The sequence below is a fragment of the Spea bombifrons genome, chromosome 11 (assembly GCF_027358695.1).
Source record: "Spea bombifrons isolate aSpeBom1 chromosome 11, aSpeBom1.2.pri, whole genome shotgun sequence".
Classification (NCBI taxonomy): Eukaryota; Metazoa; Chordata; class Amphibia; order Anura; family Pelobatidae; genus Spea; species Spea bombifrons.
In genome coordinates, this window is record NC_071097.1 from 21,180,704 (window position 1) to 21,318,917 (window position 138,214).

A 138,214-nucleotide genomic window follows, 5' to 3' on the forward strand; every position below is an offset into this window, starting at 1 on the left:
GAAGTCTGTGTTTGGTCACCCGGTAAGTGAGTTTCTCAGAATTATTTTCTAGTGGAACCCAAGTGAAAGCCCTGCTTGTGGTTCACCTTCCACCAGGTCCCCAATTTATTCCTCCCTATTACACTTCTTCTCCTGTGTTTCCGTCGACCAACCCAGACTGAAACGTCAGATGTGGTCCACATAATGGTCACCCTCCTGTAAACCTGTAGGGAAATAGCCTTGTTTGGTGATCAGGCCTGCTTAATTATGTAGATCAGAGATCTCCTTTGTAACCAGGCCATTAACTCTATAGAGTTCTGTACTTCGCCTAGACTTCCATAGTATCTTTACTTGCTGTCCTTCAAAGGCAGAGCACATGGTGATGATATCGTATGCACACTTCAAGCAGATAGGACAGTCGCAGCAGAAATAGGTTGTGAGGATGACCTATCAAACCACTCTATACATTACAGTTTTATAAATCAGCAGGTACTCAAGTTTTATAGCATCACATACTGATTTACCAAGGAAAAATGAAATTTATGTTTCCCTTTATTACAATTTTTCTTAACAATTCTTGTTCAGATTTCATGCAAGGTCTGGTCTCTGCACTCTACATTGGACTGTTTTCTCTTCATTTGGATTTTCCTTTCTTAAAATCAATACAAATAACAATGCATGGTTAAGAAACATAGTTAATAACAATGCTAACAACATACTAACGAAAGGGAAATTAGAGTTGCCTTATGACATTTTTCGCCAGGTAACATTTAACTGTGATTTAAAAGATTTTACAACTTAGCTAAGTAATTGAAATTAAAATATCCAGGCACTATTTTTTGTGATATGTATCAATATACTTCTTAGAGCAATGTTGTATTTAATACAGATAGTGTGTTATTTTGTTTCAACATGGAAGAATACTTGTATAAAAACTGAGTCATCAGAAGAAACTGTTTGTTGGTTGCTATGGTAACTGTACCACTTTTAAGTTTTATATAAAAGTGTATATAAACATATATCATCAAAAACACTATTGTTCAAAGGTTTGGGGTCACTTAGCTGCTTCCATGGAAAACAAGAAGATTTCTAACATAATTTGTAACATAACTGCAAAAAGGTGTTCTAATGATCAACTAGTCTTTTAACCTTAAACTTGGATTAGTGAACACACCGTGCCATTGGAACACAGGAGTGATGGCTGCTGATAAAGGGCTTCTGTATGACTAAGAAGATATTGCATTAAAAATTAGCTGTTTCCAGCCACTATAGTCATTTACAACAATAACAAACGTCTACACTGTATTTCTGATCCATTTTAATGAAAAATTTTGCTTTTCTTTCAAAAACAAGGACATCACTGAGCAACACCAAACTTTTGAATGGTAGTGTATTTATTGGTTGTGTGCGTGTAAAGCACTAGGTACAGGTTTTTATTTGGTATAATGAGTGTTGACTCTTAAATAAATAAAAAAAAAATACAGAAAATGTTGTAACAAGCTTGTTAACGCTGCTATTTGAATATGTGCAAACTCTGCTTGTAATGTATGCAAAATAACGTGCCTAAACTGCACCTTACTCTGAAATGATTAATATTTGTCCACACATTTATTGCAGGTACATAAATTCCACGTTTCATATTTTGTTGTGCTCAGTCTTGAGTTTGCAGAAGAATTGAAAATGTCAACTCCCAGAAATCACCACGCATTATCAAACGCAAACCACATGATGTTTCTGCAGTAAGGGCTGAGCTGGCTCTAGATGATACCTGGCTAAATCAGCAGATATTACCGTATTTGCTCGATTATAAGACGAGGTTTTTTTCAGAGCAAATGCTCTGAAAAATACCCCTCGTCTTATAATCGAGGTCGTCTTCTAATTAGACCTCAAAAAAATGTCTGCTGGGGCCAGGCTGCTCACCGGTGCTTTGGTCCCGAGCAGCGTCTCTTCTATTAGCAGCAGGAAGCTTGCAGAGTGTCACATAATTCTGCCTCCCCCTCCTTCCTCTGGGGGCGGGGCCAGAGAAGTTGCTCGCACAGCCGGGCCCCTGCAGAAGTCTGCGAGTGGGAGATCTGCAGTTCAGGTAAGGGGGTGGGGGTTTGAGCGTGTGTGTATGTGTGAAATAATGGAATGAATGAGTATTTAAATGTTTGTGAATGAGTGTGTGTGTGTGATAGCATGGATGTGTAAGGGGGGGTAGCATGGCATAGGGAGGCTGTACTCAAACTCCTATCATCCCCAGGTTCCAGCATGTACTGGCTGCCTTGGCTTGGTAGGAGTTTGATTGCTGTTAGCAGATATATATATATATATATATATATATATATATATATATACATATACCTCCAGAAATGCCTTTTAACCCCCTATATGCCACTCTGGCATATAGGGGGTTAAAAGGCATATCAAGGGGCAGAGTGGCATATAGGAGGGCATAAGACATTTCTGGAGGCAGAGTGGCATATAGAGGGTTAAAAGGCACATCATGGGGCAGAGTGGCAAATAAAGGGAGATTAAGGCATTACTGGGGGCAGAGTGGCAACCTTGGGGGCAGATGTGCATAACTGGGGGGGCAGGTTGGCAAATAAAAGGAAATAAAAAAATATATATTTTTCTCAATCATAGCTTTTATTAAATATGAAAAAAATGTTTACATGAATTAATATTTACTAGTAAAACTTTTTTTCCTATAGGGTAGTCTTATATTCAGGCTTTTTGTTTTTTTCCTAAATTAATATTTAGATTTTGGGGGGTCGTCTTATAATCAGGGTCGTCTTATAATCGAGCAAATACGGTATTATAAATGCAGAATTTTGCAGGACCAGCCCTTCTTGCAGGAGTTCACCATGGCTTGCTCTTGATGATGCATTGCATATTACTATGGGGAAGGTCAACGGTTCAAATATTTTGCAAACTCCCTCTTTAGTGACTAAACCCCAAAGTGTGAGAAGTAGGAAAAGTACAAAGTCAAAATAAGAAAGCTTAAACATTAGTAAATGGAGGATCGGTTATCATTCCTTTCCCTTTCTTCTTCTGCTCTTCTGCGGGATCACAGGTGTCGGGGTGACACAAACACTGGCACACTTTAATAATAACATAGATTAATGAAGATTATTATCTAATAAAATACACTATGGCCCTTTACCCTGAATAATCTAATTTGGCACAGCAAAAGTGAAAATCCTTCCAATGAAACAATTAAAATATCCCATGAATATGAAACCTCCATTCTTCTTTTTAGTTTTTTACATTTTCAAACTATCAGTTACTGCTCAGAATTATTCCATCATGTCTAAAGTTACATTATAAAAAGAGCATTCTTGTTCCCATTGTGATGCAGACTTGTGACAAATGTATCATAAAGAATATGGTGCTTATGATTCCCTGTTATTGTTTTGGGGAGGTTGTCTCTTATGTAAAGGTGAGGCTGCAAGAAATGGAGATGTAAAGTAATAATGAAAACATGCTTTGTTATCTATTCACATTTTAACAATGATCATAACATGCTGTAAAAATGTAACAATAGCAGCGTATTAAATGCTAAGTGAAAGTAAAGTAAAGTGAAAACAAGCACAACAAGCCAAAAGTTAACATTACTGATGGCCTAGCTCAGTTCTTGGGAGGTCACTATCCTGGCTTCTAAATTGTCTCTAATTAATTTGAATGTGTTTAATTTTAACAGTGGTGTTTACCAATGAGAAATGCCTTATGCCTTTCTGTGACCATCAAAATATGTATTTGACACCTTGCATCGCATTAAATGAACTACACGGTGGCAAACTGTGGTTAAAACTAGACTTGTACATTCATACACAAAGGGTGCATTTTCATTGTTCAGTCCAAATACCGAACAAACGAACATGGCGGCTGCAAAACATACACGAAGAATCTTCATGTTCGTCTTTGTTTACTAATTTTCCTTGGTCCCTTCTCCATCTAGCCTAGCTCATCTACGCAACGTCCCAGGAGTTAACAGGAGCGGAAATCCGTAGGTTCGCCGTCAGGAGTTAAAGGGCCATGTGAGCGACTATTGATTGATGGCAGAGGAGCTCCCTGACGGCAACCAATAGAGTCGCTCTTACAGACCTTTAAACCTTGGAGCGGGGAGACCAATGGTCTCCCCAGGCCAAGTTCCGCATCAGGAGTTAAAGAGCCGTGCGAGCGACTCTATTGGTTGCCGGCAGGGGGCTCCTCCTTAAGCCCCTGCCGGCAACCAATAAAGTCGTTCTTATGGCCCTTTAACTCCTGACGGCAAACCTACGGATTTGCGTAGATAACAGGAGCGGAAATCCGTATGTGTTGCAAAAGTATATATATATATATATCAGAGTTACATACTGGCAACAATGGAGACAGTGTGAGAGGCTATATTGTAAAATTTCCCATCTAGCATTAAAAATAACTATACGTTACACAAACTTGCTTGTTGTGCCAGTGATATAATGTTCAATGCTAGGCTTTTGTACATAGGAGCCAGGAAATGTGGTGGGCTTGCAAGATCCATTTCTCTCCCCCTATATCATTTAGAAATTAAAAAAATAAAATAAGGCGCTAAATATAATCCTAAACTCATTATAGTTAGGGGACTGACGCTTTCTCTTCCCGTCTCACGCATAGACATACAGTATACTCATCCAGTGTAACATCAATGGAAGCCCTTCAGAGTAAAAGCCTGAGTGATATCCTCAGTTCAGAACATCAGCCTAATTCACCTCTAGAAGCAATGCTAACTGTACAGTATCTTATATTAGGTAATGTTTTTTTCATGGTAAAGCTTTGTTTTTTTTCTTGGCTGCTTTTTAAAAAAAATCAAATTATATTCCCTTTTGGACAGCTAGTTCCTCTTTTTACCTTATATTTATTTGTCCATTTTTATATATTTTTGTTGTACGAGCTAAGTATCTGTGGTGTATAAGGATATCAAACAGCTCAGCTGAAATATCTTACAAGAATGGAAACATCTTTATAAATGACGTGGGTTTCTTTTATAATAACCTATAGACTGAAATAACTTGGTAAAGCCTTAATCATAAGTCATGCCTTCAGCAATGCCTACAGAGAACATAAGTTGGCCATTTGGAAGGAATATATTCTAAATGCAAAATCAGTTATTAGAACCCAAACTTTGTTCCTTATCTGTTGCTTCTTACCAGGTAGTTCTTCACCAAAGTATAATCAATGAAATGAAATGCAACCAAAAATGAGTCATTGTTCTAATTTTATTTACATCATGACGATATACGTTCTGAATTCTATTCAATTTATGTCTGCAATGAGGAGATATTTCTCTACTGAAAAGCAATTTGGAATCCAATAAAATCAGTTGGCTTTCTTTCTCTAGAAGGAAAAACAAAATCACAAGTCACATTGTAGCAAAGAACAAGTTCCGCATTTCCATAATGATAATAATTACAGTTTGTGGCATTGATCAGACATGTTCAACGACCTAATTTGTTAGTTTTAATTATTTTTAGGCCTTTATTTCTATTTTATTTCTAGCCAAATAATTTTATTAAACCAACGTATGAATGCACTGAACATATTTGTTAATTCTCCTTCTTATGGCTTCAAGGAATGCATATTATAGACAAGATTCTAAACAAGTACGTGCAAATTGAATGAATGATTTGACAATATTTATTTCATGCATTACAATGGCATAGGCTTGAAACTCACGGGGCTTGGTACCTCTTTGGTAGTGGCATACTTTCTTTGAGGCTGGTAGGCACAGTCGCTGTCGCATATACCATCACAGCATTTCAGAGACCATGGGCAGTCAAAATCCCCACGACATGGGCTTCCTGTTTTCAAAAAATAAAACAAAAATACAATAAACTTGAGCAATGTACGGAAACATATTGATCGATCAGTAATTCATAAAGCAGGAGTGAATATAAAAAAACAAGTTTTGACATAAATGTCTACATTTGTTTGTGTGTATATACAGTATATATTTGTTTTATTAATCTCTTTGTCAACTCCAAGGTGTAAAGTCAGTGTTTCTCTTACGCTGTATCTACTTTTTTAGTCTATGATTCACATAAATCTATATATGCGTGGGTACAAAGACACATGTATTAGGAAACTTGAGAATGAACTAGTTTTGTTATACTATCCAAAAGGGCATAAGGTATAATCGAGGAGGTTTAACTCACTAAACTTCGGTGGAAGGCATTCCATCCCACATCTTGCTTTACAGCACTTGAAGCTACCAGGACACTGGCTGTCATCAACGCAACTCTGTGTTGTACAGTTATCTTTGTCCATACATGGATCTGGACACGGAGGGAGTATGGAGGCACTCTTATGGTCCCAGATGTCCTCAGGGCATTCCCCTGGCTTTTTTACTTCAGCAGTATCTTTAGAGAAAGAAACGTGGAAATAACACTATGAAACACCAGCAGAAAAATGGAGGCTGTTATTTGTAAGATGACACATTTAGAGTAAAGCTCCAGATTCAACTTAGCAACTTCACAAAGCTCTCTGGGATTTGCCCCCTAACACTTAATAGGGGGTCACAGTTTCTATATATGCACGGTTGAAACTGCAAGTTTGGCGAAAACATCCTAAAAAACGATATTGGGCTTGTAAGATTAACTAATGGGAAATACTACAAGGTTTTGTCTGTACTCATTTTATAGTACATGCTTTCAGTCAGATTTAATAACTTGCATTTTCCATGCATGGCCTGATTATATTTGTGTAAGAAGAGGCATATTTTCTTTCTACTTAGATGCATGCGCATGGGACACTTATTTCCATTGTTAAAATGTGTCTATTTAGTGACAATATCTGCCTATTAATCTGTGAAAACATGATGCGTCTTTATTAATAGTAAAGAATAAAGTCTACGGAAATTGAGCAGGTTTCTAGCTAGTAAGACAATATAGAATACATGTTTAATCCTGACATTTTCATTTAGATCATGGTTAATTGGTTGCATGTAAAGAGGGTTTTAGTCCTGTGGCCAGATCTACTTCTCATTGTTCCTCAAGATAATTGTTTTTGACAAGGCTGGGTATAAAAGGTGCCGGCTTGGTCTTGGATTTCTTGGTTGCTGTCTTTACCTTTATAGAGAGGCCAATTCTGTATTCTCCATTTATCAACCATTGTATAACGAAGCACTTATGTCAGTAAGACATGTTACACATAACCACATAACTAAACAAATGCACTTAAAATTGTGTTCAGAAAGTATCTCTCAATCAAGAAAGCCCAGCCTAGATCGGCCTTACTCAGAGATGTGGTACTTACCAATGTTAATTTCCCCTACGTCCTTCGAGAGACTGAAGCCAACGAGCCCCCAAAGAATCAGCAAACCAATCATTGTGGAAAAGCCCACCAAGTTACAACGACTATCGCAAAGAAACACATGGGGAGATAAGCTCTAATGCCCCTGCTTTTAAAGCTACAGTCAGATATTGTTCATGATTGAATGGAATTATCTACACAAAGGAAGAATATCTAATATACCGGACGATATTCCAGTAATTAGATCAACACTCTTTGTGCAAATGACATCCAGTGAAATTAACTTTTTGTTTTCTGCAATAAGATACGGGCGTTTTAAAAAAAAAAAAGTGCCACAAAGACTTTGAAATTTAATGTATGGTTGTGTTCTGAAGAATAAAGAAATCCGTGAGTCAGCAGTATCATCATTTCAGTTTTAGTTCCACAAAGAGCAAGGGATATCCGGTGCCCTGAAGTTAAATAACCATGATAGATGTTTTCACGCCAACATTACTTTGGGGTTAAAAATGTATACTTAGTAGAATTATATCATGGAAGATGCATGTCACGTATCATAGATAAATGATACAATCCCAAAACTATGGAACAAGATTAATTAATTTATTAAACCACTCGGTTATCAGCTTCTCTAGTACATAACTGATCAATATTTTTTTCTACAATACTACAAGTATCAAGTAGCAAAGTGGTCTCTACTGTTCACCAATCGTAAGTGAGTGAGGAACGGCAGGGAATAATGCAACATCATTGCACATAGAACTAATATTTAAAGGTAGAATTCATGCTCACACTTGGACTAAGTTACTAAGGTCCCCATGTGATCCCACATGACTTTTAAATATAAGACCCATCCTGTATGTATGCAATAGGTTCAAATGTTTTAAAAAATGAAGGAAATCTGAAAAAAGACATATTAGTGTATGTATAAAGAATAATTCTGGAGCAATCTGCCAAATGTGCTTCGGCTGCATTTGCTAGAGAGTTGTGGCTTTAACTTACTATCTGCATTATGTTTCTCCTGCGAGAAGTTTTGAGCTGCATTATTAACAAGCAGAGTTTTTTCTTAGTTTTTTTAGTTTTGAAAGTCATCTGACTTAACTATGAGTCATAAAAACAAACAAAAACCAGGGCAATAAACCAAATACTCAGAAATCAGTGTTTTTCTAAACAGTCTAGTGTAAGAATATTTTAGAGGATTCCATCTGAAAAATGAATTGTGTGGTTTTGGTGGTGGGTTGGTGCTATCTGTGCTTGGAAACTTCTGACATCTGAATGATTAAATTGCATGCCTCTAGGCACAGGTTTCTTACATATCTCATATGTGCCCCAAAACCTAACACCCTGCCGAATAGAAACGGGGAAAAAAAGATTAATATTTGAACAGAAATGTTTACAATAGGTAACTCCTTTTTAGTTCTCTGTTCTGACACCTTAACCAGCTGCCTTGTCCGCCGCCTCTCAAGGAACGCTATCCTATATGCAGCTCAAACTGCTGCTCATGGAGGCCATGGATCTATAGAGTTTCCATCAGGAGGTAGCGGCCGAGCAAGCTGTTGAAATGCACTTTTTTGGCTAATAAACATGTGTGTTGCATTAGCCTGTGTATGATGAAATCCACCATTTGTGTTAAAGATGGGGTCTTACTAAGTGTTTTGTTAAAGTGCCCATGGCAATTTAGTGTTGAACCTAGAGCAAAAAATAGAAAAAAATACTGTTAAAAAGATATATTTTGTACTGATGTTCCTCATGTTGATCTTAGGTTCACAAAACCAGAACCTTTTGAATGCAATATCTGAAATTGGAGAAGCTGCAAGAAAGATAATGGACACAGAGATGCAAAAAGCCTATCATAATACCATAGAGAGAATAAAGTCCAATGTAATGAGATCCTCTTTAGACCATAGCCAGATGTCTGCAGCTTATGAGCTTCTGCGTTTTATTACAAAGAACCTCAGAAAAGGAAAAATAAAGGTCCAGCACATCAAACACTTCTTAAAGTTTGCTGAAACTGACAACCTTGACAAGCTGCTGACCACATGGGACAAATCTCTTCTGAAGAAACCTCAACGTGCCTGAGGGTTTTGGAAATGCTCTTTTGTGTAACATTTTAAGAAGACATCATTGACCTGTATGTTTCTTTTTTCTGCTGTTTTTAACCATTTAAATTAAAGTTCTATTAACATTTGCTAAGTATTTTTTTCTATATACATATCTTTCATGTTTTTAATGTCTTTCTTCCTCAGGATTAACTTGACTTCTCATGCAGAAGAAACTCCATAAGGTTGGCCCTTCATACTTCAAAGTTAAGTAGACGTTGTAAATAAATCCCAGTGCCTCAAACGAAGACCAATATAGTTTTTTTTCTTCTTAAATCTTTTACAGAGTTATCTTTGGGCAGGCAACAAGAAAAGGTAGTGATATAGAGCATCTATTCTTCAAATAATTTTTAAGACAATACAAAACAAAAGTAAATGTAAATAGAATATCATATATGAGATGATCAACAATTAAGGCAAATACAATATACAATGTTCAAGATAAATCGTACTAAAAATATAAAAAAGGGTGATACAGTTATGACGACAAATATTATATGAAAAACTATATGGAAAAAGGAAAAAACAAGGGGAAAACATATTAAATCTAATAATTAAGCAAGTCTCTGTGCTTGCTTAAATCAAAACTGAGTAATCTCAGTGTGCAGAAAAATAAAAAAGGAACAAAAAAAAGAAAAACGCTGTGTTTTAAAAGCTAAAGGAAGTCTAATAGAAAATTCATAATATTTATTCTCCAAGGTCATATATAGGATTTCTTTCATAGTCGGAACAACTACTGATTTCCACTACTTGCGAATAAGCATAGTGGCTGCAATCAGCAATTTATTTTAGATATGAAAAATATTTAAAAATACAGAGTTCTGGACTAAGTGCTTCCATCTCGCTGTTCACAAGCTTAATTATTGATAATAAAGAGTCCCACATAGGTTTGATTAATGTACAATCTCAAAAAAAATATGAAGAGTACCTGGGCCATAGAACATCTACATGATGAACAAATGTTGTTGGTAGTATAATGAATTTTAGCATGAATAATATAAATAACATAATTGTGCACCTTTATCAATAAACTACCTTCCACCTCCTTTTTTTTCTGGCTTTCAATGTTCTTTAAAAGAAAATATATTTGGTCAATGACCACCTTGATCCTTTTCACATGCTGTTAGCGTGTGAAAAGGATCAAAACAGAGTACATCTTGTTCTGGTTAATATGTCACTCATATGAGTCTTTGCAAATATATCATCATACCTTACTGTTTGTGGAAAGGAATGTTTATCAAACCGTAGCTGTGCAAAGAACGCTAGGGTGGAATTCTATGCGATATGATATGTCATAAAGAAGAGAAATGATGCAACTGCACAGACCAACGCAGCATACAAAATTATGTAACTATTTTAAAAAAAAAGTCCTTGGGTACAGCTACATTTTGTTTCCTCGTCTTCCATCTGAATTTGTTGTGACAATTTCAAATCTTTATGACCTACTCAGTCATTATGAGAACAGTGTATATCAGTATAGTACATAGTTAATTTTATATGAACATGACCAACACCACACAAGCCTCAGAGCTACAGGGAGTGATGTAATAGGGGTAATGATGGTGATTGGGAGTCATAGCACTAAAATGTAGCCATGCTCATACTATGTCATAGTCGTATCAATGTTTAATGTTCCTACTCTCACTTTAAACCACAGTCTTAAATAGCAATTTGTGTTTGTTGCCCGATTACATACAACTGTATTTTCCTGTTCCATGCTTAATTGTAGGGATTGTGGAATTGAAAAAATGTTGTGACTGCAATCGTATCATTGGTACCATGCATGATGTGTTTTATGTGTTTCCTGTTGACATCGCTACTTGGTATGTTTTTAGGGATATATTTGCCTTAGTTAATTGAAGAAAATATTGTATAGGTAGTATGGTAGTTGTGTGTGTTTTTTTTATTAATTAACTCTGCTGTTTCTTTTAATTCATACATTTATCCATATAAGTATCTTTCAGAGAGTAAGGGAACTTTAGATATTAGACAAGTTAAGTACTCACTCGGGATGTAGCCTTAGCTTCCTATTCACTTAAGTAGCATGGTTACCATCACAACTTTTAGCATAACTATTGTCGTTATTAAATTTTCTTTTTTTTGTTTTGTTTTGTCATAAGACTGGGATCTGTATTTCAGGTCACACTGGTTTTATTTTATGTAACTGAAATGAAAGATGTAGGACTAGAATTCCTATGCAGTTTCAGTGGCTTCAACCATTTTGGAAAAGGATAAGACAGTAACTATAATGACACGGATAGGACTATAGAACTATAGTAAGTTAATGGGAATAATATTAACATTATAAGGTATAACCAATTTGAAGTGATACAGGTTTAAGTGAAGTATGAAAGTCAAGGAAATATGAACTGACGGCTTCCATTTGTGATATGGGCAGCTATATATATATATATATAAATAAAAAGCATTAAACAGTATGAAAGAAATCATAGAAAGTAGAGGGGCATCTCTTAATTTGAAGAACATGCTCATTTCCTAGCTATGGTCATTAAGTGTATATTGGTATTGATGTCCATTTTTGCTGCCCTCATCTTATCTTATTAAGGGTGGGAAGCATACTGTGTTACTGATGACTGAGTACGGAAGTTGGACATCGCTGGTCTATGCAAACATACAAGCTATTGTTATTCAATAAGAAGTCAGACAAGTATTAATATTTGCTAAAGCTTTATTGGACCGAGTTTAAGTTGAAGCTAACTATATTTAAGATAAGATGTTTATGCAAGAAGAGAAGAAAAGCATGGGCTGTATTAACTTTTAATCAGCATCTGGTTAAGATCTGCAAATTAAAAAGGATACCATTTTAAATCATATAATAAATTTATTGACCTTTTTCTGGCTTTTTGCCAATAAATACAGTAAATTGTTTTTATTTAGGGACTAATCTAATGGTCCTGACACGCTTGTATTGCTTTCTGTTTCTGACATTTCCATTCAGACTGGAAAACCCTTGGACTGGCCCACTGGGATTCAGTTCAATCCCAGCAGGAACATCTTCACTGATTTCCCTTTCAGCCCGTGAACCTTGAAGCAGCAGGGATTGGCCTCGTGGGTGGATGAATGAGAAACGATTGAATAGTTTGGGTGGTTCTGCTTGCTGCTCCTCAAGGACGGCACTGTCTTCATTTTCTAAATCTTTCTTGGGAACTGACTCTTCTTCTTTTGCCAGTTGTTCTTCACTAGAAGATACATTGTCATCTTTTTTGGCTTCCTCACGGGAAGATTTCTGGTCTTGTTCAGTGACTGCTTGAGCCGTTTCTTCAATGGGGGAAGACTCAGAGGAATCTTTATTGACATCCTCAGCGTCTGGCTGTTTTTCCTGTGGTATAGCAGCATGGAAGCCAAACTGAGGAAGGTTTTGTCCTCCTGCAGATAACAAGCACAAATAAGTTATAAGTACCATCTTTCAAGAAATGGGACAAAATAACATACAAATAGAGAAAAGTTTATCTCCACTTACCTAATCGAACATTTCTGTGGTGCGGATTGCTTAACACAAAATTTCTTTGTTCTAAGAACCCATTACTGCTTTTTTCTTCTTCAGCAGAAGCCTCAATTGCTGGGAATTCCAAACTACGCTTCTCTGAAATCACAGCTTGCACTGGTTTTCCTGGGAAGGAGAATGCGTTCTGTCTACCTGCAAAATCAAACACAATCTCAGCCCTAACACAAGTGGTGATTTGCATGCAGGGAATGAAGTTGCTGTAGACATGGATGTGCGGTAGTTTTGGCACTCCTTGAAATAATCAAACACACCAGAAAGGCAGTGCACAATAGTGACGACTCTACGATGAGTGTTTGAGTACCATTGCAAAAAGAAAAAGAAAAAAAGCATTGGAATGGTACAAGATGAGTATTATCCTAAACAATTCATTATTGGCTATTAAGAAGTCTATTAAGCTGTTGTGTCCAGGACTACTAGCAGAAAAAGAACTCTGTCAACAGATTTTCTGAGATACTATCCTAGTTCAACTTGATGTAATCTATTACATTTACAGAACACACCAACAAGAAACACATTAATGGGTTTAACAAAAAATAGGGTAAAAACTACTCAAATGTTGTAATAAGTTATGTAATAAGGTTAATTGTGTGAAGGCGACTTTTATATTCATGTCCCCCCATATATTCTACAGATATGGATCTTATAAACCAAATATTATTGTCATCTCCCCCTTTACTCTTTGATAAAACAAATTAAGAAGTACAAGGTGAACCCCTAGGCCATGAAGCATTTTAATTAATCACTTACCACGATTCTGAAGGGCCACACAGACACCCACCAGAGCAAGGACAATTATAGTCTTCATTGTTGCCAGTTTTCCACACAAATGGGTTGTCATACGTCGGTCTACACCTTTTAAAAAATGGAAGTGGCTCCGCCTAAAATACTGCACGCATGAGATATGGAAAGGTGAAACGTGGAGTTTGGGCAGTTTCTACATTCCATTTCTGTTTAAATGTGTTAGCCGGTCCATGTGGTGCTTCCTAGAGTAAAGGCCAACCTCATACCGCTCCATGGAGATATGGAACTGATCATTAACTGTAGTTGTATGAATAGTTTAAGAATGAAGAAGGAAAAGGAGCAAAGCAACAGTCATACCAACTCATCAAGATAAAATCACAATATAGGGGACTGTTGCTTTACGGAAGATTTTCACTGTATTGTATTTAAGAGCACTCATTGGTGAATAAAGAAATACATCATGTTAACAAATAAATAATCAACACGGCTTTGCTTGTATTTACCTCTGTATGACAAGGTCCCCAGTGATTAACACTTGAAGAACTGAAGGGAACATCTTGCCATTTATACATAGTGAGAACTTGACATAACACTGAGTTATTTATTGTCTGATCAGTTATAATACTAATGCACAGAAACGGTTAAGACAATTCTATAACAGCGATCAAAGTGACTGGCAACAGAGAAGACCAAACATCTTCACCAAATCTAAGCCAACCATACATGGTAGATTTAATAACAAATCAAGCAGAATCAATACAAACAAGCAAAAAAAAAACATTATTGCACATTATTGTACATCGTGATTTGCTGTTTTATTGGCCATCATGCTTTTCTTAAAATTGACAATTATAGGAAATATATTTTGCAGTACCTGAAATTGATGAAACTTGAGGAAGTTTATTTATTTATTTTTTAAATATTCATGTCTTAACATATTTTTTGGATACAAACTACCAGAGATACTTTTTTTGTAGTCAATGGGCTGTAAATTATAAATCCTCTGTTAGGCTGGGCTGGCTAAATATGATAGGTGTTGTAGTATACCAACTGGAAAGTTGATGTTTCCCTAGACTATTTTCTCAAGGTATAGCACAAAACACACACTTTCCATGGCCCTTAGAGAATGGTTTGTTGACAGATCTATGGAAGGAGAATTTGTGAAGCTAATCTTTACTCTGCAAATATTTAAGCTTTAAAACAAAAACAACCTGTACTTTTTCCAAGTGGAATGTCTGACACGTAGTAATATAAGTCTGGAGTTTAATAGACCACTCGTGGTCCACGAAATATGGATTCTGTCTCGAGATCAATATTTGGGAAATAAAGGATGATATTTGTAGTTAAAGGTGATGCATTTTATTGTTGGATAGACAAATACACTATATCCACAAAAGTATTACGACAACTGACCCTTACTCCAACAGGGACTTTTATGACATTGCATTCTAAATATATAGACATTAATATGTATTTGGTCCCCCTTTGTAGTTATAACATCTTCCACTCTTCTAGGAAGGCTTTCCATGTGGGTTTGGACTGTTTCTGTGGGAGGGTTTTGCCTATTCAATCAGTACAGCATTTGTGAGGTCAGGCACTGATGTTGGATGAGAAGTCCTGGTTTACAATCTCCATTCCAGTTCATCCCAAACGTGTTCGATGGGGTTGAGGTCAGGGCTCTGTGTGGGCTAGTCAAGATCTTCCATACTAAACTCATCCGACCATGTCTTTATGGGCATAAAGTGTACTGGGGCACAGACATGCTAGAAAAAGGCCTTCCCCAAACTGTTCCCATAAGGTAGGAAACATAGCATTGTCCAAAATGTCTTGGTATGTGACCTTCAGAACACATGACCTCACAAATGCTCTACTGGATGAATGGGCATAAATTCCAACAGAAACACTCCAAAATCTTGTGGGGAGTCTATCCAGAAAAGTGGAAGCTGTTATGGCTGCAAAGCGGGTACCAACTACATATTAATGCCTATGTATTTAGAATGTGATGTCATCAAAGTCCTTGTTTGTGTAATGGTCAGGTGTCCAGATACTTTTGTCCATATATTGCATCTAGCCTTATTAGCTTTTGAGAGCTTAAGACTCTTATTCAGATAGGCCAAATTCAAAAAAGACTTCTGATGTCTTAAAAGCTTTTGTCATATTTCTCTACTGACACCACTTTCTCTTCGACCAAAGCAACTATATCCATTGACACCCCAAGAGCGAATCAAATTTGTAGTAGATGTGGAATAACTATCAATTATTATCTGTGCAATGAAAATGTTTTTTGATGTTTAACAAAAGGAATAAGGGTGCTCATCTGCATCAACACCAGATAAAGACTCAGCAACTCTATTGTTTGCAACAAGGCAGTAGATTAAGCAGTCAGGATGCCTGTCTAGTAGAGTGGGCTAGAACTACTTGTATATTCGTGCCTTCTGTGTCAGGTCCAGATATGGTGCCAGCCCTTCTGCCGCACAACAGGGAGCCAATGTCTCTATTGGGTTATCAGGCTCCCAGTAGCATCGCTGCTCAATATGCTAGTTAAAAGGGAAATCACTAATCTCCCCAACTGGCCCATTAGCGATATAGAGGGCTGTGCTGAGTAATACTGCCTAAAACTGTGCTTCATATCAGCACTTAACAGAAAGTATGGCGGCAAGCAGTGGACAACTGATCCAAGGCAGCGCAGAGGACAAACACAACATTGTTACTTCTTTTTGCCATAATTTATTCAGCGAGCATCTGTGTTATAGTAGATTATTTAAGTTTAAGGCTCTTACCATTTTGGATCCTGCTTTGGAGGAGATGCTGCCCAAGATTAGGGAGCAACAGAGGTCTGTCTGCCTATAGGAAAAGTTGGAGGTCATCAGGAGTGACCTCAAAGTCCCTCAGGCCCCAGCAGGTCATTCCAGGATAATAAGGACTAGGCATTTGTGCCAGCCCATGCATTTGAGCCCATAGTCAGGGTCTTTATCTTGAGGTATAAGAAGTGGACATCCTCCTTCACTAACCCCAGCAGCAATATGGCCTGGGAGAGGGCTTCCCTAGCAGTCATGGCCTACCTGGAGCGCAGTGTGGACTACCTGCACCAGGCAGAGGCCTTCCTTTGGGGGGGGTCAAGGATCGTTGGAAGCAACAGGAGAAACCGCCGGACGGGGTGGCACACTGGACAGAAGTCCCCCCGATGGCGTGACGGAGGAGCAGATCTCATAGCACTGGCTGGAGGCCTGCCCGACAGCAGGCCAGCTGGGAGGTGACAGATATATAAGGATTTCTGAAAGTTGGTTGGCTATTGTCTGCAAAAAGTCCAAATTTGATTTCCCTTCCTATGAGCGTTAAAGAGCCTTGAATTTCACATGTACTTCTGATTGAAATGGATAGGGGATCCACAGCCAAAACATAAGTAATGGAGATAAATCACACTCCTACCTGATACCATTGGTTACTTTACATTTCCTGAAAAAAAGCCTGCAAGTACCAAAGTTCATTGTTTCATTTCAAGCCACTATAAGCTTTACAAGATACTCCTACGTGTGGGATCTTATGGTTTCAGAGGGAATGCATAAATGTTAAGGCTGATGTATATTAGCCTGTAGTTGTGGGAGGGGCTATGGTTATTTAACCAACGCCTCTCCCTTCCACAGCTACGTTACAGCTCCTAACGTTGGCTGATGCTATACAGGAAGTGATGTCACGGAACTTCAGGAAGGAACATTGCAGTTTTCAGCTAGTATTGGCAGTGTGGCATGTCTGCGTTTCAGGAGCCAAACGACTCCTGCAAATCAGGTTTTTTCGGGGTTATTCGAGAGGGGGCACCCCCCCCCTTCCGGTTATGCTTATTTTCTCATTGCTTGCTTGGTCGTTTATTAACTCATTTACGGGGTCTACGTGGGGTTTTGTTGTTGTTTACAGACTGCTTTGTGTATGCAGGGCGCTGCACAGGTGCTGTTAATCAAACATAAACCTTCCCAAGCCTGTTTTCACTTTCTTCGTAATCTCTATATGTTTCTTTTACTAACCGTGCCTAATTACAACATCTGTGTTAAAGGTAGCAGTTCAGTGGAGCTATGCTGGGTACTTCCCTTGATTCGGCTTGTTTATATGTATGCATGGCCACTCAGGTGCACTTCTCATACTCAATCGTTACTAAGCCAGTTAACCCTTTTACTACCGATACCTGTTGATACCTCTAGTCCTGCACTACACATCATTACGCACGCTCTCTTTCCTTCATGCTTTTATACTGTTCAGCTCATGTTACTATGTCTGCACTTTTATGGAGGTTCATTTCCTTTTCCAAGCGTGTTTTCAGTCGCTCGCTATATCGTTTTTGGAGTTACTCGTTGTATGCTACAGCTGGTCAATTACCCCCCCGGTAATTCACCAATGGATGGCAAGTAAGAGCTTGCTAATGTTAATGGACATCCTGTTTAGTCCTGGTACAGGTATAGTGCTTAAGCTTCCATGTAATTTTTTCGGATACAGGCAGCTTGGTGAGCTGGCTACTGTACTTAATGCAGCTTCGGTTCTTCTGTTCATTACGAGCTGTCACTCGGTCACACGAAACGCATCAATCCGGTCCGAGTACACTGTTTCTTCCTACCAATGTCCCCGGGTGCCCAGTTGCAGTCCTTATTTTACTGGGACGGTAAGTCAGCCTTCGTTGGTTCATGCGACCGAAGGTACTGGCCATTACGCTTATTCTTCGCCATCTCTGAAGTCTCGGACTTGTGTTCTGTTGCTGATCATTTCGTTCTGTCCCTCGAATCGGTCCGGCCAAGTACACGAATTACGTTTTTTCTTACCGACTCAGTTTGGTGCCCAGTTGCAGTCCTGCGAGCCTTGTTGTTGGTTTTTGACTGGGAAACCGAAAGCTAGTCTTCTTTTGCCCTTCCCCAGGGAGCCGTTGTCGTCAGTCATGTTTATCAGATATGTTAGGTTATTACGTACCAGTTTTGGCCTTAACCCGCTCGCATAATCAGGGCAGCCTCAGCAGCGTCTAAGAATACGTTCCAGCCCAGGTGATTAAAAGCTAGGCAGATGGAACTCCTCGTGTTTCCTTCTTTATATCTCACAACCACTCGGGAATGCGTAATGCCTTCACGTCACTCGCTTAATAAGCTTGGTCATTCGTATTGTCATGTTATGGTACGACTAACTTTGTCTTCTTCTTTTTGCCCTCTATAGGCCTACCTGGTACGTCGGTCATGGCACACCTCAGACCCAATGGACCCTCTCTGGGTCTTTGGTTCTCCGTTCCACTAATCCTATTCGTTTGCCCCTCACACAAATGTTAAGGCTGATGTATATTAGCCTGTAGTTGTGGGAGGGGCTATGGTTATTTAACCAACGCCTCTCCCTTCCACAGCTACGTTACAGCTCCTAACGTTGCCCTCCCTTGCCCCCCCTATTAATTTCCTTCCTTTTATTTCCTCTTTTCTCCTCTATCCTTTCTTTCATTTCTATTTACGGGGTGGCCCTCTATAGGCCTACCTGGTACGTCGGTCATGGCACACCTCAGACCGAATGGACCCTCTCTGGGTCTTTGGTTCTCCGTTCCACTAATCCTATTCGTTTGCCCCTCACACAACAGTGGAAAATTCTGATCACTGTTGAAGAGTCTTAGACGAGAAGGCTGAATACATCTGTAACAATTTAGATAAAAGATTCCCAATTGAACAGCAAATGAAATGGACTCTAGTAAGATAGACCTGCTTTTTTCCCCCTCGATTTCAGGAGGCGATGCGTGCAATCAAGCATAAGCTTGTTTGTGGAAGACGGACCCAAAAAAGCCATGTACACACGCTTCAGAAAACCTTTCCACTTCCACAGACCCTCCTCAACAAGAGGTCATTTTACTTGACAGTTAGTTCTTACCCCAGGAAGCCTATATTTATATAACGCTTACTAATGCACTTGGCATAACAGATTTTTCGTTACATTACCGGTAAAAAGGCGTATCTGTACAGATTTTATTGACAGGTGGAACAATAGGCATACGCACTTGAGGACCCAGATTCTTGCCGCAGAGCTGGATCTCCTCCTAGGCATGGGCAGAGTGGACTGGAGATGTTCTCCCATTTTCAAATGTCTATTTTTCTATTGTGCTACCAGGTCTAAACCTATCATTCCCAACTGTGTAGTGTGTACTGTCCTGAGAGGAGGCTCTTGTGAGAAACAAGAGAGTGCTAGTGAAATTCATTGAATGACATTGAATAATGGCACGAATGAAAAAATCTTAGCTTGATAAAGATCCATAATATTTTGCTTAATAATAAGTCTACTTCCAAAATAAAGGTGACATTTGGAAATTAATCCTGAAATTACAGTCTCATTATTTTTAAAGGCCACGATGCAGCTTTTCTCATTACATCTATAATAATAGGTTTTGTGTTTACTAAAGACCTTTATGTGTCCAGTGAATTAAACACAATAAATAAATATCTTCTCCTCCATTAAAGAACCGTCAGCTTTAAGTATAAATATATACATTTATGTAATATAAATATAATATAAATATAAATAACAAATTTCGTTTTTGGGGAAACTGTATAATACACTTTTTAACAATTAGTTTCTTGCCCTTTTCTCTTCTTCATCCAAGGCTAGGGTATAGTATACTATAATATAGTTTAGTGCAAAAAACTAGCTGCATAGGGCCATAACAGAGACAACACTCTTTCTGTGCCACCAGCAGACCTGGACTGGCCAACTGGTACACGAGGAACTGCCAGTGATTCGGAGGCCAATATGGCGGCATACTTACAGTACCAACCCTGCCAGTACAGCAGCAGATCAGATCTAGCAGTGTTCATACACATAGCCACACGAGTGTATAAAATCACAGAGTGCAGTGGGCACATACAGCCAATCTTCTCATGTACATGTACTTAATCTGGCCCTGTATATGAGTACCTATCCACACTGCTGTGGCCACTGGAAATGGATGCCAAAATAGGCTACTCATCATGATTAATCTCTTTTATTTATATAGTGCCAATAATTCTACACAGTACATGCAACTATATGTCAAAACTAAAATTGGCAAACTATTACAAACACGTACATAAAGACAGCTCTACCCGCAAGCTTACAATTTAGAGGGTTTAAGTAGGTATTTACCTAGTTAACTACTGTATGAGAATAACTGGAAGTTATGGCACACAGATGTCATTTTGCCCTAACTTGAACCGTGGGCAATATGGCGCATCCGGTGGGAGAGGTGGGGAAGGGAGAAGATAAAAGATACAAGATAAAGAAATGCAGAAGTGGTCAGCAGAAGCGGAACCGCAAGCATCAGCATTTTGATGAAAGTCCCCACTGGGATATGTACGCAGAGAAAGAGAGTGTGAGAGAGAGAATGTGAGCACTGGGCAACAAATTTCATTCCCGAATTTTACATTTGGCTGAACTGAATGGCCAGGAAATTCAATTTGTTGTCCAAAAACAAACCAAAACATGTGCCAGCATCATTTGTGGCCCATTTGTACATGTCTACTATAAGATAAAGTCACTATGAGACTTTAGAAGATCACTAGAACCAGTCTTACTCTACATTACTAGGATCAATGTTCAATGTCTCCACAGGCTGGACAAGAGGGGGCAAAACCCCCAACCTCCCTTGGAACTTTTATGAGTGAACCTACATGGCGAATGAAAGAACTGCTTGAAATAAGTAGAACAATGGTAGTAAGGAAACATCTGAGTTATCATCTCAGCTATGCCCTCTTGGAGAAATGGCTTATTGTAATGGGCTATGAGATCATTAGACACCAATTCACCATAAAATCCCATGACAAATATCCTGCTCCACCAATCCTTAAAGTGCATTATAAAATGAAGCACATTTTGGATTGTTTTTTATATTGACATACTTTTTTTGTTTTTCCACTGTACTTCTTATGGCTTTTGTCAGTATTTCATAGCAAAGTGTTGCACTTTCAAAAACTAAAGTGTCCCAATTTGTTTATGTTAAAAGTTGGACTTGTGACACGTAGATTCTTTATGTTTCCGTTATTACATTCACTACTCGCACAGAACAGTTCTTAAGTAAAGCATATATACAAAATAAATTATATATAATTGCCCTGTAGACACACAATGCACACAATACACACTTTTCTTGATTGTATAGTCTTAAAGTCAGCTTTATATCAAATTGCCTTTGGCTTCAGAACCACGCAACATATCACATTGCATAGATAAGAGTAAGAATAAAATGAAAAGGTTAGAGATAATCTCATATCAATTCAAGATTTTTGGAATGGAATAATTTGATAATACACAGCTTGTGATCTAGTTGCTGATACAGATCTTCCAAGAGATGCGGATATATATATAAGAGCCCTGTAGCTGAGAGAGGCTGAGCAGAACTTATTCCTTCACTCTCGTTGACTGATAGTTCTGGTCCTGAACATAATGAAGATCGAAGTCCTTTTCTGTTTACTGTTTGTGGCTGTGGCCAGTGCTCTCATAGATGGTAAGATGAATTAATGTATAGAAACTTTACAATTAGACTGTCAGAGCAAACTGCACCCTTAACTTGTACAGGGTTTATCCATTAAGGCATGTAACTGTCTATGTGTTACATCTGTGAGATAAGAACAGAATTTTTTTTATTTTTCTTTTTTTTTTAAACCTGATAAAGGGGGTAAATAAATGGAGTCGGATAAAAATGTTAGTCCAGGAAAGCAAATTTTAGGACACTAATGTGTGCACTTTACATAAAGATCAGATGATCTAAGACCTTCTTATATGAGTCTTCATGGGTAAGTACACATGATTTTTTGCATCTGGAATATTCTAACAATACTATTTGGTCCAAAAACAGTCATATCTGATCATTAGGTTGTTACTGACATATATAACACATTTTATTTAGCAAATAGGTAAATCTCCTGAGTTTGAAAATAAAAGGCAAAAGTTTACTTTATAACCTGGAGGTTTTTATTATTTTGTTAGAACCAAATGACCCTGTGAATGAAGACAATGGGATGTGCCCCGAAGACTTTTACAGAAAGTATCCTGAAGCAATGAAATTTAGGAATAAAAATGGAAAACGACGCCGTTTCCCTGACTTCAGCAAAATGCCTGACTGCGGCGCAGATGGAGCTTGTGAGGGTGATCTAAAATGCTGCCGTTCCCCCTGTGGCATGAAATGCATGAAACCTTTGTTTGGTAAGTGTTTCATTACAAGTCCCACAAGTGAGCTACTAATTCATATCCATGCATTTGTTTATAAATGAATAACAGGTTATTCTTTCATATTCTACTAAAAATAAGCAGTAACTTTCATAAAAGTTGAATTAAATATCAATGATGAAGTAATTCTGATAAATATTCTTATTGTAGAGAACAACTTTTTAACACTTGGTTAAAATCTTTATGTGACAGCTACGATGTTATAAAAGCCCATTATGTAAAAAAAAGGCTTTGATGATAGACAAAGTTAAGGACAGCTAGTATTGCCCATTCTATCACATTCTTTCAAATAAATATGTAATATTGGAAGTAGTTGCTGCTGATGTAAAGCAGTGTGGATGTTTTTGATGCCAGATCATTGATGTGTAGGACCATCGACATACAATATAGGCCACAGGGGTGCAACTGTGCTGAATTCCATGCACTATGTGTCTACTTGCATTGTCCATGCAGCACTGAAAGATGTGTGCCTCCGGTGACGCTCTTCTCTGGTTCCCTACTACTTACGGTGTTCTCTAGGACTCACAGAATCAGACTGTGATGCCACAACCAGGTGTCTGCGTCCCTAGAAATACAGAGAGTGTTGGCGAGCAAGAAAAGAGTGAGAGTCAACAGAGCCACACATTTCCCAGTTCTACTGCAACATCACCATATTGCCTTCCGCCACTAGGAAGTAAGAGGGTTGGTGGTATGAGAGCAGTGTTTGTAGTCCCAAACATACTTACAACAATGGGGCTTTGGCCGTATCATGTCGCTAGGTAGGACAACATATGTGTTTTAATGTATGGACCATATAAAGATTTGGTGCACAACATCTTGTAGGGCAACAATATGGACAATACTAAGGTAGTGATGGGCAGAGGACCCATCGTTTGTAGAGCAAAGACCCTTCAGATAATTTAAGACACTAAGGCGTTGTAACAGAGTACAGAATTTTTTACATGTCTAATCTGCAAGGTAGAAAAACTTCACCATTCCTAGGCTGTAAAGAATTGATGCGCAGTCACATTGGAGAATTCATTATCATATTTATTTTCTTTTAGATAAAGATGCCCAAAAAGCAGAGTCAGAGAATTTTAGTGAAGAATCTGCTGAGGACCTGGGTAGGTATGGGAATAAATAAGTGAAATAAATGACTAGAATGGGAGGAGTAATTTATAGGACTGACTAAGAACCCGCGTTGAATGTATATTAACAGACAGTTTACTTTGCCTTTGAACCTCCAGAAGTTACAGAAGATGACGAAAGACTTGGAATGTGCCCTTATAAGTATTTGAAAACTCACCCAGAGGTGGAAAAGAAAATGCACGAGATGTTCAAGAAACAGAGGGGTTTACTAAAGCACAAAGGTTGCAAAAAGGGTGACAAGTGTACTCACGATCATGACTTTAAATTTCCCAACTTTACCAAAATGGTCGCCTGTGTGGAAGACAGAGACTGCGGAGACAACATGAGATGCTGCAAATCTCCGTGTGGAATGAAATGCATGAAAGGAATATTTAGTAAGTACCCTTTAGCTGTGACTAACCGCTGTCCGCCTTGACATTGGATACGAGCTTCTTAGCTCATGAGGCCTGCTTTACTTTTTTCTACCCCATTGATCTATGAGCACCATACTCCCTAAACAGATGCCATTTGAAATGTACCATCGAAGCATGTGGATGCGGATAAACATTTCTCCCTGGCAAATTCCAAACCTTGTAGTTCATTTCTGTAGAACAAATATATACAATTATTGTCAAGTGATATTATTGGTTATCAAACAAAATACTACCTATATACTTCTGGTCAGCTATTTACAATATAATATGTTATCTATCTGTGTACCTGGCCTGACTAATTAAAATATGTTCTTAACTGAAATTGGAATAAAATAAGAGGAATAAAATATTTAACTCAGCAATAACTAGTTTATCAGTGAAGATGGCTAATCGAAACGTTTCCAAGAAGTCTAGCTTTTGGGTTTAGTATAATATCATATTGAGAAATATTTAAACATACCACCCACACCCACAATAAAAAAAGCTAATTAAGTATATCCATGTTAACCTGAGGGGACAGAGGTCACACATTGGTCAATGTTTTGAACTCCTGGACACTATAGCATGGAACGAGGGCTTCCATTCAAGAGTATGTCCCTCAAAAAAAATAAACTTTGTCATTTGTGAAAATGTTGTACTTTAGCAGAATGCTGAGTGTGTATTAATGAAAAGCAATCTTTGTATACTATTTGTGTAATGGTGGCCACAAAATTGTTTCAGAAATTGACTTCATCCACTAAGCGTTTGTTAACATTAAATGTAATTATGTTTAAATTGAAAGTTAAGTAATCCATATTACTCAGTGACAGAAATAAAATATAAATAATGTATTATACTATAACATTGTATGTGCATTTTGTCTTTCAGCGGAGGAAGACTTTTTTTCACAGTTTGAAAATGCCAAAAATGAGAGGAGTAAACGAGACGTGGATGAAAGTAATGGAGATGAGAGTGAAAATGAAGAGCAAGGGGAAGAACATGGACTAGGGCATGCTAAAGGGGCAGAACATGGAAAGGGACATGGCAAAGGAAAGGGCCAAGGAAAAGGGGCAGAACATGGTAAAGGGCATGGGAAAGGAGCAGAACATGGTAAAGGGCATGGGAAAGGAGCAGAACACGGTAAAGGGCATGGGAAAGGAGCAGAACATGGTAAAGGGCATGGGAAAGGAGCAGAACATGGTAAAGGGCATGGTAAGGGACTAGAACACGGGAAAGGGCATGGACAAGCATTACAAAATGAAGATAGTCAGGTTCAGGAGGAAAAAGAACAAGTTAGGCAAAAAAGATTTTTAGATGGTTTACTACCTGAAGAGGCAGAAGGTGCAGGCATGGACTTTGGCCAAGGACAAGGTGAAGGACAGGAACCAGGCCAGGGAAAGGGCAAGGGAAAAGGTAAAGGTAAAGGAAAGGGGAAAGGTAAAGGTAAAGGAAAGGGGAAAGGTAAAGGAAAGGGGCAAAGTGGAGGACAGATGCAAGAACAAGAATATTAAATGGAAATGCCCTGATTCTGACAACAAGGATGCATTCACAGTTCTTCCATGTACAAATATGACAAGCATTAAAAAAAATTAAAAAAATCTTTTTGTTCTTATCTTTGTTTAGTAAAACAGCAGAAATATTATGGAAATACAATCTCTATGGTTTAAGAGCAGTTCTGTCTGAAATTACACTGATTTGTTCATATGTCATATTTCAGACATACATTTCCATATTGCATGTTCCGACCCACAGGCTGGTGACCTAACATGCTGTCTATACCAATGACTTTTAACAGTGTTGGACTTTTTAAGTGTCAAATTACTTAAAGGTTGATCTTTTAGGAGTAGGTGACATTTTAATTTTGTTTACTCTATAATCTGCTGGTGGAAATGATATATGAGGAAAGGGCAATTAAAGGGCCATATTAGGGTGATATTAAGGTCATAATAGGAAAAAGGTGGAAAAATCACCACTGGTACATACCAAACAAGTAGACTGCTGCATCCAAGTGACAATCATTTAACTTTGGTGAAGCTGCCCAATGTAAAATTTGTAAAGAACTTCAACTCCTGCATGATAAGGGTCCCAGCTATAAAGATATATTTCAACTGTACTTTTAAAGTATGTCTACCTTGGTGCTTTCTGAGACAAAATCCCCACAACAATAAGAACAATCAAGGATTCCTTGCTACTCGTCACCGCAGATTAGCTAGGAAGAGCACTGACATCATCGGAGTGTGTCTCTATATGTCAGTCTATATATGTCTCTATATGTAGCTGTTACATAGTTATCAAGATGGGAAAAGACATAAATCCATCAGATTCAACCAAGATTATGCCAATTTAGCATCACGTGGTTAAAAATTACTCCAATAGACAGATTTATTCCTGGATCAACCTCTATTAATTAACACAGAACGCCAATTAATATCCTTCCTTTCTAAGAATTACTTAATGGTTTCCATGCTATCTGCACCCACCATTTGCCTGAGTAATGTGTTCCAGAGCTTAGCTGCCCTCGCTGTAAAGAAAAGCTAGCTTTTAAAGATGGAATTGTTATTCTTCCAGTCTTAGATGGTGGCTTATTATAATTTGCTCAGTAAATTGGATAAATAGTTCCCCTGACCCTCAAATATTTTTAACCTGGGGTTCACCCCTGACATTAAATTTTCGGGGTAAATAAACCCACTTTAGCCAAGTACTCATCGCCCTTAATATCATAGTCTTATTTTTATACCTGTTCCAAAATATTTTTCTGATGGATTGGTGACCAAAGCTCTAGTATATACTAGGTTTGTGCTTTGAATAATGGCAGAATAATATTTGCATTAACACTCTTACAGCTGTTACTGGAGTCTACTCCAACAAGGAGTGGTGTAACAAAAAATGACGACCCTGTGAGACATAAGGTTGGGGCTCCCAACCACCTCATATAAACACAATAACATTCTTATTAACACATAAATATACTTACAGACACATGCTAACACACATAATTACACACAGTAACATACTGAACAGGGGAGGGCTGGCACCTTCTGGCCTCGACTGTCTGTGAATTTAGAATGCAATGCCATAAAGGTCCCTGTTGGTGTAATGGTCAGGTGTCCCAATACTTTTGTCCATATAGTGTATATTTAGGCTGCTTGTTTTTTTCAATACCATAGTCCATCAGGTTTGTTCATGTTTTCTTTTTATGTTTTTATCTTGGATCTTAATTGTTGCTTTTTTTGTAAACAAATGAATAACAAATATTTAATGATTTCTAATTTGTTTTCATTTGTTTTGTTGTCGGTCCCTCCTCATTTTCAAAGATTCATACAAATTAGACAACATTCGTTAAAATGTAGCATAAGCCTCAGAAAGCATGTTAATGAGCAGAATCTTCCTCTAAATTACCAAAGAATCCAGTATAAGTGTAATTATGGATTCAACTCCTATTTATTGGCAAGTAGGTTGTAATGCCACATTTTCCAACCCATGTTGAGGGTTTGAGCCATCACAATGCACAATTTCCAGTAATATTACTACCGTTGAAAGTTATTTTAGGATTATACAATTTTTATATTTAAACAAGCGAGAAGAGCAACCACTGACCAAATAAAGTATTGCGCAATAATAGGTAAATAAAACCACCACCCCAGTCTTCTCTAGAAGACGGCCTACAGGTTGAACGAGAATGGAAGTGTAATGACTTTACTGCATTGGAATCAGTGAACAGCGATGGAGTTAAATAAAATAACATAAAAAAGGTTAAAGGTTTTGACTTAGACGTAGACTATATAAAATATTTGTCTAGTTATATCAGTTAGTGGAAATGTTTTATGACCAAGAAGAGAAAAGGTTATATCTTACAAGATTTAGTTTGATTATCAAATATAGGATTACAGGACATATCGATAATGCAAATGGTCTTATTTTAAAATTCTATATTGTTAACTGTACTTTTCTTTCAATGTGATATTTTGTACTATGTTATCTATTTTTCTAACCTTTCTGTTTGTGTTATCTAATACAAATATGAAACTATAATCCTGACACTATTATCAGATTATTTAAAATGTTAATCCCTAGATCTTTGTTGTTCCCACCTACATACTGTACTAAAAACCTGTTTGTTCTCTCTAACAGAAAAGCTCGTCCCTTTGAGGTTTATTCACTGTTGTCATCTTGTGTTTTATCTCCATGACTTTGCTATAGATTATGAAGATCCAATCCCAGTTAACTTCTGCTGCATGAAGAGTTTGGTTATAAGTTATACATTATACAGGGCCAGCTCAAGCATTCGTTCTGGAGAAACTTGCCAGTGTCGGTCATTTATACTGAATATTGAAGTGAGGGAGTTAAAATTACAAGTTTTCCGCAAAATATTGCTTTAGTGAATAGACTACTTTTTGTTTTGTACCAGAACAAGGCTGCTTTAGATCGTGTTATAGGAAAATCATACAGAAGTGATTTGCAAATGAATGTAGAACTTAGGATCCATTCAAACGTATTTAGCAGCCAGCCAAGGAAATAAATGTCCATGTTCTATATCCTATAACTTCAATCTTATAATGAATTACATTGAAGATGTATCTTGGTACCGTAGTAATTTACAGATAAATGATAAAGCGAAGGTATATTTATAAGTAATATAATAAAGGCATCATTGTCCATGCAAACTGATTATTGTATATCTAGAATATGGGGTGCTGCTTTAGTTATATTCTGGCGCCACCTAGTGGATACCAATTTGTTTGTTTTTTGCAATACAATTTGTCATTATACAATAATGTTGTTGCTGTTTTTACATGAAAAGCTTCCTCTTTTTAATTGTTTCATCTGGATTTACAAATCTTCAGTCCTTGGTATTTGTTAGCGGAATATCTGCAACCAACTAGCTATGGATCAAAAGCTAACACATGGGTTTGTGTTTCCTTTAATACATTTATGGAAAACATTTAACTATTGCTTTTATTACAATATGGCCATCCAGGGTGCCATTTATTAGCAGTGGTTTGGGGGGACGTACTAAACAGCATATTGGGGATGATGGGATGATGGGATGATTGGCTGCAATGTTCAGCACTATCAATAGGTGTCAGTATACTTTTGACACTCATGGTAAATCAAAGTATGTTCTTTTTGGTAGTTCTTGATACTAAGTTGCAACGAATACATTGCAAAAAGAAGCTGCAAATGTTTAACCGTTTACTTGCTGAAATATATACAATTTTATAACGGAATCATGGTAAATTATATAGAAATAATAGAAACATTTTAAGTAATCAACATATTGATATAATATGGTACATGTATGTGCAAACACCATATTTTACCTGTTTTGATTGGCACAATATGGGAATATATATTATTATTATTTTTACATGGGGATTATGGGTGGAATATTATAGTTTCACATGCCAAGGAACATATTTGACCCATTTCTGATAAGAATATGGGAATATTATTATTTTTACATGGGGATTATGGGTTGAATATCATGGTTACAGATGCCAAGGAACAAATTTGACCTTTTTCTGAAAGGAATATGGGAGTATTATTATTTTTACATGGGGATTATGGGTGGAATATTATAGTTACACATGCTAAGGAACACATTTGACCTGTTTTTGATAAGAATATGGGTATAATTATTTTTTTACATGGGGATTATGGATGGAATATTATAGTTACACATGCTAAGGAACACATTTGACCCATTTTTATAAGAATATGGGAGTATTATTATTTTTATATGGGGATTATGGGTGGAATATTATAGTTACACATGCTAAGGAACACATTTGACCCATTTTTATAAGAATATGGGAATATTATTATTTTTATATGGGGATTATGGGTGGAATATTATAGTTACACATGCTAAGGAACACATTTGACCCATTTCTGATAAGAATATGGGAATATTATTATTTTTACATGGGGATTATGGGTGGAATATTATAGTTACACATGCTAAGGAAAACATTTGACCTGTTTTTGATAAGAATATGGCTATAAATACTTTTTTATATGGGGAATATGGGTGGAATATTATAGTTACACATGCTAAGGAACATATTTGACCCATTTCTGATAAGAATATGGGTATACTCATTTTTTTACATGGGGATTATGGGTGGAATATTATAGTTACACATGCTAAGGAACATATTTGACCCATTTCTGATAAAAATATTGGAATATTATTATTTTTACATGGGGATTATGGGTGGAATATTATAGTTACACATGCTAAGGAACATATTTGACCTGTTTTTGATAAGAATATGGCTATAAATAATTTTTTACATTGGGAATATGGGTGGAATATTATAGTTACACATACTAAGGAACACATTTGACCCATTTCTGATAAGAATATGGGAATATTATTATTTTTACATGGGGATTATGGGTGGAATATTATAGTTACACATGCTAAGGAACATATTTGACCCGTTTCTGATAAGAATATGGGTATAATTATTTTTTTACATGGGGATTATGGGTGGAATATTATAGTTACACATGCTAAGGAACATATTTGACCCATTTCTGATAAGAATATGGGTATACTCATTTTTTTTACATGGGGATTATGGGTGGAATATTATAGTTACACATGCTAAGGAACATATTTGACCCATTTCTGATAAAAATACTGGAATATTATTATTTTTACATGGGGATTATGGGTGGAATATTATAGTTACACATGCTAAGGAACATATTTGACCTGTTTTTGATAAGAATATGGCTATAAATATTTTTTTACATGGGGAATATGGGTGGAATATTATAGTTACACATGCTAAGGAACACATTTGACCTGTTTTTGATAAGAATATGGCTATAAATACTTTTTTATATGGGGAATATGGGTGGAATATTATAGTTACACATGCTAAGGAACACATTTGACCCATTTCTGATATGAATATGGGAATATTATTATTTTTACATGGGGATTATGGGTGGGATATTATAGTTACACATGCTAAGGAACACATTTGACCCATTTCTGATAAAAATATTGGAATATTATTATTTTTACATGGGGATTATGGGTGGAATATTATAGTTACACATGCTAAGGAACACATTTGACCCATTTCTGATAAAAATATGGGAATATTATTATTTTTACATGGGGATTATGGGTGGAATATTATAGTTACACATGCTAAGGAACATATTTGACCCGTTTCTGATAAGAATATGGGTATAATTATTTTTTTACATGGGGAATATGGGTGGAATATTATAGTTACACATGCTAAGGAACATATTTGACCCATTTCTGATAAGAATATGGGTATAATTATTTTTTTATTTGGGGATTATGGGTGGAATATTATAGTTACACATGCTAAGGAACATATTTGACCCATTTTTGATAAGAATATGGGAGTATTATTATTTTTATATGGGGATTATGGGTGGAATATTATAGTTACAGATGCTAAGGAACATATTTGACCCATTTCTGATAAGAATATGGGTATAATTATTTTTTTACATGGGGATTATGGGTGGAATTTTATGGTTACAAATGCCAAAGAACACATTTGACCTGCTTCTGATAAGAATATGGGAATTTTATTATTTGTACATGGGGATTATGGGTGGAATATTATAGTTACACATCCTAAGGAACACATTTGACCTGTTTCTGATAAGAATATGGCTATAAATAATTTTTATATATGGGGATTATGGGTGGAATATTATGGTTACACATGTTTAGTACCTTATTTAACAAGTTTCTGTTAAGAATATGGCTATAATTATTTTCTACATGGGGATTTTGGGCGCAATATCAAGGTTACACATGCCATGGAACATAATTGACCTGTTTCTGATAAGAATATGGGTAAAATCATTTTTCTACATGGGGATTATGGGTGGAATATTATGGTTACACATGGCTAGTGATGTATTTCACTTGTTTCTCGTAAGAAAATGGGAATGATTAATTTTTTTCATAGATATTATGGATACTATGATATGATTGCATGTGCCATGTAACATATTTGATCTATTTCTGTTAAGAAAATGATTATAAATGTTTTTCTACATGGGGATTATGGGTGAATTGTCATGGTTACACACCCTTAGTAACATATTCGACCCATTTCAATTATGTTCCATGGCATGTGTAACCTTGATATTGCGCCCAAAATCCCCATGTAGAAAATAATTATAGCCATATTCTTAACAGAAACTTGTTAAATAAGGTACTAAACATGTGTAACCATAATATTCCACCCATAATCCCCATATATAAAAATTATTTATAGCCATATTCTTATCAGAAACAGGTCAAATGTGTTCCTTAGGATGTGTAACTATAATACTCCACCCATAATCCCCATGTACAAATAATAAAATTCCCATATTCTTTTCAGAAGCAGGTCAAATGTGTTCTTTGGCATTTGTAACCATAAAATTCCACCCATAATCCCCATGTAAAAAAATATTTATAGCCATATTCTTATCAGAAACAGGTCAAATATGTTCCTTAGCATGTGTAACTATAATATTCCACCTATTATCCCCATGTAAAAAAAATGAGTATACCCATATTCTTATCAGAAATGGGTCAAATATGTTACTTAGCATGTGTAACTATAATATTCCACCCATAATCCCCCTGTAAAAATAATAATACTCCCATATTCTTATCGGAAAAAGGTCAAATTTGTTCCTTGGCATCTATAACCATGATATTCCACCCATAATCCCCATGTAAAAAAATATTTATAGCCGCATTCTTATCAGAAACAGGTCAAATGTGTTCCTTAGCATGTGTAACTATAATATTCCACCCATTATCCCCATGTAAAAAAATATTATACCCATATTCTTATCAGAAATGGGTCAAATATGTTACTTAGCATGTGTAACTATGATATTCCACCCATAATCCCCATGAAAAAAAATAGTATACCCATATTCTTATCAGAAACAGGTCAAATATGTTCCTTAGCATGTGTAACTATAATATTCCACCCACGATCACCATGTAAAAAAAAAATATTATACCCATATTCTTATCAGAAATAGGTCAAATATGTTACTTAGCATGTGTAATATTCCACCCATAATCCCCATTTAAAAACATTATTATGCCCATGTTCTTATCAGAAATGGGTCAATGTGTTATTTAGCATGTGTTACCATGGTATTCCACCGATAATCCCCATGTAAAAAAATATTTTCAGCCATATTGTTATCAGAAATGGGTCAAATGTATTCCTTAGGATGCGTAACCATGATATTCCACCCATAATCCCCATGTAAAAAAAATGATACCCATATTCTTATCAGAAATGGGTCAAATGTGTTATTTAGCATGTGTAACCATGATACTCCACCCATAATCCCTATGTAAAAAAAATGAGTACACCCATATTCTTATCAGAAATGGGTCAAATATGTTACTTAGCATGTGTAAGTATAATATTCCACCCATATTCCCCATATAAAAAAGTATTTATAGCCATATTCTTATCAGAAATGGGTCAAATGTGTTCCTTAGCATGTGTAACTATAATATTCCACCCATAATCCCCATGTAAAAACATTATTATACCCATATTCTTATCAGAAATGGGTCAAATGTGTTCCTTAGCATGTGTAGCTATAATATTCCACCCATAATCCCCATGTAAAAAAATATTATACCCATATTCTTATCAGAAATGAGTGAAATGTGTTCCTTAGCATGTGTAACTATAATATTCCACCCATGTAAAAAAATATTATACCCATATTCTTATCAGAAATGAGTGAAATGTGTTCCTTAGCATGTGTAACTATAATATTCCACCCATATTCCCCATGTAAAAAAATATTTATAGCCATATTCTTATCAAAAACAGGTCAAATGTGTTCCTTAGCATGTGTAACTATAATATCCCACCCATAATCCCCATGTAAAAAAATAATTATACCCATATTCTTATCAGAAATGGGTCAAATATGTTCCTTAGCATGTGTAACTATAATATTCCACCCATAATCCCCATATAAAAATAATAATACTCCCATATTCTTATCAGAAATGGGTCAAATATGTTCCTTAGCATGTGTAACTATAATATTCCACCCATATTCCCCATGTAAAAAAATAATTATACCCATATTCTTATCAAAAACAGGTCAAATGTGTTCCTTAGCATGTGTAACTATAATATTCCACCCATAATCCCTATGTAAAAAAATGAGTATACCCATATTCTTATCAGAAATGGGTCAAATATGTTCCTTAGCATGTGTAACTATAATATTCCACCCATAATCCCCATATAAAAATAATAATATTCCCATATTTTTATCAAAAACAGGTCAAATGTGTTCCTTAGCATGTGTAACTATAATATTCCACCCATAATCCCCATGTAAAAAAATAATTATACCCATATTCTTATCAGAAACGGGTCAAATATGTTCCTTAGCATGTGTAACTATAATATTCCACCCATAATCCCCATGTAAAAAAATAATTATACCAATATTCTTATCAAAAACAGGTCAAATGTGTTCCTTAGCATGTGTAACTATAATATTCCACCCATATTCCCCATGTAAAAAAATGAGTATACCCATATTCTTATCAGAAATGGGTCAAATATGTTCCTTAGCATGTGTAACTATAATATTCCACCCATAATCCCCATATAAAAATAATAATACTCCCATATTCTTATCAAAAACAGGTCAAATGTGTTCCTTAGCATGTGTAACTATAATATTCCACCCATAATCCCCATGTAAAAAAATAATTATACCCATATTCTTATCAGAAATGGGTCAAATATGTTCCTTAGCATGTGTAACTATAATATTCCACCCATAATCCCCATGTAAAAAAATAATTATACCAATATTCTTATCAAAAACAGGTCAAATGTGTTCCTTAGCATGTGTAACTATAATATTCCACCCATATTCCCCATGTAAAAAATGAGTATACCCATATTCTTATCAGAAATGGGTCAAATATGTTCCTTAGCATGTGTAACTATAATATTCCACCCATAATCCCCATATAAAAATAATAATACTCCCATATTCTTATCAAAAACAGGTCAAATGTGTTCCTTAGCATGTGTAACTATAATATTCCACCCATAATCCCCATGTAAAAATAATAATATTCCCATATTTTTATCAGAAATGGGTCAAATGTGTTCCTTAGCATGTGTAACTATAATATTCCACCCATAATCCCCATATTAAAATAATAATACTCCCATATTCTTATCAAAAATGGGTCAAATATGTTCTTTAGCATGTGTAACTATAATATTCCACCCATATTCCCCATATAAAAAAGTATTTATAGCCATATTCTTATCAAAAACAGGTCAAATGTGTTCCTTAGCATGTGTAACTATAATATTCCACCCATATTCCCCATGTAAAAAAATATTTATAGCCATATTCTTATCAAAACAGGTCAAATATGTTCCTTAGCATGTGTAACTATAATATTCCACCCATAATCCCCATATAAAAATATTAATACTCCCATATTCTTATAAGAATGGGTCAAATATGTTCCTTAGCATGTGTAACTATAATATTCCACCCATAATCCCCATGTAAAAAAATAATTATACCCATATTCTTATCAGAAACGGGTCAAATGTGTTCCTTAGCATGTGTAACTATAATATTCCACCCATAATCCCCATGTAAAAAAATATTTATAGCCATATTCTTATCAAAAACAGGTCAAATATGTTCCTTAGCATGTGTAACTATAATATTCCACCCATAATCCCCATATAAAAATAATAATACTCCCATATTCCTTTCAGAAAAAGGTCAAATTTGTTCCTTGGCATCTGTAACCATGATATTCCACCCATAATCCCCATGTAAAAATAATAATATTCCCATATTCTTATCAGAAATGGGTCAAATATGTTCCTTAGCATGTGTAACTATAATATTCCACCCATAATCCCCATGTAAAAAAATAATTATACCAATATTCTTATCAAAAACAGGTCAAATGTGTTCCTTAGCATGTGTAACTATAATATTCCACCCATATTCCCCATGTAAAAAATGAGTATACCCATATTCTTATCAGAAATGGGTCAAATATGTTCCTTAGCATGTGTAACTATAATATTCCACCCATAATCCCCATATAAAAATAATAATACTCCCATATTCTTATCAAAAACAGGTCAAATGTGTTCCTTAGCATGTGTAACTATAATATTCCACCCATAATCCCCATGTAAAAATAATAATATTCCCATATTTTTATCAGAAATGGGTCAAATGTGTTCCTTAGCATGTGTAACTATAATATTCCACCCATAATCCCCATATTAAAATAATAATACTCCCATATTCTTATCAAAAATGGGTCAAATATGTTCTTTAGCATGTGTAACTATAATATTCCACCCATATTCCCCATATAAAAAAGTATTTATAGCCATATTCTTATCAAAAACAGGTCAAATGTGTTCCTTAGCATGTGTAACTATAATATTCCACCCATATTCCCCATGTAAAAAAATATTTATAGCCATATTCTTATCAAAACAGGTCAAATATGTTCCTTAGCATGTGTAACTATAATATTCCACCCATAATCCCCATATAAAAATATTAATACTCCCATATTCTTATAAGAATGGGTCAAATATGTTCCTTAGCATGTGTAACTATAATATTCCACCCATAATCCCCATGTAAAAAAATAATTATACCCATATTCTTATCAGAAACGGGTCAAATGTGTTCCTTAGCATGTGTAACTATAATATTCCACCCATAATCCCCATGTAAAAAAATATTTATAGCCATATTCTTATCAAAAACAGGTCAAATATGTTCCTTAGCATGTGTAACTATAATATTCCACCCATAATCCCCATATAAAAATAATAATACTCCCATATTCCTTTCAGAAAAAGGTCAAATTTGTTCCTTGGCATCTGTAACCATGATATTCCACCCATAATCCCCATGTAAAAATAATAATATTCCCATATTCTTATCAGAAATGGGTCAAATATGTTCCTTAGCATGTGTAACTATAATATTTCATCCATATTCCCCATGTAAAAAAATAATTATACCCATATTCTTATCAAAAATGGGTCAAATGTGTTCCTTAGCATGTGTAACTATAATATTCCACCCGTATTCCCCATATAAAAAAGTATTTATAGCCATATTCTTATCAGAAATGGGTCAAATGTGTTCCTTAGCATGTGTAACTATAATATTCCATCCATAATCCCCATGTAAAAATAATAATATTCCCATATTCTTATCAGAAATGGGTCAAATGTGTTCCTTGGCATGTGTAACTATAATATTCCACCCATAATCCCCATGTAAAAATAATAATAATATATATTCCCATATTGTGCCAATCAAAACAGGTAAAATATGGTGTTTGCACATACATGTACCATATTATATCAATATGTTGATTACTTAAAATGTTTCTATTATTTCTATATAATTTACCATGATTTCGTTATAAAACTGTATATATTTCAGCAAGTAAACAGTTAAACATTTGCAGCTTCTTTTTGCAATGTATTCGTTGCAACTTAGTATCAAGAACTACCAAAAAGAACATACTTTGATTTACCATGAGTGTCAAAAGTATACTGACACCTATTGATAGTGCTGAACATTGCAGCCAATCATCCCATCATCCCATCATCCCCAATATGCTGTTTAGAACGTCCCTGGTTTGGGAGGCAAGATGAAGGGTATTAATGATAGCTCCATCACTATTTTTTAAAAGGTTTTGTATTTTTTGCCATTCCCAGTTCCTGTAGGAGCTTAGAAGAATACTATCAACAGTATCCAGAGAATCTCCACTACAGGCCCCTGATTCCTGTTACAAGAAGGACACAAAGGTAAGGCGCCTTGAATCTTGTTTGCATGCAACGATTTTGTGCACATTTTTCTGATAAGCCTTAGGGTAAGGAAAAAATATGAAATTCAAAGATGATTTATGAAATTCAATAATGGCTGAGACAGTTTATGCATTTTTGATACCGTCATAACAAAAGTCAATTAAAACACCACATGTTAACCCACTAACTATAATAACAGCAATACTATTCTGAGAGCAGAAATCTTGCCTCGAAAAACCGTTTTTACTGTATTTTGTGTTTTGCGCATTATATCATATGTTTTTGGGTAGAAGAAACTTTAAACATGTTTCTCATTTTCAGATGGCCGTGGGAAAGTGTTTAAGCTACATCGGCAGTCATCGGCCCAGCATGATGTGCGATGAAGGTGGCCACACACAAAGACTTTATGATGAACTCCAGATGGGAGAATCGCCAAGCTTGGGGGTAAGGGGTGATTCTTTATGGCAAAGCATTGGGTAGCACTTGGGAGGAGAATGTTTGAGTCATCAACAGACTGAGAACAATATGCATGGGAAAATAAGCTCCACAGAAATACTAAATACATCTGCTGTGTTCCTAAATCCAGGGAGTTCATATTGTGTTCAGATTCTGTCAATACATTGCACTAAATATTTGTTTCATCTTTTGGCTATATCATTTATCTTTATTTGTATTTATTTAGTTGTATTTATATTTATGTAACCCTTTTTTTACCTTGCTCCGCTGCCAGGCTGGTAGTTACATATTGCAGTGACGCTGGTGACAGGAAACCTGAGCCTCCGCAATTGCTGGGAGATCGGGACATCTTCTTTCTTTATGCAGTGCCTCCACTCAGTGATTTGTACTATGTTGAGTAGGGGAACCCACCCACTGAGAAATGGCCCCTTTCACACAAGAAAATAACACACACAACTAAAATGCTAATTATTTATAGAATATATCGAAATAATAAACAGGTATTATAATATAAAGACCCAGCTGCTGTGCCTATGCAGTTCAGTTCGAGCAGTGGGTGCACAGTCCTGAGAATATATATATTTAACACAGATAACTGCCAACACCCGCTTCCCCACCCCAAATGTAGGTGTTCTTCCCACCCAGATGTCCCAGTGTTGGTGCACTGTTGGGGCCCTTGATGCAGGTAGCGCTACCCGGGGAGACAAGGATATATTTATGTTGATATATTAGTGAAGTACCTCCTCTTTAGTGTCTTCAGGCAACTCTGGGATGCTGCCCCTTTAACCTCCTGGCTGAGAGTAATAACTGTCTTCCCACACAGATGTCTGTCTGCAGCTCTGCTTTCACCTCACTGGTACAGGATGCAGGACTTGGACGCTCTGGGTACTTGCAGTCTCTCACACTCACTCAGGAACATACAGCACCATGCTGTATTCTCTGCACACTTCTACTTCAATGTACTGCTTGGATGTCAGCAGTACACACACTAAAGGCAGCAGGCTTATTTCAGGCCTAATTACAGGGAGGACAGTCTGTCTCTCTTCCTCCTTCACTCCCCTGCTTAGCTCTGCTCTTCCAGAAGTTTCTTCCTAGACCCTCTCCTCTGATAGGCTGAGAAACATTCTCTAGCTTAGGAAAACTGACATATGTCCCATAGAGATACTGATTGGCTCAGAGGAGACAAGTAACCTGGTGCTGGAAGGAAAGGTCAGTATCCATGACAACCCAGCTGTAATGTTATTAGACAAAATAACTGCACTGGGTTACACCCTCCGCCTCGAAAAAAAATATCCTGCCTCCCACTGGCAGGAACAGAACATCCTAGCAAAGTATAAAACAGTAAAATACAACATGGTACGTGATACACGAACAGCGACTTAGAACAGTAAAGCACTCTCACCAAGAATTTCGGTTAGGGTGTGCAACACATTTATCAATTTATTGTACATGGGTTGGGACTGAGAGTAGGTGGGTTCCCCAATGTTGTCATATGTTAGAAACCTCGGTGGCCTTCTATTTCTCCTGCTGCGGCCCAGATTCCTCTGAGGAAGTCCTCTGGTGTCTTCAGCACAAGGTCTTCCCCTTGCACTGTTGGGGAGGGGTCCAGTCGCTTGAGGCTCTGGTTCTCCCATAGTACTTAAGTCTCTTTCAGAGGAACCTGGGACAAAGCTAGGGCTTTCAGGATTCAGAGAATTTGGAGGAGAATCGTGGACAGAAGGTTGGGGTAAAGTCCACCAGTCTTGTTCACAGCCAGATTCAGCAGCTCCTCTGCTAACAGGAACAACTCCACTAGAACCTTCTCCAGGGTCAATTGTTGATGGAGGTTGCATACTAGGGCCCTCATTTCCATTACTCTGACTATTTTCAGGAAAAGCCACAGGTAATAAGTGATTCCTGTGCCATGCCTTTATCCGGCCTTCAGGCCCCTTGATTCTGTACACGGGAATCCCTGGGATCTTGGAAACAACTTCAAACAAGATGTCTTTCCAACGGTCAGCCAACTTGTGTTTTCCTGGAATGCCTAAATTTCTCAGTAGGACTTTGTCTCCAGGCTGAATGTCCTTATAACGTACTTTAGTATCATACCTTTGCTTGTTATCTTCATTCAGCTTGGCTGTGGCCTGCTCAGCCAACCCATAAGCCTTTTGTAAGTTCTCCTTTAATTGCCTGACATATCGGTAGTGAGATCCATGGTTCATTCCATCTGAGGACACTCCCAGACGGATGTCAATGGGCAATCTTGCTTCTCTTCCAAACATCAAAAAATACGGGGAGAAGCCAGTGGATTCATGCCGTGTACAATTGTATGCATGAACCATCGCTTCTACATGCCGACTCCAGGACCTTTTCTCACAATCTTTAAGTGTCCCTAACATATTAAGCAGAGTTCGATTGAACCTCTCAGGAAGAGCATCTCCCTCAGGGTGGTATGGGGTCGTTCTAGACTTTTCAATCTGAAGTAGCTTCAACATCTCATGAATAAGCTTACTTTCAAAATCTCTACCTTGTTCGGAGTGCAGCCAGTTTGGAAACCCATAATGTACAAAGAACTTTTGCCATAATACTTTAGCAACAGTGGCAGCTTTCTGATCTTTTGTTGGGTATGCTTGGGCGTACCTAGTGAAATGATCAGTAATCACCAAAACATTGCTGGTGCCAGTAGAATCGGCTTCTATGCAGAGAAAATCCATGCAGACTAAATCCATGGGGCCCGAACTCCTAAGATGGCCCATGGGTGCAGCTCTGGTAGGTAGGGTCTTCCTCTGGATGCATCTTCTGCACCTCCGACAATACAGCTCTACAGATTCTCTCATTCCAGGTCAGTAGAAGCGATCTCGTATCAACCCAAAGGTTTTGTCTACTCCTAAGTGGCCATGGTGGTCATGAAGAGACCTCAGGACCATCCCTCTATACCTTTGAGGTAGGACTAATTGTTTCCTGCCAGGATGATCATGGTATTGTATAATACGATACAGGAGTTTATTTTCAATATGGAATCGACGCCACTCCTTCTTAAACTGTTGTTGTAGCTCAGCGGGTAAATCATTCAAAAGCTTAAGATTATTAGTCTTCACAGCTCTTAACAAACGACCAACTACAGGATCTTGGTTCTGGGCTTTTTGCTTTTCCTCTATTCGAATCATGGACCACAGGGGAATTGTGGCTGGAAGGCACATAGCCTCTGGAATGGCTTCAGGCGTACAGCTGAGAGAGTCTATACACCGCAACTCTGAGAAATTTACCCACTCATTTTCCACTGTTGAGGTTTGGCAAAGGGCTCTGACTCCTGGGCCAGGGATCTCAACCCACTCCTCTTCATCTCTCACTGCAGGCAATCCAGGTCGTTTAGATAGAGCATCAGCCCCCACATTCGTTGGTCCTGCCTTGTATTTCAATGAAAACTCATAATTGGATAACGCAGCTAACCACCGATGACCTGTAGCATCCAACTTGGCTGTAGTCAAAATGTAAGTGAGAGGATTGTTGTCAGTTCGCACCTCAAACTTAACACCATACAAGTAATCATGCAACTTCTCCACAATAGCCCACTTAAGGGCAAGGAACTCTAATTTATGTACTGGATAATTCTTCTCACTTCCGGTTAAACTCCGACTGATATAGGCCACTGGCCTAAGCCCTTCAGGATATGGTTGGTGTAGGACACCCCCAAGTCCTTCCAAACTCGCATCCACGTGTAAAACATATGGCTTGTCAGGATCAGCATAAGCTAGAACGGGCGCCTCAGTCATCTTCTGTTTAAGAAGCTGAAAAGCCTCTTCACACTCTGAAGTCCACTTTTCCCCAATAGGGTCTTTGGGGTGAAGAATTTTTCGCCCCTTTTTAACAGGTTCCACTTGCAGAAGATTGTGGAGACTTCGGGCTATCTTGGAGTAGCCTTCCACAAAACGCCGGTAATAGCCACAAAATCCCAAGAAAGAACGCAACTCCTCAATGTTACTTGGCTTGGGCCAGTTAACAACTGCTTCAATTTTGGCAGGGTCTGTGGCCACTCCTTCAGCGGATACGATGTGTCCAACATATGTAACTGAATTCTGAGCAAATTTGCACTTATCTAATGAAAGTTTGAGACCTTCAGCCTGTAAACGATCTAACACTTTCAGCAGCCGCTTTTCATGCTCTTCGGGATTCTTTCCAAATACAATTATGTCATCCAAGTAGACCAGACACTCCCTTGGATTCAGATCCCCTAATGTCTTCTCCATTAGTCGTTGGAAAGTGGCTGGAGCTCCGGTTACACCTTGTGGCATACGGGTAAATTGGAAAAACCCTAAGGGACAAATGAATGCAGTCTTCTGCTGATCTTCTTCTCTCATAGGCACTTGATAGTATCCAGACCGTAGATCTAAGACACTAAACCACTTGCTCCCGGTTAAGGCATTCAGGAGGTCTTCTATCCTTGGCAGTGTATACTGATCAGGGATAGTTCTCTTATTCAATGTGCGATAATCAATGCACAGGCGCACTGAACCATTCTTCTTTCTCACCACGACTATGGGAGAAGCATACTGACTTCTGGACTCACAAATAATTCCAGCCTCTTCCATTTCTTGAAGTATGTTTCTCACATCTTCAATATCTCGAGGAGCAATTCGTCGGGATCTCTCACGAAAGGGAGCAGGATCATTCAGCCTAATGCTATGCTGGGCACTTTTGGCACAGCCCACATCCATATCTCCTGTAGAGAAGGCCCCTTCTCTGGATCTAAGAGCCTTCAACAGTCTCTCTGTCCATTCTGGGGATAGGTGGGACCCATCCAGATTGAACTTTAGGTCTCTGGAAGAATTTTCTTCACAATTTACTGTCAGCATAGTGAGAGGGGTTATCTCTTCCAGAAGGTGGATAACTCCCAACTGCTGACAATGATCTATACAAATATCAGTAGCAGATCGATTGAAGACAGTTACTGCAAATATGTCGATCTTCTGACTTCTCCAGTCTTTCACTTCTGGCATAATAGTCCAACCTTTAATGGAGTCTTCCTCAGGAAGGGATTCCAGGCAGAACTGACAATCCCCAGAAAACATACCTTCTCCCAAGACTGCAACAGCTGTAACAGACTTAATTTCTCCAGGCTTTAGAGAAACAGGTTGGGGACCCCAATAATGAAACTGTCCAGTTTGGGTCTCAAGAGCCAATTTATGACATTCTTGTCTCAGGGCTGGTTCTAGTTCTTCCATCCTTTTCATATAGACATCTCCCATTTCCTTAAGGTAGGTTTGCAACAGACCTCGAACCATGTGAGTGTTCGTCCCAAGTATAATGGGAATACCAGGCCGACCTAGGTTTGGACACACTAAGGCTTCAACATCCATAGGATACACCATTCCAGTGTCCAGCTGAGGAATCACAATCTGCACCTTGACGACTCCTTCGACAGGATAAGCCTGGGAACTCAACCCCCACAACTTGACATCATCTGCTGGCAAGATAGGTAAATGGCTTAGATGCTCATCGTAGAATAGACGGAAAATTATAGTTACTTGGGAGCCTGTGTCCAGCAATGCTGAGGCATGAATCCCTTCAACCATAAGAGATATGAGAGACTTTGGGCCTATCCTAATATCTGTAGACAGTTCATCATTACTTTTACTAGGTAGCTTTTTCCTTTGCTTCCTTTGCTTCTTCTTCCTCTGACATTTAAGCTCTGCAGGACTCTGTTCAATAGTTAGGACTTCTACATTAGCAGAACCAGCCTTAAGAGGGCATTTACTTAGCAGATGCCCCTTTTGTCCACAGTTGAAACACTTAAATTCTCTCCTTTTCTCGGGCTGTGGCCACGCTCTAGGAGTCTTCTCTGAGTCTTTGGGTTGAGCATCCACTTTCTTTTCCTTGAACTCAGTTTTCCGTTCTTCCTTTCCAGAGGCTTTGGTGTCAATTCCCTTTTGGCTAGCTGCATAGGAGAATTCCTTCTCAATGGCTTTAGCCTCCTTTATTAGATCTGAAAAGCTAAGGGGACCTCTAGATCGCAACAGAGCAGTTAAGGACATAACTCTATTATCCTGTGAACGAGTCCCTCTAAGTACTTGTTTTCTTCTGTATGCATCAATTTCACCTCGAGAAATTATCTTCTTTTCAAACAGCTTACCTAATATCAACTCTAAGCGAACCAAATAAGCAGGGAGTTTCTCCTTTTCTTTCTGGATGGTATTATAGTACTGAGTACGTAGTTCATCCTCTGTATCATCATCTCCATAGACTTCATTCAACACCTCGATAATATCATTGGCTGTTGAGTCAGGGTATAGCAAGAGATGATGTCTCACTAATTCCAATGCTGGAGTTTTCAAACCTTCAATGATTTGTTGACGTTTAACATTCTCAACACAGGACCACTCTTCTAACATCTGGACTGCATTACTTTTCCAGGTAGAGAAATCCTCCTCACCTGTGGGCACAGGCATAACACCGGAAAAGGTTTTCAACTTCCTGTAGTGCTGTTCATGAGATGCTTGTACAACACTTTTAGACAGCTGAGCCAGTACTTCAGTTAAGGATGGACTTGTCTCATTTCTGTGAGTAACAGGGGTGGTATGATACTTCTTTCGAGATCTGTCTCGCGTGGGCAGCTTAAGATGCTTCCTTACAGTTTCACTACCGCTCTCACTGTCACTATGGATTTCGGTATCAGAGTCGGGGCTGAAAATGTTGTCATTGTCCCCATCGTTGACTTCACCGTCATCGTCGCTATTTTCATAAGCGTAAATCAAAGGACTGCCAGGTATATGTGTCCCTGGCAACTGTATACACATAGGACCATCTTCCTTGTTCAGAGGTCCATAGCCTCTTACTAGAGCCACAGCCAATCCTGCTGTTTCATCCTTCCGGGTCTGTACTAGACGAAAATGCTCTAATCCTTGTATCTGTCGAATGGCATCATCAAAACTTTTTCTTTTTAATGCAAGAGGTATATTGCATATAGCCACAGCCTGGTTAGGTGGAATAGATTTTCGCAGTGCCCATTCCCGAACTTCTAGGGAGTTGGGGTACGAAATGCTACTAATAACTCTATTAACGTCCCAACTCATCTCAGCGGTGCCTCCATCTGTAACCCTTTTTTTACCTTGCTCCGCTGCCAGGCTGGTAGTTACATATTGCAGTGACGCTGGTGACAGGAAACCTGAGCCTCCGCAATTGCTGGGAGATCGGGACATCTTCTTTCTTTATGCAGTGCCTCCACTCAGTGATTTGTACTATGTTGAGTAGGGGAACCCACCCACTGAGAAATGGCCCCTTTCACACAAGAAAATAACACACACAACTAAAATGCTAATTATTTATAGAATATATCGAAATAATAAACAGGTATTATAATATAAAGACCCAGCTGCTGTGCCTATGCAGTTCAGTTCGAGCAGTGGGTGCACAGTCCTGAGAATATATATATTTAACACAGATAACTGCCAACACCCGCTTCCCCACCCCAAATGTAGGTGTTCTTCCCACCCAGATGTCCCAGTGTTGGTGCACTGTTGGGGCCCTTGATGCAGGTAGCGCTACCCGGGGAGACAAGGATATATTTATGTTGATATATTAGTGAAGTACCTCCTCTTTAGTGTCTTCAGGCAACTCTGGGATGCTGCCCCTTTAACCTCCTGGCTGAGAGTAATAACTGTCTTCCCACACAGATGTCTGTCTGCAGCTCTGCTTTCACCTCACTGGTACAGGATGCAGGACTTGGACGCTCTGGGTACTTGCAGTCTCTCACACTCACTCAGGAACATACAGCACCATGCTGTATTCTCTGCACACTTCTACTTCAATGTACTGCTTGGATGTCAGCAGTACACACACTAAAGGCAGCAGGCTTATTTCAGGCCTAATTACAGGGAGGACAGTCTGTCTCTCTTCCTCCTTCACTCCCCTGCTTAGCTCTGCTCTTCCAGAAGTTTCTTCCTAGACCCTCTCCTCTGATAGGCTGAGAAACATTCTCTAGCTTAGGAAAACTGACATATGTCCCATAGAGATACTGATTGGCTCAGAGGAGACAAGTAACCTGGTGCTGGAAGGAAAGGTCAGTATCCATGACAACCCAGCTGTAATGTTATTAGACAAAATAACTGCACTGGGTTACACCTATATCTTACATTGTGACACAGTTGGCCGTTTTCATCCAATTGCACTACCATGGTGGAATCCACAACCCAGATATTCCACTTTCTACGTAACAGTTTATTTATTTAGTCTTTACCTGCTCTCCACGCTCTCTGTTGGAGTTGGAGCAGACATTTGGTGTTTCTATTGCTCTCTATACTTCTATTTGGGTCACTTAAATCATTGTTTTGGATTTCAATTCCATCAACATACAGCAACTTAGTACTTGACTAAAACACACTTCTCTCTTGGCTTGTATCACCATGGTCCTCTATTAGATACACTATATGACCAAAAGTATGTGGACTAATTATACAGTTTAGGTGTTTCAGCCACACTCACTGCTAACAGGTTTATAAAATCAAGCACATACACATGCCATCTACATAGACAAACACTGGCAGAATGGGTCATACTGAAGAGCTCAGGGACCTGAAACATGGCACCTGTCATAGCATGCACATGTAGCTTGTAAAAACCTCCGGTCCTCTGTAACATAGCTTAATACAGATTTTCAAACAGCTGCACACGTGCCACAGATCACTATGCGGAATGCTAAGCGTCGGCTGGAGTGGTGTAAAGCACATCGTCACCGGACTCTGGAGCAGCTGAAAGTCTGATGGGCGAATCAGGGTTTGGTGGATGCCAGGAGAACACTACTTACCAGAATGCATAGTGCCGACTGTAAACTGGTGGAGGAGGGATAGCGGTTCGGGGTTGCCTTTCAGGGTTTGGGCCTCTTAGTTTCAGTGAAGGGTAATTTTAATGCTACAATATTTTAGATAATTGTATGCTTCTAGCATGTAACACTAGTTTAGGGAAGGCCCTGTTTCAGCATAAAGGTTTCACTGCACAAAGCAGGGTCTATAAAGACATGGTTGGATGAGTTTGGTGTGGAAGATCTTGACTGACCTGCACAGCACCCTGACCTCAACCCCATCAAACACCTTTAGTATGAACTACATCAGTGTCTGACCTCACAAATCCTCTACTGGATGAATGGGCAAACATCCCCACAGAAACTCTCCACAATCTTGTGGAAAGTCTTCCCAGAAAAGTAGAGGCTGTTATAGCTGCAAGTGGGGACAACTCCATAGTAATGCCCATGGTTAGGGAATGAGATGTCCAAAGAGCTCATATAGGTGTCATAGTCAGCTGTCCACATACTTTTGATGATATAGTATATTCCACCTTAAACTCAACCTAACACTTAACTTTCTTGCCCCCTTCCTCCCATCTCCACTCCTGAAATACCCCGCTATATACACTCATCCATCTTGAAATCATCTTAAAAAGGTTTCACCAATACATCTGCAAATAATGTTAGTTCATGACACAGATAATTAAAATATAACAACGACTTGTATCTATTAAATACATTAATCTAGAATAACAGATTATATAGTAATGTTACTAAGGCTATTATTTAGTTATAATAAAATATAATTAGAGCACTCTTGGTGCAGTTTTAAATCAATGAATTATTTCTGATGAAAAAAAAAACATTAGTAAATGGCAACAAGGCTGAAAAAAAAACCAAATCCACAATGATATATTTTTTAAAGATTTTATTAGGCTCACTTGCAAAAAGATCCAGAACTTTTGCATTTTCTGTGCTTAGTAAGCAGCAGTCCATGTTCTGAATATTACAGAATTCAAGCATTATTAGAAAGTCCAGCATTGATAAAATTACTTTTTGGGTTAATGTATTACAGTATCTGTCATCATGCAAAGATTAATAATACAAACAGTATTCATCTAAGGCAGCATAGAAATAAAATATCAAAATGTTGTTGTTTATCTGTGATGATCTCTGGAGAAAGAATGATATGCATATTGTGTAATATTTCTTTGGGGGGAAAAGTCTCCATTAACTATCAGGAAGAAACACTCAAATATAATTTACTTTATGCACAGAATTACATAGTTTCTTGGAGATCACTTCCCAGAGTATACAAAAGGGAAAAAAAATCAGTTGCTTTGTGAAACTCATTCCCACTGCCTATTTATCAAATATGTTTTCAGTATATTTCCTTTTAACACCTTTAACTTAAGACACTCATTCTTGAAAACCATATCCCATTTAAGCAACACAAAATTGTTAAATTACTCACTCACGCAAAACTATCTTACGTGTTATCTGCTAAATGTAACTTTACAATATAGTAAAATACCAAAATATGCTTGATCCCTTGTACCTGTTAGGGAGACATCATTTGTTGGTTATTATGTTAAGTATTAGTGCCTTTGTGTATAATTAAAGAGTCTAGTTTAGTGCAACACATTTCAAATTATTGCTAGAACACCACTTGTGGTAGCTGCTGCTACAAAAAAGTGAACATATATTGTATTAGACTCTGCACAGGGTTCACACGTAACAGACGTTACCTGACACGTTTCCATCTGTACCTATGTTTTGTAAAGCGGTCATACACAGAGGAATCTGGACCACAATCACCAATTCTAAATGTTCCTCAAAAGAAAAAGGACAATACAACAGATAAGTCGCTGATTCCAGTAATTCAGTACCCTTAGTAAACATTTCCCTCCCGTTGTATTTTCTGATGCCTTCTTTATAATTTATGACAAATACATATAAAGTTAAGGAGAGGTACACATTGTAAATAGGATTTATCATATTCCATACTAGAACAGGGACGCAAATAACAATTAGACAAACACAATATATCCAAAAATAGGCACTTTGGTTTTTGTGCTTAAGACAACAATAATTAATACAAAACCACAGAATATTGGGTCAATACACACCAGTATTTAAATCAATGGAAGCCATTTGCAATCAGCAGACGGTTGGTTGTTGCCATGTTGCTACTTTTGATTTTCAATTATTGATTATTCTGAATTTATGGAAATGTCAGACACGTAGCACATTGATTTTGCAATTGGTTAACACATTTGTACCTGGAATTCTGACACGTGGAGGATATCAGTCAATACCATCAAATGTCAGTAGCTAGCGGTCTACAAATAACGATTGACCATTGGAACATCTACCAGCGTCTTTTATTGTCTTTAAACAGTGTGGGCTCTTATTTTCCACTAACAGCAAAACATCTCAACAGTGACCACATAAAGACAGACAGATAATGATGTCATCACATACTATGACTGGCTGAGACCCTAGACAGAAGCAAGTGATTGTAAACCAAATGGCCAAAACATATTTGTAATATTAATTGTAATTAAATAATAGTTTGTGCACTACTCCCACATTCTATACTTATACTAGGGTGAGCATGAACCTGTGGAAGATGTGTCACCTGGCCTGCTGGTCCCAAGTCTACCTGGCATGATTTCCTGCTGCCATTCAGTGGGTGCAACAAAAAGATCAGATAAACAGACTGTAGTCCAAGATGATCCGACAAATAGAATGAGAATATACAATGATGTAGTTTCACACTGATGCCAAAACACAACTTGCAGCCAAATTCTAATGCATAGATATTTTAATATTCTGTGATCTGCTCCCCTGTGGCCTTCAGAGCAGTATTATACACACAGGTACATGTACCACAAGATCCTTTTTTTGTTCCTCTTTTGTTCAGTCAAAAGAAACCAAATGCTTCTAGAAGTGGGAAAACTTGAAAAACAACAAGAACAAACAGCTGGAGCAAATTCAGACAGATTCTGGAACAAGCCCGCAGGCCAAGACAGAAGCTACTGCATAGAGCTGAAAAGGGGACATAAAGATGCTGCCAGAGCAACCATTCCCTGTCTTTAAAACTCAGCCCTGAATACTGTATATGGCGTAATTATATATATATATATAAATATATATATATGACACTTTATCAATGTCAGCCTGCAGCGGGAGCCTTGATGTCTAGTTTGCATGGCACCTGCTGTCGTAGTAGTTTCAACCTGGAGGTTTTGGAAAGCACTGAACTGGCGCTGATTTCCTACTCAGAATTTTCATAATAACAATAACTGAAAGGCGTTATTCAAAACAACAAAACAGCCCTCAGTATGGCCTCTGCTGTATACAAGTTTATGAAATCTAAAATATACCTTGACCAAGATATGAGAAATTTTACAAGCAAAATTTTTAATACAAGCATTAAAAGCATAAAACACCATCTACCAGCGAAATAAGTACATTTTAGCAAAATGACAAAATAAAAAAAAATAAAAACAAAGGTGCTACCCTTTTTTAACCCCTTAATGACAAAGCCCGTACATGTATGGGCTCAAAATGCATTGTTTTCAATGGGTTTAGGGACTGCCCATTGTCCTTAAGGGGTTAAAAAAAATAAGATGGGGATTGAAAACTCATATAATGTTCTCGGAGGCCTTGTTGTCACACACAGGTAAACAATCTACAATATTAATATAATGGTGTTTGACATTATCCCCCGTCAGGGACACGTTCTGACTCCAGGGTTGTAGCTTGTATTATAATGGACATATTGTCTTTCCCACCACATCCGTTTAAAGTGGAGGTTATGACATTATGCCCCAGAACAGAGACCTCCTTGGGGTAGGTTGGGAGGCACTGCCCTGGTTCTAGCTTAAGACATAATACACTACTGGCCCTGGCAATGTCATTAATGATGCGTGACCTACGCCAATATTAGGTTTACCAATGGGCTACGATAACATTGGCATTTGCAATACCTCAGGCAGTAAATTACAAAATAGGAGGAGAAGGAAGAATCATAGTATAAATATTATAATAATAATGACAACATATATCACTTAATATTCATTAAGTGGAAGTGCAGTTTTAAACAAGAAAAATTACCACCATGTGGTAAAGTTTATTAGCAGGGCTGTCAAGTTACGCCACCCGGGGCACATTCCGCTGCCAGCAGTGGTTTGAACTAGCGAGTATCAAAAGCCAATATTCTTTCAGAATTTCACCTCATAAGTTGGCAACAAAGTCTAAAACAAATCTCAAATGGAGAATAGAATACACACAAAGAAAAGCAGGAACATACAAGAAGAAATTCATTCAGCAATCCATCAAGCATGTATTCTTAGAAATAAAAGCAAGCTGGATATATATTTTACTTCCAGAATTATCCATTATTATAAAGAAAACATGCCTTTTCTCTTTATATAGTGGTATAACAAAAAAATGAAATAAAAAGGGGGATTATATGTTCTCTCAAAAAGCAGAAATTCTACAGATTTAATAAAATGGGTAAATGGCTCTCCCATGCTCCCATACAGCATCAGGATAAAAAAAAATGACATGTCCATATTCATCCATATTATTGATATGCGCTACTACTGGTTAACGTATTAAGTGCTGGGCCTTTATAGCCCTGTCTTGGACAAGCTTCACGCTAATACAAGCAAAATGCTATTTTCTGTAAGAGCGCCCCTAACCTCTAGTCTAATTGTTAAACCCCTGCCCCCTGTCAGAGATTAAAGTCCTATGTAAGGAAGTGTTGTTCTCCAAATAGCAAGAGAGAAACAAGGAGGATATCGGAGTCAAGTGTTTCTAGAGCCGACGGTCTAGAGCAGTGCATGAATCTCCAGGTTCACAAAGCATAGCGGAGGCTTCTAGTTAAAGGTCCAAATGTGGACCAAATGTAGACATTACACATTGATTTGTGCGCATGAGTGGTCAGATTTAAATACTGAACCGGACATACATCTGACATGCTCCGTTAAATTAATCACTAGGTAGGCCTCACCGGACACGGATGTGCGTTATTAAAATGTTCCGTGCAGACCACGATCACAGGCTGCGTGCGGCTGTCCATTTGTGACATAGCAGCCATGCTCTGAGATGTGAAGGGACAGTAGTGAGGTGAGCAGACGTATTCCAGAAGACAATGGATTGCTGTAGTGACAGCAGTCAACAACAAAACTGGGTGCAAAACTGGCACCCAAGACAAAAATAAAACAATAACATAGCTCTGTACAGAAGAAAAAGTACAATGGAAGTGTCCCATTAAATATGTTATCCATGGATTTTACACTCACCGAATCTGCGAGAAGATTTAAAGTCGACAAGAAAACTGTTGAGGTATTAATGTTTTCCAACAGTCTGCCCTCTTTGTGTATTTCTATACAGGGTTGGCATATGCCATAACCATTGATTTACAAATACAGCAAAGTTCTTCTTCCCCAAGGAGACCCTGGTTAGTAGCTGTAACTTGGACAGTCTAGTAATCTCTGGGCAGTTACCTCCACCCTGTGGCAAGTCATACTCCCATGTAGGCCACCACACCCTGTCTGTGGGCTTCATGATTTGATTGAAAAAAGGCAGAATAGATGGGCCCATTGGTTTTATTGCTCTGTGACTATTTATCTGTATGGGTAAGACTGTCTATTTAAGGCACAATGTATTTAAAGCTATATCAAGCATGAAAGGATATAACCCTCTATAATCTCAACAAACGTGTAACATTAATGCTGGTTTTGAAATGTACAAATCTCATCATCGTATATCATACACAGAAATATTGTAACACAGCAGTTCCGAAGAAGAAGTGCAGTCTGGTCCCCTCAAAAATACAACTGCGGTCTCTTCTTCACCTTGTGTTTTAGTGATCCGTATCGTATCTGCAAAACATTATCATGAGAAATCTAAGTACATGATTGGAAATAGAAGTGTTCTGGTTTGATATCAAGTCATACATAACAAAATAAAACACAATAAAATGTGTATATATATATATATATATATATATATATATATGTGTAGGTAATAAAAATAAAACCACTAGGAAGCCAATCTTTACCCTAATACAAAATCTTATCATTTTGTATGTTCTGTTACTAATATTAATTTCTAGTGTTTGATATTTTGTTTTTAGTTTCTTGAACCTAGAACACATTACACTGATTCTGAAATGATTTTTCGTGTATTAAACCTTTATAATGCCCAGACAGACAGTGATGAGTGCTGTAAAGAAGCTACATGTTACCAAAGAGGTCTGTTTTTATCTGAAGGAGAATGGAGACTAGCCAGAAGACAAGAAATGTAATGCTTTCAGTGACTCGTCACATTCGCATAACCAGACAGAAATGAAACAATTAGAATCATAGTGAGATTTATAGAGAGTCAAATGAAAAACAAGCAATGTTAAAATATAACTAATAAAAACACGGTGCATCCCGACATACAATAAAAGACAGCATTTGCAGTTTTCATTATGTTCTAATGACAGATCCACCGCCAAGAGGTACTGAATCATTGTGTCTCCTAAAGGTGCAGTGAGTGTTAATGCATCCAGGGCGACTTGCTCTCCTGTGCTACTGATGATTTAGCAGATGTTACAGGAATATAAAATGTGCTGAAGCCGACTATGGAATTCTGCAAGGAATGTGATATATCTTCAAATGGTGTAGCCAGTAATATTTTAATGCAAAATGAAATGATGAATGAGTTTAGGCACTGACCCTGTGGGTGGATACCCTTTACAGAAGTACAAGACCAACTGATATCACATGAACACATAACGGAAGTCAGTTAATGAGCAAAAACCCAGGACATCAGTGGCTTCCCAGATCAAATCACTGTTTTGTTTCGCCTATCATATTAGTACCTATTCGTTACTTCATTCTGGTACTTTGTAATGAATAGTGTTAGCAGGTTGCTGGATCGTCTCTGTGTGTCATACCGCATGCGATAGGTAAGGCAATGCATAAACTGGCGATAAAGTCTAAATAATAATTAAAATAGTAAAAATAATTAAGTGAGGACCTGGCTGTGTCCCGAATCTTATTGGTTTTCTGCTGTCTTCTACATAAGTTGGTGCAGACACTTGTATATTTTCGGTGGCTGCTCCTAGGTTAATGGGCATAAGCCACCCCCGCTGCTGTAGTGTGGAACATGATGGGAAAAGCTAATGAAATTGCTAAGGTCTTGAGACCCTAACAGAGGAACCATCGCTCACTGCATTACCTCCCGTGTGTCATGCGATATAATGACAAGTGCTGCAGCTGTAAATAACATTCGAAAGCAGATGTACATAATGTTTAAGTGCATGCATTCAGACTCTGGATATAGGCAAATTTACATCAACACACAGTAACGGTCATAACACGGTCAGTATATTTAATGAATGGGTAGTGTTTGGGGAAAAAGGAAAGGAATACAATCAAGAAGCCTCAGTGTGTATGTTACATATTAAAGCTCAGCTTCGAGGTTTTTACCTATTTAACTAAAAATGAGGAATTTGCCCGTCGCAGATCGTGTTTCTCACTCTCATCATTGTACCTTTTAGATGAACGTTCCCATCAATAAATGAGGACATTGGATTGATATAAGTGAATGCTACTGGTATCACCTGTGTTTGCTTTGGTTTAACAAGGGAACTTCACCGGATTATGTCAAAACAAACAATGTGTATCAATGCATACAAAAATATTACCTCTTTGCGTCCTTTGATCCCTTTTACTGAGCGCACACTTTGGGACCTCCGAAGGCCCTTCTGTGAATACATTTCATCATCCGAATGAGCCCCTTCTGTCTCTTCATCTGTTTTATCATCACCAGAGTCTTTTCGGAATGAGCCGTACACTAGGTTAAAAGAAGGAATGGGCATTAGTATTTGGTCTAGCCGATCAAACACTTTTTGATTCAAAATAAGGAAATGATTTGGTTTACTAAAAGCAAATCTGGTAGAGCCAGGACTGATACAATGACAAACACGCAAATACCCTACTATTGTACTGTACTGATATGATTTATGAACATAAGTGAAAAAAGCCAAATGGTGTGTGAACAAAGGTTTGCAAGTGCAATGTACAATTGCCATAGGATAGACAACATCAAATCAGCAAGGGAAGTAAAATCTACTATAGTACATATATATATATCTGTTACGAACTTGTGAACATATAGTTGCTGCTCAGCTGCCTTCATGTCCTCATTGGTAACTGCCTACACGTAAAAAAGCAATTATTTACAATGTCAATATGTCAGCAGTGACTGCACTTCTCCCCAAGTAACATGAATTAAATACAGTTTAATCGGATTTCTGACATCTTCCTGTTTGCCAATCTTTACATTGAGCGGAAACTTTGGAAGCAGTGGTTACTAACTTGAAATGAAGGGAAGGAGAGGGACTCATGAAACAGACCTTAAATTATAAGGGCAGGATTTTAAAAAAATAATAACAAATAGGCATACAAGTTATAACTCCAGTGCTCGGAACACAAATATGTTTGTTTGTTTGTGTCCATAATTTTACACCATCTTAGAGAAAAAGGGCAAGGGGTTGGTCTGGGAAGCAGGGCAACCCCAACCAGCCCACTCCCGGCTTCCCAAATTCTTCAAACCAGGTCTTGAATTGGTATAAGTGTGTTAGGGCTGTGCTAGGCTTTTGGGTAAGTGTGTTAGTTTGTGTTAGATATGGCAGAAGGTAGGGCTTCCAACTGGCTTTATTTGCTTGTTGGAGGACAGAGCAGTGCGGGAGAACATGCATGCTTGATTTAACAAATATTATCGGAAGGAAAGGACTTGTTGAATTTGGAACAGTGAAACTTCCAGAAATGAAAGATAAAACAATGTTGGCGGCCAACATTAACAGAAGCAGGACAAAAGTATTTTGGCTGTGAATTTTAAACGTTTGTATTTATATAGTATTCATTTTTATACATAAGCATTAAATTCTGTTTTGTTCTGCATCAGTATCAGTACAAAGAGTGATTTACATCGCTATACACCACAAACGGGCCTTTACAGATTAAATATTTTCAATGAAGCAAGCAGCTTTACTAAAACACTGACAGTAGCTGCTACCCGTCTCCTGGTAGGTAGTAAAACCAAATGTACTTGTTGGGTTACAATCAGTGTGTTGGGGTGAATCACTTCTAGCCTGGGGCTATGGGTTTTAATAACTTTCATCTCTGGGCAGGGAACCAACTCTCTGCACCTCCAAAGCACAACCTGGACTAGTCTTATCCCCGATCACAGCCACACGCCCGGGTGAAGGAGACAGGGGCAGCACACCCTAGAAAGTGACCCACGTTTGGACCTACTTAGCATGTGAACAGAACACTGCATGAATAGCCATTGGTGCACCCATCTGTGTCTCAGGATGCATTTCATTTTGCTAGGACTACTCTGTGTCAATGGCAAGATAATCAAAAACATTAACCAAATCTTTTCAATATGGTTCCTTACAGCAGGGCTCGACAAACTCCGGGAGTCAGGTCACCATGGCGACTATAAATCAGTTCCTAGCACTTTGGAAGCTGCTTCCTCCTGCATGGCTACAGGGGGTGCCAGGCGGGCACAGGATCCAGACCCCCAAATTGTGACCCGCGGGGGAAGAGAGGCAGCAGCAGGCAGCTCACGCGCACTGCAGACAGGTCCCCGGGATGCAATAGGTAGAGGGGGTAGTGTATGGGTATATGTATGTATGTAGTGTTACAGTCAGTGTGTTTGTGTCTATAGTCAGTGTGTGTGCTGTAGTGTGTGTAGTTCTAGAGCCAGTCTGTGTGTGTGTGTGTGTGTGTGTGTATATAGTGCCAGTTAGTGTGTGCACTATATTGTTAGAGTCAATGTGTATTTGTATAGTGCTAGAGTCAGAGTGTATGTGTGTATGTGTATAGTGCCAGAGTTAGTGCGTGTATATGTATGTATATCTATATATATATATATATATAGATATATACATAGTGCATGTGTGTAAGTGTGTTAGATAGTGTGTGCATGTGTATAAGAGTGTGGTGTTAGCATGTGTGATGCTTGAGTGTGTAAGTGTATGTTAGTTACAATTTATTTAGCAATTTAATATTAAGCAATTATTAATGCAATTTGCTAGTAATTTAATGTATTATTACCTTATTAAATGTATCAATTATTTATTAAATCGATCATTAACATATATTTGCCAAATATTTTATGTATTGAAAATTGTTGGTTTTTTTTGGCTGGCTCCTAGATCCATTCCAAATTTGTCAACCCCTGCATCACAATACACTAAAAGTTGAGCTCTGAATTATGATGTCAGAAACCCATGTTTCTTTAACTCACTTGGTAATCAACCAAAAATAGGTGAAGAGACATAAGATGAACGGTTGCAAAGGCATGTAGTCGGACCTCGAGAATCCTTAGAGCTTTTTTCTTTTTAAAGTTTCTTGTCTATTGTATACATTTTGCTGTTCTTTACAATTATACAAAATATTTTTTAAAACCCTCCACTGGGTGGTGCCCACATCCTTCAAATGAATGTTGACCTCAAATCTCGCTGTAACGTGGACATCTGGGTTGCATTAATTCCTACTTCCTGCCTCCACTTAAAACAAACCTTTTGTACATCACATGTTATGAATGCGCAAATTATTATGAAATGTCCTAGATTATTTGGATTACAGCGGCCATATGAATTGTTTTACATTGACCGTCTCAGTGGTCAATGCAGGGATTAGTTTAGATTTTTCCATTACTAGCATTATAATTTGGGCAATTTAGCTAAGGTTCTGACTTAAAAGCACACAGCAGAATCTACAAAATCTCTTTTGCTTTATTCCAGATGTGTTAAAACGAATATTTTCTGTGCCTTTATTGTGGAGAAACATTTTTGCTGTAGGCTTGGAGCCGCAGCATTAAAATTCCTCCTCCCTGTGTATTGCAGTCATGTTCCAGAGCTGAATGATTTTCCAATCTACGCTGGCTGAAATCTATTTGTCTCCCCCCTTTTTTTTTTTTTACATGGTACCAAAGCTCATGAATTCGCATCTTTCTAAATTGTATTCTGCTACAGCAAAGAATTATTTAATATTCATCTGCTGATACAGGGTGAATTCCATTAAGAATCAGGTGTTGGCCAAACAAAAGATCCCAGTGTTCTAGGTATTTCTAGGGGTAATAAAAACCCTTCACACTAAACAAAAAGAAACCTATAATAAAACGCAGCTTTTAATACAAATCTTTTTTAAACAAACTATATATCCATTCCATTAAGGCCATAACGCAGAAGATTAGCTTAGATGAGAATGTTCTTCACAAGGACTACACAAATTGACATGTAAATGAAAGAAGAAACCTGTATTATATGAAAAAAAGATATATAAACAATAGAAAAGTTAATTGGCAATGGATACAAGTTTAGTATAAACACACACACACATATATATATGTATATATATGTGTAAAAGACTGTAAATTAATTGGTTTATACATGTGTGAGTGTACATGTGTTTGTGATAGAGAACATGTATGTGCATTTATGTGCGGCCAATAACATACTGTTTTGCCATTTTGGTAGCCAGCATTGGGGCGTACATTCACAGCTCCATATATATCTGCCACTTCAAAGGATGTATTCTTAAAGTAAAACCAATGTTCCTCTGCAGAATGGTATTTATGTTAAGGAAATTATGGATGTGCTTTATAGAAACCGTGGCCAGTACCCCCTTAACCCTTATTATAACAGCGTGAGGCTTATGTATAGAAAGTGGATCAGGTGCAAAGTCTGAACACTGGTAATGCACACTTTATATATTATGCTCACACGATACATTTTTATTATAACTATTACACGGTGCCCAAACAAGACCACATCTACAGCTGCCGCGTTGACTGGGATACTTACCATGCTCTTCTGTATTAGGGGCTCTGGGCTTCTTTTGGGGAAGCGTGGGGAAGGGTCTGCATCCTTCTGGCTCATCCCCTTGTATGGCTGTCAAGTCGTGCATACTGAAACTGCGTAAACGCTCTGTTATGGCTCCCTGTCCCTGAGCAAAGAGGAGACATGATGTCAGCAAAATAACACTTCTGTGTTCTTGTACACCACACATGCAGAAATGTATTGATTCGCCATTGTCAATCATTACATGAAAACAAAACAGGGTAGGGTGTTAAATATTTCCAAAACATAAGCATTAGCCAGAAGGTTTACAATAATGTTCTTCCTCATTGCAGAGTACAGTTTATTCTTGGCACTTGGAAATAAACAAGCGTTAGGTGGTGCGGTTATATTACTGGGATGGTGTTCAGGGCAGATATTCCCTATTGTGCGCAGTGTACTGTAACGCGCTGCCTTCAAGCCACTCATCCAGAACCCACCGTGGGCTGAAAATGAAGCAAAAATGAAACGAAGAACGCTACCCCCTAATGAATCCAGGGATTTGCCGAAAGATAACGCAGACAAATAACATCTTGTCTCAGAAACCAAGCATCTACAAGTGCGACGTGCAGCAGAAATAAACATACTCTCTGTATTCAACAACAGACACTGCATCTGTCACTCCATAATTAAAAAGCATACGATGTTCAAGATGTAAGCATGTGTATAAAGCAAAAAGTGCTAAATATATTGTTAATAGGTAATTGAGCCTTCCATAGATTTCCATTGGTCTATGCCATTTTTTTATAGTCTAAGTTAAATTTCCCCAATACATCCTTGATTGAAGTAATCTATATGAAGACAAACAAAAAGTTTCCTTGACTTCAATAGCACTAATAAACCACAAACCTACCATGGCTCTCCTTTTACCAAAAAATAATCTAGATCGCTCTTCACCAGACCAGAGCGTCACAAGTGCTGCACTCCAGAGCTTTAATTCCACCGCCGTAAGAAGGCCTTTCTGCGATATATATGGGGATCATTACCATAGACATGGGATAAAAAAGAAAGCTCAAAATCAAAACACTACACATGAATAAATGAACTCCCTTACCTCATTCTCAGGCTCTCTCCTACTTACACTAACTTTAAACACTTACTAAAAGCTATCCTGTACAGAAGTTTATAATCCGCCCTCCTAACAGCTACAAGCTGCACTCTAACAGAAAGCTCAGTGTCCCCACCTGAGAGATCTCCATGCCACGGACTTCTCCACATGACCCTCCCCACCATCAAACCATCCCTGCCAAAGAAGCCCCTCATATCCCCCCTCAACCTCTTAATAGATTGCAAGTGCAGAGCCCTCTTCTCCGTCTCTAACAGAGCGTGGTCAGGTTATTGTGAATTCCCAGCTGATGGTCTGATAGACCACTATCAACAGAAACGCTGCCTGGAATCCCTGTCAATGCCCCCGAGTCATTTGCAAGTCAAAGCTCAAATCCCTTTGAAGCTCTCGGTTTACTCGGTCTGATGCTGGAACTTAGCTGGGCTCTTTATCTATAAGGCTGTTTTTATTTTAAAAATGAGACAAGTAAAGCTAAACAAATGTAATGATTCATTTTGACTGCTAATTTGTAGTTTGCACTTCATTAGAAACATCTCCCCCCTTCCCTCACTCTCTATAAATATATTATTATCTTTTATTTACATAGCACCATATGCAGCACTTCATACAATACAGATAAAAAAAGACTACAAACCGATATATTACCTAAGGAGGGCTCTGGTTATACTCTAGATATATATATATATATATATATATATATATATATATATATATATATATACACATACATATATACACACACACACTTACATATTTATTATATATACATGTACACACATACATATATATTATATATATATATATATATATATATATAGACACATACATATATACACACACACACATACATACATACATATATATACATATATATACACACACTTACATATATACACATACACACTTACATATTTATTAGATATATATAATAATATAGATATATATTAGATATAGATATATATTAGATATATATACACACATACACACATACTTACATATGTATTAGATTTATATACACTCACACATATACAATGCAATCATTTTAAACAAGTTTAAAAAACAACTTTGGATGCACCACTGAAGTGTGATTTCCATTTAATCTATCTCTTTGCCAGAATACAGTGCACTTCATATATTTTAATTGAGTAATCCATCTCCTGGTCTGCTTTGGAAATGTATATATGCAGCTCAGTTTCTCAAAGCGTTTTCTTATAACATCCCCACCCGGTACGAAGAGTCCCCTTTAATCCTCACCACAGGTGAATGACCAAAGCTGATGGCTCTCTATCTACACTACTTATACTGAGGGGGCCGCACGGATACGCACGGGGAATGGCCCACCAAAAAACGTGCCATCACTTGGGAAGGGAGGAACGGAAAAGCACACAAGAAGAGGGCAGAGGAAAAGAAAGAGGAAAGAGGCCGGGATTCTTGTTTTACTAGTAATGTTCCCTGTAGCTGTGTTCTGGAAGCTAGCAGCCATTATAGCTTGAAATGCGTGCTCTTCGGAATATAATCAATTAATTAGCCCACAGCGGGTGAGGAAAATGCTCCCGGAATTGCAGAAAATAGCAGCCTGCTGTCTGACATTTGGAACCTAATTTCTCTCAATTGCAAACAAATAAATGAGTCATTTTTCAATTACCATGTACCTGTCTTTAATAGCTGATTGCTTAAAGCAATTTTTCCACCCAAACATTTTTTTTTTTTTTAAATATGAGGCTGGTAAGAAGGAGACACGGCTGCCACATTTTTCACTTCAGCAAGGCTAATGTGAGTGAAGAATATATGCAAACTGTATATTAACATACCCACGTGAAATACCTACGTCAGACACATACTGCTGTGCGTCTTTATATATACATTTATAGATACATACCTTTTATCACGATAGGGCTATTATAGGGCTATTATAGGGCTATTACAGTTACATGGGCAACACCAAAACAGATAAGACATGTATCCCTAACCCCAGTACAAGATGATACTGGTTTTCTTCTAAACAGGTTCATGTAGCTCTAAAAACGGTACTTGCAAACACGTTGTTACCATGTCTCAATCCAGGCAAGTAATGTGACAAATTGGCAATTTGTCACAGAAAGTGTCATGAAAATCCACGCACCTACAGAGCTCCTTTTGCAATTTCTAACTTGCTTCATCTTGCATGGCAGGTGAACAATGTCAGATCATTATTCACACTAAACCACAAAATCTGTTTGAACTAATGCGATTCATTTGTCACCTTGATCTGAATGGCTGGGTTGAGGCAAACGCGTCCCATCCCCATTTCACCCTCGGAGCACCGAGCTAGCTAAGATAGAAAGCGCTCGCAAAAATAAAATAAAATCCTGCGTCTTGAGACCACTGGGCCACTGGGCAAATGTACGGTAGGCAGGTGGCTGAGGTGCATGCAACATTTCCTTATGTCCACCTGAGTGGCCGATCCTGTCCTTTAGTACGTGTCCTCCAGCTGAAAAGTACATGCAGCGGCCACATGTATGTCATTTATCAGCCACTGGCCTTAAAATGCCAAGGCCCATTTTAATCCCCAGTCCAGCCCTGTATAGAGTCTACTAAATGTTGAGGTAAGGGCATGGGGAAGTTTGTTGGACACTAAATAAAGCAAGGGCTCGGAACTGGACAACCAAGGCCCGTGTGAACCTTCAGACATATAAGTTTGCAAATATTAACAATCTCTCTCTCTCTTTTACATGTCAGGAGTCAGGACATATGTGTATGTGTGTGTGTTTGTGTGTGTATATATGTGTATATATATGTGTGCACGTGCGCAATGTCTGTCTTTGCAATTAAGAATAGAGTAGGTTAGCCAAGGATAATAATATTTCAGCTGTTCTTGGAAGTACTACAGTAGAATTTTTTTACAAAAAGTCACAGGCCATATTTTTCTGGCCAGAACATTACGAGATATTCAGACCATACAGTTAAAGACACTGTTCCACTTGGACAAACATGAATTGCATTTTTTAGTACATTAATAAATAAGCTTTAGAAGAGCCGTAATTTTAATAATTCCTCTGAAGGTTTAAACACCAATAAGTGTTCCCTGCAAAAAATATCAACGAGGCAAGATTTTATATAAGATAAGATAACTAATTTTTTGAAAGGTTCTAGGCGTTCAACGGTAGCAGGAATGATGTTTCTATTGCTGCATTTAAACACCTAAAGGGATTTAACGAAGTACAGGAGGGACGTTTTTTTCAAAGGAGAAATGTTTTTTCCAGAGAGTGGGGTAGATAAATGAAAAAACTTCAGATCACAAGTGGTAGATGTACAGTGGGGAAATAAACATTTAGCCTTGAATCTAAGACAAGCCCAAGGTCTGAGACTCTACGTCAGGGAAAATAGGCAGACTAGATGGACCAAAATGTAAAATGTATCTATGTGTGTTATGTGTTATATTCAGCAGAATTAGTAGAAGAGCAGTTTTAAGCTAGTCTCGACAAACCAATGGAGGGAGACACACACCCCATAAAGTATTTACTACCCTGCATTACTGATATCCAGGAATTATCTCTTCCTAGCTCTAGAAAAGTCCAGCTGGATGAATGTAATTTTACATACATTTATCCAGCACAGCCTACAGCAACAATACTAGCAGAGAACACAGATCTATGGCGTAACTACAACAATGCTGACCAAGCTTAGTGAAGTGAAGCTTTCAAACATTGTAACAATTTCACAACAGTGTTGGGACACAGTGGCTTATCATACACATTGAGTATTTTGTCTAGAATGTAGCTTTAAAACTGTTACTGGAAATGAAATTTACACCCTGAAATACGGCGATTTCACTTAATTAATGCACATAATTAATATACAAGATGAGCACCATGGATATTAACAAAGCCCAGTATGTTAAAATGTGTTATATGGTAGGCTAGCCTTTTCATGCTTTGGTTTGGATCAATTACCTTCACTTGAGAAGAATGGTAGAAAGTTTGCAGAAGGCTTAATTTTACTGGCCAGAGGGTGCAAAAAGGGGCAAGAAAAAAAGAGAAAGAGTTAACTTATGAAACGTGATTCTAGACGTCATCACCTGCAGGTCTAAGAATGTTTTTAATCCTTTCATCAAGAGGTACCAGTTCGGCAAGCACCGTCCTTCTAATAAATTTAAACCTACAGCAGTTTATCAGTGCACCTTTAACATATCCCTTACGACCTGAACCATCTGCAGAATTAAAATTACTGTATTTGTTGTTTTGTCAATATTTACTTTCTTCTTCCATGTATATGTTTATGGGTTGGCAACCCGCAGATATTCTACCCTCACTATTCTCTCCATAAGAAACGCTAGATATAGTATCTGCTTAACATAAAGTAGCCAACATACATCAACCCACATCAAATGCTTGCAATTACGTCTTGCGTAACATTCTCTAAATTTAGAAGAAAACATTTGTAGAATTACATTTCTGTATTTTTGCCACATCGGAGACAACATAAAATAAATACTTGTTATTTTCATAATCCTAGCTGTGCAAAGTCGATGGCATTTTCAACATGCTGATGCATCTAGAAAGAAGTCGGTGATACATGTTAGTCCACTAGAAAGCACCACAAATTAATTTGGACTGTATTCTTTAGGACCGACGTAGCAATATCCATGTTTGCATTGAAATAAATCAGTATGCTGTACTTTAATAAGCTTCAAATAGGATAGATGCTAAAAAAGCAAAAAAGCTAAATTCCTACAAAGGTTATTTGCATGCAAGCAGATGATTCCTTTACTCCATTAACATATAACACAAAGGACAGGAATGTCATTTTAATATACATAAAGCAAATGTGGCAAACACGTTTTAAAAAGATCTACAGGGGAACAGTTATTTCTAGACATGTCCTTTGTGTTCATAACGTGTCCTGCCAACATTTGAACCAATTGTGTCTGAACAAAACACAGAGCTTCCTTTCAGCCCGTGCAAGCGGAGGACTGGAGATATCGCCTGTATTTCAGTAGGGATCTCATAAATCAAAGTGGAAAAAATCAAATAGAACAGGTCTACTTTGAAATATTACCAATATGCATCGGAGGAGCGTTCATTTCATTTAAGCATTACAATAAATACCAATGACTGATTGACAGATTGTATATTCTTCTTATTCCACGTTCCTTTGTCTAGTTTAATATATTTTTGCCATGACAGTGATGTATACATTAAAAAAAGCAAATTTACTTTGGTGTGATAGATCCCTGATAAAACAATTACAGTTCCATCGGATATTGATCAAACCGAGACACGGTCTCAAATTTCTAGAGAAGTAATTGAACGAAAATGAATACCGTTGACATGAGCCCTGCTTGTGAGAACACACTGGAAGGAAACACGGTCTACCGAATGGCAAAAATACAATTACACCTTTAGATAATCCATGCCGGTAAATCAGTGCAAACATAGATTAAGCTGGCTGCTCATTTAAGGACATTTCTGATATTTTTGCATGCCAGATCCATGTCAAATAAAGAAGGGCAAATATTTTCTCCTCTCAGCAAAAAATGCAGGAATCCTCTTTTTATCAGACACAAACAAAGAAACAAATTGTATTTTTTTCATACTCTATAGTAATGTCAGCCAACGTTGTACATGTCTTTCCAGTGTCCAGTGTCATGTATCAGTACATACAGACCATATGCAGCTGTTGAAACTGCTTTTACTGTCAGTGCCATCTCAGACTGTAATTACAACAGTACACACGGTCTGACAGCAGGAAAATTAGCAATAAAACAGACATTTCTAATATGACACTGGTATATTTCATTTGGAATCATTAGAATCTTAGTAAGAGACTTCAGTGCTCATCGTACCTTCACAGCAGCAGTCACAGCGGCGGTAGCAGCTATATTCAACCCCTGCTTGCCGAAGTTCACCATTGTTTCATATCCCTTTTCCTTGGCTTGCACAATATACTCATCAATCTCCTGTTAAAAACACAGAGCATTTGTTGTAACACCCAAGCTTATAAAATAAACATGAAAGCAGGTGGCATACAAGGAAAAACAGTGCAATGGACGCACGTAAAAACGTATGAACACGTGAAACACCCCGTCACAGCTTACAGACGTTTGAAAGTCGAGAATCAACCAGCAACAATCAGCAAATTAACAACTAGGGAGAGATAACACGATGGGGAGAAATAATCACACAGATCCTGAGACGGGGTGCATGGAGCCTCATATATACAGATAAGGTGAGTTTCTGAAATTATTCATGCCTTATTTAAGGTAGTATATACCAGAACTGATCTTTCAAATGTAGGATCTGTGACTTATTCTTCTGCGCTTTATACTTTATATCTACTCTTCTTAATATTTAAAGTGAATAATTAAGTGAAAGTGTATATAAGGAGTAAATATTTGCCCTTTGCAATGTAATACACATGTCTGTAAGTGTTAAGTATAGTAAGTGGCACAAATGTGTACCAACCTTTAGTTCTGCTTACCTTTTCTCGTGAGGACAGAAGAGGATGCAAGAATTTTCTGTACAGCAGGCTGGCCCCTCGAGTGTATGGGGACAATAACCATACAACAAAGGCAATCTTCACTTCATAATAAAGAGGAAACCTAAGGCAAAACATACACAGTCCTTACAACTTGACTTTAATTCTTATACCAACATACTAAATAAATACCAAAAGTGTCACAAGCAACAGTGTAAGCAATAATGAGCTGCAAGCAATCAATGTACAGCATCAAGGAAATAAAAGCTCAGATATGAAAGGATTAAATGATAGGGATAAGGCGGAGTGAAAGATAGAAGAGCCAATTGTCATTATGTCATGGTATGACTGCAACTACTTCAGTATCTCAATCCATTAAAATGCTGCCGCTTCCAGCTGTATATACTTCTGTACAGGCCCTGTTCACAGATTCCCCAGAGGCATTATATACTCAGCATTCCTCCCAAGTGTCTTTTAGGCAAAATTGTCCCTCTTTGGATTCCAAATCCCTCTTCCCCCCTGATGTCCCTCTTTTCTGGAAATAAGTTTGTTGGCTGTGAGTGTAATACAGCATTCTACTGCTCTAAGAGTCACAATAGCGTGTGTGGAAACAGCAGTAAATTGGTTTATACATTACATTTAAAATATAAAATATGTTTTCCTCCTGTAAATGCCTTACTTAGTTACATTAATAGCTATAAAGAGGTCACTAAGTCCCATAAAGTCTTGGTAAAGCCCTGACTCCTAGCCTTTTCTGTAACAAAAGGTCTCCTTTTTTTGTCCATTTCAAGCATTGGGAGGTATGACAGTTCTATGCTTTCCAGATGTTCTTGGACGCTGCCTTTTGGGAATATAAATCAACATCTGGACAGCTTTCAGTTGGCCACCACTGCGCCGAGTGTATGATTTTATACAACAATACAACATGCAGTATTTGAGAATGTAAAACATATTACAATTCCCACTGATCGTGGCTTTCTCCATATCTAAAGTCAGATGTCTACATACTAATTCACTAACCCACTTCAAAGTTTCATTGGGGAATATTATACATCCTATGATATATGTGACAATACCCAGTAATAACGTTAAACACTGCATGAGAGAGGCTGGTTATAGTTGGTTGGTTATAGGCAAGACCACGCAATCTCTTGTATTACGTTCATAATAACCCAATAAAATGCCAAGTGTAAAAAAAAAAAAAAAAAAAAAGTTCCACATTTAGACAAATAAAAGATTCAAGCTTACCAGGATATGGTTAAATCAGCTATTGTTTCTGTCACAGTGTAGAGGGCAAACACTATCCAATACATCATCCATCGAACCTGAAAAAAATAACACAATATATGGGAATTAGATTTCAACACACTGCAGTAATGTGAAGATTAACACAAAATAAAAGGGTGCGTGTAACGAAACAACATGTAGAAAAAACATGGCTTGGGTTCTTAGGTTTATGGTTTTGAAATGGGCAGCCCGATATTCTCAAATAAATAAATAAAACAAACAATATGCAATATTATTTATATTGTACAATATTATTGCTTTGAGATGAACTGTATTGTATTTGGGTATCCTGTTGAAGTTTAAAAAGTAAAGGCAAGCCGCTTGCTTCTTATAATCTCTTAGGGATTTGCCAGTCCACCAGCAACCCCGAGAGTGGCTGCACCTTATAAATTTATTGTACATTATATATTTTATCAGGGAATCGGTAATAACGCCACAGATTACCATCGCCGTATTGTCCAGATTATAGGGTGCCCCCCTAATTTAAATCTATAAACTCTATAATGGTATGACCTATAATTGGGACAATTCAGTATTACTACTGGTGAGCACCAACATATTCTGATATAATTAGATCCAACTTGATGGAAAAGCTTATCGAAATGTCTTTTATAGAATATACAAAACAAAAGCCGGTCTGGCTCCTTCAGATGAAAGTAGTTTCATACCCAACTCATTCTTAGTCTAATCAAGATTACGGTGTGCCAAGCTACTTCACTCCAATCTGATTGGCTAACAGCCATGCATTTGTTAGCGTTACACACGCCTGCGAATGGGTCCTGAAATGTAATTGGTTAAAGCTTATCCAATCAAGAGTGCTAGAATTTCACCGAGCTGCAGACAGGAGCATTTATATATAGTACAATATAAAGTGTGTCTTTACTTTAACAACCTCTTCACAAAAAGGATTTAACCCAGTTATACAAATAAAAGTCTATGACAATGTATAATTTACTAATCCAAGCTTCCTTAAGAAATTTATTGTGCGACAACATTTGTTACATTAAAGCAGAAGCCGTCCTTAGTGACAGGGAGAGGCGGTAAAAGTGTTATAAAAAGGCAGGGAAATCTAGCAAAATACATCGGAGAACTATGCCAGTGCCGCAAAACAATCCATAAAAGAGAATTGTACCACCTTCCACAAGCCCACAAATTAACTCATCGCTAGGTCATCACCTTATTTGTTCATTTAGTGTTGTTTTTGAAGGTGTAATGCTACACTGATATATTATTATTATTATTATTATTATTTTCCAGCGGCATTATCACATTTCTTATTATCCATTGACTTATATAGCACCATCATATTCCACTGTGCTGTATAATGGCATAGCCGTGGGGTAAGGCGTAGCCAGGGCTTTTCATGCCTACTGTTAACTCATGGTGGAAGAACTAACACACCATCTCCTGGTTTAGCAGAAGACTTCTGAGTCTTCAGAACCAAAGATTCCTTTACACACGCATTCATAATATATATTAGTTTCTTACATGTTTATATTGATAAACACATTTTTGCAGGGATTCTGTGAGCCCTTTAACTCTCAAGCAGGCTCACTTTAGAACTTGTGCTTTCATATATAATGGTGTGAAAGTGCCTTTAATTAATTACGTACATCATTTTTCCATGCATTCATGACGGCGTGACTGTCAACATCAATAACTGTAATGACCCATTACTGTCTTAATACCATGACATTAATGGAACGTTGTTTCTCTCTCTATTCTTTTCTCAATAAATCTTCCGGAAAGATAAGGCTGAATTGTCATTCACAGCATATGAAAGTCTAATTTTTAAATCGCTTTATTTATAGAGTCGAGCGCCGTCGGCACATCAGGAATCTTGGGAAAAGAATAGTAAATTCAGTTAGACCGCGGCTAAAGTTAACCGATTCGTAATTAAATGTGGCTTTAAAAAAAACTATTTCCAGTGTTCAAATTAGGACACCAATGTTGTAGGGTGTGGCTAGAGACAGGAAGGGGTGGGGCTGGAGGGGGCAATGCTGCAGAGCATTGTAAGGTGGCCTCTTGATGGCTGCAATAGAGGTCTGTGCTGCTGCGGCACACATCTCCATTGGTTTTGCAGCAATTTGGGCCATTTTGGAGGAGAGCAGAGGATCTGCTTAACTTAACTACGATCCTCGCTGCCCACAAAAACAGTGGGGCAATAACCCGGGACAGCAGGGCAATTACCCGGGACAGCAGGGCAGTGTGTGAAAACTGGGACTTTGTGGACGCATCATGGTCGAATTTCCAAATTCTTCCAAGAAACAATTCTTTATTTATTTTTTAAGAGACTGCTTGTAATGTGACAGAAAAGCAGGCTGTTCTTATAAAACACAAAAGACATTTCTGTCTTTTTATGTCACTAAACCTTCAGAGCAAAATAATGAAATGACAACTCCTCTACATTTTATTTGAAATTAAATACCTGCAATTAGAATTTATATTTGGTTTTAATTTTTTAAGCAATTAATGTTTTGTGTAAGAGGTAAATTAAAAAAAATAATCATGTTGCAAAATGATATTTGTTCTATTCTTTGGCTATTTCCAATACACGCTATTTGTGAAGACGTCAGGTATAGTTAAAGTTGTGCTGATGGGAGATTATAACATATAAATATTTATGAGATATGAATAATGATAACAAAGTGAGAAGAAAGTTCTGACTTGATGTTTCTTCAATCTGCGACACCTCCTCAATTATTTATAAATCGATTACCTAGCTCTATTTAAAATCAGAACATATACTTCGCTTTATGCAATTAAATATTCATGAAACAAACCACATTCTAGAATTTGTTTTCTTTCACAGAGATCACAGAACCATTTTCATGAGGAAAAAAAGCTTAAAAAGAATAGATGGTACAATGTATGGTAAATCATGCAAATGTAAAAGTTATGTAGACACAAAATTATAATCATTCAAGGATTTCCCTGCAGCAAAAATCAAAGCTTCCCCTGTAACTGTTTCATGCTTGAATAGTAGCATCAAAAACAAATCACACTATAATAACACAATACCAAATGAGAAAAGGCAATTTGTCAGCAATAGGGGTGTCTAACACAGTGAAGAACGAGAGAGATAACACTGTCTAGAACGTTGGAAAGCTCTTACTTTTTATCTCAAAAACAATCAGTGCGACTGTAAACCTCAGGTACTTTTTACAAATTTAGCTTTCCTAAAAGCCATGGAGGTAACAGTTCCTGCCAGTTTTGTGGCAGTGGAGATCATAGACCAGTTGGCAAGATCCTCTTATCTCCTATGACTGGCCAAGGATGCTTGTCGTGCAAACCTTCTATTGCAGCACCCACAAGGTGGTATGGGGGGCAGGTGGGTCCTGCCTGATCCCAGTCCTTCTGAAATGGCCAAGCCCCATTCCCACCGCTAGTCAGAGTCCAACACGATGAATAAATGACACTCTGCTACAATGTAAAGTAGTGAGTGTACAGCCTGTATAACAGTGTAAATTTACTGTCCCCTCAAAATAACTCAACACACAGCCATTAATGTCTAAACCTTGGCAACAAAAGTGAGTACACCTCTAAGTGAAAATGTCCAAATTGGACCCAATATTTTGTGTGGCCAACATTATTTTCCAGCACTGCCTTAACCCTCTTGGGCATGGAGTTCACCAGACCTTCACAGGTTGCCACTGGAGTCCTCTTCCACTCCTCCATGATGAAATCATAGAGCTGGTGGATGATAGAGACCTTGCGCTCCCCCAACTTCTGTTCGAGGATGCGGTAATAAAAACAACACTGAGGGCTGCACACAAAAGATAGAACATTTTACACAAGAACAGTAATGAAGAAGAAGTCCATAGACGTAGCATGGAAGTTGGACTACCTACGACATTCTTTACAGCTGTAACACAAGCAGGAATTAAACCTCAAACACAATAGGTTACAGTAAGTCTTCTGGATGTGATTTCTGCACGTTCAGAATTCAGAACATGTGGGTATAAATGGAAAATGATGAGATGAGTCTACTGGTAAATAACACAAAGGCTTGTGTTTGGAGGTAGAGGTTAACTCAGCAACCACACAGTATGCAGCAGCTCTAATCCTGCAATTAAACTATTTGTGAACTCGCTCCCTGCTTGGGGTGATAATTTAAGCCTGTCCGTGTGCTACTTTCTCTCTATTGTCCTGCTGGCTGACTTGTTCGGTTTAAGAAACCATAAATACTACAACCTTAGTAGCCAAACTCAAACCACCTCTTACATGTTAACAGTATTAAACCATTTTCTTCCTGGCTTCCCGGTATGCAGTTGTCAAATAGTTAAGAAATACAGATTTTTGTCCAGAATATTGTGATAACCAAGAACTGACAGTTATGGCCACAGATAATGCATTAGATGTCAAATACGGCCAACACCTCGAAAACACATTAAGGCTTGAATACCATCGCTAGGGAAAAGGATGTGCCAACAGTCCACGGTACCCAGTAATATACAGGCGGAAAAATCAGAATTACTATTAAGGATCAACCTATACATATGCTAACTATTTAGCTGGCATACATACAGACAAAAGAGACAACGATTTTTAATTAAGTGCACCTCCATGCTTCAGACCATTTACCTAAGATTTCTACCAAACAGAAAAATGACACCTTTAATAATCTATATAGTTATTTCTACGTAGTTTAGCACTGATACTCACATAGTGTGTAAGGTATATGAGTGCTTAACGTTTCATCCCAGTACATGTCGCAATTAAATCAGACTTATTTAGCGTACATTTGCTTTGTTTATAATACAGCTTCTTCTACCGCTGACAATCTCGGTTATGTGGCAAGGAGAGAGACATAATTGCACAGTAATAATCATGCAGGCAGAAGCCCAACTTGTTGGTCGATAACATTAACCTGAGCTGAGGAAACCCATTTAAATTTAAATGCTATGTCAGTCATTTCATGGGTTTCTGTCTGAAGCGGTCACCCCTTAATCTTTCCATTTGTGTCTCAAACATCTTCCGGCTGATTCCTGATAGGTCACATATAAAATGTATTAGATATAATGTCAGAACAAATCTCACAATGTATTTTGTGACTTAACTCCTTCACAGAAGAACAGGTTGAAAAGGTGTTATTCAGAAGAAAAATAAATATGAATGTCATGATTTCAATATAAATGACAGAAATACAAAATATAACTTAAAATGCTCTCAATTACAAGGCTGCTGAAATTGTAGCCTAATTCATTAAAATATGTGATAAATTACATAAAATGAATGCATACCACTAAAGAAATCTGGCCTTTAGGTGGAGCAGGTCCTCTTTTGAACCCAAATTCCTCTGTCTCCTTTTCCTTCTCTGTTCTATGCAGAGTGATAAAGCAAGACTGGCCATGCATTTAATGTACGTCTTATAATTCTCAACCAGTCAAATGGTTGGAAATAAACATAAACAAAAGATCTAATGGTCTTCTAGGCCCCACAAATGAAGTTAAAATGCAAGAGCTGTCAATTCTTGTCTTGTCGTACCCCTTGAATATATGTATTTTAAGAAGCGCTGAATAAATTGTTGGCGCTATATAAATCAAAGATAATAATCAAGAGCTTTGGCACAGAAAATTTAAATAACTGTATTGGTCTATGCGAAGATGGGAGTCTTTGGTCAAAGGTGATAGCTTTTGCTGGGCCAACATTTTAGGACTCTGAGAAATCTGAGGTCCATAAAGCATACATAACACTACACCTTTACCTTATATTGGCACAATAGAAAATAATACCTTCAACTAACTCCAGAGCCTTAGCACAAAACTCATTTAATCATATGTATGAACATGGATTTAGAATACTTATGAGAACACAGGTTCCATTGCAGGTAGGCAGTGATAATTTATTATAAAAGGAGTCACAAATTTTTGCTATGATGTGGATGAAACCCTAACGCAGATAGCTATGTCTGGATGGATCACAGGACAGATACGGATTAAAAAGGTTTATGCAAGAAATTAGAGAGAGCAGGTACCATCAGAAGTAGCAGAGGAAGATAGGTTATTAAGATAAGAAGGAACCTTCCAAATAGATCAAAAAAATAAAAAATAAAAATCTAGAAATGAAATTAAAAAAACAAGAGAGGAAATGTAAAATTCATTTTTATTCAGTAAAAAATAAAAAAAGAATAGTAAGGAAGTCATCAAGGAATTGGAAATGGGTGGAGAATGGGGGTCCCAGAGGTATTCAAAAACCTATATGGAATACAGTCTAATTTAGAAAGCAATTATTCTTCTAGCAGGCAAGTAGGAAACCTAACTCATCACACAATCCTATAATAATCCTTATATCCATCAAGACTGCAAGGAAAAGTTTGCAACGTCAATATGTTAGTGGATTTAGGCGGAGTGAAAATTACTTTTGTATCTATATTGTGATGAATGTTTTAGGGGGGAGGATTCACAAGAACAGCAACATTAAAGTGCCTGTTTTTGTGTTATTTTTTTTAGGGATCAGTAAATTGCTCAATTATGTTTTTGGCACCTGATTCCAAACCACAGGGGCAAATGTACTTGGACATCCATGAGTTGGAGGTGTATATTTACATGATCCCAGTGTGTACTCGCCTCTTCTATTAATCTTTTTACGCACATATCACCCAATGCAGATGAATATTTTGGTCTAATTGGTTTAATAATCAATAACAATAATCAAACATGGGTTAATCTTATGCAACATTTCCAATGCTTAAAAAGGTAATTTTTTTATCTAGCTTTAACCTATGGCTACGTTAAACTCACTTTGTGTATTGCCACAATGTAAATCCCTTTCATAAATGTAACTAAAACCAACAAGACAGACCAACCTGCTCTCATCTGCCCTTAAGTTTCCGTGCCATTTTGCAAAGCATTTATATAATTATGGCCATTAGAAGGAGAACACAGTGTAAATGTACACCAATAATGAACGAGGCAGAGATTCACTAATGGTCCTCTCTTCAGATGGGCTTTGGTTATTTATAAAACGCAGCGATGCTTTTTTTGTATACTAGCAGTAACAATCAGCTTTAGGTCTGCTGGGATTTGCACGTGTCAGATACAGCAGATGCCTAAATCTCATCAGCAGAAAACCCTACAGCCTGTGTGTCACTAAACTACATTATTACGCTTTAAAGGGGGGCCGTTTCCTAATGTCAGATACAGATAAGCATTCAAAAATATACCTAAACACACTTCTAGTGTCTGCATGATCTATTGTTCTCATAATGTCCTTTGATCCAGCTCTGTTATACTAGCTTAATCTAGTAGAACAAAATCCAGACTATACTGCCTTTGGTAAATATTGGAAAGGCTTGGTCTTAATAGCCGATAATGAGACTCTGACTTCATGAAAGTCTATGGGGACAGAGGACTTTTAACTTTGCTATAAAAAAAATCAGCTCAGTGTGGTGTCTGAATTGGGAATGATCGCCCAAATAAGCAAAATGAAATAAAACCAAGTTTTTGTCAAAGCTAATTTATATTGCTGATGTTTTTTTGTGATCAAGAAGAAAATTGTTGTTTCCCACGGGACTTCCCCTTTCAGCTCGCCAATATTTTTTTGGTATTAGCAATCCAGAAAAAAATGCAACCATTAAAAGAATAAAAAAACAAGTTTTAAACGTTATTCTGGCAGGGGTGATGCCGTTCCGTGCCTTTAGTTGCTAAATGAATGTACCTGCTGTATATGTGGTCCATTTCTGCAAATGGCATGTCCAAAGGGCCTTTCTCCTGAAATGTCAAGCTATCTCCTGAAACCTGTCTTAGCGTCTGTCATCTTTAAGCCAGTTTCAATTGATGAAGACTGCTTGGCACGGCACAGACCATTTAGACAGAGGAGGCGGCATTCCAACCATGTACAGAATAACATAGAAGATCTGAGACCCTGTTCATACACCATGCATAGACTCCCCAAAGGGAGACACTATTGTTTTCAGGGGTGCAGATAATGACAAGGCTTTGGTGAACTACTGATTCTGAGTGCAATATATAGAAGAATAATGTATCTTATTTACACAAAAAAATTAAATATGGCAAAGAAAAAAATATAATGGGCTGTGAAACAGGAACATGTAACACATTTTACAAACCCTTGAGAAAATAAGCTAGAGTTCTGCGCGCCACATGTGTACACTACGCTGTGCGTGCCACTACTTGCTCTATTACTTGCAATCATCCACGTTTACAAAGACTTCTTAGCTTTCAATGTGAACAGAAAGCCAGACAGTCATGTGATGACCTTTTTTTTGTCTCTTTAGTCTCTCAAAGGAATTAAAGGATATTTTAAGCCTCGGAGAGCAAAATAAAATGAATAAACATCTGAAATTACCACCAGGCACAGTGATGATTAATTGTTGACCTTACTGTAAACCAGTTCATCTTGGACATGTCTGTAAAAAAATTCCCTGTATGAGCTGCTTAAAGAAAATGAAAACAATCACAGGCCGCCGGAGGTTCTTTTGTGTGTTCTATAAACCACCGGCAGTTGAGGAAATCATAAAAGTCATATTGGTATTGGTTTTTTTTTTATATTCTCTTGTGCCCCTCACTGGGTTAAATACATACATGTTAGGAGTTCTAGATTAATAGAATTAATCTAGAACACACTGATTGTAGAAATAATCCAAGTGCCAGATGAGGTCACACTGGTATTTATCGTAAAGTCAAAGTGACGACCTATATCTCACAGTTCAATCAAAATATTTGTAGAATTATTACACCTTAATAGGTTTTTTGGATCTACAATGTGCGAGAAACAATGTGAAGATTAAAAAAACAAACAAAAAAAAAAACAGAGCATCAGGTAAACCATGTTATTATTTTAATCTGACGGAAATCTGTCTTATCTTAAGGTCTAGCAATGCAGAGCTACAAGAGAATTGTAATAGCCAACTGCTGGCAAAAGCCACAGAAAAAAGGGAAACGTCACCGATGACTGATTAAAGGCTACTTTACAACATCCATTACCGATTACAAATAAGAAAAAGGATCCACTGTCCGTATTTTGCAACTGTTTTGAAGTTGAAGGAAGCACACTCTCCGTATTCACATGGGGTGTCTCATTCGATCAATCTTTGGTAAAAGATTACTTAAAAGGTGATTCTCAGCTATCATATGTGTTGGGGTGCATAAAATGACTGCAGTAAAAAATACCGAAAAATACTAACAGTCCCATAGCATTACATTTACTGGCTGCTTTGGAAATCTAATAAAAAATTTTGGAATCCAAATTGAGGGTTAAGCTAATATGATGCATTCGACACATTTATATTTTTTTAGTGGTTGACAGTGCTGGGGTTGTTTTAATGTGTAAATTATACTGTAATTATTTTGTAAAGATGTAAAATTGCATTGTCTGTCGTGTGCTGAGTCAGCTCACTGTTTCAGATTAGATTATACAATCTTTGCTATCAGATATAATGTGGTGTACAGGCAGAATTAAAAAAAATTAATGGGTTTATTCACTAAAGGGAGAGTTGGAAAGAGATTTCAGTTTCAGCTCCCTGACTTCACTATTCATTATGAAGGGCAATTGTCGTCTGCATACCAGGGAACTTTTGGGCTCCGACTACTGACATCGGTGGGAGGTCCCGCTGAGGTCGGTGGGAGGTCCTGCTGAGGTTGGGGGCGTTTACGCAGGCGGCAGCGGGAAACACCCCCATTTAAAGGAAAAATTGACCCGGAGTAGCCGTGCTTCACCCAGCAATCTCCAAGTTGCCCCCCCCCCCGGAAATGATAACTCAATGGATGAACAAAATCTCACTAAATTAACAATGCATTACACAGGGCCAACCAGGCTCTCCATGTACCAGAAGCTCACTGCGGTTGGACCTTCATAGTACATAGTGAAGTCAAAGAGCTGAAACTCAACTCTCCTACAAGCTCTCCCGGTAACTCTCCCTTTAGTGAATGGATCCCATTGGCAAGTGCAGCCTACCTAAATCCAAAGGGATGTATTCTTTAACTACCTAAATCCAAAGGGATGGATTCTTTAACTGCCTAAATCCAAAGGGATGTATTCTTTAACTACCTAAATCCAAAGGGATGTATTGTTTGTTGGACCTAACCTTCTCTCATCTTCAGAGAACAGCTTTTATATAATTTAACACACTGTGTCCCTTTTAAGGCCATGAATTTGACAGCCTTCTTTATGGAAAGTAGCACGGTGACAACTTGTCACATAAAACAAACCCTATAAAAAACAAATTCGATTACAAAGCCAAACAGAGACTCGACCTCCTCTGCTCATCCAAAAGCCACGGTCAGTAAAGGTTTACATGAAAAAGCCTCAGAGACCGAAACTACACAGCTGCTCATATATAAAACCATCCTCATCCTACAGAAACCACAGCTACTATCAAATCAACTACACGGCCATTCATGCTGGGGACGTGTTTCAAATTAAATGGACACTGTGTCAAATTATGGTCATTCAGAACAAAATGTCAGTAACATTTTTACTGGAACTGTGTATTCAAGATCACTTGTTAAAGGGACACTCCAGCCATCGCATTCACTTTAATGTTTAAATAAATTTCCCCACTTTGCATATCCATGGAAGGTTTTGAACGTCAACACTCCTTGTCCTATAGATCCGGGTTTTAAATCATCAGAACAAATTGTGGTTCTATGTTAGTATGAGTAGTGTTTCACTTATTTTTCATCCAGTTACCAACTCCAGTTACTTTCGCATGTGCATTCACTAGCATGGTCTTCAATAGGGCTTCCAACGCTCCCCTATCCAAACTATACATTATAAGGAGTCATTCTCTTTTTCTATGTAGCAACAAAATGTTTGAATCACTGGTTCTTCTCATCTATACTGAAAAAGCAGTAACTCTATTGTTATACAGGATTACAGCTGTGCGATCGCTCGTCTGGTCACGCTTTAGCCTCAGGAAGTGGACCTAATAGTACATAATTTACTAGTGGATGCAGCAAGTGCCAGGTCTGACCCTTCCCATCCCTAGCTCTGGGACGTGGTCCTACAGCTAATGCGTAACTACAGTCCCTGCGTTGCAGAGTCATTATTTAAACATACTCAAGCCTTTGTTCCAGAAGCAGATGCAAGGACTGGTATTTGCTAATGAAACGCAGCCTTGTGCTGCTGATTAAGCTCCAATGCGATGCCGCTCCACAGACATGGACCACACAATTTACATTCATACAGAGTAATCCTGTTCAGCCACAAAGGGAAGGCAGTGCTGCATTGCATTAGTCGGCTCCAATACAGACTGCGCACCGATTACCAGCACCATGGATGAATAAACCATTTCACGATTCTCCAAGGAGGGGCTGCATATGCAGCAATCTGGGTCTTTTAGGAGCAGATTTAATTGCATGTGATTATTTCCCTTTAACGAGAGTTTGATTACAAATATTCCATCACCTTATTAATGAGCAACTCAACACCTCCCATCTGCTCCCATGTCTCCATCAACCACAACATATTAAAATATGCTTTAAATACATTTTTAGTGAGGCCATCGCCAACCTCTGTTTATTGGTAAAGGACTTTTTATGGGGCTGTTTAATCTTCTAACACTAATCCACGGTAACGTTTCTTTACTATATCTCCCAATAGTGGAAGTTACATAAACAGAAAAGTACATTTTTTTGGATGACAAGGTCAGGCATCAAAGGGGCAAAGGACACATTACAAAGTTCCGACAAGGAAGCCATGAGTATAAAATTCCACAATCACCAATCACAAATAGTGTTTTTACTTGGTGGTGGTTTTTGTTTTATGTTTGTTTGGAGGGGGATTTGGCTTTCTGTGGATTTGGAGAATATGGGTCGAAGGATTGCTCTAGTATTTTTTTATATTTTGATCTCCTACACTATAAAACCAAGCAGCCACAGCGATTAGGGAAAGCTGCTTTTCTTTGAGCCAGCTAAACTTGGTCATCATTTTTTTTTGTTTGTTTTTTGTCTGATCTACTTTCCTTTGGCCCAGATAAGCACTGCACTCTGGTGAACATACACATGCATGCGTTGCTACGCTTGTATTTACCCTGCCACCACCAAAACAGCAAGCAGACAAAACAAAAAGTAAACATGACATTCATCATCTGGTATACAAGAACTATTACTATCTTCTATTTCTAAAGAGCCGATTCAAGAGGTCCACAGACTGATTGTGTTTCCTTGTATGAAGTTACTTTCACCAGCTCTCGATATTTATCATTCTCTCTAGTTATCACAGATGCCTGTACCATCATGCTGACTTTTTTAAATGACAAATGCACTTAAAAAACCATCAGAAAAAGCCTCATAAATATTATATTGAAGAGAAGTGTTATAGCACATATGTGCTCATACTCACAACATGCGTTACACTCAGGATACCCACACAGTATAATTGCAAACACACACACATACATGGATGTAAATGAAAACCGACAGATACATTTAAATTTGAATCTCTCTTATTTACTTGCAATGCTAAGTAGAAAGACCATTACATGCATAGTATCATTTTCTGATTTGCAAATAGCATTTGAAAAAGAAAGATCGCTCAGCTAAACAGCAAATGTTATCATCGCATAGCACCTCTGTATTACTTTCATAGGGACAAGTAATGGGATTCCTGCAAGGAAAGCAAGTCACTCACTGTGAGGTCCTTGGGGTTTCACCTTGGTTCTGTTCAACATAAACATGTATTGAAACTTCAACGTGCTGTTGCTGAATTATTCCAGATTCAAAGGAGTGTGAATGAATGGCTGTGTGTGAATGCATGGATCTGGGTGAGCTCACATACTTCCCATTAGAAATGGTCAAAAAAGGACAATTTTGTTTAAGGGGATGTGTTTGCATGATGTGACTGTGACTATTTGATAGCTTTTAATATAACTGTGTAAGACAGTTAAAGAGGAAGACTGTATCTGGTTTATAGCATGGATTTTATAAACCAATTTTCTGCTACCTGTACACTCATCATTATGACTTGTAGGCCTCCGATACACTCATACCCAACATTATGAGCTCCAAAGAAAGAGGGACAACTGCGATGCCAAGCATATGATGCCTGCAAATGACAAAGGATGTAGGGTGCAATTAATTCCCCTTTAACCATATTGAAAATCACTCCATTAAGATCATCTCTGTCCTTCATGATGCATTTTGCATACGCATCATCATCTAAAGAGGCTGTAAACGTTTAAAATACCATTGGCTTCTCTGATGGATACTTATTGCCCCATAGAAAATTCAGAAAACTGAAACTCTACTGAGAAACAACTTGTTTACTCTAGGGCTGTCAACTGAGACCGGCGGCCAACCATGGCTTCTCTCACCGCTCTTCATAGACCTTTTTAGATTACTCTGTCCAGTTCGGCACCCAACTCTAATGGGAACCCTCAGAAACCAGCCTGCTACTTCTAACGTTGCGGTGTTATAAAACTAATCTTGGGCTTTCTTTCTTCTTAAAAAGCTGTTATTTTTAGAGTTTACTGGCACCTTAAGTCGCTATTCAGTTAAAGGCTGCAGGTGGTGTTGGACTTGCAGCAGAATTAGGAATGTTAAAGGTGTTTTACAAAAAGAATAAAGGGGCTTCAAACGGCTCAGAAATAAAATATCTGGTCAAATTCAGGGCTTCAAGAAGATTAATTAACAGCAGTGAAAGGACAGAAATGAATTGCCACTAAGAAGTGTTGAATTCCATAATATGTCACTTTAATCTTGCAAACTGCACGTCAATCAAATGTGTTTGTTCAAGGATATTAAAGAAAAAATGTAGATCTCACAAAGAGGACCTAAAGCTAGAAGCAACATTGTTCTCACACCTCCGCTCCATGACATCAAACAGCAAGGATAGAATAATCACCCACTGTGCAAATTCCTATGAACAGTAAGGTAGGGTAACCGTATTCACACTGTAGATGTGCAAAAGTTCAAATTTATTGTTAATGCCTCAATACGCAGCGGAAAGTAACAATTAGCTTAGCAGCTGTTAACTGGTGGGGGGAGTGTGTAGTACAGGGCTTCCCAAACCCTAGGAGTCAGGTAGCCATGGCCCATATAAGTTTAGATTGGGCTCTAAAATGTTTGGCCCATTGTATATTGCTCTCTTTGCTCTCTTATTAATGGCGCTGTTCCACTTAAATGAAATATTAATTACACTTTGGGTCATGCTAAGCACAAAAAAACACCTTGGGATTTTATTTCTTTTATAAGGTTTAATCAAATAAAAATTAAATGCTTTTTTCAGTCTCTACGGTGCTTTCTACTAGGCAATTAAGTGTTCCCAGAAAGACGTATGAATGAGGCAAACCTTTACGTAAATAAATATTTTTTTCTGGGAAGGGTTTGAGCATTCAGCAGAACTTGGAATGATGTTTCTAAAGTTTTCAGTTGCAAAAGTATTCTATTTAACATCGGGGTAACAGCTCCCTTACTTATGGGGGGTATCCACAGTGGGGACGGTGGATTTCCCATGGTACAATTTACTGGATTTGTAACGTATACATTGCATTCATGTTGTACACCCACCATACACACCAATTAGAACGCTAGGAAATTGAGTGTACATTCAAAGAGGCGGTATTTAACTATTTCATTGCAAGTTCCCCATCTGGTATTTACAGCGTCAAAAGAGCTTCTGATAGAATTGGCTTTGGAAGCAAGTTACACACACAGCTTGAGTTGGGAAATGGGATGGTAAAACCAGTGAAACACTATACAGACATGTGGCCTGTCTTTAGGAATTCATTGCATATTGGCTCATGCAGCTGGAAGCAAATTGAAAACCAGACAATGATGGTGTACTGAATAGGAGGAAAATGTGAATACTAAACGGCATGATCAAAAAACATTACATATTCATTACTCTGTTCGTTGGCAGCTCACCCATCACACTGTGCAAGTATTTCAAAGCTCCAGGAAGTCACTCAAAAACTCTACACTCAAAATTAATGAGGATGTGAGCAGGGTCAGTAGGCTGCTCAGATTTTACATTTGTTCCAGGCGTCTTTTGTTCAGATACGTGATAAACAGATATTATATTGTTATATTTCACATGCGAGTCCTGCAGCAAGGGGGTTTATGTAGTGTGAATTATGGACCACAGTATATGATGACACATGACAAGTATATGACACACGTGTAACATTCATTCCAAGTATATACATGTCCACCAGTCATGGGGTCCCTGTAGGTGTGACCTAGAGTGTTCGGGTGAAGCGTTGCTTCCTAGGGTCTCCGGGTCACTTTCCTGTTTCTCCAGAAATTGGTTTTATGGACAATAGCACAATTATTTGCCTTTCATTTTAAAGGTAAATCAGAATGTCTGTAATGAATAAGTAGAAAAATACTAATTTAACTAAGGACACGCATACATTTTGCATTAAATTAATTCTTGTTATGAAGGCCTCTGTTAAAGTGAATAAAAAAAAATTGTAAACGTAACCAGACTTCCTTTTGGCACAATATGTGTTTTGACATTACTAGAACCAGAAAAGTCTGGAGCAAACTGTTCATATCCGCTCGAAAATTTCCAAACATACTTATACATGTTTTATCATGTACTACCACAGTATTTCACACTTAAAAGAAATTAAACATTTCAAGACAGGGTAGTTTTGCCAGGCGTAAACATTTAGCCTTGTTATTTAATATGTGCTTTATTTTTCTGTACATTATTCTTGATGCTACAGTTTTCCAGGTAAAACCTATTCTAGGCTGCTACTTCCAGAATCATGGTTAGATGAAGGTCCTGCTTATGGAATCGGTTTATGTTCACAACAAGGTATTGCAGCCTCGTGTTATTTTTAATTAATCTGAGATGATTTCTATCAGGGATGGCCAGATAATGAATCTCTGTGATGCAGAAAAATGCTCGGTCAAGTTTTAAAATGCAAATCTAAAGCCGGCAGAGCTGCCATATCAAATAGGGTCATTTTCTTTTCAGCTTCCTAGTTTTACGAAAGAAGCAGAGTCAGGGCGTAACTAGAAAACACTGGCCCTTGATGTCCTGGGGCCCCCTGACTTTAACAGCTGGTTTGTGCCATCATTGCCATCCCCAAAACTTGTCTGTGCCTTCTTTGCCCCCTTCCAACATACACTCTGGCACACATATGTAAACACACTTACACAAATTACACATACTTACTCATACTCACTAACACACACGTACACACTCATTCTAGCACACACTCCATCTTACCCCACTTACACATCTATGCTCACACACAAACACATACACATCCATGCTCACACACACACAGTTACACATCCATGCTCACACACAATTACACATCAGTGCTCACACACATACACGCACACAATTACACATCAGTGCTCACACACATACACCCACACAATTACACATCAGTGCTCACACAATTACACATCCATGCTCACACACATATACACACACAATTACACATCAGTGCTCACACAATTACACATCCATGCTCACACACATACACACATAATTACACATCCATGCCCACACATACACCCACACAATTACACATCCATGCTCACACACATACATAATAATTTCTACCTGACTTCTGCCCCCGCTTACCTCTCCCCTCTTTAGCAGAGTCCCGTCTGGCTGCTTGCACACCGTGCAGACTGTCTCCCCATGCCGGGTTCAAAATAGTTTAGAAAGAGCCCTTCCAACCTGAACCCCACTGGGCCCTTACTAAACTATTTTGAACCGTTACAAGGAGACAGGAACAGGGGGTTGCACGGCCACTGAACAGAGTGAATGTCATACCTTCAATGTGTGGATGGAAAAGAGAAAGGGAGATTTTATTTAAATAAGTAACAATTAGAAGACACTTTTAAGCCATGGCTTGTATTCTGTGTGGTTTCTGTCCCTTGTGCTCTTGTTGCTTTGCTCTTTCAGATGCAGTATTGGAAATTTCACACAGGGCTGCAGCTTTTACATTAGCTTTCCCTTCAGGCTCCAGAAGCCTTAGCAACAATAACCAGAGTAGGCCGAACATAGCAACAGCCAGAGGTCAACCTTCATCTTCCCTCCGCCAAGCGCATTCCAACAGCTAAATCACTTGTAGCATAGGAGACTTGAACCCAAAAGCGAAAAACAAAAAAAAACAACCAGTTTAAAAAATATTGTGTAATTCATAAGAACCCCCATTAAAAATAACACACCCATACGCATTATTCACATTACTATAAAGCAGGGTCTTGCCTTATTTTACTAAGCTAATCGTGAAAACAGAACGTGACAGATTTCTAATGCCTTCTAAAAGCATTGAGCCAATATTTATATAAACTAAACCGGACCAAGAAAGTAACACATTTTCTTCAACTCTTAAACCAACAGAACCATTACTCATACTTTTACCTTGGAACGGTAATTTGGACTAATGTTTTAATGAATTTGTAACTTCCCACCAGAAACACTTTTTAAGCACAACCCTTAATAACGTTACACTAAATATCTCAATGCAAAAGTCAAGCCAAACAAATAAACACCAATTGTGAATACACCAGCAGTGATCATTTTACCTTATTTCATTTAAAACATTAATAATCTCTTGACTCAATCAACTCAATACTTAAAAGGTTAAAAAAAATGATGTGCTACAACAATCCAAAGTGCTACAAAGTGCTACAACAATCCAAATGTCCCGATTCCCTCCCTAATGTGTTCCTTTTTAAGGGGCTCTGAATGTTTGCCGGGTAAGAGTGTACAGCCATAAAAGTCAAAATAAGGTGTCTATACATAGCGGGAAATGTGTTTTTACACTACTGCTCAAATGTTTGCAGTCCCTTGGACATTTCCTTGGTTTTTAAAGACAAACTAATTTTATCAATTAAAATATCAAATGGATCAGAAATACAGTGTAGATATTTCTTTATGTTGTAAATGACTATAGTAACTGGAAACGGGTGATTTTAATATATTCATAGGCACTTTATCACCCCCATCGCTCGTGTGTTCTAATGGTACATTGTGTTTGCTAATCCAAGTTTAAGTTTAGTTTAAAAGGATCATTAGAAGGTTCTTTGGCATATAAATTAGTACAGCTAGAAATGTATTTGTTTTCCATGAAAACGGTCTAAGTGACCCTAAACCTTTAAATAGCAATTTATATTCAGTTGTGTAAACAAATATATATACTGTTCTCTATCAAGAGGAGGAAAATGTTCCTTAATAACGTCATGTCATCTAAAACAAAAGCTTTCCGCTGTGGTCACGTCAAACGCTGGGTGTGTAGCATTTAGCCGCCAGCACATGGAAAAAAGATGTCCGGGGACTGTTGCCCACCATCCTTAACCCCTTCAGGACCGGGATTTTTAAGCTAGGGTGTCGCTAAAGGACCGGAGCCGTTTTTGTGTTTTTGCCATGTCTTTCTTCAACTGTAATTTCTCTCTTATCAATTGGTGCACCCACACAAATCATATATTGTTTTTTTCAGCACAAGTAGGGCTTTCATTTGAAACCATATTAAGCTGGGTAGTACATTGTTTTATTTGAAATAAACTGGAAAAAGTGGGGAAAAAATGAAAAAAATGCATTTTTTTACAGTTTTGTATACATACAAATTGTACACACATTGAACCAATGGGAAAAAATTATCCCAAATATATTCATTAAGTTGTCCTGATTTGGAAACCACCCAACATGGCCAGGATTTTTATCTATTTTGACCAGTATAGGGGAAAATATTGCAAGGCATGCATTACGTTTTTGAAATGTAATTTTTTTCAAATTTGGCATGGTAGTCTAATAACTGCAATAGTTGTCACAGATACTGATTATCCCCCCAAAATTATATATTTATGAACAGTAGATAAATCAAGGTGTACAACTAGGGTCATTTTGACACTTTTCAAACAGGGATTTTATCGCCAATTGCTGCCAAATTTTGAGGTATTTTTATATTTTTTTATTTTTTTTTGCATATGTTGCAATGTTGCTTTAGATTTTATATTATATTTTGTATAGAATATGTGCAACTGCAGAAAAAAACACCAAATTGTGTTCACCAACATCCCCCGGTTCCAACAAGGCCTCACATGCATGGTTCATGCAATTTTTGAGGAAGCTATGAGGGCAAAACTGGAACATGCGCATTTTCGTTTTCACATTTGGAATTTTCAGAAATTGGTTTCCTGGGCCCATATCCCATTTGGGAGATTTTGGAAGCCCCCCAATGTAAATTACCCCATAAAAGTATACATTTATGAACAGTAGACAAGTCAAGGTAGTTTTGACAGTTTTCAGTTAGCCATTTCTTCACTGATGTCTGCCAAACTTCACAGGGAAATTATTTTATTGCGTTTTTAAGGCATACATTTCAACGTTGCACTGAATTTCTTGCACACCATAAGTGCAACAGTGGAAGAAAGCACCACATTTTGTTCACCAACATCCCATGATTCCAACAAGGCCTCACATGCATGGTTCATGCATTATTTGAGGAAGCTATGAGGACAAAACTGGAACATGTGCATTTACATTTTTTAAAATATTTTTTTTATCAGATTACTTGTAAGTGACAGGTTTAGGCCGCTGACATCAATCAGGGAGACCGATCAATAATCAGCGACTTAAAATGTCACCGACAAGTGATCAGGTAATAATTATGATTTTTTCATTTATTAATAATTTGTTTTTTCATAATTACCCTAGATGACCCCTCTCTCTTTGTAGAGCAGGGTCATCCGTGGGCTGCCATAATGATCCGATCACTCCTATTGGCCAGGAGCGATCTGATCAGCCCAGCATTTGACCTGGAAGCACCCTGGACTTTCAGGTCAGTGCTGTTATTTATTTTATTATTATTATTATTATTTTATTAATTTTTTTAAATTAATTTATTTTAAAAAAAAATTTTATTATTATTTTTTACATTTTTTTTTTAACTCTTTCAATGCTGATGCTCCATTGAAGCACAGCATTGACTGGTATTTAGTCCCCACAAGCTTGTGGGGACTAATATTAACCCTTGCAATGCTGCGATGGGGGTCATACACAATCACAGCATTGAAGGGGTTAATTGAGGAAGAGGAGGGTAGGGGTTAACTGAGGAAGGGTGAGGGTGGGGGAGCTGGTCTCCACACTCATGTGGAGACCAAAGAACCCTGTCTCCCTGTCCCTGAAGCTGCCTCTGGCAGCTGGGACACAATCTCCAACAGACTGGAGATTGTAGGGGAGGAGTCTCTCTGATCAGTCCTACAGGACTGATCAGAGGACTTCTGGGGGCTCGTTTTTGCTGTTGCTGGTCTGCCTGGGTTTCCAGGCAGACCACCAGCAGCAGAGCCCCCTACAAAACGGGAATTAACCCCTTCAATGCCGCGATCGCGGCATTCAATGCCGCGATCGCGGCATTGAAGGGGTTAACGCTGCACTGACGCTCTCATGGAGCGATCAGGCAGCAGGGGGGTGTTGGGTCAGGTCCCCACACTTGTGTGGGGACCCATTCAACAGCCCCCCCCCTTCCCTGAAGCTGCCTGTGGCAGCTGAAACCGCGATTGCAGATCTTTCTGCAATCGCTGTTTCTGCCTACAAAATCACTCCGTGGGAGTGATCATAGGCATGGGGGCGGGCTTAGACAGGCTGTGCTGTCTGCCCAGGAGTCCTGGGCAGACAGTAGCAGCGGCGCCTCCACGATCACCGCGATCGTGGTGATGTGGGGGCGTTTTTTGGAGGAGACGTACCTGGTACGTCCCGGTCTACCGGTGACCAGTAACCAGGAAGTACCAGGTACGTCCCGGTGCTGAAGGGGTTAAGAAGCGGTATATGTTTATAAGCCATTTGATTATGAGCAGACAGGGCAGAGTGAAATTAGGGGCCAAATAACAAGCAATCAGTGTTAAGCATACTACATATCAATTACTTATACTTTCCGATCAGATTCCTGTTATTTTATCTAAACCTGTTTTGCATTAAGTCAATTTACATTCATTTCTTTCACGAACACACACAGTTATATTTTTTCCAAATCCTCACATTATGCAAACGTGTTTTTCAAAACTAAAGATCCTTTTTTGTCTCTCTTCTTGACAGTTTCATGAAGAATGAATGAGAATCATAACATTCTTCTCATAAGACAGTGATGAATGTCGCCATGCCAAGATTTAGTTATTCGACCAAAAAGTGGAATAGAAAAATGTTGCCAAGAACATCAAAAAAGCATATTAAAAAATAAAATACAACAGAATTATGAGTCACTTAAAAGTAAAATATAGACAGGGAAAAAAACCCAACAATATTTATTTAATATTTACAATTTGTCCACGAGATGCATTTGAATTATCCAAAGCTTGGATTCAACACTTACCGAGAGGTTAATTTTCACCTGTACATCATGCTACATTTACACTAGTTTCTATGGCAACACAATAACGGATGTTTCTGCCGAGGTATTTGTATCCTAGCGAATGAGATTTTATTGTACGAATCAGAGAAAAGATATCCTGTCTCCATGGAGAAATGTCCTGATACTATTTTCAGGCACTTATTCTTCTGTACTATCCTACAAAAGGTAATTTACAAAGCAGTGAACAGATAATACCTTTTCCTATTTCCCATACACCTGTTAATACAGATCTGGATAAGAAAAAGGTAAAAAAAAAATCTGGAAAAAAAGGTTAAATATTTAATTAAAGCGGCTACTGAATGATCGAGACGTTTGGGGGCATAAATGGGCAAATTGCAAGGACATCCTTTTTTATGAAGTTATCCACAGCTAAAATGAACTAAATCACAATTCGGTACCAAAAATTCTCACCCTTCTCTAAATCCTTTGCTGCAATCTACCGTATGACACATATATTAATCGTGCTGAAATGGTATACAACTTACTCTCTGTATTGGCTGACCTCATAGTACAACCTCAACAAATTTACTACATACTATTTACAAAAACAAATCATTCTAAAAATGAGTAAATAATTAATGATTTTACGCAAACAAACCAGGGTTATATCCACAGCCACTTTTATACTACACAGTAAATGGTGGAAAACGACACCTAAACCATGTTTTATTTGAAACATACTGTTCTATACTGTTTGTACATGCAACAGAGCAATGGAAAGAAATCGTCTCATCCATAGAACAGTAGACTGATATCACTACAACATACCTATGTGTTATACATTTACTATTTTGCCTATTTTTGCACCACGCTGAACCATACACCATTCACTTTCAAGTGCCGTGTGTAAAATCATTACACAACAGCTGCAACATTAAATAGGAATAATGTATAATGTTTACATACTTAAAGGGACACTCCAGCCATCACATGAACTCTACGGCATACGACAGCTGGGAGGTCCCTTAAAATTCCCATGGTGTCCCCATGGAAAATGTACGGGGGATTCAGCCAAACGTATATCCTGATATATTTACCTCCAGTCAGCTACGACACAAGGGGGTGTCTAACTCCATTGATTTGAAAGAATCATTGGACCCTGGGGGTGCATGTCATTGTAAAGAATGCAAGTTTTTCACATGCATTTTTCTTTGGTGCGGCAGTCAATGGACATAAAACTGTCTCTCCTAAATCTAGAATTGCAGAGATACGGGGTTAGCCTGTACTAACTGCTTCTGGGAGCTTATTATATAGTAACCAAGGAATCCCTCTTTGATGTGCGTTGAACCCATGCCAATAGGTAGAAAAGAATGCAGCTGCAGGGCATCTCTGTTCGGCGGATGGGAGGATGCTACTGAGCTAACATATAACGCTCAAAAACTGGTTTCCCTTTAAGGTGACCTCTCCTTTTGTTTTCTCCTTAAGCAAATATTTCATGTATGTAATACAGTTGGATTCCATATGAAGGAAACCAAGACACACAAGCAGCAGGGAAGGTGTGTGAGTTGATGTCTTGTCTGACTTGGCGATTTACGTTGTTAGTAAAGACCAAGACCTTAAAGAGGAAATCCCACGATAAAGCACTTTTCAACTTGAGCATAAAATACAGCGCTATATACACTGTTCACATCGCCAAGGGTATTATCTCCATTTGTTCCGATAAACTTCTTTTATCTGCAGACCCGGCCATTTTAGTCAGTCGTGTGATATTTTGGGTGACTTTCTCTGCAGTTACCACACTGAGCTGATTCTTATCGCCAGTTCTAATTAAGTCCATTCCTGATACAGAAATCTCATACTAGGAGTTCCCCTTTTAACACCTAAGGAAGTGGGGTATACAGAAAAACTGGCCCTTGCGTTATAATTACCGTGATTCTTGTAAAAATATATTTGTTGTGCTTTAAAACACACTAATATGCAGTTTAACCATATTTCTTTAAGGCTGAATTGTGGACCATCAGTCTTTTTTAAATCAGCACAAATATCTTAAATACAGAGACTTTGATTCCTTAAAATTTAGGTATTTATCTAAACCAGACTTAATTAGTCTTTACTTAGCCAACGTATAATTTGCATTTACTTTCCCTTTACAGACAACACACTGCGTTGTAAAAAACTATGGCACCAAGTGGCTAAATTGGATCTTACAGCTTCAAAACTGCTGCCAAACATTCAAACCATTATTTTAGGGCTGCAACTAACGATTATTTTAATAATCGATTAATCGGCCGATTATTTTTTCGATTAATCGATTAATCGGATAAAAAAAAACAATATGCAAATTTTTCGTTTATTTAAAAGAATTTAATGAACTGGATGTTAAAAAACAACTTAAAATTTACATTAACATTCTTATTTTGTTATGATGTAATAAAAAACAATATTTTCAAAGTACAAGAACCCAAACACAATATTTATGAAACAAAATAACCCCAAACATTCTGAAAAGAGGTGGACTATTACTGTTCAAGAAACTTTGCCCCAGCACTTTGCACTTTGCACCCAGCACTTTGCACCCAGCACTTTGCACCCAGCACTTTGCACCCAGCCCTGGCACTTTGCACCCAGCACTTTGCACCCAGCACTTTGCCCCAGCCCTGGCACTTTGCATCCAGCACTTTGCACCCAGCATTCAGCACTTTGCACCAGCACTTTGCACTTTGCACCCAGCCCTGGCACTTTGCACCCAGCACTTTGCACCCAGCCCTGGCACTTTGCACCCAGCACTGGCACTTTGCACCCAGCACTTTGCACTGTGCCCCTGCACCCAGTCTCTAACTCTGCCCTGCACCCAGCCCTGCCCCCACATTCTGCCCTGCCCCCACACTCACACTCTGCCCTGCACCCACTCTGCCCTGCACCCACACTCACACCCTGCCCTGCATCCCCACCCCCACTCTGCCCTGCACCCAGTCTCCCACTCTGCTCTGCACCCACACTCACACCCTGCATCCCCACCCCCACTCTGCCCTGCACCCAGTCTCCTGCCCTGCACCCCCCACCCCCACTCTGCCCTGCACCCCCACCCCCACTCTGCCCTGCACCCCCACCCCCACTCTGCCCTGCACCCACACTCACGAACCGCTCTGTGCGAATGGAGCCACTCTGTGCGAGTGGCTCCATTCGCACAGAGCGGTTCGCTCTGTGCGAGTGGCTCCATTCGCACAGAGCGGTTCGCTCTGTGCGAGTGGCTCCATTCGCACAGAGCGGTTCGCTCTGTGCGAGTGGCTCCATTCGCACAGAGCGGTTCGCTCTGTGCGAATGGAGCCACTCGCACAGAGCGAACCGCTCTGTGCGAATGGAGCCACTCGCACAGAGCGAACCGCTCTGTGCGAATGGAGCCACTCGCACAGAGCGAACCGCTCTGTGCGAATGGAGCCACTCGCACAGAGCGAACCGCTCTGTGCGAATGGAGCCACTCGCACAGAGCGAACCGCTCTGTGCGAATGGAGCCACTCGCACAGAGCGAACCGCTCTGTGCGAATGGAGCCACTCGCACAGAGCGAACCGCTCTGTGCGAATGGAGCCACTCGCACAGAGCGAACCGCTCTGTGCGAGTGGAGCCACTCGCACAGAGCGAACCGCTCTGTGCGAGTGGCTCCATTCGCACAGAGCGATTCGCTCTGTGCGAGTGGCTCTGTGCGATCCGTGCACATAGACATGAAGAATACTTACCTCCGGAACGCGTCACATCCGTCACGTAGCTAAAAGAAGGCGGAGACTGCAGAGCGTGTAGCAGAAGCGGGGAACGCTCGCGGAGGTAAGTAAAAGAATTGATCACTCATTGAACAACGAATTGATCACTCGATTAATCGATAACGGAAATCGTTATCGATGATTTCCGTTATCGATTATTATCGATTTTATCGATTCGTTGTTTCAGCTCTACATTATTTTACAATCCAGAAACACCATTTGTATCCAACAGGGACCACTTGACTTGTCACAGCGACATGTGACCGCTGGCCACCATGTCACTCGATGGTCATTTCCAGCTGATGCTAAAAAGAGAGCCTGGGGCTGTCTATGGGGGAGTCTGGTTATCACATCAATGACATATCAATTGGGGTACCTCAACGCCCAAGAAAGAAAGGGGTCCTTTCTAAAATTACTGAAAGGATATAAGCAGGGATTTTGTTTTATTAGTAAAAAATTATGAGAATTGATAATGAAGATAATGAAAAGCTTTTTATGTTGGCCAAACTCTTGAAAAACATAATCTAGTAAAATGAGACGAAATCAAGTATTTTGAGAAATTCAGTTGGTGATACAAGCCAATAAAATTCCTCTATAACATATTAAAATTACTACAGTATAAACATGTAAAAAAACGCAAGGGCTACACTAAGTGGTGACCCATGGATGATCTTGCCATATACTAGGTGCTGTACACTCACCCACCTTACCCGAAAAGCTACTGTACAGCACTTAGATGCGTAACAACACAAGAGGGCCACGTGGGAGCGGTGACAGAGGTCTGGGCTGCAACAGCACAATGTTTCATTGATATTTCAGGGGAGATTAGGATATCTCCCCAACCTGCCAATAATCATCATTGCCTGCAAGTGGGTCAGCTACCAAAGGTTGTAGAATAGTGCCCAAAAATCAGGATTGTCACATGAAAACTACCCCTGATGAGATGTATGGGGTTATTATCAATTATCCATTAGCTACCAAACATTGACCAAGACAGTGAGAACACTGTCGAAGATTTATTTTTGTATTCTCCTATTGAGACATGCCATGGTAAAATTGATAGCATGTCTTAATAAAATGAAGGCCAAAAAAAAAGGAAACTGAGCAAGTTTATTCCATAAAGTCTTTAGCGAGAATCACACAAAACCTGAGATTAGTACAGAGATTGAATTGTAGTAATCGCCCCAGCTGCGCACATATACTTTTTATATGGACAGCTGGAGACCTCATCAATCACACCAACTATTGTGGATTCTTGACCTGGATTCTGGAGCTATTTATATGCAAATGATTTTTTTCCTCTTGGCTTTCCGTATGCGAGTCTAAGCACGTGAACCCCTGCATCTTTTCTCATTTTCTCTGGGTCAATTTTGAAGTTACAAGTTTTCCATTTATTTAGGCAAGTAAGCGTCGTATGTGGATAGGACGATAAACACGACAATCATAGACTTTACTGTGCGATACGTATCACTTTCATAAACGTGAAATTCGTACGTGTACCAATACAAGCCTTTTTACAATTACTTAAATAGTGTCTGTTTATTATGGTTACTCATATTTGTGGATGCAGAGTCTGGGAAATAGACTACAGTTCTTCAATTCATGTTGCAGTAAGTAAACACCATGTGAATTTGATGCGTTTTCGAGAGAAGGTTGCACTCTATACATATACACAGCTATTCCAGATATTTCTAAATGAAAAAATCAATTAACGTACAGAATCACTAACACATGAGCAAGTCTGGCAGGTCAATGTCCTTAAAATCTGGCCTTTAGTATAAAGGGCCAGACACAATGCTCTAGGGGCTACATCTGATCTCTTGTGGCTTTAGGGTGACAACAGTCAACTAGAAACAGAGTCTTTCCAGATTCCGCATTAGAATGTGTCAGGAACCCTGACGCATGAAGGTAGCGTAATCTTTGGTATTTGTAAGAGGAAGAGCTCTAAAAACCACCAGTTTTTATGGAGTAGGAAAAATTGCACATTGATCCAGAGCAAAGAGTTCCCTTCGTAAAAATTAAAAGATTATGGAAAATCTATGCACTGATGATGTAAATTACTCTGAATGGTTCAGACTTTTGTTCATTGGTTTTCAAAGAAAGGATTGTGATAACCAGCACAACATAAACCCCCACAACCTCATGCTAATCACGTTTATGAAATCGTGTTAATCCTCCAGCAGTTCTTCTTCAGACCCAACAAATGTACTGCCAAAAAAAGTGAGACAAGTAAGGATACGGGAAGCAATTTTGATCTAAAATTATGACTCAGAGGCCCGAAAGGGAGTTTCACGCAATTATTATTGGCAAGAACGTTTCTTCTTGTATGAATGTTACGACTGCCACAAGATTCACATATGAGAGGAAGACCATCTGGCTTCCTTATCCTTGGGAATTCTGTGTGTTCATTTTGTTACAGGAACCTCAACATGTCGGGAGGTCTGCATATTCAAAGAATTATTAACCCTTTCGTTTCCTAAACTGGCTTGGGATCTCTAAGTTTAATTCAGTCAGAAAAAAAACAGCTGGAAAAGGGACATACTGAGTATGAAGCAATTCTGTGAACTTTGTCCAGAAATGTGGTGTAAGAGCAAGGTTTTTTTTCATTTATTTTTTTGGACATTGATAATTTTGATATTTGCAGCCTTGATTAGTGCTGACCTTTTACAAGTATATTTGTAGACTATTCAAAAATGCCTATACATATACATCACAAATATGTTTATGTGTTTATCTACACATACATATATAAACACACACTATATGTAGAGTGTAAGCTTGTGAGCAGGGCCCGCTTCACCTAATGTATCGGTTTGTCTTAGTCTGTCAATTCTCGTCTTGTCATACCCCTTGAATATATGTATTGTATTAAGCGCTGCGTAAATTGTTGGCGCTATATAAATAAAAGATAATCATAATAAATAATAAAGTTTGTCATAGTCTGTCAATTCTAGTTTTGTCATACCCTTTGAAGATATGTGTTAGAAGAATCCCTGTGTAAATTGTTAGCGCTTCATAAATAAAAGATATATATATATATATATATATATATATATATATATATACATATATATATATATATACATACATACATACATACACACACACACATATTCATATCCCAAAAACATCTTGAGGACGGTCCTGCTCAAATGAGCTCACAATCTAGCCAACCTCTTACATATAAAATAAATCTTAGTGCATATGTATTACAGGTTATCTTTAGGAATATGGTTATACATGATGCAAAGTACTTTGTACTTTATGGAATCAATCATAACTACACAAAGAAGTATTGGCTGTGTGTTTCACACATGCTTTAAACCGGTGCAAATAACAAAAAATGTATCCAAAAAAAGATAAATGGGCCAAAAGATACACGATCAAAGAAAACATTCTGGATCTTTTGTAGCACAAATCTTTATATTATTCCAATGCACTTTTACCATTACTAGTTTCCAAATAGAAGTCCTGTAAGAATAAGTATATTATACGCTATTCTGGCACTTTCAGATTGCCCTAAGAACGGCCCATAGAATAAAACGAACACAAAAGCAAGCTGGCCAGTAACTCTTAAATTGCAACGGCTTACTGGTTTTACCAAGCTGAATCTGGTTACAATGCCAAAAAATGTGCCATGTTACTCGAAGGATGTACTGTAAACGATAGATAACCCGCGCTCCTCTTAAAGCTCCGCACAAGAAAGATAATTTAACTGAACCATGCAGCTCGGTGCTTGGCTGGGTCAAAGCTCGACAAATATATGGACATGTTCATGGAGCAGTCCATGAAAGCACGGCAAACATGCTTTCTTTATCTTTCCATAATCAACTCTGAGTAGAACTTGGAATGACCTGGAAAATATTGAGGTCCACGCTAGGGATTCTTAACAACAAAAGTTGAGGAGAGCTGTGGTTTTAATTAAGGAGGAGGATATTTTGAGAAGCTCAGCACTGTTCAGAAAAAAATGTAATATCATTGTTCTTTTATTGGTTGGCAAATTTGAATATAACAATACATGTGTTTAGAACACACACACACACGCATAAATAACACATATATACACACACAAACATCTATAATTGGGTACTCAGAGAAGCATATAGTTTAAAGGGACAGACCCACTAAAGAAGAGTGCTCTGTACTTTAGCTCTCCTCCTCCTCTGAGGTCCGATGATTGTTGCCGCTGATTGGTTGTATGTGGTGTGTTAGTGTCCCTTTAAAAGGAGAGCTGCTCGTATGTAGGGTCTCCACATACCTCCACATCCAATCACTCTAATTCCCTTAAAATAGCCAATCAATAACTAATCAATACTAAAGCTCTCTACCACCATTACACCAAGTTGCATTTAATGGATGAGGTAAACTTTGGGAAGCATTTTTCTTCTTATAGACAGCAAGAGCGGTCACTTAGATGCCCAAACCGCTTTGCAAGCACATTACAACCAGCTCATTTCCATACGGTGTCACGTTAATGTCATGAATGCGGCAGCCCTGAATGTTAAGCAGCACTCATCACCCTTTTATCCGTTTCCTTGCGGTTCAGCTATCACTATACCCACGCTTTATGATTTCAAAATAAGTGTATGTTCACTTTAAATAATAAATAGCTTTGCAGTTTTACAGGATATGTCAGTAGGGAACCAGGAGACCAGAAATAAAACCAGGAACAGCTGTTCAATGTTTTCTTTATATTTCTAGTGATAAATATTAAGGTTCTTACTTACATATTCTTTCACATTTTTCGTCCTCACAGCTTTGTAGGAGTAGTAAGCCGGATACAGCATACCAAACACCAGCCTACACACAGAGAGAAATCAAAAGTAAGAAGCAGGTTTTTCTATGGGAGTACAATTAATATTAAGTATTCCAGCAACCCAGACATTCTAAAAAATGCAATAAAGAAGTCCCAAAGGCTTCAAATGCAGACTGCACAATAAAAATCAAAATAAATCGCAATGAAACATGGAGTCTGCCGGCAGATAACAACCAGTCGGCCCATCTAGTCTGTTCATGGAGACTTAATAGATGGACAACTACAAAGTGACAGCAGTCCAGTCTATTCATAGGGTTCCATCACACTTCTTTGGCATTCCTGCCTCAACAAAATCCGAGCAAGTAAGGTCAATTTAAATTCAAGGCCACATCTGCTCAGTCATTTACGTGTACTGTTTATTGTGCTAGCGTGTGGGAGATATGCAGCGTACCGCAGCCTGCCAGCAATGCAGCTGTGAACATTACACTCAAAGCACCCGGTCACATTTTAATTTAGAGTTAGAAGGGCAGCTAGTACATGGTCCTGGTACCCTAAGGGTTATACATGGAATGGGGAAAATCCCATGATGCTCAGCTTCCCAACAGGCCGAATGAGCATCATGGGAAGTGCACTTCAATACCACATAAAAGGCTAAAGATGTTGCAAGGCATGGGTCATGCCACGGAATCATCACATTCTTCCAGATGGTTTCAGCGATGAACGTCATCCTTGGCATCAACAGATTTAGTTGTAAACTCTGGAAAAGCTGGGTTACTTACAGTTTGATAAACACTATACATTCTCAACATATGTAGTCCTTTGAGTGGAATAATATGGTATATGGTTTCTTCTTTTACCAAATACTTATCTAAGAAACAATCAAATGAGGACAGATCTTTTTATTAATAGATTATAAGATTCCAAGAGTAGGGCTCGCTCCTCCTCCTGTACCAGTATATAATAACTTAATGTTATGGCCAACCCCACATATTGCACCCTGCCTCAAAGCAAAAACGGCTCAGGAATGGTTTGAGGAACACAACAAGTTCCTTGGCCTCCAACTTCCTTAGATTTCAATCCAATCGGACATCTGTGGGATGTGCTGGACAAACAAGTCCGATCCGTGGAGGCCCAGCTTGCAACTTACAGGACCTAAGGATCTGCTGCTAACGTCTTGGTGCAGATACCACAGCACACCTTCAGGGATCTAAAGGAGTCCATGCCTCGCCGGGTCAGGGGTGTTTTGTCCGCAAAAGTAGGACCTACACAGTATTAGGCAGTTGGTCATAATGTTATGGCTGATTGGTGTATTATATACAGGCATACACAATGTCTATAAAATTCCTGGCATAATGTACAAATTCAACCATCTCTAAAATGCCACCTTATTTTTTTACAATGCAATTTAAAGACAGCTTCCCAGAGAGAAAAATAATTTATCGTACTTTAATGCACTTCTAAATGTTTCCAAAAGGTGCCTGCTGCTCACTATTACACTGAAAAAAAAATATGCGAAAAATCTAAATGTGTATGAAAAAGAACAGAAAGGGAAGCAGAGAGCAGTAACAGTTTTCTATATGGAACACTAACTAGCGATGCTATTGTAGGAGAGAATGGTGGTGCAGATTTTTGTGTGTGTGTGTTTTTTTTTTTGTTTAATACCAAGTGGGAACAAAGCCAGTCTTTTATCTGGAAGCTGGTTTCAGCTGAATGTAATTTATTATGTTCTGCACTGTGAGATTTATGGGTAGCCTTGCTTAGCCATGTATAGAGCTGGCAGTAAAATGCCCCGCTTTCAGTTTCCTGGCTGCACACAGCAATTAACTGTAGCATTCTTCAACTGCTGCCTAACCTTAGAAAACCTTCACAGTGTGTTCCTACAGCAATGCATAGGGAATTTGCTAGAGCAACAACAATTTAGTGCAAGTCTTTTATAGAGGACTTCGGAGGGGGGGGGTTATATTTACATTGTATGTAATCACTGCTGTCTTGCCTAGGGATATGTCACATTACAATAAGCAGCCATGCTCAACAATTTCAGTGTTCACATAGAATCTTCACATTGCAGATGTCGTCCTGACTTGAGTAACCTTTGATTTTTGGGAGGAATTAACGCAGGATCTTAACTCGAGGTGCGGCTTGCAGCTGTCAAGTTGTCATAAGTTTCCTAGAATGTTACTCACCAGGGAAAGGTGATAGCAGATTCTAAACTCGTTGGAGCAGGGGACTTTTTGTTTCTATAAGTCAAATTGTGTTACACTACTTGATGTGTCCTATTTACCCATTCCACAGCGCTGTGGAGTACGATGGTGCTTTATAAATCATTAAATTATAATATAAGGCATCCCAGTGACTTCTTCCTCTACCACTGAGAAGTTTGTGAAGGTTTGACTGCTTTATTGTAACACTGAATTCCTTGAGCTCAGAATTGTAATCTATTCTTGGGCATGTCTACCCAATGTATCTATAGTAATAAAGCCACTTTCTGTACAAAATAACTACCCACCTGAGACCAGCTGATTGTAAAGCTCAGTCAATAACTAGTGTTTTGCTTGACAACATACATAATTCTCTGCCTAAATTGATCTACTTTTGCTCACTCCTCCTCCTAAAATGGTAAGAACCAAAGAGAAAACAGCCCGATGGTGAGGAATAACTACACAAAACCGAGGCAGGTGACATTAGCAACCAGAAACCGACAAGAGACACCAGCAGGGGAGGACATCTTCTGGTCCCATGGAGGGGGGGGGGCAGGTTACTGGGCTCTTAACCTCCCCCCAGTAACTAAAAGAGTAGCACACATATTTACACACAAATACACGCACACACTTATACTAACACACACTCCTTCTAACACATGTATCCATATAAACTCATGCTACCACACACAGTTACACACTCATGCTAACACACATTTAAATGGTTCATTTCATTCATTTTATTATAAAGCAAAATATATAAGAACATAAAAAAACACTTTCCACACTTTTCTTATGTAAAAACTACAGACAGATGTACTGTAGTTAAAAGTACAAAGCCTACTAAAGATGATTCATATAATCTTGAAAAATGGTTAACGTAACTATATACAAATGATAAGAAAATAACAGGAATGTCGTTCTGTAAGTACAGTATGAAAAGAAAACATAGAAAGGGATTCCAGATGTTGTATAAGTACAAACCAATTTTTATATAAACAGTTGAAAATTCCCATTTTCTTCTTCTTTTGAAGTGAAAATGAGTCGGTGTGCATCAGGGGTATAACACGGACCCCTGCAGCTGCAATGCAAGGGGGGCCCATCGAGGCTTCTTGGTGTAGGAGTAAGGCATTTCAAAAAGGAATAAATGCATGTACATAATACATGGCTGCTGTGTATATGAACATTTTTATTCGTCTGCGTGCAGAACACTCTGATACACCCATCAAACATTCTGAGCTCACGGAAAACAGGATTGGAAGAAGGCACAGCAGGGTTTGTCTCTTCAAAACTGGGACATTCGGGAGGTACTGGATGACAACCGGCAGCATATCCATAAAAATGATCAACGAAACTTACAATGTATCTGGGTGTGTTTATGCAAGATTTGTTGAGATCAATACAACTCATTGTTAACATATTCTGCTTATCTAACAAGTACAACAAATTGAAAAAAAAATGTTTTTTTCTTTTCTTTAAAGCTCAGAATTCATAAAATATGTTCAAATGTCCAGTTAAGGCTCCTAAACAGTCTTAAAAAAATATTTTATCAAAATGGACATGTAAGTCAAAAATTACACGAGATGTCCTGTTATTTCTGCCTGTCCTGTTTTCTCTCCCTGCTGCTGAATCAAGTGACGCATGAACTGCCGAGGGATTGGGATTTAGTACCTTTGTCGCCATGGTAACAGCAGAAGCCTTTTCATGCAGACTACTTATAAGAAACAAAAGGCAGGTATATAGCACAGCATCTTAAGAAGCAGTGGGCAACCAAAGGACAGATTGAAGCGAACAATTCTTATTTTAATTACCATTTACTTGTAGTTCAGCAAAATATCATGCTACATTTTGGAAGAGCAATTACACATAAGAGATTTTAAAACAAAGTCGTGGCATTACTGTCATAAAATATATCAGCTTTGAGTATTATTTAAAGAGGCAGTTTAATATCCCAGACACCATTCCTAAAGACGAATCTTCAGTATGCACTATTATGATTATGCATTATTAAAAAGGTTTAAAAAAGAAAAGCACTTACTTTAGAGAGAAGCTGCAGCTCCGGGCTACAGCCTCCCATCTCCTCAATGGTTTCAATGGTTTGATGAATGTCACCACTGATGACCCCCTCCCAACCTGCATTGTTCACAAACCATCAAAATCACATATCCTGCACAAAAAAATAGCCGGAGGGTGGGGAAATAGGCAAATGCACATGGAGGAGAATCATATGGATGAGATTCCGCAGAACCCCCCCAATCGGCATTTGCGAGAAACACCCTCTCTCGCAGAGAAAGTTAGGGACATTCCTTAGCAGAGATGACTGGCTCCATTCGCAAAGACCTATTATCTAGGAGTTGTCACGCACTGGCCAAGAAAAATGCTTCAAAACCCCGCTCCATGATTCCATGCCAGACAGAAAGCATTGTTGCACATTGGGAACGTATCCAAGCAAATTCAATTAAGACAATTTTACAAACACAATTCAAACAACGTAATTACCCCATCCAAATGTATATACAATTTGTAAATAAATCCAACTTCGTAATTTAGCTTTGAAGCGCCAACACCACATTTGTTTTATGCCCTTGTAAGTTTCCTTTCTTTTTTTTCCCTCCCTTGAGGTTTAGCCGAAGAGGTCCACCCCGCATTTAATTCTCTTTTTCTGCTGTTGCTATGGCAACTTGCAGAACAGAACTGCAACAACAGATTGTAATTCTGGCCTTAGGAAGAAACACAGCATTGGGAATTGGCCAGACTCCAAGCTATATATTTGCCAAGCTTTCATCTATGCGGGGGATGGGTAAAGGGAAATAGGGGGGGTAGTTATGGTACTCAACTAAAAAGCTTTTATTTTTTTTATTGAGCTTCATAAGCCAAGTAAACAAATTTTAATTATGAAACCTTTATTCACGGCACTAGACAGTGTTATTTCTTTCTTAAGTTGAATACAAAAAGTCTGTAAGACATGGAGGAAAGGAAACAAAATTCCATAAAATACACAACAACATTTGTACTGTAGCTTCAAATATCTTCATAAAAGATTTTGAATACCTAAAGCTATCACATAACAGCCACTTCCAGGTTTACAGATAAACAAAGTTCACGGGAACAATGAAACAAAATCTCATTTTCTTCAAGCTACATTTCATTGCTATTTTTTTACAGGGGTCTTCCTCCTTTTTTCAGGTGCAATCCTACTCATATTGGTTGCTGCAAGCAGCCAAAATTGTGTTAGAACTTTTACCTATGTGGTGCTCGACCGCAGCGCTCCGTTTCTTCCTCCGTCTCCCGCATCCCTCAGTGACATGAATAGGCTTAATTCTAGGCCTTCCTCGCATAACGGTCATCATATGACATGCGTGTGCATGAATTACATCTCATTTTTAAAGGGGAGTCTATGACTTCAGACAGACTCGGCCTGTTCCTGTGACACGACTCCTGTCTGCTGATTTGGCTCGGTTCCTGTCCCATGCATTTTGAATGCTGGCCCGGTTAGATCCCAGGACTTTGCTATTGCTCTGATGATTTGGCTTGGTTCCTGTCCAGGCTACAACCCGCGGTTTCGCTGTTGCCTACGCTTGCTGTCCTGGCCTGCTTGTCCTTGGTTCCTGACTCTGCCTATACTGTCATCAGTTTGTCCTGGGCTGTCCTGCTTCAGAATTCTTCTGTCCAACCTCCGCACTTAGGTTCCCCCACCTTCAATTATCGTTACAAACAAATAACACAGCACCAAGGGGCAATGTGCTATACCTCTCAACAGAATTGTTTATTTTATTTCCTATTTACAGATAAAGAATGCAAGTGCTTACAACGTGGCTGTACGAGATGCTAACCTGTCCACTTTTCAAGCCATAGCTACTTTCCTGCCATAGTAATTTCACTCACTGTCAATCAAATCTTAAATTGCCCTAGGCTGAGCTTCCGTTAAAATTACCTGGCATGTCTGGAGAGGGCGCTCCACGAAGTACCTTGAAATGCACCTACCGCTAAACCGAGCAGAGTGCCAAATGCCACATCCTTAGAATAAATCGGAATTTGGTGAAAATCAAAGCACATCTATCAATTTCTGGGTGAACTAATTACCTAATCAATAACCAGTTCGTTGGAATGTAGTTTTATTAAATCAATTGCTACACATTTTTAACATAATTTATGAGCAGATCATCCAATAAATAATGAAATAAAAACATATTTCAAGAGTTAGTTATTTTCTTTCCAACAAATCAATCTTTTTTTCACATATCAGCATGCAGAAAAGCATAGTTCATTCTGAATTCTACATGCACTGCAGCCTTCTGACATGTTCCAGCAAGCACTTGCGTGATCATTCAGCATTTGCTACCTGACAGTTACTACCGAATAGCTGATCATTCACCGCCTGTTTCTTAACAGCCATTATAAGATTTTACATGCTCCCATAATCAAACAATTCTGAACCGATTGTGTGTGTGCGTGTAGCCACTAGACTTGAGCATCCGTTTTCGGGCGAATGCGTTTTTGTGCCAAATGTTGCTGTTGCGTCCATTCGTCAGAATAAATAACAAATGCAACATTGGAAGAAAGAAACAAAAAACAAATATGCAGAATACGGAAATATTCATTCATTTGTTCCATTGCCGTTGGCCGCCATTTTACCTACAATAAGAGGAGGACATCTCGCCATTTTGCCCGCACTAGAGACATTGAATGAGCCGATCTCCGGTTGTCCAATCAGCTCACTCCTGTCACATCATGCTTCGGGCTTGTCCGATGGCTGTGTTGCATCTTTCAGCTTTCTTATTTCTTACGAAGAAAATTCTTCACCCGACAAACTAACACAAACTTTACACCGGCGCCCAAGTCTAATAGGCACAAAAATGTAGAGTAAAATTAAGACAGCTTTTAAAATGATGCTAATATTATATATATATACATACACACACACACACACACACATTAACCTATACGGCATAATAAGGCATAAGGCATAATAAGCATATATTCCATTACTTGACAACATTCCAATATTAGCTTGCTATTGGTATGGATTATTTTGTGTGTCGTGGATATAGGATTATGTTCATTTGTGGAGGGATGATTCAGAATTCAGTATTATAGTTATCAGGAGAAGAGATTCATTATGATCATCCAATATATTGAGTGGAAGAAATTGTCTCATTGTTCACTCTTAACTCAAGGCATACTTCATCACATTATAAGAATTCTACTCAATTTTAACCAATTAGGATGAAAGACAACAAGATGGTGAGTGTTATGACCTGGTTTTAGTTGGAAACTAATCTTGGAAACGATATGGTTCTAGAATTTAAATCTGTTCATCACTACACTAGCCTTTTAAGAATTCTTGAAAGGCCACTGCAGCAGACAATGCCACAAAATGTGTAATGGATTTATAATGATACAATGTTACTGTCAAAAGCAATTTAGTCTGATCAGGAGGAAAAATCTGAAACGCTTTTGGGACACCAACCCACAGAGCCTACTTTAAAGCGGCGCTCTAGAAAAAGACTTGTTGTCCAAAATGATATATGACAAGGCTTAGTAGGGGACTTTTCCAGGCAGATCGCAGAAGCACAACCGTCCAAGACTTACTCAGGCTGACCTGGCAAAATAGTCAACGGTGGGCAACCATGCTGATTTTAAGCAGACTATTTTAGCAAACAGGGCTTGTTGTTTATTTAATAGCTAGAAATCATTTTCTTCACGGAGGCCAATGGGTGCCATCAGTCAAACGTGAGGTGTTATGAATTCAGTAACAGGTTTCCAGAGCTGTAATAGCACAAGTAATGAGACCTGTGAAAAGCTTTAGTAGACACTTTTTTCAGGGATCTGTAAGGCAAACTACGTTTTTGCTTGCCTGTTCACATCTTCTGCAATCTGTCTGCAAGAACGTTTGCTCTTTTGCTTGTATGGCTGCTGCTTGGGATCTGCAACAAACCTAGCAGAACCTGTCCATGCCGTGCATGTGCGACCAAATGGAAGGAACCTAGCCACCACGGGAAAACACCATGAAGGGCACAGGGAGACTGGCGGAGGCAGTTATATAAAATTATATTATACAAATTGAATTTTCCTTAAATACAGTTTCCCCATGGTACAATTCGCTATAAAGAAAAAAAAAAAAAAAAAATTACAGGAAGAATATTTAGTCATTGCCATTTGTAACAGATTTATTCATACATTAATATTTACTGTTCATTTTGGTCTTTTATTGAGTTACTATATACCATACATTTTCACTTTTAAAACATAAATTTAGAACATTATTTATTCAAAAAAAAAATCCTGTTCTCTTCCATTGTTTGGTTAGTAGCAAAGTTGAAAATCCCACAGAGATACAGGATGAACAGCTGGAAATCATCATTATTCGTCTTGCCAAAACGCTATTTGGAATTAGATGTCAGCAGAAAGCTAATGGTAAATACTGCCCTGACAGATGTCCAACCCGGTGTTATTTATTTGCTCTCTTCACCTTACAGAAAGTCTTATTCCTCTTCGGTTTAGAACTATATAAAGAAAATGATATACTAAAGCAAAGGGGGGTGTAGTGGGGTACTGGCAAACCGACTAACCCCAGACCTGGAACATCGCTGTTCGAACGACAGCACAAGGCGTACCGAGCAGACTGAGGGAAAAAATCTACTGTATATTCCAGGAAAATCTAACAATTGAGAATCAGACAACAAGCCAGACAGAGCTGAGGCTATGGATTGGATTTCATTCCCTCCCACGCACAGAAAACAAATTATGGATGTGCGTGTGCAGAATGGTGATTATGTCAACACAAATGGGTTTTGTCTCCATACCAATGATTTAAGTAAAATCCAAAACAGTGGCACACAATGGTTATAGCTCTATAGGGTTCTATATACAAAACCAGAAAGATGCACTCGCGAGTGAAAGATCTGTATTGTGAAAACCTACATATTACTGGAACATGGTATGGGGATCATATAAATGTGATGTCTCACTTGGACAATATCATTAAAGAGAGTGGACCAAGCTGAATATATTTAATGCTTAACGCCAGTCAACGCCAATTCTCAGCAAGGGTTGAGGATAATCTAACACAAAGAGTTGTGCACATAGGCAGAAAGCTCTACTGAATAAAAGGGCAAAATTCCCACAGAAACACTCCAATATCTTGTGGAAAACCTTTCCAATAGAGTGGAAGCTGTTATAGATTCAAAGGGGGGACCCCACTACATATTACTGTCTATGTATTTAGAATGCGATGTCATCAAAGTCCCTGTTGGTGTAATGGTCAGGCTCTAAATAAGATATTAATATTAAAAATAATAAATAATAACATAAGAGGGGAAAAGCAAACTTTGTCGACAGCAAAGAAAAGAAAACCCACAAAAACAGGGAAACGGATCTAAAGAAGAGACTCAAATAAAATATCAGGAACTGAAAGGGAGGAGGAAGAACAGAATGTGGTGTGACCAAAAAATAGGCCAAATGTCTCCCTGTGTCCCTAAATGGAAGTCTTGTCACCAATCACCCATCAAACTCCTGATCCAAGCTGTCCGTCCACCCAGCACAACATACTGTAGCAGTAATAAAATGACGGATCTGCTTATTTTGCTTAACACACTAAATGATGAAGCTATTGTTTTGTGTCGATGGGACAGCACTTTTTAGCAAACTGTACTAATCTAGCTGTCGTCCCCATGTCATACCTTCTAATATTTATAATGGCCAAGGAGGGGTACTTTTGTGGTTGTGATAGTTGGTGGGACACACTTTATACGATTAGAGGTCATGCCAGGTACTATTCTAGTAATATTTGTGTGCTCCCCAGTGACCCCCTCAAAACACTTGCCAACCTGGAGCTGACTGGCAGTAAGTTTATCATGTGACAGTAGCCAAACACATCTATTGCAAGCCAAACAGCTATGGGGGTGGTAAAGGGGCAAATGCATAAGGAGGGATTCTACAAACCCTTTAACGTAACAGTACTTTTTCGGTGTTAGGCAGCTCCATGCTCTTAAAAGAAGGATCAACAGACGACCTGCGTTAACCTTGATTGCTTGCAGACAAAAGAATTTCTGCAAGCTCTCCATGCATCGATATTCCAGTAAACAAAATGTTTTAGAAGTTGAACCAAGGCCAGAAAACTCTCCTGATACTCTGGCGTTGAGACAAATCGAGACAGAGAAATCATATTTCACTAGAGAAAAAAAAAAGTAGTATGTAGGCTTTGTATTAACAAAAGGAAACTGGAATAACAATTACCTCTGTGTCGAGATTAGGTTTTTTCCCCACTGCAACAGTGAGAACGTTATTGGTTTTGGCCACCATTCGAGAGAAAAACAAGAAATGCCATGAATAAATCCAAGTCTCTGGAACTGGCGAAGCAGACTACCTTTTTATGACTAGTTTGTTAGCTTGAAGCCTGTAGAGTAGAAAAATAATGCTGAAGAGCCACGCTTTGGTCGTACCCTGCCAGCATAAAGGCAAACGTTCCCACTGCTACTCTGATGAGATTTCAGAGGCACACCATGGCAACAAATTTATTAAAACTGGGAACGCCACCCTAAATTCCTAGTCTTACACAAAATCCCGAAAACAGATCTCTTAAAGGGGGAATCACCACCAAAACACACACTATACCAGGGCTTGACAAATTTGTTGTGAATCTAGGCGCCAGGTAAAAAAGTTAGGAGCCAGGATTTTTTTAAACTAACAGTTGGTCAGGAGTGATCCGATCATCATCAGCCCACTTACTAAACTCACAGCATTTGACCTGGAAGCACCCTGGACTTTCAGGTCAGTGCTGTTTTTATTATTATTATTTTTTTAACCCTTTCAATGCTGATGTTCCATTGGAGCACAGCATTGACTGATATTTAGTCCCCACAAGCTTGTGGGGACAAATGTTAACCCCTGCAATGCCACGAATGTGTCATACACAATTGTGGCATTGAAGGGGTTAATGCTGCACTCTCGCTCTCAGGGAGCGATCAGGCAGCAGGGGGGTGTTGGGGCTGCTCTCCACACTCATGGGGAGACCAAAGAACCCTCTCCCCTGTCCCTGAAGCTGCCTCTGGCTTCCAGGCAGACCACCAGCAGCAGAGCCCCTTACAAAAACGGGAATTAACCCCTAAATGCCGCGATCGCGGCATTAAAGGGGTTAATGCTGCACTGTCGCTCTCATGGAGCGATCAGGCAGCAGGGGGGCGTTGTGTCAGGACCCAATCAACACCGAACCTCCTTCCCTGAAGCTGCCTGTGGCAGCTGAAAACACGATTGCTGGTTTTGCAGCAACCACGTTTTCAGCCTACAGGCTCACTCCGTGGGAGGGATCTCAGGCTCGGGGGCGGGCTCGGAGTGGCTGTGCTGTCTGCCCAGACTCCTGGGCAGACAGCAGCAGCGCCCCCGTGTGGTGACTCAGCCTCTTACATCCACATTTTTTTCTGGATGTAAGAGGCTGACAAAACCTAGGCGCCAGGACAAAATTCTCTGTCGCCATGGCGACCTGGCGCCTGGGATTTGTCGAGCCCTGCACTATACAATGCATTAAATACATTCCTATATAGGGTTGGAGATATATACAAAGTCTGTTGGTACATGGATAGACATATGTACACGATTGTCCGGCTGAAAGGGACTTTAATGCATATGACAGCTGAGCAGTCCCTGGTATGCTGGTTTCTATGTACCCCATCTATTTGCCATGTTATATACTCACTGCCAGTCAGCTCCATTTTTTATTTATTTAGCACCAATAATGTATGCAGTGCTCCTTACAATTCATATATTTAGGGTAGAATTGAGACACTAACACAAACCCATACATTAGGGAGAAAGGGGCCTGCATGCAAGCTTACAATCTAGAGGGATGTTTGAATATTATATTTACTTTATAAATGAACATATTTGTCTCAGTAAACCCTCTGATCAGAAGGTTTTCTGATCATGCAGCTATACAGGTGGCAGCTGGTGTTTGAGGAGTGGATGTGTGGCGTTTCTCACTTTCCACACAACACAGAAACAATGAGTGGGCTGAGTGGGTAGGCTCTGAATCATACCTTGAAAACGTATGTGCTCAATCCACCGACACGAGACACGGTAGACACTGGAGTAGGGAACAATGTTAGCACTGGCCTCAAATATTCATTATATAGGGGCTATTGCTGGATCTGAATATTATATATATATATATTGTACAGTTCACAGACACACAGTATACCATTGGCATAGATGAAATTATGTGTAGCGGCATGCCATGGGGCCTTGGAGCCCAAGAGAGTGATCTGCCCTCCAGTTTTGCAGTAGGGGGACTACCCATCTCTCTCTTGGACCTGCAGTCCTAAGCCTAGGCCAGAGTATGTGGCTACAAATAAAATTATTTACAAGCTGTGCTGTTTCTTTGTTTCAAACTAAGGTACTGACATAGATTAAATACATTGAGTTTTACCCCTGAGTATGAATTCTTCCTTCCTGACCGGTATCATGGCTGAACACGGTTGCTTTTATATTAAATAAGGAATAACTCAAAGAGTTTTACAGGTTTAGTTCAGCGAGTGAGAGTGTGCGTTTTAACAATTATGACATTTACTGCATGGTCCGCCTCATCTCACAAGACATTCAATTCCATTTTGGGAAGCTTGTCCTGAACCGACTGTCCTCGTGTCCCACCCACAGTCATGAACTCGGGATGTTTGAGTTGGAACAGTCTCTGCTCCTGGGAGACTTCTCAACTGCAGTACATACACTATGGGTTCTGTCTCCTTGCCCTTTGTATATAAAATGACATTGGGTGTATACATTGGAACTATTCACAATGTATACACGTTCCATGCTTTACCCACTCCAGCTAAATTAAGGCTGTCCAACTCTGGCCCTCAAGAACTTGTGTCTCAGAAGCAAAAACCAAAAGGACCAGATCAGGTGCTACCCTTCTGTTTTCCCATGACTGTCAAACTGGCTGACGTCTTAATTAATAACAAAGCTTACACAACCACAAACTGTTAAAACGCTGCGCTATCCGGCCGACCTGCACTCCGTAGAGACAGAACACTGAGATCTGTGGCAATCTGAAACCTCCCGAAAGAAACGGCGTGGAAATCTCTGTTCACTAGACCTTATCATGCAAATATTACATCGCACCATCCATCATTTAACACCGTGCATAATACTACTCCCAGGGCACGTAAACCATAAATATTTGTGCCGAAGGAATACAATTTTAACAGCTCATTCAGAAATATAGCCGGATGCACCTTGTTCTTAGAGGACCAGTGCTACACATATAACTAGACGTGAACAGCAGGGTCATCACCAGACTGCTCTACCTCAATGTGTTCCAGATTAGTACGTTGCGTTCCAGGTAAAACAAGCAAATTTCACAAAGACGTAAGCAAACGTAGAATAACGTTATAGTCTGAATCACGTAATGTGCAATGTGTGCCATGTTGCAGGCTTCTGGGTCACCAGCTTGTCTAATAGCAGAGGATCATGGTAGGCAAGTACTCATGTCATGCACAAAAATAAAAGTATAAAAAGGTACTATTTTTGTGACAAATATTAAATATTTTTTCTTACCAACACATCACAATAAAGACAACAACAAAAGGATATAAAAGTATGATGGGCACACAATATATAAAAGGGCTCAGAACTGTTAGACCCGCAGCAAGACTGAACTAAACAATGAGAATGAGGGTTAAACCTTGCCATGACCTTCACATGAACGAATGCGAGGAAGAAAACCATACTATGTCTCCTCTGACATAGAAAACAATGAGTTAAAGACTGTGACGTGCTATGCACACGCTCACTACTTTGTCACGTATAGGAAAGCCTTATGCCTTAGCATAAAAAAAGAAAGAGAGCTCAAGGAGTTACAGACTGTTCGTTCTGGAATCTAACATCTCATTTACCCTGCTACGTGGCACCACCGTTAGAAGGTCTAAGGAAACCACAAACGCTTCCAGATATTTCAGTGATTGCAATCGCAGAGCCTGGAAAAAAACCTGGAGCCACAATCTCCTCATCAGAAAAGCTACTTAATTTCAATTCAAGCCCAACAAAGACATTGTGCATACAATTTCACTCGTTTCACATTTATTTCTTACACACTTCATTATAGATTGTTTGTAGCTATATTGGTCTCAGAAACACGTATTATTTCATCGTTTGCTGAAAGTATTAAGGAACTTTTGGGAACATTAAAAAAAAAAAGAGCGTTGAAAACTTCGGACGGAAAGCTCCGCACATTCCACTTGCCATTTTTACTTTTCTGAGGCTTGCATATACATTTGTCAGTGCAGAGTTTTTGTAGAATAATGAGATGCGTGCGTGTTTGCGTTTACTGTAATGCCGGAGTCTACACGCACAACACAATCCATTTAAACTGTATTTATAGCCAAGTACAGAAAAGGGATCTATCCACTAAACAGAGATTTGGAGTATCAGCTCTCAATGGGCTAACCTTGGCAGGTTCATCCAGCGAGAAGGACTGTGCTGACCGCGCATATTGTATAATTTAAAAGGTGAGGAGACTGGAGAGCCCTCACTGATTCATATATACATTATCCAGGGCTAACCAAGCTCTTTGTGTAGCAGAACCTTGTTGGGGATGGATCTTCATGATGTAGAGTGAGGTCAAGGAGTTGAAACCACAACTCTCCTGAAAACTCTGCCTTAAGTGAATTAATCCCCAAATGGATTTTCTTTAATTGCATCCATTTCACATTTGGCTGGTGGTACATTAGGGTTTCTTATAAGTGTCTCCATGTTGCGTACAAGGTATTACATATATGCACCAACAGTGACATGTCAGGAGGGTGCCGGTCACCCCATAATCTCTTTTACTTGTTCCTTCGTCCATCACTAGGAGGACCTGCGCTCCCTAGTAAATAGAAGTAGTTATTGCTCACAAGGAACCAGAACGAAGGAGAAAATGACGGCGGTTTTAGAGCAGCGCTGAGTATTGCTTATCTTTTCCAATGGAGCCGGAAGGCATTGGAACTAAACCCTAGGAAGGAAGGAGAAAAGTGTTGGAGGAGTCAAGAAATATCCTTATAACGAGACCTCACACAGTCCCGTTCTAATCTAAAAGCAGAGGGTGTAATGGAAGGCATTTGCTTTATAGAGAGCGTGGTAAACAAGTGCAACAGCTTCCCAGCAGAAGCGGTAGAAGCGAATATAGTGAGGGAATTTAAACATTCATGGAATAAGCATACGGCTACCCTGAATATAAGACCAAGAACTGATTAAGGTCTCAGTCTTTACAACAGGCAGACTAGATAGATTCTATGTTTCTATGAATGGGTAAAGTAAATTTTGCCATTTTTTCTGATCTTGCAGCTTCATTACTTTGCGGTTTCATAGCCCTGGGTGCTCATATGTTTTTTATAGTACGGAAATAACAAAGAACACTGCCGAGGGGTTATCTGATCAGCAAATGTGAGCTTATATTCAGAATTAATTACTGAATCCGATTCCACAGGAAGACCAGCAACCATGTTATTATTCCAAGAGACGGCGTAAACAATACGTGTTTGATTAGATTGGGGAGATTCTAAATTGGACAGAAAATCGACTGCCCAATTTGTTTGTAAACATCAGTCATGTCTGCGCATGGAAACTAGAAAAACAAACAAATATAAAAAAAAATGGCTAAAGAAATCTGAATGAGAATAATGCATATATATATATATATTTCATCAGCCAAATTCAATTTCGGCAAAACTCCAAACCTCCTGTGAACACTGTAGAAGGAAAAGTACAATCTATATTACATCTCCGGCCAGACGTAGCGAGATCTGGGTGACAATAGAAGGTCAGAGGACATCAAAGTCTAAACCACTGATCAATGCATTTGATACGGGAGGCTTACGCCAGATTAGTGTGCTGTGGACATCCAGCGCAGGTAGGGCTGGAGTTAAAATAAAGTACATTTGTAGCAGGGGAAATTGTCCTAAACACAATACTACAAATGGAGAAACAAATACAGCTAACAAATACAACAAAATCACCTAAGAAGAGAGAATGGAGAGAGTAGATATGACTGGAACTTGAAATTCCGTATTTGCTCAATTATAAAACGACCCTGATTATAAGACGACCCCCCACAATTTGAAGCTTCCTTTATGTGCAGACCTGGAGGCCGCCATTGTGATATTTTGGGTGACTTTTGATGTTCAAACATCACACTGAGCTGATTATGGTAATGCTTATTAAGTCCTTTATTCCATAGACTGTTATGAGTCACAGGGTCCCTGTGGGTGATTAAGACCAAGTCATTTTATTGTTTATCATAAGTCAGTACGATAAGGCATCAGGGTATTTGTCATTGGCTGATATAACAGAACTATAACATAACATGTGACAAATACGCAGCTGTTAAAAACATTATGTGAAAGCTAAGCTAGAATTGTGTTTAAACATGAAACACATTAAAAATACATTTCTATTGTTAGAATAGTAATAAAAAATGCTGAATTTTCCCTTTTAAAATAAAAACAATCTGTAGGCTGTACTAACAAAATATAAGATGTGGAGGTTCAAGGTCATGAGGCAAAAATGCAATGTGCTTTAGATTGATTTTTTTGAGGAGGATTGTAAGGATATAGTAGATCACGGCTGTCAAGTGGCAATCAGGATTTTCCTTAGCCCGCAAACAGTCTAAATAATACAATAACCTCTTTATTACATCATGATTTAATGGAATGAGGTCCTCAATCCATACTAAACAGCACCAGTGAGATCACAAGGTAATGTAACCCTATATCATATCTGAACAGGTAATGGAAAAGTGCTTAATGTTACATTCTTTCACAACAAGAGAATCCGAATCCTTAAAAAGTATTGGCAGGCCCTTTTTAAGAAAGAGACGGCCTGGTTCTTACAAACTGTAAACAGTAAAAGACCGGAGAAAGCCTGAAAGCAAGATTCCATTAGAATTCCTCGTGACTTTTCAAAAAAGGGGCTTTTGATGGATCTCATTTGGGGAGAGTGATTTTAAAGAAAAATAAAAACGAAATGATGTAAAAAAAAAAAAAAGATTATTACTAATAAATCTGAGATAGTACCAACAGTCACACTTATGTCTAACCAGATGCCAATTTGCAGGTAGCTGCGCATGCACAATGTGGAAAATCCGGCACTGCACACCCTTGTCTTATGCATTATTTTGTTTAAAACTAATAAGTGCATTGTGCTTTTATTCACAGCTCAAACGTCCAAAATATCCTGATCACTACAGCTTGAATTCTTGCATCATTCCTCCCGACTCCACATGTTAAAGCCACGTGCATCTGAAAATACCTTTCCTAACCCGTCAACAAATTATGTAACACGTGAAGCTCAAAGGTTTACACATGAATGCTAAAATCACAGGTCGAAACTGGATTGCGTAGTCACTTCCAGTGTGTATCGTGTGAGCTTGTCACAGAGGCATAAAATACGACACAGAATGAGAACCAAGCCTGCCTATCCTATTTCTGCCTTCCTAGGACAGCCTTGTGGCAAACCATAGACAAATGCTGGCCTTACCAGAGCAAATAGAGGACTATGCCATGCATCATACAGTAACAGTACTTCTACTGTCCTACTCAAGCTCACTGGGTGGCAGTTTTTTTCTTTCTAGGACATTTACAAATCATATACTCAATTTGAGCTTTCCTTCTTTCTTCTCTTCAGCCCATTTTCTCCTTTCTTCTACAACAATTCAAATTTCCTCAGCCCTTGGTTCTTTTTTGGTACGTTTAGAAATACAATATATACTAACTGATGGATAAGTCTACCCTGTAACAGATAAGCCAATTGGGAAAATTGAAACATACACACACATGCACACAATCATACTAACACATACACTCACACTAACACATACAGCACTCACACTAACAATCCCACACACACACACACACACACGCACATAATCATACTAACATAGATACTCACACAAACACATATAGCTAGACACTCACACTAACATTCCCAGACACACACTAACATATAAACACACACACACCTGTTGTGAAATGAGCTACACAATTTGGTCTTCCCTTGTCTTTAATTATAAAATGCAGGGGGGGGGGCATTAGACACCACCAGAGGATGCATTAACCCTTTAAAATGCAGAATTTATGCTGTCAGTGTTTGTCATATAGAAAGAAACAAACATCTGAACTTTAACCAAATGAACATCTCAGTCTGTTTTTATCAGTAAAGCACTCGCTAGAAATTCTTAAATATTGTTTAATTTCAGATAGATAACTAGCATTGGTTTCTTCAATTAGATAAATAAACCTCAAGAGCGCAGCCAATGGCCTTATCGTAACCCCCCGGAGAAGCTGGTTTTTATCACTGTCACAATGGTTATCAGCAGAGTACAATGCATTGCAACTCCCAATAGACAAAGAATAGGCCTTTTAACTGTAAGGAAATGAAAAGGCAGTCATGTAAGGAGGTAACCACCGCTTCAGTCTCCGTCCTCCCAGCCTGGTGTAAGAGTGACGGCAGATTAAAGGCAAATCACTGGAATTGTTTTGGAGAGAGTTAGTTAAAGAGTTGACCTCTGAGAAGCTAAACCGAGAGCTCTTATGGTGTCTACACGAAGCTGACAACAGGGTTTATTCACTAAATGGAGAGACTGCGGAGCTCCTTGACCTCACATTATGACCGGCGAGCCTCTGCTATGGGAAGCACTTGGCTGGCCCTATATAATAACGTATAGAGATTTCTTCGGTTTCCTCACCCATTGAACGATGCATTATATAGGCCCTACTCAGCTCTGGAGAAACTGGCTAGTGGTGGACCTTCATCATGAATATGAAAGGATTAAAAGCCATAACTCTACTTCAAACTAACTTGGTAACAGTTCCTTTAGTGAATAAACCCCATTGCGTAACCGTCCGGTTAATGTCTTCAGATTTTCCATGCGCATGAACACAAGAGTCACAATCAGAGGTGCACACACAGAATGTAAGCACTGCGGTAGCAAGGAAACCAAAGACAAATAACTTCAATTAACTAACGGTTTTGATGTGGTTTTCCTCCAACCTGCCGCTTCGGAAAGATCATTTCCATCTCTCTTTAAAATCAGATATCTACAAATCAACCTGAAGCTGTAATGTGTTACCTAAGCAGTAGCAAACACACGGGACGTTTTCTAGATTGCAAGCTTCCTGGGAGAGCCCTCCTATCCATATAGTTTGTCAATCTGTGGATATCATACCCCACGCCACAAGCAAACCGCTATAAGCTATTGGCGCTACGTAAATAAATAATAGTAATACTGCGTCAATAAATGACAGAAGGGCATCAAGACATTCATACTATTTTTAACCCCTTATTGAAAGTTAATTCACATTCATTCACTACAATAATGAAAGATAGAATAAAGAAGTGCATGCATCTCCCCTTCCTATATCACCTTCCTGTTTAAGGGCAAGGAGGCAAGAGGATTGATGGCAAATGACTGGAAACAATGGAGTGATAAGGACATGGCGAAGCCAGGAAAGAAGGAGGGTGAACAGTGGAGCTCAAAGACACGGATAGATGGATGAAAGGAAAAAGACGAACAAAGAAGACTGTAATGAGAAGAAACAGGATGGAAAAGGAAGCGCTGCCGTCTGTTAACCAGGAAGAGCTACAGTATATAAAAATAACCGATAAAGGAAAGTTTCCAGAGTGGTGAACTTTCAACGCCCCAACTAAAGAATACCTATTACTCTGCGAGTACTTAAATGTGAATTCTGAAAAAAAAGGAATTTGCCCAAGGTAGAGGGTGCAGCCCTACAGCTGCAGCTGCCCTACCTCTTAGGATCCAAAGAGCTCCAATCAAAATCAATGTATGCACTTTACACGTGTGCACTAGGGTCTAAGCAGACCCCCGCACGCCGCGTTCAGCAGAGCCAGCACCGGATATGACTGGAGGGGAGTTCTCCACATGTAGGGAGATGCATTCGGCCAAATGCAGGGCAGAGCAGGGATACATGTATATAGGGGGATTGTGCAGAATCCACTATCCATTTGCAAGGGGGAGACCCCGAAAAAGGAAAGGGGCCGTACAGCTATTATTAAGATTTGTAACTACAAAAAAAGTTTTACATTTAAAGAGGAACAATCCCCGTCACAGCGCCGAATATACTAAATCTATTTCATAAAAAATAGCCATGTCTTTTTAGCAGTCAGTCACGTTGTTTTGGAGATATTTAAGTCAAAGACGCCAAGGTCTGTTTCCCAATATGGCGCCATCAGCGTTATCTTATCGACTTCCTGTGCTGAAGTATTATCGGCCTCTCTCCCACCCTTACAAAGGCTTCATGAACTGATCAACGCTTAGCAAGAGCGGAGAGATAACTCAATGAGGAAGGATAATTACGCAGCTTCTAACATGCGTTACGGAATCTGGTGGCGTTATACAAATAAATGGAATGCGAACATAATATTGAAATGAGGCCTATGGAACCACCATATTGGGTATATTAGCGTATAGAACTGTAAAAAGTCTTTGAACTCTAGAGGCATTCATAACGCACATCCTTCTGTAGTAGTGGGAGTTTTGGGCTACCCTTTACGGAATATACGGGGCAATACGGAGGAAAGCATGTATATGGGCAGAGCTACAAACGTCAGCAACAAAAAAAACAATTGCAGTAACAACGCTACTCAAAGTCTGACCTTTGTAGAACCGAATAAACATACACTTATTTTTCTCTTTTTGTGTAAACAATAATCACAGTCTAGCAAACAGAAATATCTAATTTGACGACAGACAAGAACCATTCGGCCCATGTAGTCTGCCCATTTTTCCTGATGTAAAAAACGTTATCAGTCCTTGTTCTTATTTATTCTGAACTAAACACGTCACTAGATTGTATAACCCAGATGATATTAACTTGCTTTTACTTCCCAGACTACCACCACCAACGGAGTAATAAACCGGTTTTGTAGGTAAAAGAACGCATAGGCAAGTGTCATGATGACTGATAGGAACCAATGTGGACACCTGGCCTGTCCACTCTTCCTTCTGCAAGGAGCCACATACCTATCCCGGGCATTAATGCGTGCCTTTGGGTCGTTCTAAAAATACTGCCTTTGGCAGCTATGGCTGTCAATCAACACTATATGGGCTTCTGTTCCCCACTTTCCTTGCACATAGATGGTTCAGCGAGTGTCCCACCATCCAGCTGTCACTCATGAGAACCTGGCCCTACAAGGAACTGGAGCATCAAGATAGTGTCTGGTTATTATGGGTCTGTCAATAATGCTTCCAGTCTGTGTATCTGACCTGTAACTCTTGGAGAACGGCTCAACATATGTCATTAAAAGTAACTTGTGTTTACTATTTAGGTGTATATTATGTACATATATAAATATATACACACACACTAAGTGCTTTAGAATTTACATTATATTAAAAATATAAGTATAATAAGTACAGTGAATCTACAGACACTTTGATTGGGCCTCAATAGGTATGAATGGCCTGTGGAGCTGTCATACTGTCAGTAGGCTTATCTTATGTGCCGTCAGATTCTACGTTTCTCTATAGGATCCTACAGCTGACCTCTGCAAGACATTTCCGCATCTTGGAACCTGCTGCTTTTGATGTTCTGTACACGGCGATCTGCTGATCTAGTAGACTTTAGATGATGGGGATTCAGCAGGTTCCTTCAGTAACATGATCCATACTTACAGAGCTGGATATCTTGGCTACCTAGACATGGTGGAACTTGCCATCAAACAGTTGTACAACTACGGAACCAACAACACTACGCAAGGCTTGTCGCGGCACGATAATTATATAATGAACACACACCAAAGTAAACACCAGGATAACAAATGCTAACAGATCACCCTCATGTTCTTTACATAAACACGGCCTGGATTCCAACCAAGAACATACTTACAGCATTACGCATATCTATACGTTCCTTCACTGATAAAGACTATGGGGGCAACGTCGTGGGACTGGCCACGGTCATACTACCTGCTATCAGACCTTTTCAGGTGGTCCTCAGTTGTAAAGAAATGTTGGCATTTGGGGTATTTCTTTATATTTTTTTCTACTTATTACAATTTTGTTACAATTTTCTAGATTATGAAGATGTTCCATGGGTGCCCAACATATTTCCAAAGAAATTATGTTTCCAAATAAGCTTGGAATTAACGATTAATACGGTTACAGAAAAGGAAAGGAAACTGTTGGTTCAATGGGGGGTCAGACATTAACTTCCATTATTAATATAAAGTATTTAACATATATATATCTGATATATTAATATATAATTATATATATTTATTGGGTAATAAAACAATTAATAAGAATTTAAAATATATTCATGGACGACTCTTGTAAGGCTTTCCTACAATGAAGAATTACAAAAACATATGTATTTATATATGCCATATATCCTGCCATTATAAGAAACAATAAATTCACACTTTAATAATCATATTACGTAAAGCCAGGATCCATCTTTAAACTGGAAGAACAACCAAAGTATAGAAAAGAAAGGCTGCTGATCAGGTCTATAAAAGTTGTGATTAGCGGAAGATCAGCAGCGGGCCCGACGGGCAGCTCATCGCCCGGTGACTCCCAGACATTATTTACCGCGCCCCCCCCCCCCAGCTCTATAGGAAAGGACTGCCGTACTGACAGCCGGTGCTTATGCTTCTATATGTGGCACAATGTAACGTACAGTTACGATCGGCCGGCTTGTAGGCCCTGTTTTGCATTCTGCATTCTGTGGTTAAATGGATCGGAATTAGAGGATTCCCGGCCCCGATCGGTAGCGTAACCTGAAGCGACTTACACTACGGCCCTGGAGATCATCCACGACACCATCTTCTCCCGGCGCTGACACCGCCCAGGCTCGGCTGTGCCCAAAAGCCCCCCGGATGACTGCTAGTGGCTGCCGACCTCCGATCGGGGTGAGAAGCCGAAGTCCCCCAGGTGCCCTTGGCTGATGAAGCGATCACAGGGCCGGTGTTTCGGGAGATAGCGATCTGGCCTCAGAATCCTGAGCGCGGATGGAACCCGCGGCGTGTTATTTATTTATCTTCGCGTTCCACTTCAGCAATCCCGTAGATCGCTCATACGTCACCCGGCCCGCTCCCGGATTCTCGCAAAAAAATAAAAAATAAAACAAAAATATAAATAAATAATGCAGGAGAAGAGGTGTAGCCCCGCCCCTCTGCGCCCTTCCGAGCTCTCTGATTGGCAGTCGATGGAATTCCTGGCCTGCTGCCCAGCGGTTCGGAGTGATGGAGGAGGGGTGTGTTCAATAATGGAGAGAGGAGCAGACTGTCATTGTGAGCGGGTGTCATCGGGGTGCCGCCGCACCGTGCGCATGGCCTGCCCTGAGATAAACGTAAAGGCTGAGAAGGAAGCTTTTATTTGGAAGCTTAGATGGAGTCTGAAGTTGATGGCTTCTATTGAGCCAACAAAAGGTAGTCACTCATTGGTCTCTTCTTCAGATTAAAATATTGCAAGGGTGGGGGCTAATTAAAAGAGTGAATGAAAAATATAATAAACACACTGGGCAAATGCCTGGTGGGCCACTAGCCAACAGCCCCCATAATCACCTGATCTGCCGCTCCAGCAGTAGACAGCGGGCTCGCTGAGTGACTATATAACACACAGCTGTGCAGCTAGCTAATGGCAATGCTTACGTCATATTGTACGTGTTACATTGTACAGCGCTGCGTAACCTGTTGGCGCTTGATAAATAAACAGTAATAATAGATACTTTCTCCCAGCTATACATAGAGTCCCCTGATATAACATAACGTATCGATAGGTCCAAAATGGACATCATTTGGATGTGTACAGGTTATGATATATGCCAGTGGAGTTTATTCACTAAAAAGATGGATAAGAAGATCTCTCCAAAGTCTCCTCACACCTTGAACTATGCACTATACTTGTTGCTGGAGCAATCTGCCAGTGTTGGCCCTAATGAGCAGTGAAGTAAGTTAAAACACAACTCTTCCTTTAGTGAATAAACCCCCGTGTCTGACGTACATGGCCACAATATACATGCATCACCGCACCATGTTCCTGACGGGGTATCTGCATAGGACCAACATCAGCTTCCAGATGAGATGCGTGTTGCCTTTTCCAATTAATAGGCGAATGCCTTCTCCCGTGTGGCTAATGCGGCTCAGATGGGTAGTGTAGTATTCCATCACGTAGATGCTGCGATGCGACTCGTGCCATCAGCACCAAAGTGATGTCTGGATATTCAGCGTGTGCCCGTCACAAACTCAAGCGTCACTAGCATGATAACGATGAGTGGTTAGGTCTGGGCTATGTTCATAAGCTTAAGTCTGTCTAGGAATGTGGTTTCAAACCAGTAGATGCTTTCCAATATCGCATTAGTTGTGTACTTTTGTGCATTTTGACTAGTAGCCGTGTACAGTCTATACTAGTACCCATAGTAGCCAGTGCTGCGGGTCATCGAGCTTTTTCTAAGTTTCCTTCTTTGTGATGATTGTATAAAAGGCTTTTTATGCATGGACTGAACTTGGATTAATATTGGCATAAAATTCCAATGACTCCTTCAAGAGCCCCGAAGTAAAAGTATTCCAACATATAATGTTTCCGTAATGTTGTAGCCTTGAAGGCCAAATTTTGTTAGAGACCGCATGCAGCTACTTGAATGCAAAATTAGCATTTGTATGTTTCATTTTTTTTTCCAGTTTTGAAGATTTGTGTCCTTGAAGAATCACAACTCAACACAACTCATTTTAGCTATTGCAGGTGTGACAATGTAATATTAATAGTCTATACATTATTAATTATCAGCATCTTGTACTACCAGTATTCAGATTCAGACTAAACCCTGACCTCCTACAGAATACATTTACATACTTTTAACCGCTGGCTGATTATACATCAAGCACCAAGCGCAAATTGATAATGTGCCAGCAGACCACCGCCAGGTGCAGAAAGAAGTTGGGAGGCACTTTGTTACCCTGCAATTCAAATGCGATAGAGAATGGGTCTTAATCCGGTACTGTATTTACCTGTAGAGAAATGCGCTCCAGGGTGCTGAATACCCACTTAGCCCTTTTCTTCAGTGAACCCCACCAGGGTCATGTTCTACCTACAATCACGTTCTAAGTTCTGTGGAACCTTGTGAGAGTTTTTCAATTTATAGAAAATTCATGACAGCTCAAGCAATGATTTCAGTTATGAATTTGCAAAGCACTCACACTTGTTCCACCTGTGGATGTCCAACATGCTTACTACAACATATTCTGATGCGAAATTCATTTTTCTATAATGTTTATGAATTTTGCTTTGTTAATTCGCTAGATCAAGACCTAGGGTGACAGGTCCAGGCAGTGGAAGTAGATATTTTATTGGACAATCAGGCTCGATGGAGAGCCTCTTGTCAATAGAGTGGTTACAAGGGAAATCTTTGATAATCTGATCTGGCCTGTTTATACTATGGAGAACTATGAAAAAACTCCATAGCAAACTGCACCCAGCACCGCATGTCCATAAGAGGCAGAGTGCAGGAAAATTACATCAAGGATGGTGGTTGGGGATGAGGGGGTCAGGCCCAGGGAAGCACCCAACATAAATGCATTGCTATTTTCCATGCCCTTCTCTATAGCTGGAGGAGGTGGCTTGTCAAAAGTGGAGATGAGCAAGCCAGAGCAAAACCAGCAAATTCACCCTATTTTGGTCCTTCCACATGTTCATAATATGGCTTATTATGTGTGGCAGGTAGGTCCAGTTGGCATCAAACATGGATTACCAGGCCTGAGTTTTGGCTTACACATGTAACCAGGTCCAGGCAGGCTATCTAGCACACCAGGCTAATGCCCAGTGGGCGCTGGCAGATCACGTCCCATACTCACGCAATCAGATGGATATGCCTGGCACCACACTACGCGAGTGTGAAAATGTAACGTGCAGCTGCTCAGCCACATATATGTCATCAGGGGGTCGCTGCCCAGAAAGTGCAGGGGCCAAGTGCTCGTGTCCGCCAGTATGGCTCTGCATGCAACTGAGTAGCTCATAAACTTCTTCCCGTACCACAGAATACCCTGAGTTCTACCCCCGATAATGGACTGCCTTCCATAATCCATATCTGCTTTTTTTGGCTTGCAATGATCAAGACCATTTCTATCCGGTTGTCATGAGCTGCGCTGTAAATCTATGTATGAATGACTATAGTTTGTACTGGTTTTATCTTCCTCGTACTATCTTGTATTGATTCTGAAGATCAATTTTCCCTTTTACATTTAAAAAAAGACATCATTATAAGGTAAAGGTAAGTTATTGTTGGGTTTTTGGGTCGTGGAAATAGAACGTATCTAGTAATTGTTGAAACAGAAACATATGATGTGCGTCAACATCCATTCACACTTGGTTATGTTCTTGTTTCTACAGAAGAACGAAATCCAATGTTTGAAATCCCTTTTGCGCACCATTATACAGACCCATACATTAATATATAATCCATCTTATTCTCAAATTCTTTCTGTATACTTCAAGTAATCTGTGTACATACAGTTTACTAATTTATCATTTTAACCCAAACTGTATGCTCGACACTCTTTACAACACACAATATGAATGGGTTGCTCTTTAAATCCAAAATACCAAATATTGAACAAGTGTCATTCCTGAATTATTTGGGTCTGTTTCACAGACTGTTTTAACAATATGTTAATAAACAAGTTCACTAGCTTGTAACTTCTGCTGCTAGATTGTGAATTGAAGGTGAAAAATGATCTAGATAGAAAACTCTGATAAGAACCATCCATAAGAGTTTGTGTCACTTAAATGCATGTATTGGAAATACCGTAGTGGGTTTCATGCCTTGGAGAGAATAATTCTAGGCAATGCCAATACCCTGCTTGGAAAAAGAAAAAACCGAGCCGGGGAAACAGAGCTTTACCCAAAGACTCAGGCCAAACCTGGACACTATTTCTCATATTCCATTATTCCTTGTTTTTTCACCAACTTTATCTTTATGAAGGGTCAACTCCAGTGTATGCAGTGAACACTCACTACAATTCACTAATAAATATCCCCGGCTATAATGTTCTACTCTCTCTACAGGCACTGGAGCTGCAACAAGAAAGAAGTCATATTTAACGTCTAGAAAATGTATGTCAGGCCTATGTATAGATCTGTAGATACATTTTATTTATAGTGCTGCTCCCTCCAGGCCTGCTCCTCATCACGAAAAGGCGCTCACGCCATGTTCACCTGATGGGGGGGCATGCCATGCTGTTCTAAGGTGTGTCCTCATTGGTGGGGATGCTGAAAGGGGTGTATCTGGCAAGACCTGCTCTGAGGGAAGTGGCACCCTAAAGTTAATGGAGGATCCTTAAATCAACAGCCCCTCATTCTTCATCCCATGCCTGAGTGTTTCCAAGTTGTGGCTTCTGTCTTTGTACAGTTACCATCCCCTTATGTTCCTTGCTACAGCTCGCTGTCCTCAGTTGACCGAATAAGCTGAATCAGGATGCAGGAACAAGGTCACAAACACTGATAGTCTCAAACTTGAACAGCAGAATCACACAAAGAGTAACGCCAACCATTGGGGTCACCAGGAGATGGAGATAAGGTAAATGGCTGCTGTGACATCATTCATGCGTGCACAGGTGACATCATACAGTCAAATTAATGACCTACCTGCAAGTGGGACGTCGGGGAGCTGCAGTTCATCGTGGGACATTCCACTGTCATGACCATAAGTGCTTACAGCCTTCTGGCTAAGATCATCTCTGCTCTCCTCACCTCTCCAAATCATTTTGAAGATGCCTACCAGACTAATTTTATCCCATCAGTCCTCATTGGCTGACCCACTATGCCAGTCCCTCTAATGGCTTCTCATACTCTCCAGAATAAAATGATCTGACTTTATAAAGCCCTCATATATCTCCCTTCTTATCTCAAAATACTTTCAAGGGTTTCTCTCCTTAGTCATGATCACTTCCTACTTTCTTCTCCAGTATTTTATTCATGTTGTACCTATCCTCTAGAACTTTCTGTCTCATGCCAACAGCCTCTACCATACTTAAAACTACTTTAAATACTTACTAAAACCCACCAGTTCAGAGAAGAATACAATCTACCCTCCTAATACCAACCACCTACATTCTGTGAAGAAACAATCTAATCCTTGCCCAAGCAGTCTCTCACCTTCAGTTTCTCTCCCCCTCAACCTCGTAATGGATTGTAAGGTAAGGTGACAAGAGCAGGGCCGTCTTCTTCTGTACCAGTATGTCTTATGTGTTTTGTTGATTTCCACTCTCCCCTCGTGTAATTGCACTATAAATAAAATGTATCTACGGATCTATGCATACTGTGTATTTTTTAATAATATCATGATAAAAGGAGCCCACAGTTTTGGTGGAGGTTAGATTAAATCATTAATGTTCTTTATGTGTGCTATTATAAAATACATATATATCAATATCCAAAATAATGTATAATTTGTGGATCTGTTGGTGTAGACGCTCACTGAACGATTGCATTCATGTAAGTTATAACATAATACTATAATACAAGCTGTTGGCATTGCTAGTAGTCTAGTAACTATTCTGCGGTTGTATGCAGGTCAAGGGTACATTAAATGTACTTCTTTTGTACGTGACACTGTATAATATCTATCAGCTATTGCATGTGTATTCATTGCTTCTGTTATATATATATATATATATATATATATATCCATATTCCATGTAAAATAGCAATCTTTTTTGATTACATTGGAAGCTGACTTTCTATATATTCATAGGATGGTCCAGCAATAAAAGGTCCATAAGAAGATGGCTAGTTCTAAAACACCAATAAAATCTGTATATATTTTGAACTCTTTGATTAGTAATAGACTTTTCACCTATAAAACCTGCATAAATTAAATGTACAGACCACATATTAAATATATCCCACTAATACTTTTTCCAGTGGAAATATACCGTCGTAGCTAGGCACCTCTACAGTATAGTAAGCCATGTTAAATACACTAGGCTGTGTTTATCCCATCACGTTAATTCCTTGGTTCTCAACAAATGTTGTAGGCAGTCCACGATTTTGTGAAATATCTTAGCATAATAAATAATCAAGCTAATAATTAACTTTATTAATTAGCAGGATGGTAAATTAAAGCTCTTTAAGCTTCCTTATAACACATACTACACATTTTTCTAAATATATGGAATGCACAATAAGTCCGATCGTATGTCTATTCCATGTGTGAAGTGAATGTGTTCGGTGAAGCACAGTGTGACAGCTGAGTGTAATGTGTTAAAGGTGGCAGAAGACAGGCAGTGTTTGATTCAGGACAGTTTCAGAAAGGTTCTAGCACTTTGATGGTAATTCAATAGGGTTTCATTATCCAGAAATGATTGCCTGAGCAACCTTCTGACTAATGTCAGATGGAATCCTTCTCTCCTCTGGGAAACATTAAAGGGGTAACATACCCTTTATGATCAGAAGAATGGAATGGCGGATGAAGCCACAGTGGTTTCAAGTGGCAGATAATTATTTTCCATGGAGTGCCACTCTGTCTGCTGAAAGAACGAGAAACCGTTTTTAAAGGTACAGTTGTCTGCATGTTGTCCGCCTCACCTGGTTCTAACAAACAAATGAAACAGCCTTTTTAATGGCTACTCTTTTAAGCCGGGCAACATGGCATGTATGTAACAATTCTCTATTATGGATGTTTGGATGTTAGAGTTATAGTTCAATCTTGACATATGGGGATATTAGTTTCAAGCAACAAACTACAATAATTTAGATAACACGATAATATTATTAGGGTCTTTGCTGCAGCAAATATGAGATTCCTCCCAATGGGAATTTCCACATATTTATTTTGGTTGACCCAAAAACTAGTAATGTTTAATATTGTAATTTGAATGGAACACCAGATTATTTATGTTAATACTCTGGTATCACAACCTTTGTATGCATTATTAATGCATATGGTTGATTAAAAACCACTTCACATTTCCGGCTTAGTCTTATAATATGGATAGAAACGTAAGAGCATCTAGTTTATATGCATAACATCCTTTACATCCTGACCATGCATTTGTGACTTATGTGACCTGTTTTCATGCATCATTGGTTGATACGGTTTGTGTATCTAATACGCAACATGCTTAACATGTTAATGTTAATTGAGGGTGTCAATCAGCAGAGCATACTAAGTATTATAGATTGTAAGCTCCTTTGAGCAGAACCCTCCTTCGCTTTTTTTTAATTCTAAGTCTACATTGTTATGTGATATTCTACTTGCTTTGTCCTGTTTCTCCTTTGTACCGCACTGTGGAGTATAATGGTGCTACATACATTATAATAAAAATGGACAATATATTAAATGAGGCCAGTAAATTGTGTTTGGGTCTGTCTATCCCTATAGCAAATGTACATGTCCATCGTGGGCACATCAGTATAAAGAAAATGACCCAAATAGCTACAATACTGAATCATGGTCATACAGATCCATCGTTCTGCATGTTTGAGTTGTTTTTGTTTCGCATATAAATTCTCACCAATGATTTCATTGAAATTTCCCAGAAGACACAGCAGGAGATGTGTTGAGCACTCGTGTGTGAACAAGGGGTACTAATCTTAGTCTAGTGTACTTTTCTTACAAACACATTCTTGACATTTTAAACTATATATTGTTTTATATAGTGACCTGTAAAGTAAGGGGACTTTTGGTTCCTAAACTTTATCTTTGCTCATTGACGTTTTTTCTGCCACTGCATGGAAAACGCTTTGGGTTTCTAGATTTATTCTAGATTGTAAACTCATCTGAGCCTTCATTTTCTCTAAATCCAAATTGTTATGTGACTCCCTACTTGTTATGTAATGTTTATACATTGTACAGCGCTGAGAAATGTGAGGGCGCTATATATTGAATAAATAAAAAAAAGAAAATGAACAATTGTATTTCTAAATATTTTGCGATACATAGTTTGGATTTATAATTTAGCAAAATTCAGAGCCGTCTTAGATCATTTAATATCACTTTAACCGTAAACCTCTGGAGTAGTAATTCACATTTTTAGGTGGTTATAATCAATCATTACAGAATGTTACATATACAGTATCTGCACAGACCCCCTAGGTGGAGACTGGGGGTCAGGAACAGTGACTCTGCTAGGTCGGGTTGTCACATAAGCCACTTGTTTTCCATGAGACATACGCATTTCATATGCTGGTAATAAGAACATGGGTGCAACCAGGCACTGCGCTGGATTACTTGATTACATTTACATTAAATATCTGTTTCCCCTTGTGCTTCTATACATCCTGCGTACTGCAGATATACGTGAAATGTATATGTGCCGTGGAAAAAAATAGCCAATGATGAAATCCTATTGGGAAAATCTTTCAACGCACCCGTTTCTGGACGTGGAGCATGAAATCATTCCTTTACAATGAGTTGTAGGGTTTATGTTGACTCTCAAGGGTGTAACTAACCCAGGTGTTTGTAGCAGAGCTGAACATTTGAACTCCGTGACTTTGCTATACATTATAAAGGGCCAACCCTAGTGAGTATTCATGAACGTAAAGCATTTAATGAGAGGGAAATACTGACGAACACACACATAAAATTATTTTTTTCTACAACAGAGAGAAACACAATTAAATCCTAATACCCTGTGTATTAGGTTTCCGAACACCCTCTGTCTAGTATTCTATTGCCATTCTGTTGCCAGGCGATGGAGACAGATTTTCTCTTGAAAACTGACCTTTACAAAATGAGCTATGAGTTCATTGGTTCAGCAGAAAAATCCGTTGCTGTGCGGATGTGCAGGAGAATTCCATTATCTGTATTTCTTGCAAGCAATTTCCAATTGTCCTCTCTCCAAAGTGTGTACATATTATTGCATTTATTCATATAGCGCCAGCAGTTTCGGTAGGGCTGTTACAATGGTGGGACACTGAAAATATTAATTAACTTAATTTAAAATGGCAATATCATTAACATACATGAAATCAAACTGTTACAGAAAGAGAAGAGGGGCCTTGCTCCTGTGAGCTTACAATCTACACATAAAGCTGTTCGATTCAGTATTCAATTCTATTACACATTCCTTTCAAGGGTTCCTGTTTTGAGACCCAAATTCTTCTGAATACCCAGCATAAAACTTTTTCTTGGTGTTCATGTATACAGGAGCCTAAACCAACTGCTGGTGGTGGTAGGGGCAGCTCCTGAGCCACTGTACTTAGATGTATTTAAAGGTCATTTGTCCCATGTTCTCCAGGCACATGCTGGGGGTCACATACAAAGGGTATGGATCTCTGTGGCTGAAGGATTTAGGGAACACGTGTCAAAGATGCAACCATTTGATCACTAGGGTTGGGCTTTTTTAAGTTAGAAACTGCTAGAGAACACACAGGTGGCTTAATAGAACACAACTGCTGTAACCGTAAAAACAAATCAGATAAGTGGACAAATGCAGTAATCAAACCAGTGATCAAAGCAGGAGACCGGTCAAGCAAGACCAAGCCAAAGGTCATACCAGAGAATCATCGTAAGACCTGCACTTGCAAGTAGCGAGCACTAGTTACATGCCATGATAAAGATTAAAAAAACACACCAACAAATTAATAAGGAGTAACATAAAACTGATTCGAGTGATGAAAGCACCTACCACAATGAATTCAGTGAAACGGCCAGCCAAACAAGATATTATAGACAATAAGCTAAGTGGAGGGGCTTGATCTAGATGTTTTACAACCTATTAATTACTTAATTGCTTAAGTATTTTGTTTTTAACAAGAACAATACAAGATGTTATTTAAACAAGCCTTTTTAAAAAATCCATTTGTTACAATTAGTAATGGTATTAGTAATGGTATTAGTTAGTCTATTAACATTTATGTAGCAAATCCCTTATCCTTTAGAAAACGGGGGTCCCCTTTTAAGGTGGAAATTCTACTAACTTTAAAGTCATGGAAGTAGGGATATGGTTATAGTAATAAAAATAGAACTATCTAGTTGTATATGCACAGTGCCTTCATGTAGTGTTCTTAAACCTTGTTTTATTAGGTCTCCTTGTGCTGTATTTTTATGTTTGATACACAAGCCTATTGCATTAACGATGCATGCAAGGTAAATATACCTAATTTATATGCAGAGCAGAGCGGATTGCTGCAGTCCATCCAGCAGTGAAGTGCTTCAAGGCAAAAAAATATTACTTTCTAAAACAAAAGAAAATTCACTCCTATAGAAGACATTGATTTAGTTCTACTCCATGTAACCATGGAAACAGTCTGACCGTCCCCAGCGAACAAATGAATTTACATTTAAATAGTGCTACCCAGATAAATATAAGACAGATCATTTTAATAAATTGAATAAATGTGGGAGATGTATATATATTTACACAGAGACTAAAGACCTACAAATATTATTGATGGTGTTTTAGTAAAACACATTGATCTTTTATTTATCAGGCATTCTTTAGCGTAAATAATTTAAACTGAGTGAATCATCATTCATTGAGGATTTTTCAAGCGGGGGGGGGGTCAGAATCGAGTTCCTGCTAATAATACTTATTGAATTAGAAAGAACAGTTGTCTAGGGTTTCATTTTCAAGTCCCTCCTCGGTAAACTGTTAGGAAGTATTCGTGTACATTGGTTTGAAAGTCATGTATGGGCAAGGCGTGTTTCTTCTGGAAGCCTATTGGAGGTGAAGCAAAGGTCAACACATCCATATATCTTTGGAGGCAAGGAGTAATTAAGTTGATTCATATTCTACTATAGTATAGATTAATTCTGTCCAACTTTGTTGGTGTAGAGGGCCAGACTTTGTCAGACCATCAAGCTGGAGGGCTGGACTCAAGAATACAAACACAAATATACATACACACTTACACTAGCACACTCATACACATACTCACACACAAAACACAATCACATTAATACACACATTTGCAGTCGCACACGCTCCGCGAGTGGGCCGGTCCACCCTGGCTCAGCCCTGCTTGAACAATTTTGGACAGGCCTGAGAGGAAATTACCCCCTGCACCACCAGCCCACCCTGCTCCCTTCCCTGCTGGTTGCCTCAGGCCTCAAATAAGCACATGGAAGTCTGCATAAGGCCCATGGGCCACCAGTTGAAGAGCACTGGTATAGATCATTTCTAGGAATTTGAAAAATTAATCCAAGCATTGCTGCAGCCCTCCTCTGGTCAGTGGGGTTATGGCGCATATGCATAGGGGATCTTGGTTAATCCCCCTGCATACATGTTCAATGGTAGAAATATTAAGTTTAAGGGGACATTCAGCTATCGTATGCCTTAAAGTATATATATGATGGGTGGAGTATCCCTTTTACATTATGCACTGTGGGTAATGCAGAAAAAAAATGTATATGGCATCAGAAATCTCTGACACAAATTGAAGACAGCAGACACAAAGACTTGGTACATACCGAAACTACAAACAATGATGTATTCTCTGAAGAAATACATTACTTTCGATAACAGTCACAGCCTGTATGTCTGTCGGTCTCTATGGGATTTAGGGATTAATCATTTGTGTTCAAATAGGGATTTATGTAAAACATGTAAACTCATGTATTAGAAACATTATAGAAGATTAAATTGTATATATTATTTAAGAAATTGGTCATACCTAGGAAAACTAATGTTTTATGTTTGATGACAGCATACTATTATGACATGATATTTCAAATGTATAACAATGGGTTACACTAACACTAAATTTAGAAAAGAAATACAATTAAGCAATAATAAGTTTAACCCATTAAGGACAATGGGCAGTCCCTAACCCCATTGAAAACAATGCATTTTGAGCCCGTACATGTATGGGCTTTGTCATTAAGGGGTTAAAAAAAAGCAAATATAAAAAAAAAACCTACTTTGTTGTTGTGTTAAGCTAGTTAGGTTTGTGTTTCAAATGTAAAAATAAAAAAGCAGGGGCTGAAACCATTACTACTAGTACTGCTGAAACATTTTCTTGAAATAATTCTTTAATCATATAAAATATTGCCTTGTTCAGAATTCGTTTCTGGGACATAGATGCAGGCACTGATAGGTTGTTGTCATAGAAACTAAAAGAAAGAAATGTAGAAGTATATGTGTTGTTTTTATGTTATGAAACCACTAAAGAATAAATTGACAAATTCATGTATTTAGCTTTCTAGGGAGCAGGATTAATGTTTTGCCCAAGTGAAACAGCACCTTTAAATAAACGTACCCTCCTTACAAATGTAGGTTGGTAACAAAATATAGGAATGTTACATGGGGGTCTGGTGCCCCTGGTAAAAGTACTCACCTCTTCTGCGACCCTTAGGAAGACCAACAAAGATTATTTTTGAATTTTGTAATCAATCATTTGTCGATTGCTAACAGAATTGAAATCTATTTGATGTTTCATTTTTACATATTATTTTCTAGTTATTTTTTTAAGGAAATTTGCATAAAAAATACTACATTCCATATAATTAAATTATAATATTAAAGGTAAATGAATCGAAAATAATTACATTTTATACATTGTTAAATTAAAATACAATTAAAATGAAAAAAAAAATCAAGCCCATAAGAATAGTTTTTCTTGTGATAAAAATCTGTTAATGTTATTGGCCAGGAAGTTAGCTGGGATTTCCTCTGAGAGGTAAAAAGTGGTCAATTGGAGAATCTATTTAATTTTTTTTCTCCAGAAACTGACATTTTCTCATAATATCTAAAAATAAAATATTATTCTTGGCATGTGCTGCTTCTAGAGTCTGGAGCAGATTGGATCATTGGGGCATGAAAATGCATAGTTCATCCCTGTCGGGGAACATTTTATGTTTCCCTGTACATACATGGAGCAGGCTGAAAGAGAATTGCATTCCCCCGCTTTCATTTCAGTCCTTGGAGGAGGCAAATGTGTATTTTATCTCTTTAGTGAGTCAAGAACAAAAATTAGGTCTTCCCTGCAAAGATTCTGCATGAGACATCATTTTAATTGAACCAACATATATCTGGGAAGCATTTGGGTAAAAACACTGTAAATTAATTCGGTGGAACAGTGGGTGAAATCAACAATGGAAGTTGACACAATATTACAGTAACGTTGCTTTGTATTCATTAGCCCGGGGTGTGAAGCCTCTGAAAAGTTTAACATGCCAATTATATTCATATCTTCAAAATGTCCTTTTGTCTTTGGGACCCAAATCCTTCTTTCCTGACTTCCTTCCCTCATGGCTCACAATATTTGGTGAATATGAGTTCAATAGGCCATATGCTCACAAGAGGTCATAGTACTATTTGGCAACAACCTCATTTTATGTGAAAAACATCCCCACCTCCAAAAAGAAACTAATGGAAATGATTTACCACATTCTACTTAAACTGAACAATAATTCAGTGTGTCCTGTTTTGGACACGTCTTAGAAGGTTAGTTTGTATGCTTCAGTAATGAGTTTTTTGTTTTGTAATCTTTTAGAGTATGAATCCATAATTGCTTAAATCCAAGAAGAGAAAGTGACAAAGAAAAAGATATTTGCAAATGCTAAAACGAAGGTGCGTGAAGCATCATACATTTCCGCTTGATATTACCAACTATCTATTGGCAGTTTCCATGGAAACACATCTAAGAGAATAGAATAGTTTTTTGTCTTGTGGTGCATCAGACCAATTAAATGTCACATCTCCTTATTCACTTCTCTGCTGGCAATGATCAGACATTATACTGAATATCAATGTATAATATTAATACAATATAAACATTATTCTACGGATGCCAGCATGCGATTGTTTTTTTCTTTCTTTTGTGTTTGTCACTTGGTTATTGTATTTGAAAGCTCTGCTCCATATATTGGATTTGGGGAAAATACATACAAAGAAGACCCCCTAAATAATTTATGCTATGATATTTTTATAAATATCCTTTAAAAATGTTAATTTTGATTTAATTGATAATGATCCCCAAGTGTAAAATCTGCAAATGAATTCTGATGCAAACCTGTTAGCATTTGAATAAGTCACAATCCAACAATAGCACAGAGTGTAAATGTTGAAGAATTCTGGAAAAGGTAAAAATCCAATCTGAAACAGAAATCACCAGAGATGCCACGTGAGTTTATTCACCTGGGCTATTTACGGAATCATTGTTTAAGTGAGTTTGTAATTTAAGTTGAAATAAAGCTGCAACTTGCAGTTCTATAGCTCAACACAAAGGTAGAGGTCGAAGTTGTAAAGATAAAGTATAGCCCCTCAACATCTCCCAAACGCAACGTTACCAAATTATTAGAATATATGAGTGTCTTTACCCTCCCCTCATAAAGCAGAAGGGTTGAAGCAAGAGCTCCAATTTCTTCCCCAACCCTGTGGGGCAATATCATAATCACTGGAAATACCCAACTGCCTTTTTCTGAGAGGTGTCCACAAATATTTTTTTCTGATTCTAATCTTCATTCCTCTTGAAATCCAAACTCACCAAACTTAATCTCTACCAATGCTATACCGAGGCCTAATTTCCCATTGATTTACTGTGAACACCTTGCAGATACTTTTGGCTGCGTAGTTAGTTGGCCTTTTTGGGTCCTCACTTCAGAACCACTTCTTTTAACTAGTCGAAATAACCCTAACTGGTCTCCTATCCTGCCATGCTGTCACATGCAGAAACACACCCCTGTTTTTGCGTGTGACCCCTGGGAGCCAATCACCCTATTGGGCAATCGGGCTCCCTGTGGTGCAATAACTCAATGGGCCAATGAAAGGGAGCTCCCTGATCTCCCCAACCGACCAATAAGCACAACGTTGGCACCACCTTAATAGTTTACTTTTGGCCAGCGACATACATCCTTAACTCACACTCATATACCAGCACTCAGCAGTAAGGACGAAGAGGAGCATAGGCATTGCATTGGAGAACAAGTCAATAACAACTTGGGTAAATATCATTTTTACAGGTAGAAAATCCATATTCAAGTACGTACTTCAATATGAATTCTTTGTTGATGGGGCTGCATGGGACACTGGACTGTCCCTTTAATTTCTTAATAATCTCTTCTCTTTCTACATGTCTGCTGCATGTACAGTACCTTTACATAGATCGCTGTTCACCAGCCTGGCAAATGAACACTGCGGTTTTGCAATACACCATCTTACATTTCTTCTAGTATTTTCTTGTTTCTCACACACAAGAGAATCAATATCTAGGATATATTTATTTTTATATTTAATACATTAATTATAACTTAAAGATTTTTTATAATACATAAACTGTTATTAAGGGGTTGTAGTTGAACAATAATGCAAAATAAAACATATATTTGAATCTAAAATTACTCTGATTGCGCATTCACAAACAAAATACTTCCAAAGGACAAAGTAGAGCATCTGCAGCTTTGCCCCATGACAGAGTCATATACAATTCCAAAGCAGCCAACAGCTGCCACAGGAATATGCAAAGGATCCAGATGCCACTCTTGGCATGGAATAGGCATATTAGATTTGCTGCTATCCAGAAATGTAAATGTAAGGAACAGTCAAATCCAACAAACACTGCTTTGTAGGACTTAACACAATAGGGTCCTGGGATTTTGTCCTTCGGATGGAATAACCCAACCCCATAGAATGTTTAGTGTGTATGTACAGATGAAAGTTTTAGCTCAGGCCAACTCAGCCTTTATTGAATAGTCTCAATTGTGTCACTACTCAAGTGAATGAGTGCTGTCAGTTCTATAAGTTTTAGGACAGACACGTACACTGAAGGTTGTCTCAAGGATCCATCTGTACCTGTCACAAACAGACAACCTGGCACTCTTGACACAGATATGGACCACAATTAAATCTGAATGCTTGAAAACCTTCCAATAATTCCACAGTGTCAGAAACAGGGCTCTCGAAAGGACATCCACAATATAAGTGAATCATATAGATGAAACAATTACATTTATGCTGCAACATGTAGACATATAAAAAGTCAGCGCGTACTTTATTAATATGAAAATGTCTCTTGAACACAAAAATACAAGGAATCTATGTTTTGGTTTTTTAATAGTTTTACTTTTGAATGTGTAGTCCCTAATACAAAAAATATGCAATAGTATTTATTACATCATTATAATATATTAGTAAATAAAAAGCCAACAAGGATGAGTGTGTGATCTGTTTTATTTTAATCTATCTATCTATCTATCTATCTATCTATCTTATTATTGTATTCCCTATTTATAGTTTAAACCCAGAAATCATTTTTCATTAGTAATGAAGTCCACTCTATGGTGCACTTAGCAGATAACAGCTCTTACAGTTTAGAACATTGTGTTCATGTCTGAAAAATAATCTTTTCCAAAGAGACGAGTAATGTTTCACATTTTTCAGACACAATGCAATAGGGTAGAACATTGACTGTGTTCACAATGCGCCCGTATTAAGCTTTGTAACCATAGCAGTGGGCTATGCATTGGAGAACATCAGGTTTTTTTGAGATACAGAATCAGCTTTCTTTGTCTCTGGGAAGATATATCACCCATATGTTTCTACAAAATACACACAAACACTAGCAAACATGTCTATGGATATCAAGGGTACTTTTATTACAACAGGGTCTGTTTTAATTTATAGTGATTATTCATTAATTAGCTGTACTTCTTTTATGCCTCATTAAAATGTTTTACTTTGTTAAAAAAACAATTTTATGATTATAAGCATGCATGGAGATATGCATTATTTACTCTAAAGGGCAATGTCACAATTACTAATGTCTGCCTCTGCTGAAGACACCAGTCATGAGAAATACCAAGTACCAAAGCAGCACTTCCCTCAATATACATATATCTCCCTCTTCATCCTTCATGAAACATCAATAAAGGCTCTTAATGGATTTAGTGTCTAAAATTCAAATGAATAGTTTCTAATAGTTCAAGAGCAAATAATCACAAGGCTGATTTTCTAAAACAAAAGGTGCTAGGTCAACCAATTTTGGGCTATCTTCCAGATTTTACGTCTTGGTGAAAGATGGTGCAATGAAAAAAAAGCAGATCACAAATAATGGGTCCTTTATATATTAGACAATACAAATACTAGATACCGTATTAGATGTGGGCCATTATGTATCTGTAATTTGTCAAGGTAGCACAGAAGGAAGTGCCTGGATTGTTCTGGGGAAGTTCTCAATCAGTGCTTCTGGGAGCGCAAGGAGACAGAAG

The 138,214-nt window shown here is 38.5% G+C and overlaps 4 protein-coding genes across 6 annotated transcripts; 1 reads left to right on the forward strand and 3 right to left on the reverse strand.

Annotated features, from left to right (window-relative positions):
- Positions 1 to 5,178: 5,178 nt before the first annotated feature.
- On the reverse strand, positions 5,179 to 7,343 carry LOC128468513 (waprin-Phi3-like). 3 transcript variants are annotated; one of them, XM_053450264.1, is made up of 4 exons: positions 7,234 to 7,343; positions 6,135 to 6,338; positions 5,687 to 5,780; positions 5,179 to 5,316 (listed from the first exon to the last, which is right to left on the reverse strand). In XM_053450264.1, exons 1-4 carry the CDS (start codon positions 7,304 to 7,306, stop codon positions 5,268 to 5,270), a joined length of 420 nt encoding a protein of 139 aa, XP_053306239.1. In that variant the 5' UTR covers positions 7,307 to 7,343; the 3' UTR covers positions 5,179 to 5,267. The 3 variants fall into 3 exon arrangements, with proteins under 3 accessions (XP_053306239.1, XP_053306240.1, XP_053306238.1); XM_053450265.1 differs by having other exon boundaries at positions 5,668 to 5,780; XM_053450263.1 differs by having other exon boundaries at positions 5,656 to 5,780.
- Positions 7,344 to 11,997: 4,654 nt separating this feature from the next.
- LOC128468158 (uncharacterized) lies at positions 11,998 to 13,750 on the reverse strand. Its single transcript, XM_053449846.1, has 3 exons — positions 13,600 to 13,750; positions 12,808 to 12,984; positions 11,998 to 12,713 (listed from the first exon to the last, which is right to left on the reverse strand). Exons 1-3 carry the CDS (start codon positions 13,688 to 13,690, stop codon positions 12,217 to 12,219), a joined length of 765 nt encoding a protein of 254 aa, XP_053305821.1. The 5' UTR covers positions 13,691 to 13,750; the 3' UTR covers positions 11,998 to 12,216.
- Positions 13,751 to 21,944: 8,194 nt separating this feature from the next.
- Positions 21,945 to 25,922, forward strand: LOC128468395 (uncharacterized). Its single transcript, XM_053450095.1, has 5 exons — positions 21,945 to 22,072; positions 22,555 to 22,770; positions 23,838 to 23,897; positions 24,021 to 24,296; positions 25,203 to 25,922. Exons 1-5 carry the CDS (start codon positions 22,012 to 22,014, stop codon positions 25,823 to 25,825), a joined length of 1,236 nt encoding a protein of 411 aa, XP_053306070.1. The 5' UTR covers positions 21,945 to 22,011; the 3' UTR covers positions 25,826 to 25,922.
- Positions 25,923 to 53,028: 27,106 nt separating this feature from the next.
- REEP3 (receptor accessory protein 3) lies at positions 53,029 to 121,278 on the reverse strand. The gene is made up of 8 exons (XM_053450511.1): positions 120,863 to 121,278; positions 97,856 to 97,928; positions 68,111 to 68,187; positions 66,866 to 66,986; positions 66,231 to 66,344; positions 59,308 to 59,449; positions 55,135 to 55,283; positions 53,029 to 53,320 (listed from the first exon to the last, which is right to left on the reverse strand). Exons 1-8 carry the CDS (start codon positions 120,892 to 120,894, stop codon positions 53,264 to 53,266), a joined length of 765 nt encoding a protein of 254 aa, XP_053306486.1. The 5' UTR covers positions 120,895 to 121,278; the 3' UTR covers positions 53,029 to 53,263.
- Between the last annotated feature and the right edge of the window lie 16,936 nt (positions 121,279 to 138,214).

Bases quoted from the DNA above. Each gene is read 5' to 3' on its own strand.
- LOC128468395 (XM_053450095.1), top strand. From the start codon at position 22,012: ATGAAGATCGAAGTCCTTTTCTGTTTACTGTTTGTGGCTGTGGCCAGT. The intron at 22,771-23,837 runs GTAAGTGTTTCA...ATTTTCTTTTAG, and splicing joins ATGCATGAAACCTTTGTTTG to ATAAAGATGCCCAAAAAGCA. The intron at 24,297-25,202 runs GTAAGTACCCTT...TTTGTCTTTCAG, and splicing joins ATGCATGAAAGGAATATTTA to CGGAGGAAGACTTTTTTTCA.
- REEP3 (XM_053450511.1), bottom strand. From the start codon at position 120,894: ATGGTGTCGTGGATGATCTCCAGGGCCGTAGT. The intron at 68,188-97,855 runs GTAAGTAAGAAC...TATTTTTTTCAG, and splicing joins CGAAAAATGTGAAAGAATAT to GTTCGATGGATGATGTATTG. The intron at 55,284-59,307 runs GTAAGTATCCCA...CTTTTAACCTAG, and splicing joins CCCTAATACAGAAGAGCATG to TGTACGGCTCATTCCGAAAA.
- LOC128468513 (XM_053450264.1), bottom strand. From the start codon at position 7,306: ATGATTGGTTTGCTGATTCTTTGGGGGCTCGTTGGCTTCAGTCTCTCG. The intron at 6,339-7,233 runs GTAAGTACCACA...CTTTCTCTAAAG, and splicing joins CGTAGGGGAAATTAACATTG to ATACTGCTGAAGTAAAAAAG. The intron at 5,781-6,134 runs GTGAGTTAAACC...TTTTGAAAACAG, and splicing joins ATGCCTTCCACCGAAGTTTA to GAAGCCCATGTCGTGGGGAT.
- LOC128468158 (XM_053449846.1), bottom strand. From the start codon at position 13,690: ATGACAACCCATTTGTGTGGAAAACTGGCAACAATGAAGACTATAATT. The intron at 12,985-13,599 runs GTAAGTGATTAA...TTGATTTTGCAG, and splicing joins TGTGGCCCTTCAGAATCGTG to GTAGACAGAACGCATTCTCC. The intron at 12,714-12,807 runs GTAAGTGGAGAT...TGTTATCTGCAG, and splicing joins CCACAGAAATGTTCGATTAG to GAGGACAAAACCTTCCTCAG.